Here is a 144,179-nt window from a genome sequence, read left to right as displayed (position 1 = left end):
CATTACTGCTGTGAAACACTTCACTGGTGTCTCACTCATTGTGTCTATGCTGTGAAATACTTCAATAGAGTCTTACTCATTGTATCACTGCTGTGAAACAAATCACAGGATTTTCACTCATTGTATCACTGCTTTAAAACACTTCACTGGAGTCTCACTCATTGTATCACTGCTCCGAATCACTGTACTGGTGTCTCACTCATTGTATCACTGCTGTGAAACACTTCACTGGAGTCTCACTTATTGTATCTCTGCCCTGAAGCACCGTACTGGTGTCTCACTCATTGTATCAGTGCTGTCAAACACTTCACTAGAGTCTCACTCATTGTATCACAGCTCTGAAACACTTCACTTGAGTCTCACTCATTGAATCACTGCTGTGAAACACTTCACTGGAGTCTCACTCATTGTATCACTGCTCTGAATCACTGTACTGGTGTCTCACTCATTGTATCACTGCTGTGAAACACTTCACTAGTCTCACTTATTGTACCACTGCTGTGAAACACGTCACTGGAGTCTCACTCATTCTATCACTACTGATAAATACTCCCCTGGTGTTTCACTCCATGGCATCACTGATGTGAAACACTTCACTAGAGTCTCACTAATTGTATCACTGCTGTGAAACACTTCACTGGAGTCTCACTCATTGTATCACTGCTCTGAAGCACCGTACTGGTGTGTCACTCATTGTATCAGTGCTGTGAAACACTTCACTGGAGTCTCACTCATTCTATCACTACTGATAAACACTCCCCTGGTGTTTCACTACATGACATCACTGCTGTGAAACACTTCACTAGAGTCTCACTCATTGTATCACTGCTCTGAAACACTTCACTTGAGTCTCACTCATTGAATCACTGCTGTGAAACACTTCACTGGAATCTCACTCATTGGATCACTGCTGTGAAACACTTCATGGGAATCTCACTCATTGCATCGCTGCTCTGAAACACTTCACTGTAGTCTCACTCACTGCATCACTGCTGTGGAACAGTTCACTGGAGTCTCACTCATTGCATCACTGCTGTGAAACATTTCACTGGAGTCTCACTCACTGTAGCACTGCTGTGAAACACTTCACTGGAGTCTCACTCTTTGAATCACTGCTCTGAAGCAGTGTACTGGTGTCTCACTCATTGGATCACTGCTGTGAAACACTTCACTGGGGTTTCACTCCATGGCATCACTGCTGTGAAACACTTCACTAGAGTCTCACTCACCGTAGCACTACTGTGAAACACTTTAGTAGAGTATAATTCAATGGCATCACTGCTGTGAAACACTTCACTAGAGTCTCACTCATTGTATCACTGCTATGAAACACTTCACTATAGTCTCACTCAATGGCATCACCACTATGAAACACTTCACTGGAGTCTCACTCATTGTAGCACTGCTGTGAAACACTTCACTTGAGTCTCACCCATTGTATCACCACTGTGAAACACTTCACTGGTGTTTCACTCCATGGCATCACTGCTGTGAAACACTTCACTGGAGTCTCGCTCATGGCATCACTGCTGTGAAACACTTCACTGGAGTCTCAATCATTGTATCACTGTTGTGAAACACTTCACTGGAGTCTCACTCATTGTATCACTGCTCTGAAGCACTGTACTCGTGTCTCAATCATTGGATCACAGCTGTGAAACACTTCACTAGTCTCACTTATTGTACCACTGCTGTGAAACACGTCACTGGAGTCTCACTCATTCTATCACAACTGATAAATACTCCCCTGGTGTTTCACTCCATGGCATCACTGCTGTGAAACACTTCACTAGAGTCTCACTAATTGTATCACTGCTGTGAAACACTTCACTGGAGTCTCACTCATTGTATCACTGCTCTGAAGCACCGTACTGGTGTGTCACTCATTGTATCAGTGCTGTGAAACACTTCACTAGAGTCTCACTCATTGCATCACTGCTGAGAAACACTTCACTGGAGTATCATTCATTGCATTACTGCTGTGAAACACTTCACTGGTGTCTCACTCATTGTGTCTCTGCTGTGAAATACTTCAATAGAGTCTTACTCATTGTATCACTGATGTGAAACAATTCACAGGATTTTCACTCATTGTATCACTGCTTTAAAACACTTCACTGGAGTCTCACTCATTGTATCACTGCTCCGAATCACTGTACTGGTGTCTCACTCATTGTATCACTGCTGTGAAACACTTCACTGGAGTCTCACTCATTGTATCTCTGCTCTGAAGCACCGTACTGGTGTCTCACTCATTGTATCAGTGCTGTCAAACACTTCACTAGAGTCTCACTCATTGTATCACAGCTCTGAAACACTTCACTTGAGTCTCACTCATTGAATCACTGCTGTGAAACACTTCACTGGAGTCTCATTCATTGTATCACTGCTCTGAATCACTGTACTGGTGTCTCACTCATTGTATCACTGCTGTGAAACACTTCACTAGTCTCACTTATTGTACCACTGCTGTGAAACACGTCACTGGAGTCTCACTCATTCTATCACTACTGATAAATACTCCCCTGGTGTTTCACTCCATGGCATCACTGATGTGAAACACTTCACTAGAGTCTCACTAATTGTATCACTGCTGTGAAACACTTCACTGGAGTCTCACTCATTGTATCACTGCTCTGAAGCACCGTACTGGTGTGTCACTCATTGTATCAGTGCTGTGAAACACTTCACTAGAGTCTCACTCATTGTATCACTGCTCTGAAACACTTCACTTGAGTCTCACTCATTGAATCACTGCTGTGAAACACTTCACTGGAATCTCACTCATTGAATCACTGCTGTGAAACACTTCACGGGAATCTCACTCATTGCATCGCTGCTCTGAAACACTTCACTGGAGTCTCACTCATTGTAGCACTGCTGTGAAACACTTCACTGGAGTCTCACTCTTTGAATCACTGCTCTGAAGCAGTGTACTGGTGTCTCACTCATTAGATCACTGCTTTGAAACACTTCACTGGTGTTTCACTCCATGGCATCCCTGCTGTGAAACACTTCACTAGAGTTTCACTCTTTGTAGCACTACTGTGATACACTTCACTAGAGTCTAATTCAATTGCATCACTGCTGTGAAACACTTCACTAGAGTCTCACTCATTGCATCACTGCTATGAAACACTTCACTAGAGTCTCACTCAATGGCATCGCTACTCTGAAACACTTCACTGGAGTCTCACTCATTGTAGCACTGCTGTGAAACACTTCACTTGAGTCTCACCCATTGTATCAATACTGTAAAACACTTCACTGGTGTTTCACTCCATGGCATCACTGCTGTGAAACTCTTCACTGGAGTCTCGCTCATGGCATCACTGCTGTTAAACACTTCACTGGTGTCTCACTCATAGTGTCACTGCTGTGAAAAACTTCAATAGAGTCTTTCTCATTGAATCACTGCTGTGAAACAATTCACAGGAGTCTCACTCATTGTATCACTGCTGTAAAACACTTCACTGGAATCTCACTCATTGTATCACTGCTCTGAAGCACTGTACTGGTGTCTCACTCATTGTATCACTGCTGTGAAACACTCCACTAGTCTCACTTATTGTATCACTGCTGTGAAACACTTCACTTGAGTCTCACTCATTGTATAACTGCTGTGAAACACCTCATTGGAGTCTCACTCATTGCATCACTGCTGAGAAACACTTCACTGGAGTATAATTCATTGCATCACTGCTGTGAAACACTTCACTGGTGTCTCACTCATTGTGTCACTGCTGTGAAGTACTTCAATAGAGTCGTACTCATTGTATCACTGCTGTGAAACACTTCACGGGAGTCTCACTCATTGCATCAATGCTGTGAAACTCTTCACTGAAGTCTTACACTTGGTGTCACTGCGGTGAAACATTTCACTGGTGTCTCACTCATTGTGTCACTGCTGTGAAACACTTCACTGGAGTATAATTCATTGCATCACTGCTGTGAAACACTTCACTGGTGTCTCACTCATTGTGTCACTGCTGTGAAGTACTTCAATAGAGTCGTATTCATTGTATCACTGCTGTGAAACACTTCACGGGAGTCTCACTCATTGCATCAATGCTGTGAAACTCTTCACTGAAGTCTTACACTTGGTGTCACTGCTGTGACACACTTCACTGGAGTCTCACTCACTGTATCACTGCTGTGAAACACTTCAACAGAGTTTTACTCATTTTATCACTGCTGCGAAACACTTCACTGTACTCTCACTCATTCTATCACTGCTGATAAACACTCCCCTGGTGTTTCACTCCATGGCATCACTGCTGTGAAACACTTCACAGGAGTCTCACTTGGTGCATAAGTGCTGTGAAACACTTCACTGGAGTCTCAATCACTGTATCACTGCTGTGAAACACTTCAACAGAGTTGTACTCATTTTATCACTGCTGTGACAAACTTCACTGGAGTCTCACTCATTCTATCACCGCTGTGAAACACTTCACTGGAGTCTCACTCATTGTATCTTTGCTCTGAAGCACCATACTGCTGTCTCACTCATTGTATCAGTGCTGTCAAACACTTCCCTAGAGTCTCAATCACTGTATCACTGCTGTGAAACACTTCAAAAGAGTTTTACTCATGTTATCACTGCTGTGAAACACTTCACTGAAGACTCACTCATTCTATCACTACTGATAAACACTACCCTGGTGTTTCACTTTATGACATCACCGCTGTGAAACACTTCACTGGAGTCTCACTCATTGTATCTGTGCTCTGAAGCACCGTATTGGTGTCTCACTCATTGTATCTGTGCTGTCAAACACTTCACTAGAGTCTCACTCATTGTATTACTGCTCTGAAACACTTCACTTGAGTCTCACTCATTGAATCACTGCTGTGAAACACTTCACTGGAGTCTCACTCATTGAATCACTGCTGTGAAACACTTCACGGGAGTCTCATTCATTGCATCACTGCTCTGAAACACTTCACTGTAGTCTCACTCATTGCAACACTGCTGTGAAACACTTAACTGGAGTCTCACTCTTTGCATCACTGCTCTGAAGCAGTGTACTAGTGTCTCACTCATTGGATCACTGCTGTGAAACACTTCACTGGTGTTTCACTCCATGGCATCACTGCTGTGAAACACTTCACTAGAGTCTCACTCACCGTAGCACTACTGTGAAACACTTCAGTAGAGTATAATTCAATGGCATCACTGCTGTGAAACACTTCACTAGAGTCTCACTCATTGTATCACTGCTATGAAACACTTCACTATAGTCTCACTCAATGGCATCACCACTATGAAACACTTCACTGGAGTCTCACTCATTGTAGCACTGCTGTGAAACAATTCACTGGAGTCTCACTCATTCTATCACTGCTGATAAACACTCCCCTGGTGTTTCACTCCATGGCATCACTGCTGTGAAACACTTCACTAGAGTCTCACTCATTGTATCACTGCTGTGAAACACTTCACTGGAGTCTCACTCATTGTATCTCTGCTCTGAAGCACTGTACTGGTGTCTCACTCATTGTATCAGTGCTGTCAAACCTTCACTAGAGTCTCACTCATTGTATCATTGCTCTGAAACACTTCACTTGAGTCTCACTCATTGAATCACTGCTGTGAAACACTTCACTGGAGTCTCACTCATTGAATCACTGCTGTGAAACACTTCACGGGAGTCTCACTCATTGCATCACTGCTCTGAAACACTTCACTGTAGTCTCACTCATTGCATCACTGCTGTGAAACACTTCACTGGAGTCTCACTCTTTGCATCACTGCTCTGAAGCAGTGTACTGGTGTCTCACTCATTGGATCACTGCTGTGAAACATTTCACTGGTGTTTCACTCCATGGCATCACTGCTGTGAAACACTTCACTGGAGTCTCGCTCATGGCATCACTGCTGTGAAACACTTCACTGGAGTCTCAATCATTGTATCACTGTTGTGAAACACTTCACTGGAGTCTCACTCATTGTATCACTGCTCTGAAGCACTGTACTCGTGTCTCACTCATTGGATCACTGCTGTGAAACTCTTCACTGGAGTCTCACTCATTGTATCTCTGCTCTGAAGCACCATACTGCTGTCTCACTCATTGTATCAGTGCTGTCAAACACTTCACCAGAGTCTCAATCACTGTATCACTGCTGTGAAACACTTCAAAAGAGTTTTACTCATGTTATCACTGCTGTGAAACACTTAACTGAAGTCTCACTCATTATATCACTACTGATAAACACTACCCCGGTTTCTCACTCATGACATCACTGCTGTGAAACACTTCACTAGAGTCTCACTCATTGTAACACTGTTGTGAAACACTTCACTGGAGTCTCACTCATTGTATCTGTGCTCTGAAGCACCGTACTGGTGTCTCACTCATTGTATCTGTGCTGTCAAACACTTCACTAGAGTCTCACTCATTGTATTACTGCTCTGAAACACTTCACTTGAGTCTCACTCATTGAATCACTGCTGTGAAACACTTCACTGGAGTCTCACTCATTGAATCACTGCTGTGAAACACTTCACGGGAGTCTCACTCATTGCATCATTGCTCTGAAACACTTCACTGTAGTCTCACTCATTGCAACACTGCTGTGAAACACTTCACTAGAGTCTCACTCTTTGCATCACTGCTCTGAAGCAGTGTACTGGTGTCTCACTCATTGGATCACTGCTGTGAAACACTTCACTGGTGTTTCACTCCATGGCATCACTGCTGTGAAACACTTCACTAGAGTCTCACTCACCGTAGCACTACTGTGAAACACTTCAGTAGAGTATAATTCAATGGCATCACTGCTGTGAAACACTTCACTAGAGTCTCACTCATTGTATCACTGCTATGAAACACTTCACTATAGTCTCACTCAATGGCATAACCACTATGAAACACTTCACTTGAGTCTCACCCATTGTATCACCACTGTGAAACACTTCACTTGAGTCTCACTCATTGTCTTACTGCTGTGAAACACCTCACTGGAGTCTCACTCATTGCATCACTGCTGAGAAACACTTCACTGGTGTCTCATTTATTGTGTCTCTGCTGTGAAATACTTTAATAGAATCTTACTCATTGTATCACTGCTGTGAAACAATTCACAGGAGTTTCACTCATTGTATCACTGCTTTAAAACACTTCACTGGAGTCTCACTCATTGTATCACTGCTCCAAATCACTGTACTGGTGTCTCACTCATTGTATCACTGCTGTGAAACACTTCACTGGAGTCTCACTCATTGTATCTCTGCTCTGAAGCACCGTACTGGTGTCTCACTCATTGTATCAGTGCTGTCAAACACTTCACTAGAGTCTCACTCATTGTACCACTGCTCTGAAACACTTCACTTGAGTCTCACTCATTGAATCACTGCTGTGAAACACTTCACTGGAGTCTCACTCATTGTATCACTGCTCTGAATCACTGTACTGGTGTCTCACTCTTTGTATCACTGCTGTGAAACACTTCACTAGTCTCACTTATTGTACCACTGCTGTGAAACACATCACTGGAGTCTCCCTCATTCTATCACTACTGATAAATACTCCCCTGGTGTTTCACTCCATGGCATCACTGCTGTGAAACACTTCACTAGAGTCTCACTCATTGTATCACTGCTGTGAAACACTTCATTGGAGTCTCACTCATTGTATCTCTGCTCTGAAGCACCGTACTGGTGTCTCACTCATTGTATCAGTGCTGTCAAACCTTCACTAGAGTCTCACTCATTGTATCACTGCTCTGAAACACTTCACTTGAGTCTCACTCATTGAATCACTGCTGTGAAACACTTCACGGGAGTCTCACTCATTGCATCACTGCTCTGAAGCACTTCACTGTAGTCTCACTCATTGCATCACTGCTGTGAGACACTTCACTGGAGTCTCACTCTTTGCATCACTGCTCTGAAGCAGTGTACTGGTGTCTCACTCATTGGATCACTGCTGTGAAACACTTCACTGTTGTTTCACTCCATGGCATCACTGCTGTGAAACACTTCACTGGAGTATCATTCATTGCATTACTGCTGTGAAACACTTCACTGGAGTCTCACTCATTGTATCTCTGCTCTGAAGCACCGTACTGGTGTCTCACTCATTGTATCAGTGCTGTCAAACACTTCACTAGAGTCTCACTCATTGTATCACTGCTCTGAAACACTTCACTTGAGTCTCACTCATTGAATCACTGCTGTGAAACACTTCACTGGAGTCTCACTCATTGTATCACTGCTCTGAATCACTGCACTGGTGTCTCACTCATTGTATCACTGCTGTGAAACACTTCACTAGTCTCACTTATTGTATCACTGCTGTGAAACACTTCACTGGAGTCTCACTCATTCTATCACTACTGATAAACACTCCCCTGGTGTTTCACTACATGACATCACTGCTGTGAAACACTTCACTAGAGTCTCACTCATTGTATCACTGCTCTGAAACACTTCACTTGAGTCTCACTCATTGAATCACTGCTGTGAAACACTTCACTGGAGTCTCACTCATTGTATCACTGCTCTGAATCACTGTACTGGTGTCTCACTCATTGTATCACTGCTGTGAAACACTTCACTAGTCTCACTTATTGTATCACTGCTGTGAAAAACTTCACTGGAGTCTCACTCATTCTATCACTACTGATAAACACTCCCCTGGTGTTTCACTCCATGGCATCACTGCTGTGAAACACTTCACTAGAGTCTCACTCATTTCATCACTGCTGTGAAACACTTCACTGGAGTCTCACTCATTCTATCACTAATGATAAACACTCCCCTGGTGTTTCACTCCATGGCATCACTGCTGTGAAACACTTCACTAGAGTCTCACTCATTTCATCACTGCTGTGAAACACTTCACTGGAGTCTCACTCATTCTATCACTACTGAAAAACACTCCCCTGGTGTTTCACTCCATGGCATCACTGCTGTGAAACACTTCACTAGAGTCTCACTCATTGTATCAGTGCTGTCAAACACTTCGCTAGAGTCTCACTCATTGTATCACTGCTCTGAAACACTTCACGTGAGTCTCACTCATTGAATCACTGCTGTGAAACACTTCACTGGAGTCTCACTCATTGAATCACTGCTGTGAAACACTTCACGGGAGTCTCATTCATTGCATCACTGCTCTGAAACACTTCACTGTAGTCTCACTCATTGCATCACTGCTGTGAAACACTTCACTGGAGTCTCACTCTTTGCATCACTGCTCTGAAGCAGTGTACTGGTGTCTCACTCATTGGATCACTGCTGTGAAACACTTCACTGGTGTTTCACTCCATGGCATTACTGCTGTGAAACACTTCACTAGAGTCTCACTCACAGTAGCACTACTGTGAAACACTTCAGTAGAGTATAAATTCAATGGCATCACTGCTGTGAAACACTTCACTAGAGTCTCACTCATTGTATCACTGCTATGAAACACTTCACTATAGTCTCACTCAATGGCATCACCACTATGAAACACTTCACTGGAGTCTCACTCATTGTAGTACTGCTGTGAAACACTTCACTGGAGTCTCAGTCACTGTATCACTCCTGTGAAACACTTCAACAGAGTTTTACTCATTTTATCACTGCTGTGAAACACTTCACTGGACTCTCACTCATTCTATCACTGCTGATAAACACTCCCCTGGTGTTTCACTCCATGGCATCACTGCTGTGAAACACTTCACTGGAGTCTCACTCATTGTGTCACTGCTGTGAAACACTTCATTGGAGTCTCACGTGGTGCATAACTGCTGTGAAACACTTCACTGGAGTCTCAATCACTTTATCACTGCTGTGAAACACTTCAACAGAGTTTTACTCATTTTATCACTGCTGTGAAACAATTCACTGGAGTCTCACTCATTCTATCACTGCTGATAAAAACTCCCCTGGTGTTTCACTCCATGGCATCACTGCTGCAAAACTCTTCACTAGAGTCTCACTCATTGTATCACTGTTGTGAAACACTTCACTGGAGTCTCACTCATTGTATCACTGCTCTGAAGCACCGTACTGGTGTCTCACTCATTGTATCAGTGCTGTGAAACACTTCACTAGAGTCTCATTCATTGTATCACTGCTGTGAAACACTTCAGTTGAGTCTCACTCATTGAATCCCTAAAGGGAAACACTTCACTGGAGTCTCACTCATTGAAGCACTGCTGTGAAACACTTCACAGGAGTCTCACTCATTGCATCACTGCTCTGAAACACTTCACTGTAGTCTCAGTCATTGCATTACTGCTGTGAAACACATCACTGGAGCTTCACTCTTTGCATCACTGCTCTGAAGCAGTGTACTGGTATCTCACTTATTGGATCACTGCTGTAAAACACGTCACTGGTGTTTTACTCCATGGCATCACTTCACTAGGGTCTCACTCATTGCAGCACTACTGTGAAACACTTCAGTAGAGTATAATTCAATGGCATCACTGCTGTGAAAGACTTCACTAGAGTCTCACTCATTGTATCACTACTGATAAACACTCCCCTGGTGTTTCACTCCGTGGCATCACTGCTGTGAAACACTTCACTAGAGTCTCACTCATTGTATTAGTGCTGTCAAACACTTCGCTAGAGTCTCACTCATTGTATCACTGCTCTGAAACACTTCACTTGAGTCTCACTCATTGAATCACTGCTGTGAAATACTTCACTGGAGTCTCACTCATTGAATCACTGCTGTGAAACACTTCACGAGAGTCTCACTCATTGCATCACTGCTCTGAAACACTTCACTGTAGTCTCACTCATTGCATCACTGCTGTGAAACACTTCACTGGAGTCTCACTCATTGTATCACTGCTCTGAATCACTGTACTGGTGTCTCACTCATTGTATCACTGCTGTGAAACACTTCACTGGAGTCTCACTCATTCTATCACTACTGATAAACACTCCCCTGGTGTTTCACTCCATGGCATCACTGCTGTGAAACACTTCACTAGAGTCTCACTCATTTCATCACTGCTGTGAAACACTTCACTGGAGTCTCACTCATTGTATCACTGTTGTGAAACACTTCACTGCAGTCTCACTCATTGTATCACTGCTCTGAAGCACTGTACTGGTGTCTCACTCATTGTATCACTGCTGTGAAACACTTCACGGGAGTCTCATTCATTGCATCACTGCTCTGAATCACTTCACTGTAGTCTCACTCATTGCATCACTGCTGTGAAACACTTCACTGGAGTCTCACTCTTTGCATCACTGCTCTGAAGCAGTGTACTGGTGTCTCACTCATTGGATCACTGCTGTGAAACACTTCACTGGTGTTTCACTCCATGGCATTACTGCTGTGAAACACTTCACTAGAGTCTCACTCACAGTAGCACTACTGTGAAACACTTCAGTAGAGTATAATTCAATGGCATCACTGCTGTGAAACACTTCACTAGAGTCTCACTCATTGTATCACTGCTATGAAACACTTCACTATAGTCTCACTCAATGGCATCACCACTATGAAACACTTCACTGGGGTCTCACTCATTGTAGCACTGCTGTGAAACACTTCACTGGAGTCTCACTCACTGTATCACTCCTGTGAAACACTTCAACAGAGTTGTACTCATTTTATCACTGCTGTGAAACACTTCACTGGACTCTCAATCATTCTATCACTGCTGATAAACACTCCCCTGGTGTTTCACTCCATGGCATCACTGCTGTGAAACACTTCACTGGAGTCTCACTCATTGTGTCACTGCTGTGAAACACTTCATTGGAGTCTCACTTGGTGCATAACTGCTGTGAAACACTTCACTGGAGTCTCAATCACTGTATCACTGCTGTGAAACACTTCAACAGAGTTTTACTCATTTTATCACTGCTGTGAAACAATTCACTGGAGTCTCACTCATTCTATCACTGCTGATAAAAACTCCCCTGGTGTTTCACTCCATGGCATCACTGCTGTGAAACACTTCACTGGTGTATCATTCATTGCATTACTGCTGTGAAACACTTCACTGGAGTCTCACTCATTGTATCTCTGCTCTGAAGCACCGTACTGGTGTCTCACTCATTGTATCAGTGCTGTCAAACACTTCACTAGAGTCTCACTCATTGTATCACTGCTCTGAAACACTTCACTTGAGTCTCACTCATTGAATCACTGCTGTGAAACACTTCACTGGAGTCTCACTCATTGTATCACTGCTCTGAATCACTGTACTGGTGTCTCACTCATTGTATCACTGCTGTGAAACACTTCACTAGTCTCACTTATTGTATCACTGCTGTGAAACACTTCACTGGAGTCTCACTCATTCTATCACTACTGATAAACACTCCCCTGGTGTTTCACTACATGACATCACTGCTGTGAAACACTTCACTAGAGTCTCACTCATTGTATCACTGCTCTGAAACACTTCACTTGAGTCTCACTCATTGAATCACTGCTGTGAAACACTTCACTGGAGTCTCACTCATTGTATCACTGCTCTGAATCACTGTACTGGTGTCTCACTCATTGTATCACTGCTGTGAAACACTTCACTAGTCTCACTTATTGTATCACTGCTGTGAAAAACTTCACTGGAGTCTCACTCATTCTATCACTACTGATAAACACTCCCCTGGTGTTTCATTCCATGGCATCACTGCTGTGAAACACTTCACTAGAGTCTCACTCATTTCATCACTGCTGTGAAACACTTCACTGGAGTCTCACTCATTCTATCACTACTGATAAACACTCCCCTGGTGTTTCACTCCATGGCATCACTGCTGTGAAACACTTCACTAGAGTCTCACTCATTTCATCACTGCTGTGAAACACTTCACTGGAGTCTCACTCATTCTATCACTACTGATAAACACTCCCCTGGTGTTTCACTCCATGGCATCACTGCTGTGAAACACTTCACTAGAGTCTCACTCATTGTATCAGTGCTGTCAAACACTTCGCTAGAGTCTCACTCATTGTATCACTGCTCTGAAACACTTCACGTGAGTCTCACTCATTGAATCACTGCTGTGAAACACTTCACTGGAGTCTCACTCATTGAATCACTGCTGTGAAACACTTCACGGGAGTCTCATTCATTGCATCACTGCTCTGAAACACTTCACTGTAGTCTCACTCATTGCATCACTGCTGTGAAACACTTCACTGGAGTCTCACTCTTTGCATCACTGCTCTGAAGCAGTGTACTGGTGTCTCACTCATTGGATCACTGCTGTGAAACACTTCACTGGTGTTTCACTCCATGGCATTACTGCTGTGAAACACTTCACTAGAGTCTCACTCACAGTAGCACTACTGTGAAACACTTCAGTAGAGTATAATTCAATGGCATCACTGCTGTGAAACACTTCACTAGAGTCTCACTCATTGTATCACTGCTATGAAACACTTCACTATAGTCTCACTCAATGGCATCACCACTATGAAACACTTCACTGGAGTCTCACTCATTGTAGTACTGCTGTGAAACACTTCACTGGAGTCTCAGTCACTGTATCACTCCTGTGAAACACTTCAACAGAGTTTTACTCATTTTATCACTGCTGTGAAACACTTCACTGGACTCTCACTCATTCTATCACTGCTGATAAACACTCCCCTGGTGTTTCACTCCATGGCATCACTGCTGTGAAACACTTCACTGGAGTCTCACTCATTGTGTCACTGCTGTGAAACACTTCATTGGAGTCTCACGTGGTGCATAACTGCTGTGAAACACTTCACTGGAGTCTCAATCACTTTATCACTGCTGTGAAACACTTCAACAGAGTTTTACTCATTTTATCACTGCTGTGAAACAATTCACTGGAGTCTCACTCATTCTATCACTGCTGATAAAAACTCCCCTGGTGTTTCACTCCATGGCATCACTGCTGCGAAACTCTTCACTAGAGTCTCACTCATTGTATCACTGTTGTGAAACACTTCACTGGAGTCTCACTCATTGTATCACTGCTCTGAAGCACCGTACTGGTGTCTCACTCATTGTATCAGTGCTGTGAAACACTTCACTAGAGTCTCATTCATTGTATCACTGCTGTGAAACACTTCAGTTGAGTCTCACTCATTGAATCCCTAAAGGGAAACACTTCACTGGAGTCTCACTCATTGAAGCACTGCTGTGAAACACTTCACAGGAGTCTCACTCATTGCATCACTGCTCTGAAACACTTCACTGTAGTCTCAGTCATTGCATTACTGCTGTGAAACACATCACTGGAGCCTCACTCTTTGCATCACTGCTCTGAAGCAGTGTACTGGTATCTCACTTATTGGATCACTGCTGTAAAACACGTCACTGGTGTTTTACTCCATGGCATCACTTCACTAGGGTCTCACTCATTGCAGCACTACTGTGAAATACTTCAGTAGAGTATAATTCAATGGCATCACTGCTGTGAAAGACTTCACTAGAGTCTCACTCATTGTATCACTACTGATAAACACTCCCCTGGTGTTTCACTCCGTGGCATCACTGCTGTGAAACACTTCACTAGAGTCTCACTCATTGTATTAGTGCTGTCAAACACTTCGCTAGAGTCTCACTCATTGTATCACTGCTCTGAAACACTTCACTTGAGTCTCACTCATTGAATCACTGCTGTGAAATACTTCACTGGAGTCTCACTCATTGAATCACTGCTGTGAAACACTTCACGAGAGTCTCACTCATTGCATCACTGCTCTGAAACACTTCACTGTAGTCTCACTCATTGCATCACTGCTGTGAAACACTTCACTGGAGTCTCACTCATTGTATCACTGCTCTGAATCACTGTACTGGTGTCTCACTCATTGTATCACTGCTGTGAAACACTTCACTGGAGTCTCACTCATTCTATCACTACTGATAAACACTCCCCTGGTGTTTCACTCCATGGCATCACTGCTGTGAAACACTTCACTAGAGTCTCACTCATTTCATCACTGCTGTGAAACACTTCACTGGAGTCTCACTCATTGTATCACTGTTGTGAAACACTTCACTGCAGTCTCACTCATTGCATCACTGCTCTGAAGCACTGTACTGGTGTCTCACTCATTGTATCACTGCTGTGAAACACTTCACGGGAGTCTCATTCATTGCATCACTGCTCTGAATCACTTCACTGTAGTCTCACTCATTGCATCACTGCTGTGAAACACTTCACTGGAGTCTCACTCTTTGCATCACTGCTCTGAAGCAGTGTACTGGTGTCTCACTCATTGGATCACTGCTGTGAAACACTTCACTGGTGTTTCACTCCATGGCATTACTGCTGTGAAACACTTCACTAGAGTCTCACTCACAGTAGCACTACTGTGAAACACTTCAGTAGAGTATAATTCAATGGCATCACTGCTGTGAAACACTTCACTAGAGTCTCACTCATTGTATCACTGCTATGAAACACTTCACTATAGTCTCACTCAATGGCATCACCACTATGAAACACTTCACTGGGGTCTCACTCATTGTAGCACTGCTGTGAAACACAACTCACTGGAGTCTCACTCACTGTATCACTCCTGTGAAACACTTCAACAGAGTTGTACTCATTTTATCACTGCTGTGAAACACTTCACTGGACTCTCAATCATTCTATCACTGCTGATAAACACTCCCCTGGTGTTTCACTCCATGGCATCACTGCTGTGAAACACTTCACTGGAGTCTCACTCATTGTGTCACTGCTGTGAAACACTTCATTGGAGTCTCACTTGGTGCATAACTGCTGTGAAACACTTCACTGGAGTCTCAATCACTGTATCACTGCTGTGAAACACTTCAACAGAGTTTTACTCATTTTATCACTGCTGTGAAACAATTCACTGGAGTCTCACTCATTCTATCACTGCTGATAAAAACTCCCCTGGTGTTTCACTCCATGGCATCACTGCTGCGAAACTCTTCACTAGAGTCTCACTCATTGTATCACTGTTGTGAAACACTTCACTGGAGTCTCACTCATTGTATCACTGCTCTGAAGCACCGTACTGGTGTCTCACTCATTGTATCAGTGCTGTGAAACACTTCACTAGAGTCTCACTCATTGTATCACTGCTGTGAAACACTTCACTTGAGTCTCACTCATTGAATCCCTGCTGGGAAACACTTCACTGGAGTCTCACTCATTGAATCACTGCTGTGAAACACTTCACAGGAGTCTCACTCATTGCATCACTGCTCTGAAACACTTCACTGTAGTCTCACTCATTGCATCACTGCTGTGAAACACATCACTGGAGCCTCACTCTTTGCATCACTGCTCTGAAGCAGTGTAATTGTGTCTCACTTATTGGATCACTGCTGTAAAACACGTCACTGGTGTTTCACTCCATGGCATCACTTCACTAGAGTCTTACTCATTGCAGCACTACTGTGAAACACTTCAGTAGAGTATAATTCAATGGCATCACTGCTGTGAAAGACTTCACTAGAGTCTCACTCATTGTATCACTACTGATAAACACTCCCCTGGTGTTTCACTCCATGGCATCACTGCTGTGAAACACTTCACTAGAGTCTCACTCATTGTATTAGTGCTGTCAAACACTTCGCTAGAGTCTCACTCATTGTATCACTGCTCTGAAACACTTCACTTGAGTCTCATTCATTGAATCACTGCTGTGAAACACTTCACTGGAGTCTCACTCATTGAATCACTGCTGTGAAACACTTCACGGGAGTCTCACTCATTGCATCACTGCTCTGAAACACTTCACTGTAGTCTCACTCATTGCATCACTGCTGTGAAACACTTCACTGGAGTCTCACTCTTTGCATTACTGCTCTGAAGCAGTGTCCTGGTGTCTCACTCATTGGATCACTGCTGTGAAACACTTCACTGGTGTTTCACTCCATGGCATTACTGGTGTGAAACACTTCACTAGAGTCTCACTCACAATAGCACTACTGTGAAACACTTCAGTAGAGTATAATTCAATGGCATCACTGCTGTGAAACACTTCAATAGAGTCTCACTCATTGTATCACTGCTCTGAAACACTTCACTTGAGTCTCACTCATTGAATCACTGCTGTGAAACACTTCACTGGAGTCTCACTCATTGTATCACTGCTCTGAATCACTGTACTGGTGTCTCACCCATTGTATCACTGCTGTGAAACACTTCACTAGTCTCACTTATTGTATCACTGCTGTGAAACACTTCACTGGGGTCTCACTCATTCTATCACTACTGATAAACACTCCCCTGGTGTTTCACTCCATGGCATCACTGCTGTGAAACACTTCACTAGAGTCTCACTCATTTCATCACTGCTGTGAAACACTTCACTGGAGTCTCACTCATTCTATCACTACTGATAAACACTCCCCTGGTGTTTCACTCCATGGCATCACTGCTGTGAAACACTTCGCTAGAGTCTCACTCATTGTATCACTGCTCTGAAACACTTCACGTGAGTCTCACTCATTGAATCACTGCTGTGAAACACTTCACTGGAGTCTCACTCATTGAATCACTGCTGTGAAACACTTCACGGGAGTCTCATTCATTGCATCACTGCTCTGAAATACTTCACTGTAGTCTCACTCGTTGCATCACTGCTGTGAAACACTTCACTGGAGTCTCACTCTTTCCTTCACTGCTCTGAAGCAGTGTACGGGTGTCTCACTCATTGGATCACTGCTGTGAAACACTTCACTGGTGTTTCACTCCATGGCATTACTGCTGTGAAACACTTCACTAGAGTCTCACTCACAGTAGCACTACTGTGAAACACTTCAGTAGAGTATAATTCAATGGCATCACTGCTGTGAAACACTTCACTAGAGTCTCACTCATTGTATCACTGCTATGAAACACTTCACTATAGTCTCACTCAATGGCATCACCACTATGAAACACTTCACTGGAGTCTCACTCATTGTAGCACTGCTGTGAAACACTTCACTGGAGTCTCACTCACTGTATCACTCCTGTGAAACACTTCAACAGAGTTTTACTCATTTTATCACTGCTGTGAAACACTTCACTGGACTCTCACTCATTCTATCACTGCTGATAAACACTCCCCTGGTGTTTCACTCCATGGCATCACTGCTGTGAAACACTTCACTGGAGTCTCACTCGTTGTGTCACTGCTGTGAAACACTTCATTGGAGTCTCACTTGGTGCATAACTGCAGTGAAACACTTCACTGGAGTCTCAATCACTGTATCACTGCTGTGAAACACTTCAACAGAGTTTTACTCATTTTATCACTGCTGTGAAACAATTCACTGGAGTCTCACTCATTCTATCACTGCTGATAAACACTCCCCTGGTGTTTCACTCCATGGCATCACTGCTGTGAAACACTTCACTAGAGTCTCACTCATTGTATTAGTGCTGTCAAACACTTCGCTAGAGTCTCACTCATTGTATCACTGCTCTGAAACACTTCACTTGAGTCTCACTCATTGAATCACTGCTGTGAAACACTTCACTGGAGTCTCACTCATTGAATCACTGCTGTGAAACACTTCATGGGAGTCTCACTCATTGCATCACTGCTCTGAAACACTTCACTGTAGTCTCACTCATTGCATCACTGCTGTGAAACACTTCACTGGAGTCTCACTCTTTGCATTACTGCTCTGAAGCAGTGTCCTGGTGTCTCACTCATTGGATCACTGCTGTGAAATACTTCACTGGTGTTTCACTCCATGGCATTACTGGTGTGAAACACTTCACTAGAGTCTCACTCAAAGTAGCACTACTGTGAAACACTTCAGTAGAGTATAATTCAATGGCATCACTGCTGTGAAACACTTCAATAGAGTCTCACTCATTGTATCACTGCTCTGAAACACTTCACTTGAGTCTCACTCATTGAATCACTGCTGTGAAACACTTCACTGGAGTCTCACTCATTGTATCACTGCTCTGAATCACTGTACTGGTGTCTCACTCATTGTATCACTGCTGTGAAACACTTCACTAGTCTCACTTATTGTATCACTGCTGTGAAACACTTCACTGGAGTCTCACTCATTCTATCACTACTGATAAACACTCCCCTGGTGTTTCACTCCATGGCATCACTGCTGTGAAACACTTCACTAGAGTCTCACTCATTTCATCACTGTTGTGAAACACTTCACTGGAGTCTCACTCATTCTATCACTACTGATAAACACTCCCCTGTTGTTTCACTCCATGGAATCACTGCTGTGAAACACTTCGCTAGAGTCTCACTCATTGTATCACTGCTCTGAAACACTTCACGTGAGTCTCACTCATTAAATCACTGCTGTGAAACACTTCACTGGAGTCTCACTCATTGAATCACTGCTGTGAAACACTTCACGGGAGTCTCATTCATTGCATCACTGCTCTGAAATACTTCACTGTAGTCTCACTCGTTGCATCACTGCTGTGAAACACTTCACTGGAGTCTCACTCTTTCCTTCACTGCTCTGAAGCAGTGTACGGGTGTCTCACTCATTCGATCACTGCTGTGAAACACTTCACTGGTGTTTCACTCCATGGCATTACTGCTGTGAAACACTTCACTAGAGTCTCACTCACAGTAGCACTACTGTGAAACACTTCAGTAGAGTATAATTCAATGGCATCACTGCTGTGAAACACTTCACTAGAGTCTCACTCATTGTATCACTGCTATGAAACACTTCACTATAGTCTCACTCAATGGCATCACCACTATGAAACACTTCACTGGAGTCTCACTCATTGTATCACTGCTGTGAAACACTTCACTGGAGTCTCACTCACTGTATCACTCCTGTGAAACACTTCAACAGAGTTTTACTCATTTTATCACTGCTGTGAAACACTTCACTGGACTCTCACTCATTCTATCACTGCTGATAAACACTCCCCTGGTGTTTCACTCCATGGCATCACTGCTGTGAAACACTTCACTGGAGTCTCACTCATTGTGTCACTGCTGTGAAACACTTCATTGGAGTCTCACTTGGTGCATAACTGCTGTGAAACACTTCACTGGAGTCTCAATCACTGTATCACTGCTGTGAAACACTTCAACAGAGTTTTACTCATTTTATCACTGCTGTGAAACAATTCACTGGAGTCTCACTCATTCTATCACTGCTGATAAAAACTCCCCTGGTGTTTCACTCCATGGCATCACTGCTGCGAAACTCTTCACTAGAGTCTCACTCATTGTATCACTGTTGTGAAACACTTCACTGGAGTCTCACTCATTGTATCACTGCTCTGAAGCACCGTACTGGTGTCTCACTCATTGTATCAGTGCTGTGAAACACTTCACTAGAGTCTCACTCATTGTATCACTGCTGTGAAACACTTCACTTGAGTCTCACTCATTGAATCCCTGCTGGGAAACACTTCACTGGAGTCTCACTCATTGAAGCACTGCTGTGAAACACTTCACAGGAGTCTCACTCATTGCATCACTGCTGTGAAACACTTCACTGGTGTTTCACTCAATGGCATTACTGGTGTGAAACACTTCACTAGAGTCTCACTCACAGTAGCACTACTGTGAAATACTTCAGTAGAGTATAATTCAATGGCATCACTGCTGTGAAACACTTCAATAGAGTCTCACTCATTGTATCACTGCTGTGAAACACTTCACTGGAGTCTCACTCATTGTATCACTGCTCTGAATCACTGTACTGGTGTCTCACTCATTGTATCACTGCTGTGAAACACTTCACTAGTCTCACTTATTGTATCACTGCTGTGAAACACTTCACTGGAGTCTCACTCATTCTATCACTACTGATAAACACTCCCCTGGTGTTTCACTCCATGGCATCACTGCTGTGAAACACTTCACTAGAGTCTCACTCATTCTATCACTGCTGTGAAACACTTCACTGGAGTCTCACTCATTCTATCACTACTGATAAACACTCCCCTGGTGTTTCACTCCATGGCATCACTGCTGTGAAACACTTCACTAGAGTCTCACTCATTGTATCAGTGCTGTCAAACACTTCGCTAGAGTCTCACTCATTGTATCACTGCTCTGAAACACTTCACGTGAGTCTCACTCATTGAATCACTGCTGTGAAACACTTCACTGGAGTCTCACTCTTTGAATCACTGCTGTGAAACACTTCACGGGAGTCTCATTCATTGCATCACTGCTCTGAAACACTTCACTGTAGTCTCACTCATTGCATCACTGCTGTGAAACACTTCACTGGAGTCTCACTCTTTCCTTCACTGCTCTGAAGCAGTGTACGGGTGTCTCACTCATTGGATCACTGCTGTGAAACACTTCACTGGTGTTTCACTCCATGGCATTACTGCTGTGAAACACTTCACTAGAGTCTCACTCACAGTAGCACTACTGTGAAACACTTCAGTAGAGTATAATTCAATGGCATCACTGCTGTGAAACACTTCACTAGAGTCTCACTCATTGTATCACTGCTATGAAACACTTCACTATAGTCTCACTCAATGGCATCACCACTATGAAACACTTCACTGGAGTCTCACTCATTGTAGCACTGCTGTGAAACACTTCACTGGAGTCTCAGTCACTGTATCACTCCTGTAAAACACTTCAACAGAGTTTTACTCATTTTATCACTGCTGTGAAACACTTCACTGGACTCTCACTCATTCTATCACTGCTGATAAACACTCCCCTGGTGTTTCACTCCATGGCATCACTGCTGTGAAACACTTCACTGGAGTCTCACTCATTGTGTCACTGCTGTGAAACACTTCATTGGAGTCTCACTTGGTGCATAACTGCAGTGAAACACTTCACTGGAGTCTCAATCACTGTATCACTGCTGTGAAACACTTCAACAGAGTTTTACTAATTTTATCACTGCTGTGAAACAATTTACTGGAGTCTCACTCATTCTATCACTGCTGATAAAAACTCCCCTGGTGTTTCACTCCATGGCATCACTGCTGCGAAACTCTTCACTAGAGTCTCACTCATTGTATCACTGTTGTGAAACACTTCACTGGAGTCTCACTCATTGTATCACTGCTCTGAAGCACCGTACTGGTGTCTCACTCATTGTATCAGTGCCGTGAAACACTTCACTAGAGTCTCACTCATTGTATCACTGCTGTGAAACACTTCACTTGAGTCTCACTCATTGAATCCCTGCTGGGAAACACTTCACTGGAGTCTCACTCATTGAAGCACTGCTGTGAAACACTTCACAGGAGTCTCACTCATTGCATCACTGCTCTGAAACACTTCACTGTAGTCTCACTCATTGCACCACTGCTGTGAAACACATCACTGGAGCCTCACTCTTTGCATCACTGCTCTGAAGCAGTGTACTGGTGTCTCACTTATTGGATCACTGCTGTAAAACACGTCACTGGTGTTTCACTCCATGGCATCACTTCACTAGAGTCTCGCTCATTGCAGCACTACTGTGAAACACTTCAGTAGAGTATAATTCAATGGCATCACTGCTGTGAAAGACTTCACTAGAGTCTCACTCATTGTATCACTACTGATAAACACTCCCCTGGTGTTTCACTCCATGGCATCACTGCTGTGAAACACTTCACTAGAGTCTCACTCATTGTATTAGTGCTGTCAAACACTTCGCTAGAGTCTCACTCATTGTATCACTGCTCTGAAACACTTCACTTGAGTCTCACTCATTGAATCACTGCTGTGAAACACTTCACTGGAGTCTCACTCATTGAATCACTGCTGTGAAACACTTCACGGGAGTCTCACTCATTGCATCACTGCTCTGAAACACTTTACTGTAGTCTCACTCATTGCATCACTGCTGTGAAACACTTCACTGGAGTCTCACTCTTTGCATTACTGCTCTGAAGCAGTGTACTGGTGTCTCACTCATTGGATCACTGCTGTGAAACACTTCACTGGTGTTTCACTCCATGGCATTACTGGTGTGAAACACTTCACTAGAGTCTCACTCACAGTAGCACTACTGTGAAACACTTCAGTAGAGTATAATTCAATGGCATCACTGCTGTGAAACACTTCAATATAGTCTCACTCATTGTATCACTGCTCTGAAACACTTCACTTGAGTCTCACTCATTGAATCACTGCTGTGAAACACTACACTGGAGTCTCACTCATTGAATCACGGCTGTGAAACACTTCACGGGAGTCTCACTCATTGCATCACTGCTCTGAAACACTTCACTGTCGTCTCACTCATTGCATCACTGCTGTGAAACACTTCACTGGAGTCTCACTCTTTGCATCACTGCTCTGAAGCAGTGTACTGGTGTCTCACTCACAGTAGCACTACTGTGAAACACTTCAGTAGAGTATAATTCAATGGCATCACTGCTGTGAAACACTTCACTAGAGTCTCACTCATTGTATCACTGCATTGAAACACTTCACTATAGTCTCACTCAATGGCATTACCACTATGAAACACTTCACTGGAGTCTCACTCATTGTAGCACTGCTGTGAAACACTTCACTTGAGTCTCACTCATTGAATCACTGCTGTGAAACACTTCACTGGAGTCTCACTCATTGTATCACTGCTCTGAATCACTGTACTGGTGTCTCACTCATTGTATCACTGCTGTGAAACACTTCACTAGTCTCACTTATTGTATCACTGCTGTGAAACACTTCACTGGAGTCTCACTCATTCTATCACTACTGATAAACACTCCCCTGGTGTTTAACTCCATGGCATCACTGCTGTGAAACACTTCACTAGAGTCTCACTCATTCTATCACTGCTGTGAAACACTTCACTGGAGTCTCACTCATTCTATCACTACTGATAAACACTCCCCTGGTGTTTCACTCCATGGCATCACTGCTGTGAAACACTTCACTAGAGTCTCACTCATTGTATCAGTGCTGTCAAACACTTCGCTAGAGTCTCACTCATTGTATCACTGCTCTGAAACACTTCACGTGAGTCTCACTCATTGAATCACTGCTGTGAAACACTTCACTGGAGTCTCACTCTTTGAATCACTGCTGTGAAACACTTCACGGGAGTCTCATTCATTGCATCACTGCTCTGAAACACTTCACTGTAGTCTCACTCATTGCATCACTGCTGTGAAACACTTCACTGGAGTCTCACTCTTTCCTTCACTGCTCTGAAGCAGTGTACGGGTGTCTCACTCATTGGATCACTGCTGTGAAACACTTCACTGGTGTTTCACTCCATGGCATTACTGCTGTGAAACACTTCACTAGAGTCTCACTCACAGTAGCACTACTGTGAAACACTTCAGTAGAGTATAATTCAATGGCATCACTGCTGTGAAACACTTCACTAGAGTCTCACTCATTGTATCACTGCTATGAAACACTTCACTATAGTCTCACTCAATGGCATCACCACTATGAAACACTTCACTGGAGTCTCACTCATTGTAGCACTGCTGTGAAACACTTCACTGGAGTCTCACTCACTGTATCACTCCTGTGAAACACTTCAACAGAGTTTTACTCATTTTATCACTGCTGTGAAACACTTCACTGGACTCTCACTCATTCTATCACTGCTGATAAACACTCCCCTGGTGTTTCACTCCATGGCATCACTGCTGTGAAACACTTCACTGGAGTCTCACTCATTGTGTCACTGCTGTGAAACACTTCATTGGAGTCTCACTTGGTGCATAACTGCAGTGAAACACTTCACTGGAGTCTCAATCACTGTATCACTGCTGTGAAACACTTCAACAGAGTTTTACTCATTTTATCACTGCTGTGAAACAATTTACTGGAGTCTCACTCATTCTATCACTGCTGATAAAAACTCCCCTGGTGTTTCACTCCATGGCATCACTGCTGTGAAACTCTTCACTAGAGTCTCACTCATTGTATCACTGTTGTGAAAAACTTCACTGGAGTCTCACTCATTGTATCACTGCTCTGAAGCACCATACTGGTGTCTCACTCGTTGTATCAGTGCTGTGAAACACTTCACTAGAGTCTCACTCATTGTATCACTGCTGTGAAACACTTCACTTGAGTCTCACTCATTGAATCCCTGCTGTGAAACACTTCAATGGAGTCTCACTCATTGAAGCACTGCTGTGAAACACTTCACAGGAGTCTCACTCATTGCATCACTGCTCTGAAACACTTCACTGTAGTCTCACTCATTGCATCACTGCTGTGAAACACTTCACTGGAGTCTCACTCTTTGCATCACTGCTCTGAAGCAGTGTACTGGTGTCTCACTTATTGGATCACTGCTGTGAAACACGTCACTGGTGTTTCACTCCATGGCATCACTGCTGTGAAACACTTCACTAGAGTCTTGCTCATGGCATCACTGCTGTGAAAGACTTCACTGGAGTCTCAATCATTGTATCACTGTTGTGAAACACTTCACTGGAGTCTCACTCGTTGTATCACTGCTGTGAAACACTTCACTTGAGTCTCACTCATTGTATCACTGCTATAAAAACACTTCACTATAGTCTCACTCAATGGCATCACCACTATGAAACACTTCACTGGAGTCTCACTCATTGTAGCACTGCTGTGAAAGACTTCACTTGAGTCTCACCCATTGTATCACCACTGTGAAACACTTCACTGGTGTTTCACTCCATGGCATCACTGCTGTGAAACACTTCACTGGGGTCTCAATCATTGTATCACTGTTGTGAAACACTTCACTGGAGTCTCACTCATTGTATCACTGCTCTGAAGCACTGTACTGGTGTCTCACTCATTGGATCACTGCTGTGAAACACTTCACTAGTCTCACTTATAGTATCACTGCTCTGAATCACTCTACTGGTGTCTCACTCATTGTATCACTGCTGTGAAACACTTCACTAGTCTCACTTATTGTATCACTGCTGTGAAACACTTCACTTGAGTCTCACTCATTGTATAACTGCAGTGAAACACCTCAATGGAGTCTCACTCATTGCATCACTGCTGTGAAACACTTCACTGGAGTATCATTCATTGCATTACTGCTGTGAAACACTTCACTGGTGTCTCACTCATTGTGTCACTGCTGTGAAACACTTCATGGGAGTCTCACTCATTGTATCATTGCTGTGAAACTGTTCACTGAAGTCTTACTCTTTGTGTCACTGCTGTGAAACACTTCACTGGAGTCTCACTCATTGTGTCACTGCTGTGGAACACTTCATTGGAGTCTCACTTGGTGCATAACTGCTGTGAAACACTTCACTGGAGTCTCACTCATTCTATCACTGCTGATATACACTCCCCTGGTGTTTCACTCCATGGCATCACTGCTGTGAAACTCTTCACTAGAGTCTCACTCATTGTATCACTGCTGTGAAACACTTCACTGGAGTCTCACTCATTGTATCACTGCTCTGAAGCACCGTACTGGTGTCTCACTTGTTGTATCAGTGCTGTGAAACACTTCATTAGAGTCTCACTCATTCTATCACTGCTGTGAAACACTTAACTTGAGTCTCACTGATTGAATCCCTGCTGTGAAACACTTCAATGGAGTCTCACTCATTGAATCACTGCTGTGAAACACTTCACAGGAGTCTCACTCATTGCATCACTGCTCTGAAACACTTCACTGTAGTCTCACTCATTGCATCACTGCTGTGAAACACTTCACTGGAGTCTCACTCTTTGCATCACTGCTCTGAAGCAGTGTACTGGTGTCTCACTTATTGGATCACTGCTGTGAAACACGTCACTGGTGTTTCACTCCATGGCATCACTGCTGTGAAACACTTCACAAGAGACTCACTAATTGCAGCACTACTGTGAAACACTTCAATAGAGTATAATTCAATGGCATCACTGCTGTGAAACACTTCACTGGTGTTTCACTCCATGGCATCACTGCTGTGAAACACTTCACTGGGGTCTCAATCATTGTATCACTGTTGTGAAACACTTCACTGGAGTCTCACTCATTGTATCACTGCTCTGAAGCACTGTACTGGTGTCTCACTCATTGGATCACTGCTGTGAAACACTTCACTAGTCTCACTTATAGTATCACTGCTCTGAATCACTCTACTGGTGTCTCACTCATTGTATCACTGCTGTGAAACACTTCACTAGTCTCACTTATTGTATCACTGCTGTGAAACACTTCACTTGAGTCTCACTCATTGTATAACTGCAGTGAAACACCTCAATGGAGTCTCACTCATTGCATCACTGCTGTGAAACACTTCACTGGAGTATCATTCATTGCATTACTGCTGTGAAACACTTCACTGGTGTCTCACTCATTGTGTCACTGCTGTGAAACACTTCATGGGAGTCTCACTCATTGTATCATTGCTGTGAAACTGTTCACTGAAGTCTTACTCTTTGTGTCACTGCTGTGAAACACTTCACTGGAGTCTCACTCATTGTGTCACTGCTGTGGAACACTTCATTGGAGTCTCACTTGGTGCATAACTGCTGTGAAACACTTCACTGGAGTCTCACTCATTCTATCACTGCTGATATACACTCCCCTGGTGTTTCACTCCATGGCATCACTGCTGTGAAACTCTTCACTAGAGTCTCACTCATTGTATCACTGCTGTGAAACACTTCACTGGAGTCTCACTCATTGTATCACTGCTCTGAAGCACCGTACTGGTGTCTCACTTGTTGTATCAGTGCTGTGAAACACTTCATTAGAGTCTCACTCATTCTATCACTGCTGTGAAACACTTGACTTGAGTCTCACTGATTGAATCCCTGCTGTGAAACACTTCAATGGAGTCTCACTCATTGAATCACTGCTGTGAAACACTTCACAGGAGTCTCACTCATTGCATCACTGCTCTGAAACACTTCACTGTAGTCTCACTCATTGCATCACTGCTGTGAAACACTTCACTGGAGTCTCACTCTTTGCATCACTGCTCTGAAGCAGTGTACTGGTGTCTCACTTATTGGATCACTGCTGTGAAACACGTCACTGGTGTTTCACTCCATGGCATCACTGCTGTGAAACACTTCACAAGAGACTCACTAATTGCAGCACTACTGTGAAACACTTCAATAGAGTATAATTCAATGGCATCACTGCTGTGAAACACTTCACTAGAGTCTCACTCATTGTATCACTGCTATGAAACACTTCACTATAGACTCACTCAATGGCATCGCCACTATGAAACACTTCACTGGAGTCTCACTCATTGTAGCACTGATGTGAAACACTTCGCTTGAGTCTCAATCATTGTATCACTCTTGTGAAACACTTCACTGGAGTCTCACTCATTGTAGCACTGCTGTGAAACACTTCACTTGAGTCTCACCCATTGTATCACTACTGTGAAACACTTCACTGGTGTTTCACTCCATGGCATCACTGCTGTGAAACACTTCACTAGAGTCTCGCTCATGGCATCACTGCTGTGAAAGACTTCACTGGAGTCTCAATCATTGTATCACTGTTGTGAAACACTTCACTGGAGTCTCACTCGTTGTATCACTGCTGTGAAACACTTCACTTGAGTCTCACTCATTGTATCACTGTTATAAAAACACTTCACTATAGTCTCACTCAATGGCATCACCACTATGAAACACTTCACTGGAGTCTCACTCATTGTAGCACTGCTGTGAAAGACTTCACTTGAGTCTCACCCATTGTATCACCACTGTGAAAAAACTTCACTGGTGTTTCACTCCATGGCATCACTGCTGTGAAACACTTCACTGGAGTCTCGCTCATACCATCACTGCTGTTAAACACTTCACTGGAGTCTCAATCATTGTATCACTGTTGTGAAACACTTCACTGGAGTCTCACTCATTGCATCACTGCTGTGAAACACTTCACTAAAGTCTCACTCGTATCATTTCACTGCTCTGAAGCTTTGTACTGGTGTCTCACTCATTGAATCACAGCTGTGAAACTCTTCACTGGCTTTTCACTCCATGGCATCACTGCTCTGAAGCACTTCACTGGAGTCTCACTCATTGTATCACTGCTCTGAAACACCGTACTGGTGTCTCACTCATTGTATTACTGCTGTGAAATACTTCACTAGAGTCTCACTCATTGTACCACTGCTGTGAAACACTTCACCTGAGTCTCACTCGTTGGATCACTGCTGTGAAACACTTTACTGGAGTCTCACTCTTTGCATCACTGCTCTACAACACTTCACTGGAGTCTCACTCATTGTATCAATGCTGTGAAACACTTCACTAGGCTCACTCATTGTATCACTGCAATGAAACACTTCACTGGAGTCTGTCATTGTATCACTGCTGTGAAACACTCCCCTGGTGTTTCACTCCATGGCATCACTGCTGTGAAACACTTCACTGGAGTCTCGCTCATGGCATCACTGCTGTGAAACACTTCACTGGAGTCTCAATCATTGTATCACTGTTGTGAAACACTTCACTGGTGTCTCACTCATTGTGTCTCTGCTGTGAAATACTTCAATAGAGTCTTACTCATTGTATCACTGCTGTGAAACACTTCACAGGAGTCTCACTCATTGTATCACTGCTGTGAAGCAATTCACAGGAGTCTCACTCATTGTATCACTGCTGTAAAACACTTCACTAGAGTCTCACTCATTGTATCACTGCTCTGAAGCACTGTACTGGTGTCTCACTCATTATATCACTGCTGTGAAACACTTCACTAGTTTCACTTATTGTATCACTGCTGTGAAACACTTCACTTGAGTCTCACTCATTGTATGACTTCTGTGAAACACCTCACTGGAGTCTCACTCATTGCATCACTGCTCTGAAGCACTGTACTGGTGTCTCACTCATTATATCACTGCTGTGAAACACTTCACTAGTTTCACTTATTGTATCACTGCTGTGAAACACTTCACTTGAGTCTCACTCATTGTATGACTTCTGTGAAACACCTCACTGGAGTCTCACTCATTGCATCACTGCTGTGAAACACTTCACTGGAGTATCATTCATTGCATTACTGCTGTGAAACACTTCACTGGTGTCTCACTCATTGTGTCACTGCTGTGAAGTACTTCAATAGAGTCTTACTCTTTGTGTCACTGCTGTGAAACACTTCACTGGAGTCTCACTCATTGTGTCACTGCTGTGAAACACTTCATTGGAGTCTCACTTGGTGCATAACTGCTGTGAAACACTTCACTGGAGTCTCAATCACTGTATCACTGCTGTGAAACACTTCAACAGAGTTTTACTCATTTTTTCACTGCTGTGAAACAATTCACTGGAGTCTCACTCATTCTATCACTGCTGATAAACACTCCCCTGGTGTTTCACTCCATGGCATCACTGCTGTGAAACTCTTCACTAGAGTCTCACTCATTGTATCACTGCTGTGAAACACTTCACTGGAGTCTCACTCATTGTATCACTGCTCTGAAGCACCGTACTGGTGTCTCAATCGTTGTATCAGTGCTGTGAAACACTTCATTAGAGTCTCACACATTCTATCACTGCTGTGAAACACTTGACTTGAGTCTCACTGATTGAATCCCTGCTGTGAAACACTTCACTGGAGTCTCACTCATTGAAGCACTGCTGTGAAACACTTCACAGGAGTCTCACTCATTGCATCACTGCTCTGAAACACTTCACTGTAGTCTCACTCATTGCATCACTGCTGTGAAACACTTCACTGGAGTCTCACTCTTTGCATCACTGTTCTGAAGCAGTGTACTGGTGTCTCACCCATTGTATCACCACTGTGAAACACTTCACTGGTGTTTCACTCCATGGCATCACTGCTGTGAAACACTTCACTGGAGTCTCACTCATACCATCACTGCTGTTAAACACTTCACTGGAGTTTCAATCATTGTATCACTGTTGTGAAACACTTCACTGGAGTCTCACTCATTGCATCACTGCTGTGAAACACTTCACTAAAGTCTCACTCGTATCATATCACTGCTCTGAAGCTTTGTACTGGTGTCTCACTCATTGAATCACAGCTGTGAAACTCTTCACTGGCTTTTCACTCCATGGCATCACTGCTCTGAAGCACTTCACTGGAGTCTCACTCATTTTATCACTGCTCTGAAACACCGTACTGGTGTCTCACTCATTGTATCACTGCTGTGAAATACTTCACTAGAGTCTCACTCATTGTACCACTGCTTTGAAACACTTCACCTGAGTCTCACTCGTTGGATCACTGCTGTGAAACACTTCACTGGAGTCTCACTCTTTGCATCACTGCTCTACAACACTTCACTGGAGTCTCACTCATTGTATCACTGCTGTGAAACACTTCACTAGGCTCACTCATTGTATCACTGCAGTGAAACACTTCACTGGAGTCTGTCATTGTATCACTGCTGTGAAACACTTCACTAGAGTCTCACTCATTGTATCACTGCTATGAAACACTTCACTATAGTCTCACTCAATGGCATCACCACTGTGAAACACTTCAATGGTGTTTCACTCCATGGCATCACTGCTGTGAAACACTTCACTGGAGTCTCGCTCATGGCATCACTGCTGTGAAACACTTCACTGGAGTCTCAATCATTGTATCACTGTTGTAAAACACTTCACTGGTGTCTCACTCATTGTGTCTCTGCTGTGAAATACTTCAATAGAGTCTTACTCATTGTATCACTGCTGTGAAACACTTCACAGGAGTCTCACTCATTGTATCACTGCTGTGAAGCAATTCACAGGAGTCTCACTCTTTGTATCACTGCTGTAAAACACTTCACTAGAGTCTCACTGATTGTATCACTGCTCTGAAGCACTGTACTGGTGTCTCACTCATTGTATCACTGCTGTGAAACACTTCACTAGTTTCACTTATTGTATCACTGCTGTGAAACACTTCACTTGAGTCTCACTCATTGTATGACTGCTGTGAAACAACTCACTGGAGTCTCACTCATTGCATCACTGCTGTGAAACACTTCACTGGAGTATCATTCATTGCATTACTGCTGTGAAACACTTCACTGGTGTCTCACTCATTGTGTCACTGCTGTGAAGTACTTCAATAGAGTCTTACTCATTGTATCACTGCTGTGAAACACTTCATAGGAGTCTCACTCATTGTATCATTGCTGTGAAACTGTTCACTGATGTCTTACTCTTTGTGTCACTGCTGTGAAACACTTCACTGGAGTCTCACTCATTGTGTCACTGCTGTGAAACACTTCATTGGAGTCTCACTTGGTGCATAACTGCTGTGAAACACTTCACTGGAGTCTCAATCACTGTATCACTGCTGTGAAACACTTCAACAGAGTTTTACTCATTTTATCACTGCTGTGAAACAATTCACTGGAGTCTCACTCATTCTATCACTGCTGATAAAAACTCCCCTGGTGTTTCACTCCATGGCATCACTGCTGTGAAACTCTTCACTAGAGTCTCACTCATTGTATCACTGCTGTGAAACACTTCACTTGAGTCTCACTCATTGTATCACTGCTCTGAAGCACCGTACTGGTGTCTCACTCATTGTATCAGTGCTGTGAAACACTTCATTAGAGTCTCACTCATTCTATCACTGCTGTGAAACACTTGACTTGAGTCTCACTGATTGAATCCCTGCTGTGAAACACTTCACTGGAGTCTCACTCATTGAAGCACTGCTCTGAAACACTTCACTGTAGTCTCACTCATTGCATCACTGCTGTGAAACACTTCACTGGAGTCTCACTCTTTGCATCACTGCTCTGAAGCAGTGTACTGGTGTCTCACTTATTGGATCACTGCTGTGAAACACGTCACTGGCGTTTCACTCTATGGCATCACTGCTGTGAAACACTTCACTAGAGTCTCACTAATTGCAGCACTACTGTGAAACACTTCAGTAGAGTATAATTCAATGGCATCACTGCTGTGAAACACTTCACTAGAGTCTCACTCATTGTATCACTGCTATGAAACACTTCACTATAGACTCACTCAATGGCATCACCACTATGAAACACTTCAGTGGAGTCTCACTCATTGTAGCACTGCTGTGAAACACTTCGCTTGAGTCTCAATCATTGTATCACTCTTGTGAAACACTTCACTGGAGTCTCACTCATTGTAGCACTGCTGTGAAACACTTCACTTGAGTCTCACCCATTGTATCACTACTGTGAAACACTTCACTGGTGTTTCACTCCATGGCATCACTGCTGTGAAACACTTCACTAGAGTCTCACTCATGGCATCACTGCTGTGAAACACTTCACTGGAGTCTCAATCATTGTATCACTGTTGTGAAACACTTCACTGGAGTCTCACTCGTTGTATCACTGCTGTGAAACACTTCACTTGAGTCTCACTCGTTGGATCACTGCTGTGAAACACTTCATTGGAGTCTCACTCTTTGTAATACTGCTCTACAACACTTCACTGGAGTCTCACTCATTGTATCACTGCTGTGAAACACTTCACTAGGCTCACTCATTGTATCACTGCGGTGAAACACTTCACTGGAGTCTGTCATTGTATCACTTCTCTGAAGCACTGTACTGGAGTCTCACTCATTGTATCACTGCTGATAAACACTCCACTGGTGTTTCACTCCATGGCATCACTGCTGTGAAACACTTCACTAGAGTTTCACTCATTGTATCACTGCTCTGAAACACTTCACTGTGAGTCTCACTCATTGTATCACTGCTGTGAAACACTTCACTGGAGTCTCACCCATTGTATCACTTCTGTGAAACAATTCACTGGAGTCTTACTCATTGCATCACTGCTGTGAAACACTTCACTGGAGTCTCACTCATTGCATCACTGCTGTGAAACACTTCACTGGTGTCTCACTCATCGTTACACTGCTGTGAAGTACTTCAATAGAGTCTTTCTTATTGTATCACTGCTGTGAAACACTTCACGGGAGTCTCACTCATTGTATCACTGCTGTGAAATTCTTCACTTTAGTCTCACTCTTTGCATCACTGCTCTGGAGCACTGTACTGGTGTCTCACTCATTGGATCACTGCTGTGAAACACTTCACTGGAGTCTCACTCATTGTATCACTGCTATGAAACACTTCACTAGAGTCTCACTCAATGGCATCACTACTATAAAACACTTCACTGGACTCTCACTCCGTGTGTCACTGCTTTGAAGTACTTCAATAGAGTCTTACTCATTTTATCACTGCTGTGAAACACTTCTCGGGAGTCTCACTCATTGTATCACTGCTGTGAAACTCTTCACTGGAGTCTCACTCTTTGTGTCACTGCTGTGAAACACTTCAGTGGAGTCTCACTCATTGTGTCACTGCTGGGAAACATTTCACTGGAGTCTTACGTGTTGTATCACTGCTGTGAAACACTTCACTAGAGTCTCACTCATTTTATCATATCACTGCTATGAAGCACTGTACTGGTATAGCACTCATTGTATCACTGCTGAGAAACAATTCACTGGAGTCTCACTCACTGTATCACTGCGGTGAAACACTTCAACAGAGTTGTACTCATTGTATCACTGCTCTGGTTTACTTCACTGTGAGTCTCACTCATTGTATCACTGCTGTGAAACACTTCACTGGAGTCTCACTCTTTGTATCACTGCACTGAATCACTTCACTCAAGTCTCACTTATTGTATCACTGCCCTGAAGCACCGTACTGGTGTCTCACTCATTGTATCACTGCTTTGAAACACTTCACTTGAGTCTCACTCATTGTATCACTTCTGTGAAACACTTCACTGAAGTCTCACTCATTGTATCACTGCTATGAAACACTTCACTAGAGTCTCACTCAATGGCATCACTACTATAAAACACTTCACTGGAGTCTCACTCATTGTGTCACTGCTGTGAACACTTCACTGGAGTCTCACTCATTGCATCACTGCTGTGAAACACTTCACTGGTGTCTAACTCATCGTGTCACTGCTGTGAAGTACTTCAATAGAGTCTTACTTATTGTATCACTGCTGTGAAACACTTCACTGGAGTCTCACTCATTGTATCACTTCTGTGAAACAATTCACTGGAGTCTTACTCATTGCATCACTGCTGTGAAACACTTCACTGGAGTCTCACTCATCGTGTCACTGCTGTGAAGTACTTCAATAGAGTCTTACTTATTGTATCACTGCTGTGAAACACTTCACTGGAGTCTCACTCATTGTATCACTTCTGTGAAACAATTCACTGGAGTCTTACTCATTGCATCACTGCTGTGAAACACTTCACTGGAGTCTCACTCATTGCATCACTGCTGTGAAACACTTCACTGGTGTCTCACTCATCGTGTCACTGCTGTGAAGTACTTTAATAGAGTCTTTCTTATTGTATCACTGCTGTGAAACACTTCACGGGAGTCTCACTCATTGTATCACTGCTGTGAAATTCTTCACTTTAGTCTCACTCTTTGCATCACTGCTCTGGAGCATTGTATTGGTGTCTCACTCATTGGATCACTGCTGTGAAACACTTCACTGGTATTTCACTCCATGGCATCACTGCTGTAAAACACTTCCACTAGAGTCTCACTCATTGTAGCACTGCTGTGAAACACTTCACTGGAGTCTCACTCATTGTATCACTGCTATGAAACACTTCACTAGAGTCTCACTCAATGGCATCACTACTATAAAACACTTCACTGGAGTCTCACTCATTGTGTCACTGCTTTGAAGTACTTCAATAGAGTCTTACTTATTGTATCACTGCTGTGAAACACTTCACGGGAGTCTCACTCATTGTATCACTGCTGTGAAACTCTTCACTGGAGTCTCACTCTTTGTATCACTGCTGTGAAACACTTCAGTGGAGTCTCACTCATTGTGTCACTGCTGGGAAACACTTCACTGGAGTCTTACTCACTGTATCACTGCTGTGAAACACTTCAACAGAGTTTTACTCATTGTATCACTGCTGTAAAGCACTTCACTGGAGTCTCACTCATTCTATAACTGCTGATGAACATACCCCTGGTGTTTCAATCCATGGCATCACTGCTGTGAAACACTTCAATAGAGTCTTACTCATTGTATCACTGCTGTGAAACAATTCACATGAGTCTCACTCATTGTATCACTGCTGTAAAACACTTCACTGGAGTCTCACTCATTGTGTCACTGCTCTGAAGCACTGTACTGGTGTCTCACTCATTGTATCACTGCTGTGAAACACTTCACTAGTCTCACTTATTGTATCACTGCTGTGAAACACTTCACTTAAGTCTCACTCATTGCATCACTGCTGTGAAACACTTCACTGGAGTATCATTCATTGCATCACTGCTGTGAAACACTTCACTGGTCTCACTCATTGTGTCACTGCTGTGAAATACTTCAATAGAGTCTTACTCATTGTATCACTGCTGTGAAACACTTCACGGGAGTCTCACTCATTGTATCACTGCTGTGAAACTCTTCACTGAAGTCTTACTCTTTGTGTCACTGCTGTGAAACACTTCACTGGAGTCTCACTCATTGTAGCACTGCTGTGAAACACTTCACTGATGTTTCACTCCATGGCATCACTGCTGTGAAACACTTCACTGGAGTCTCATTCATTGTGTCACTGTTGTGACACACTTCATTTTAGTCTCACTCTGTGCATCACTGCTGTGAAACACTTCATTGGAGTCTCAATCACTGTATCACTGCTGTGAAACACTTCAACAGAGTTTTACTCATTAAATAATTGCCGTGAAACACTTCACTGGAGTCTCACTCATTCTATCACTGCTGATAAACACTCCCCTGGTGTTTCACTCTATGGCATCACTGCTGTGAAACACTTCAGTAGAGTCTCACTCACAGTATCACTACTGTGAAACACTTCAGTAGAGTATAATTCAATGGCATCACTGCTGTGAAACACTTCACTAGAGCCTCACTCATTGTATCACTGCTATGAAACACTTCACTATAGTCTCACTCAATGGCATCACCACTATGAAACACTTCACTGTAGTCTCACTCATTGTAGCACTGCTGTGAAACACTTTACTTGAGTGTCACCCATTGTATCACCACTGTGAAACACTTCACTGGTGTTTCACTCCATGGCATCACTGCTGTGAAACACTTCACAAGAGTCTCGCTCATGGCATCACTGCTGTGAAACACTTCACTGGAGTCTCAATCATTGTATCACTGTTGTGAACTACTTCACTGGAGTCTCACTCATTGTATCACTGCTCTGAAGCATTGTACTCGTGTCTCACTCATTGGATCACCGCTGTGAAACACTTCACTAGTCTCACTTATTGTATCACTGCTGTGAAACACTTCACTTGAGTCTCACTCATTGTATAACTGCTGTGAAACACCTCAATGGAGTCTCACTCATTGCAGCACTGCTGTGAAACACTTCACTTGAGTCTCACTCATTGTATCACTTCTGTGAAACACTTCACTGGAGTCTCACTCATTGTATCACTGCTATGAAACACTTCACTAGAGTCTCACTCAATGGCATCACTACTATAAAACACTTCACTGGAGTCTCACTCATTGTGTCACTGCTGTGAAACACTTTACTGGAGTCTCACTCATTGCATCACTGCTGTGAAACACTTCACTGGTGTCTCACTCATCGTGTCACTGCTGTGAAGTACTTCAATAGAGTCTTACTTATTGTATCACTGCTGTGAAACACTTCACTGGAGTCTCACTCATTGTATCACTTCTGTGAAACAATTCACTGGAGTCTTATTCATTGCATCACTGCTGTGAAACACTTCACTGGAGTCTCACTCATTGCATCACTGCTGTGAAACACTACACTGGTGTCTCACTCATCGTGTCACTGCTGTGAAGTACTTCAATAGAGTCTTTCTTATTGTATCACTGCTGTGAAACACTTCACGGGAGTCTCACTCATTGTATCACTGCTGTGAAATTCTTCACTTTAGTCTCACTCTTTGCATCACTGCTCTGGAGCACTGTATTGGTGTCTCACTCATTGGATCACTGCTGTGAAACACTTCACTGGTATTTCACTCCATGGCATCACTGCTGTAAAACACTTCCACTAGAGTCTCACTCATTGTAGCACTGCTGTAAAACACTTCACTGGAGTCTCACTCATTGTATCACTGCTATGGAACACTTCACTAGAGTCTCACTCAATGGCATCACTACTATAAAACACTTCACTGGAGTCTCACTCATTGTGTCACTGCTTTGAAGTACTTCAATAGAGTCTTACTTATTGTATCACTGCTGTGAAACACTTCACAGGAGTCTCACTCATTGTATCACTGCTGTGAAACTCTTCACTGGAGTCTCACTCTTTGTATCACTGCTGTGAAACACTTCAGTGGAGTCTCACTCATTTTGTCACTGCTGTGAAACACTTCACTAGAGTCTCACTCATTTTATCATATCACTGCTCTGAAGCACTGTACTGGTGTATCACTCATTGTATCACTGTTGAGAAACACTTCACTGGAGTCTCACTCACTGTATCACTGCTGTGAAACACTTCAACAGAGTTTTACTCATTGTATCACTGCTGTGAAACACTTCACTGGAGTCTCACTCATTCTATAACTGCAGATAAACACACCCCTGGTGTTTCAATCCATGGCATCACTGCTGTGAAACACGTCAATAGAGTCTTACTCATTGTATCACTGCTGTGAAACAATTCACAGGAGTCTCACTCATTGTATCACTGCTGTAAAACACTTCACTGTAGTCTCACTCATTGTGTCACTGCTCTGAAACACTGTACTGGTGTCTCACTCATTGTATCTCTGCTGTGAAACACTTCACTTGAGTCTCACTCATTGTCTAACTGCTGTGAAACACCTCACTAGAGTCTCACTCAATGGCATCACTACTATGAAACACTTCACTGGAGTCTCACTCATTGTGTCACTGCTGTGAAGTACTTCAATAGAGTCTTACTCATTTTATCACTGCTGTGAAACACTTCACGGGAGTCTCACTCATTGTATCACTGCTGTGAAACTCTTCACTGAAGTCTTACTCTTTGTGTCACTGCTGTGAAACACTTCACTGGAGTCTCACTCATTGTAGCACTGCTGTGAAACACTTCACTGGTGTTTCAATTCATGGCATCACTGCTGTGAAACACTTCACTGGAGTCTCATTCATTGTGTCACTGTTGTGAAACACTTCATTTTAGTCTCAATCTGTGCATCACTGCTGTGAAACACTTCACTGGAGTCTCAATCACTGTATCACTGCTGTGAAACACTTCAACAGAGTTTTACTCATTTTATAATTGCTGTGAAACACTTCACTGGAGTCTCACTCATTCTATCACTGCTGATAAACACTCCCCTGGTGTTTCACTCTATGGCATCACTGCTGTGAAACACTTCAGTAGAGTCTCACTCACAGTATCACTACTGTGAAACACTTCACTGGAGTCTCACTCATTGTATCACTGCTCTGAAGCACCGTACTGGTGTCTCACTCGTTGTATCAGTGCTGTGAAACACTTCATTAGAGTCTCACACATTCTATCACTGCTGTGAAACACTTGACTTGAGTCTCACTGATTGTATCACTGCTATGAAACACTTCACTATAGTCTCACTCAATGGCATCACCACTATGAAACACTTCACTGTAGTCTCACTCATTGTAGCACTGCTGTGAAACACTTCACTTGAGTCTCACCCATTGTATCACCACTGTGAAACACTTCACTGGTGTTTCACTCCATGGCATCACTGCTGTCAAACACTTCACAAGAGTCTCGCTCATGGCATCACTGCTGTGAAACACTTCACTGGAGTCTCAATCATTGTATCACTTTTGTGAACCACTTCACTGGAGTCTCACTCATTGTATCACTGCTCTGAAGCACTGCACTCTTGTCTCACTCATTGGATCACTGCTGTGAAACACTTCACTAGTCTCACTTATTGTATCACTGCTGTGAAACACTTCACTGGAGTCTCACACATTGCATGACTGCTGTGAAACACTTCACTGGAGTATCATTCATTGCATTACTGCTGTGAAACACTTCACTGGTGTCTCACTCATTGTGTCTCTGCTGTGAAATACTACAATAGAGTCTTACTTATTGTATCACTGCTGTGAAACACTTCACGGGAGTCTCACTCATTGTATCACTGCTGTGAAACTCTTCACTGGAGTCTCACTCTTTGCATCACTGCTCTGAAGCACCATACTGGTGTCTCACTCATTGGATCACTGCTGTGAAAAACTTCACTGGTATTTCACTCCATGGCATCACTGCTGTAAAACACTTCCACTGGAGTCTCACTCATTGTATCACTGCTATGAAACACTTCACTAGAGTCTCACTCAATGGCATCACTACTATAAAACACTTCACTGGAGTCTCACTCATTGTGTCACTGCTGTGAAGTACTTCAATAGAGTTTTACTTATTGTATCACTGCTGTGAAACACTTCACGGGAGTCTCACTCATTGTATCACTGCTGTGAAACTCTTCACTGGAGTCTCACTCTTTGTATCACTACTGTGAAACACTTCACTGGTGTTTCACTTCATGGCATCACTGCTGTGAAACACTTCACTGGGGTCTCAATCATTGTATCACTGTTGTGAAACACTTCTCTGGAGTCTCACTCATTGTATCACTGCTCTGAATCACTGTACTGGTGTCTCACTCATTGGATCACTGCTGTGAAACACTTCACTAGTCTCACTCTTTGTATCACTGCTGTGAAACACTTCACTTGAGTCTCACTCATTGTATAACTGCTGGGAAACACCTCACTGGAGTCTCACTCATTGCATCACTGGTGTGAAACACTTCACTGGAGTATCATTCATTGCATTACTGCTGTGAAACACTTCACTGGTGTCTCACTCATTGTGTCTCTGCTGTGAAATACTTCAATAGAGTGTTACTCATTGTATCACTGCTGTGAAACACTTCACTGGAGTCTCACTCATTGTATCACTGCTCTGAATCACTGTACTGGTGTCTCACTCATTGTATCACTGCTGTAAAACACTTCACTGGAGTCTCACTCATTGTATCACTGCTCTGAATCACTCTACTGGTGTCTCACTCATTGTATCACTGCTGTGAAACACTTCACTAGTCTCACTTATTGTATCACTGCTGTGAAACACTTCACTTGAGTCTCACTCATTGTATAACTGCTGTGAAACACCTCAATGGAGTCTCACTCATTGCATCACTGCTGTGAAACACTTCACTGGAGTATCATTCATTGCATTACTGCTGTGAAACACTTCACTGGTGTCTCACTCATTGTGTCACTGCTATGAAGTACTTCAATAGAGTCTTACTCATTGTATCACTGCTGTGAAACACTACATGGGAGTCTCACACGGTGTATCACTGCTGTGAAACACTTCACTAGTCTCACTTATTGTATCACTGCTGTGAAACACTTCACTTGAGTCTCACTCATTGTATAACTGCTGTGAAACACCTCAAGGGAGTCTCAATCATTGTATCACTGTTGTGAAACACTTCACTGGAGTCTCACTCATTGTATCACTGCTCTGAAGCACTGTACTGGTGACTCACTCATTGGATCACTGCTGTGAAACACTTCACTAGTCTCACTTATTGTATCACTGCTGTGAAACACTTCAGTAGAGTATAATTCAATGGCATCACTGCTGTGAAACACTTCACTAGAGTCTCACTCATTGTATCACTGCTATGAAACACTTCACTATAGTCTCACTCAATGGCATCACCACTATGAAACACTTCACTGGAGTCTCACTCATTGTAGCACTGCTGTGAAACACTTCACTTGAGTCTCACCCATTGTATCACCACTGTGAAACACTTCACTGGTGTTTCACTCCATGGCATCACTGCTGTGAAACACTTCACTGGGGTCTCAATCATTGTATCACTGTTGTGAAACACTTCACTGGAGTCTCACTCATTGTAACACTGCTCTGAAGCACTGTACTGGTGACTCACTCATTGGATCACTGCTGTGAAACACTTCACTAGTCTCACTTATTGTATCACTGCTGTGAAACACTTCACTTGAGTCTCACTCATTGTATAACTGCTGGGAAACACCTCACTGGAGTCTCACTCATTGCATCACTGGTGTGAAACACTTCACTGTAGTATCATTCATTGCATTACTGCTGTGAAACACTTCACTGGTGTCTCACTCATTGTGTCTCTGCTGTGAAATACTTCAATAGATTCTTACTCATTGTATCACTGCTGTGAAACACTTCACTGGAGTCTCACTCATTGTATCACTGCTCTGAATCACTGTACTGGTGTCTCACTCATTGTATCACTGCTGTAAAACACTTCACTGGAGTCTCACTCATTGTATCACTGCTCTGAATCACTGTACTGGTGTCTCACTCATTGTATCACTGCTGTGAAACACTTCACTAGTCTCACTTATTGTATCACTGCTGTGAAACACTTCACTTGAGTCTCACTCATTGTATAACTGCTGTGAAACACCTCACTGGAGTCTCACTCATTGCATCACTGCTGTGAAACACTTTACTGGAGTATCATTCATTGCATTACTGCTGTGAAACACTTCACTGGTGTCTCACTCATTGTGTCACTGCTGTGAAGTACTTCAATAGAGTCTTACTCATTGTATCACTGCTGTGAAACACTTCATGGGAGTCTCACTCGTTGTGTCATTGCTGTGAAACACTTCACTGGAGTCTCACTTTGTGCATCACTGCTGTGAAACACTTCACTGGAATCTCACTCACTGTATCACTGCTGTGAAACACTTCAACAAAGTTTTACTCATTTTATCACTGCTGTGAAACACTTCACTGGACTCTCACTCATTCTATCACTGCTGATAAACACTCCCCTGGTGTTTCACTCCATAGCATCACTGCTGTGAAACACTTCACCGGAGTCTCACTCATTGTGTCACTGCTGTGAAACACTTCATTGGAGTCTCACTTGGTGCATAACTGCTGTGAAACACTTCACTGGAGTCTCAATCACTGTATCACTGCTGTGAAAAACTTCAACAGAGTTTTACTCATTTTATCACTGCTGTGAAACAATTCACTGGAGTCTCACTCATTCTATCACTGCTGATAAACACTCCCCTGGTGTTTCACTCCATGGCATCACTGCTGTGAAACACTTCACTGGAGTCTCACTCATTGTGTCACTGCTGTGAAACACTTCATTGGAGTCTCACATGGCGCATAACTGCTGTGAAACACTTCACTGGAATCTCAATCACTGTATCACTGCTGTGAAACACTTCAACAGAGTTTTACTCATTTTATCACTGCTGTGAAACAATTCACTGGAGTCTCACTCATTCTATCACTGCTGATAAACACTCCCCTGGTGTTTCACTCCATGGCATCACTGCTGTGAAACACTTCACTAGAGTCTCACTCATTGTATCACTGCTGTGAAACACTTCACTGGAGTCTCACTCATTGTAGCATTGCTGTGAAACACTTCACTGGTTTTTCACTCCATGGCATCACTGCTGTGAAACACTTCACTGGAGTCTCACTCATTGTGTCACTGCTGTGAAACACTTCACTGGAGTCTCACTCATTGTGTCACTGCTGTGAAACACTTCATTGGAGTCTCACTCGGTGCATAACTGCTGTGAAACACTTCACTGGAGTCTCACTTTGTGGATCACTGCTGTGAAACACTTCACTGGAATCTCACTCACTGTATCACTGCTGTGAAACACTTCAACAGAGTTTTACTCATTTTATCACTGCTGTGAAACACTTCACTGGACTCTCACTCATTCTATCACTGCTGATAAACACTCCCCTGGTGTTTCACTCCATGGTATCACTGCTGTGAAACACTTCACTGGAGTCTCACCCATTGTGTCACTGCTGTGAAACACTTCATTGGAGTCTCACTTGGTGCATAACTGCTGTGAAACACTTCACTGGAGTCTCAATCACTGTATCACTGCTGTGAAACACTTCAACAGAGTTTTACTCATTTTATCACTGCTGTGAAACACTTCACTGGAGTCTCACTCATTCTATCACTACTGATAAAGACTCCCCTGGTGTTTCACTCCATGGCATCACTGCTGTGAAACACTTCACTGGAGTCTCACTCATTTTATCTCTTCTCTGAAGCAACGTACTGGTGTCTCACTCATTGTATCAGTGCTGTGAAACACTTCACTAGAGTCTCACTCATTGTATCACTGCTCTGAAGCACTGTACCGGTGTCTCACTCATTGGATCACTGCTGTGAAACACTTCACTAGTCTCACTTATTGTATCACTGCTGTGAAACACTTCACTTGAGTCTCACTCATTGTATAACTGCTGTGAAACACCTCACTGGAGTCTCACTCATTGCATCACTGCTGTGTAACACTTCACTGCAGTATCATTCATTGCATTACTGCTGTGAAACACTTCACTGGTGTCTCACTCATTGTGTCTCTGCTGTGAAATACTTCAATAGAGTGTTACTCATTGTATCACTGCTGTGAAACACTTCACTGGAGTCTCACTCATTGTATCACTGCTCTGAATCACTGTACTGGTGTCTCACTCATTGTATCACTGCTGTAAAACACTTCACTGGAGTCTCACTCATTGTATCACTGCTCTGAATCACTCTACTGGTGTCTCACTCATTGTATCACTGCTGTGAAACACTTCACTAGTCTCACTTATTGTATCACTGCTGTGAAACACTTCACTTGAGTCTCACTCATTGTATAACTGCTGTGAAACACCTCAATGGAGTCTCACTCATTGCATCACTGCTGTGAAACACTTCACTGGAGTATCATTCATTGCATTACTGCTGTGAAACACTTCACTGGTGTCTCACTCATTGTGTCACTGCTATGAAGTACTTCAATAGAGTCTTACTCATTGTATCACTGCTGTGAAACACTACATGGGAGTCTCACACGGTGTATCACTGCTGTGAAACACTTCACTAGTCTCACTTATTGTATCACTGCTGTGAAACACTTCACTTGAGTCTCACTCATTGTATAACTGCTGTGAAACACCTCAATGGAGTCTCAATAATTGTATCACTGTTGTGAAACACTTCACTGGAGTCTCACTCATTGTATCACTGCTCTGAAGCACTGTACTGGTGACTCACTCATTGGATCACTGCTGTGAAACACTTCACTAGTCTCACTTATTGTATCACTGCTGTGAAACACTTCACTTGAGTCTCACTCATTGTATAACTGCTGGGAAACACCTCACTGGAGTCTCACTCATTGCATCACTGGTGTGAAACACTTCACTGTAGTATCATTCATTGCATTACTGCTGTGAAACACTTCACTGGTGTCTCACTCATTGTGTCTCTGCTGTGAAATACTTCAATAGATTCTTACTCATTGTATCACTGCTGTGAAACACTTCACTGGAGTCTCACTCATTGTATCACTGCTCTGAATCACTGTACTGGTGTCTCACTCATTGTATCACTGCTGTAAAACACTTCACTGGAGTCTCACTCATTGTATCACTGCTCTGAATCACTGTACTGGTGTCTCACTCATTGTATCACTGCTGTGAAACACTTCACTAGTCTCACTTATTGTATCACTGCTGTGAAACACTTCACTTGAGTCTCACTCATTGTATAACTGCTGTGAAACACCTCACTGGAGTCTCACTCATTGCATCACTGCTGTGAAACACTTTACTGGAGTATCATTCATTGCATTACTGCTGTGAAACACTTCACTGGTGTCTCACTCATTGTGTCACTGCTGTGAAGTACTTCAATAGAGTCTTACTCATTGTATCACTGCTGTGAAACACTTCATGGGAGTCTCACTCGTTGTATCATTGCTGTGAAACACTTCACTGGAGTCTCACTTTGTGCATCACTGCTGTGAAACACTTCACTGGAATCTCACTCACTGTATCACTGCTGTGAAACACTTCAACAAAGTTTTACTCATTTTATCACTGCTGTGAAACACTTCACTGGACTCTCACTCATTCTATCACTGCTGATAAACACTCCCCTGGTGTTTCACTCCATAGCATCACTGCTGTGAAACACTTCACCGGAGTCTCACTCATTGTGTCACTGCTGTGAAACACTTCATTGGAGTCTCACTTGGTGCATAACTGCTGTGAAACACTTCACTGGAGTCTCAATCACTGTATCACTGCTGTGAAAAACTTCAACAGAGTTTTACTCATTTTATCACTGCTGTGAAACAATTCACTGGAGTCTCACTCATTCTATCACTGCTGATAAACACTCCCCTGGTGTTTCACTCCATGGCATCACTGCTGTGAAACACTTCACTGGAGTCTCACTCATTGTGTCACTGCTGTGAAACACTTCATTGGAGTCTCACTTGGTGCATAACTGCTGTGAAACACTTCACTGGAGTCTCAATCACTGTATCACTGCTGTGAAAAACTTCAACAGAGTTTTACTCATTTTATCACTGCTGTGAAACAATTCACTGGAGTCTCACTCATTCTATCACTGCTGATAAACACTCCCCTGGTGTTTCACTCCATGGCATCACTGCTGTGAAACACTTCACTAGAGTCTCACTCATTGTATCACTGCTGTGAAACACTTCACTGGAGTCTCACTCATTGTAGCATTGCTGTGAAACACTTCACTGGTTTTTCACTCCATGGCATCACTGCTGTGAAACACTTCACTGGAGTCTCACTCATTGTGTCACTGCTGTGAAACACTTCACTGGAGTCTCACTCATTGTGTCACTGCTGTGAAACACTTCATTGGAGTCTCACTTGGTGCATAACTGCTGTGAAACACTTCACTGGAGTCTCACTTTGTGGATCACTGCTGTGAAACACTTCACTGGAATCTCACTCACTGTATCACTGCTGTGAAACACTTCAACAGAGTTTTACTCATTTTATCACTGCTGTGAAACACTTCACTGGACTCTCACTCATTCTATCACTGCTGATAAACACTCCCCTGGTGTTTCACTCCATGGTATCACTGCTGTGAAACACTTCACTGGAGTCTCACCCATTGTGTCACTGCTGTGAAACACTTCATTGGAGTCTCACTTGGTGCATAACTGCTGTGAAACACTTCACTGGAGTCTCAATCACTGTATCACTGCTGTGAAACACTTCAACAGAGTTTTACTCATTTTATCACTGCTGTGAAACACTTCACTGGAGTCTCACTCATTCTATCACTACTGATAAAGACTCCCCTGGTGTTTCACTCCATGGCATCACTGCTGTGAAACACTTCACTGGAGTCTCACTCATTGTATCTCTTCTCTGAAGCAACGTACTGGTGTCTCACTCATTGTATCAGTGCTGTGAAACACTTCACTAGAGTCTCACTCATTGTATCACTGCTCTGAAGCACTGTACCGGTGTCTCACTCATTGGATCACTGCTGTGAAACACTTCACTAGTCTCACTTATTGTATCACTGCTGTGAAACACTTCACTTGAGTCTCACTCATTGTATAACTGCTGTAAAACACCTCACTGGAGTCTCACTCATTGCATCACTGCTGTGAAACACTTCACTGCAGTATCATTCATTGCATTACTGCTGTGAAACACTTCACTGGTGTCTCACTCATTGTGTCTCTGCTGTGAAATACTTCAATAGAGTGTTACTCATTGTATCACTGCTGTGAAACACTTCACTGGAGTCTCACTCTTTGTATCACTGCTCTGAATCACTGTACTGGTGTCTCACTCATTGTATCACTGCTGTAAAACACTTCACTGGAGTCTCACTCATTGTATCACTGCTCTGAATCACTCTACTGGTGTCTCACTCATTGTATCACTGCTGTGAAACACTTCACTAGTCTCACTTATTGTATCACTGCTGTGAAACACTTCACTTGAGTCTCACTCATTGTATAACTGCTGTGAAACACCTCAATGGAGTCTCACTCATTGCATCACTGCTGTGAAACACTTCACTGGAGTATCATACATTGCATTACTGCTGTGAAACACTTCACTGGTGTCTCACTCATTGTGTCACTGCTATGAAGTACTTCAATAGAGTCTTACTCATTGTATCACTGCTGTGAAACACTACATGGGAGTCTCACACGTTGTATCACTGCTGTGAAACTCTTCACTGAAGTCTTACTCTTTGTGTCACTGCTGTGAAACACTTCACTGGAGTCTCACTCATTGTGTCACTGCTGTGAAACACTTCACTGGAGTCTCACTTGGTGCATCACTGCTGTGAAACACTTCACTGTAATCTCACTCACTGTATCACTGCTGTGAAACACTTCAACAGAGTTTTACTCATTTTATCACTGCTGTGAAACACTTCACTGGACTCTCACTCATTCTATCACTGCTGATAAACACTCCCCTGGTGTTTCACTCCATGGCATCACTGCTGTGAAACACTTCACTGGAGTCTCACTCATTGTGTCACTGCTGTGAAACACTTCATTGGAATCTCACATGGTGCATAACTGCTGTGAAAAACTTCACTGGAGTCTCAATCACTGTATCACTGCTGTGAAACACTTCAAAGTTGTACTCATTTTATCACTGCTGTGAAACAATTCACTGGAGTCTCACTCATTCTATCACTGCTGATAAACACTGCCCTGGTGTTTCCCTCCATGGCATCACTGCTGTGAAACTCTTCACTAGAGTCTGACTCATTGTATCACTGCTGTGAAACACTTCACTGGAGTCTCACTCATTGTATCACTGCTCTGAAGCACAGTACTGGTGTCTCACTCATTGTATCAGTGCTGTGAAACACTTCACTAGAGTCTCACTCATTGTATCACTGCTGTGAAACACTTCACTTGAGTCTCACTCATTGAATCCCTGCTGTGAAACACTTCACTGGAGTCTCACTCATTGAAGCACTGCTGTGAAACACTTCACAGGAGTTTCACTCATTGCATCACTGCTCTGAAACACTTCACTGTAGTCTCACTCATTGTATCACTGCTGTAAAACACTTCACTGGAGTCTCACTCATTGTATCACTGCTCTGAATCACTCTACTGGTGTCTCACTCATTGTATCACTGCTGTGAAACACTTCACTAGTCTCAATTATTGTATCACTGCTGTGAAACACTTCACTTGAGTCTCACTCATTGTATAACTGCTGTGAAACACCTCAATGGAGTCTCACTCATTGCATCACTGCTGTGAAACACTTCACTGGAGTATCATTCATTGCATTACTGCTGTGAAACACTTCACTGGTGTCTCACTCATTGTGTCACTGCTGTGAAGTACTTCAATAGAGTCTTACTCATTGTATCACTGCTGAGAAACACTTCATGGGAGTCTCACACGTTGTATCACTGCTGTGAAACTCTTCACTGAAGTCTTACTCTTTGTGTCACTGCTGTGAAACACTTCACTGGAGTCTCACTCATTGTGTCACTGCTGTGAAACACTTCACTGGAGTCTCACTTGGTGCATCACTGCTATGAAACACTTCACTGGAATCTCACTCACTGTATCACTGCTGTGAAACACTTCAACAGAGTTTTACTCATTTTATCACTGCTGTGAAACACTTCACTGGACTCTCACTCATTCTATCACTGCTGATAAACACTCCCCTGGTGTTTCACTCCATGGCATCACTGCTGTGAAACATTTCACTGGAGTCTCACTCATTGTGTCACTGCTGTGAAACACTTCATTGGAGTCTCACATGGTGCATAACTGCTGTGAAACACTTCACTGGAGTCTCAATCACTGTATCACTGCTGTGAAACACTTCAACAGAGTTGTACTCATTTTATCACTGCTGTGAAACAATTCACTGGAGTCTCACTCATTCTATCACTGCTGATAAACACTGCCCTGGTGTTTCACTCCATGGCATCACTGCTGTGAAACTTTTCACTAGAGTCTCACTCATTGTATCACTGCTGTGAAACACTTCACTGGAGTTTCACTCATTGTATCACTGCTGTGAAACACTTCACTTGAGTCTCACTCATTGAATACCTGCTGTGAAACACTTCACTGGAGTCTCACTCATTGAAGCACTGCTGTGAAACACTTCACAGGAGTTTCACTCATTGCATCACTGCTCTGAAACACTTCACTGTAGTCTCACTCATGGCATCACTGCTGTGAAACACTTCACTGGAGTCTCACTCTTTGCATCACTGCTCTGAAGCAGTGTACTGGTGTCTCACTTATTGGATCACTGCTGTGAAACATGTCACTGGTAATTCACTCCATGGCATCACTGCTCTAAAACACTTCCACTAGAGTCTCACTCATTGTAGCACTGCTGTGAAACACTTCACTGGAGTCTCACTCTTTGCATCACTGCTCTGAAGCAGTGTACTGGTGTCTCACTCATTGGATCACTGCTGTGAAACACTTCACTGTTGTTTCACTCCATGGCATCACTGCTGTGAAACACTTCACTAGAGTCTCACTCACAGTAGCACTACTGTGAAACACTTCAGTAGAGTATAATTCAACGGCATCACTGCTGTGAAACACTTCACTAGATTCTCACTCATTGTATCACTGCTGTGAAACACTTCACTTGAGTCTCACTCATTGTATAACTGCTGTGAAACACCTCAATGGAGTCTCACTCATTGCATCACTGCTGTGAAACACTTCACTGGAGTATCATACATTGCATTACTGCTGTGAAACACTTCACTGGTGTCTCACTCATTGTGTCACTGCTATGAAGTACTTCAATAGAGTCTTACTCATTGTATCACTGCTGTGAAACACTACATGGGAGTCTCACACGTTGTATCACTGCTGTGAAACTCTTCACTGAAGTCTTACTCTTTGTGTCACTGCTGTGAAACACTTCACTGGAGTCTCACTCATTGTGTCACTGCTGTGAAACACTTCACTGGAGTCTCACTTGGTGCATCACTGCTGTGAAACACTTCACTGTAATCTCACTCACTGTATCACTGCTGTGAAACACTTCAACAGAGTTTTACTCATTTTATCACTGCTGTGAAACACTTCACTGGACTCTCACTCATTCTATCACTGCTGATAAACACTCCCCTGGTGTTTCACTCCATGGCATCACTGCTGTGAAACACTTCACTGGAGTCTCACTCATTGAGTCACTGCTGTGAAACACTTCATTGGAATCTCACATGGTGCATAACTGCTGTGAAAAACTTCACTGGAGTCTCAATCACTGTATCACTGCTGTGAAACACTTCAAAGTTGTACTCATTTTATCACTGCTGTGAAACAATTCACTGGAGTCTCACTCATTCTATCACTGCTGATAAACACTGCCCTGGTGTTTCCCTCCATGGCATCACTGCTGTGAAACTCTTCACTAGAGTCTGACTCATTGTATCACTGCTGTGAAACACTTCACTGGAGTCTCACTCATTGTATCACTGCTCTGAAGCACAGTACTGGTGTCTCACTCATTGTATCAGTGCTGTGAAACACTTCACTAGAGTCTCACTCATTGTATCACTGCTGTGAAACACTTCACTTGAGTCTCACTCATTGAATCCCTGCTGTGAAACACTTCACTGGAGTCTCACTCATTGAAGCACTGCTGTGAAACACTTCACAGGAGTTTCACTCATTGCATCACTGCTCTGAAACACTTCACTGTAGTCTCACTCATTGTATCACTGCTGTAAAACACTTCACTGGAGTCTCACTCATTGTATCACTGCTCTGAATCACTCTACTGGTGTCTCACTCATTGTATCACTGCTGTGAAACACTTCACTAGTCTCAATTATTGTATCACTGCTGTGAAACACTTCACTTGAGTCTCACTCATTGTATAACTGCTGTGAAACACCTCAATGGAGTCTCACTCATTGCATCACTGCTGTGAAACACTTCACTGGAGTATCATTCATTGCATTACTGCTGTGAAACACTTCACTGGTGTCTCACTCATTGTGTCACTGCTGTGAAGTACTTCAATAGAGTCTTACTCATTGTATCACTGCTGAGAAACACTTCATGGGAGTCTCACACGTTGTATCACTGCTGTGAAACTCTTCACTGAAGTCTTACTCTTTGTGTCACTGCTGTGAAACACTTCACTGGAGTCTCACTCATTGTGTCACTGCTGTGAAACACTTCACTGGAGTCTCACTTGGTGCATCACTGCTATGAAACACTTCACTGGAATCTCACTCACTGTATCACTGCTGTGAAACACTTCAACAGAGTTTTACTCATTTTATCACTGCTGTGAAACACTTCACTGGACTCTCACTCATTCTATCACTGCTGATAAACACTCCCCTGGTGTTTCACTCCATGGCATCACTGCTGTGAAACATTTCACTGGAGTCTCACTCATTGTGTCACTGCTGTGAAACACTTCATTGGAGTCTCACATGGTGCATAACTGCTGTGAAACACTTCACTGGAGTCTCAATCACTGTATCACTGCTGTGAAACACTTCAACAGAGTTGTACTCATTTTATCACTGCTGTGAAACAATTCACTGGAGTCTCACTCATTCTATCACTGCTGATAAACACTGCCCTGGTGTTTCACTCCATGGCATCACTGCTGTGAAACTTTTCACTAGAGTCTCACTCATTGTATCACTGCTGTGAAACACTTCACTGGAGTTTCACTCATTGTATCACTGCTGTGAAACACTTCACTTGAGTCTCACTCATTGAATACCTGCTGTGAAACACTTCACTGGAGTCTCACTCATTGAAGCACTGCTGTGAAACACTTCACAGGAGTTTCACTCATTGCATCACTGCTCTGAAACACTTCACTGTAGTCTCACTCATGGCATCACTGCTGTGAAACACTTCACTGGAGTCTCACTCTTTGCATCACTGCTCTGAAGCAGTGTACTGGTGTCTCACTTATTGGATCACTGCTGTGAAACATGTCACTGGTAATTCACTCCATGGCATCACTGCTCTAAAACACTTCCACTAGAGTCTCACTCATTGTAGCACTGCTGTGAAACACTTCACTGGAGTCTCACTCTTTGCATCACTGCTCTGAAGCAGTGTACTGGTGTCTCACTCATTGGATCACTGCTGTGAAACACTTCACTGTTGTTTCACTCCATGGCATCACTGCTGTGAAACACTTCACTAGAGTCTCACTCACAGTAGCACTACTGTGAAACACTTCAGTAGAGTATAATTCAACGGCATCACTGCTGTGAAACACTTCACTAGATTCTCACTCATTGTATCACTGCTATGAAACACTTCACTATAGTCTCACTCAATGGTATCACCACTATGAAACACTTCACTGGAGTCTCAATCATAGTAGCACTGCTGTGAAACACTTCACTTGAGTCTCACCCATTGTATCACCACTGTGAAACACTTCAGTGATATTTCACTCCATGGCATCACTGCTGTGAAACACTTCACTGGGGTCTCAATCATTGTATCACTGTTGTGAAACACTTCACTGGAGTCTCACTCATTGTATCACTGCTCTGAAGCACTGTACTGGTGTCTCACTCATTGGATCACTGCTGTGAAACACTTCACTAGTCTCAATTATTGTATCACTGCTGTGAAACACTTCACTTGAGTCTCACTCATTGTATAACTGCTGTGAAACACCTCACTGGAGTCTCACTCATTGCATCACTGCTGTGTAACACTTCACTGGAGTATCATTCATTGCATTACTGCTGTGAAACACTTCACTGGTGTCTCACTCATTGTGTCTCTGCTGTGAAATACTTCAATAGAGTGTTACTCATTGTATCACTGCTGTGAAACACTTCACTGGAGTCTCACTCATTGTATCACTGCTCTGAATCACTGTACTGGTGTCTCACTCATTGTATCACTGCTGTAAAACACTTCACTGGAGTCTCACTCATTGTATCACTGCTCTGAATCACTCTACTGGTGTCTCACTCATTGTATCACTGCTGTGAAACACTTCACTAGTCTCACTTATTGTATCACTGCTGTGAAACACTTCACTTGAGTCTCACTCATTGTATAACTGCTGTGAAACACCTCAATGGAGTCTCACTCATTGCATCACTGCTGTGAAACACTTCACTGGAGTATCATTCATTGCATTACTGCTGTGAAACACTTCACTGGTGTCTCACTCATTGTGTCACTGCTGTGAAGTACTTCAATAGAGTCTTACTCATTGTATCACTGCTGTGAAACACTTCATGGGAGTCTCACACGTTGTATCACTGCTGTGAAACTCTTCACTGAAGTCTTACTCTTTGTGTCACTGCTGTGAAACACTTCACTGGAGTCTCACTCATTGTGTCACTGCTGTGAAATACTTCACTGGAGTCTCATTTGGTGCATCACTGCTGTGAAACACTTCACTGGAATCTCACTCACTGTATCACTGCTGTGAAACACTTCAACAGAGTTTTACTCATTTTATCACTGCTTTGAAACACTTCACTGGACTCTCACTCATTCTATCACTGCTGATAAACACTCCCCTGGTGTTTCACTCCATGGCATCACTGCTGTGAAACACTTCACTGGAGTCTCACTCATTGTGTCACTGCTGTGAAACACTTCATTGGAGTCTCACATGGTGCATAACTGCTGTGAAAAACTTCACTGGAGTCTCAATCACTGTATCACTGCTGTGAAACACTTCAAAGTTGTACTCATTTTATCACTGCTGTGAAACAATTCACTGGAGTCTCACTCATTCTATCACTGCTGATAAACACTGCCCTGGTGTTTCACTCCATGGCATCACTGCTGTGAAACTCTTCACTAGAGTCTCACTCATTGTATCACTGCTGTGAAACACTTCACTGGAGTCTCACTCATTGTATCACTGCTCTGAAGCACCGTACTGGTGTCTCACTCATTGTATCAGTGCTGTGAAACACTTCACTAGAGTCTCACTCATTGTATCACTGCTGTGAAACACTTCACTTGAGTCTCACTCATTGAATCCCTGCTGTGAAACACTTCACTGGAGTCTCACTCATTGAAGCACTGCTGTGAAACACTTCACTTGAGTCTCACCCATTGTATCATCACTGTGAAACACTTCACTGGTGTTTCACTCCATGGCATCACTGCTGTGAAACACTTCACTGGGGTCTCAATCATTGTATCACTGTTGTGAAACACTTCACTGGAGTCTCACTCATTGTATCACTGCTCTGAAGCACTGTACTGGTGACTCACTCATTGGATCACTGCTGTGAAACACTTCACTAGTCTCACTTATTGTATCACTGCTGTGAAACACTTCACTTGAGTCTCACTCATTGTATAACTGCTGGGAAACACCTCACTGGAGTCTCACTCATTGCATCACTGGTGTGAAACACTTCACTGTAGTATCATTCATTGCATTACTGCTGTGAAACACTTCACTGGTGTCTCACTCATTGTGTCTCTGCTGTGAAATACTTCAATAGATTCTTACTCATTGTATCACTGCTGTGAAACACTTCACTGGAGTCTCACTCATTGTATCACTGCTCTGAATCACTGTACTGGTGTCTCACTCATTGTATCACTGCTGTAAAACACTTCACTGGAGTCTCACTCATTGTATCACTGCTCTGAATCACTGTACTGGTGTCTCACTCATTGTATCACTGCTGTGAAACACTTCACTAGTCTCACTTATTGTATCACTGCTGTGAAACACTTCACTTGAGTCTCACTCATTGTATAACTGCTGTGAAACACCTCACTGGAGTCTCACTCATTGCATCACTGCTGTGAAACACTTTACTGGAGTATCATTCATTGCATTACTGCTGTGAAACACTTCACTGGTGTCTCACTCATTGTGTCACTGCTGTGAAGTACTTCAATAGAGTCTTACTCATTGTATCACTGCTGTGAAACACTTCATGGGAGTCTCACTCGTTGTATCATTGCTTTGAAACACTTCACTGGAGTCTCACTTTGTGCATCACTGCTGTGAAACACTTCACTGGAATCTCACTCACTGTATCACTGCTGTGAAACACTTCAACTTCAACAGAGTTTTACTCATTTTATCACTGCTGTGAAACACTTCACTGGACTCTCACTCATTCTATCACTGCTGATAAACACTCCCCTGGTGTTTCACTCCATAGCATCACTGCTGTGAAACACTTCACCGGAGTCTCACTCATTGTGTCACTGCTGTGAAACACTTCATTGGAGTCTCACTTGGTGCATAACTGCTGTGAAACACTTCACTGGAGTCTCAATCACTGTATCACTGCTGTGAAAAACTTCAACAGAGTTTTACTCATTTTATCACTGCTGTGAAACAATTCACTGGAGTCTCACTCATTCTATCACTGCTGATAAACACTCCCCTGGTGTTTCACTCCATGGCATCACTGCTGTGAAACACTTCACTGGAGTCTCACTCATTGTGTCACTGCTGTGAAACACTTCATTGGAGTCTCACATGGCGCATGGTGCATTTGTTTTGTCTGGCCCCAACAAACATTACACGGAGAACTCCTGAGGCGGAAAGCCGGGAGCAACGATCTTTTTAAAACTTGTCTTTTAACAGCGCATCTTGTGTTTTTAATACCTGTTGTGCACTGAATACCCTGGCATTTCAGCGATAGCGCTCAGCAGCAGACAGCTGTTGTTGTTGCCCTGGTCCCGCGTCTTGCCGCCACTTCCTGGTCGAGGGACCCGCCAGACACGCCCACCGCGGCTGGCCACGCACCCCCCTCCCAGGCTCATAAAAAAGCGCGCTAATCGAGCGTCGCCACCCATTACACGGAGAACTCCTGAGGCGGAAAGCCGGGAGCAACGATCTTTTTAAAACTTGTCTTTTAACAGCGTATCTTGTGTTTTTAATACCTGTTGTGCACTGAATACCCTGGCATTTCAGCGATAGCGCTCAGCAGCAGACAGCTGTTGTTGTTGCCCTAGTCCCGCGTCTTGCCGCCACTTCCTGGTCGAGGGACCCGCCAGACACGCCCACCGCGGCTGGCCACGCACCCCCCTCCCAGGCTCATAAAAAAGCGCGCTAATCGAGCGTCGCCACCCATTACACGGAGAACTCCTGAGGCGGAAAGCCGGGAGCAACGATCTTTTTAAAACTTGTCTTTTAACAGCGTATCTTGTGTTTTTAATACCTGTTGTGCACTGAATACCCTGGCATTTCAGCGATAGCGCTCAGCAGCAGACAGCTGTTGTTGTTGCCCTAGTCCCGCGTCTTGCCGCCACTTCCTGGTCGAGGGACCCGCCAGACACGCCCACCGCGGCTGGCCACGCACCCCCCTCTCACGCAGTCACTCTCTATTTATTATGTGCCTCGGCAGGAAGCGCAGCGGACGAGCGCAGCGGGCACGACGAATGCGCGCCGAAGGCGCGCATAAGGCAAGCTCGTCTGCGCTCGTCCGCGCCTCGGCAGCGCCCGGTGCGCCACCCGCGGCTCCGAGCTCCCCGTCCACCATTAGCTCTCCGCACTTGACGCGTGAGGCTCTACTCCTCCTTAGAGACTTCGCTCATGAAGGTCAACTGTCCTTCCAGGACACCGCCTATCCTCTGCACGATTTTGCGCGCAAAGGCTTATTTACAGGTGGCCTGCTGAATGTCAGGTCCCTGCCCAAACACGCTCACGAAATCGCCCAGCTCATAGATAATCACCATCTTGAGGCTTTATTCCTGACGGAAACATGGACCCACTCTGACTGCAATATAGAACTGGATTGGGCCTGCCCACAAGACTTCAAAATCCTGCATCTCCCACGACCTAAGGGGCGGGGCGGTGGAGTCGGTTTAATCTATAGAGCGTCCCGGTCAGTAAAAACTATTGTTATGGACCCAGTGGTCGGGACCGAAATACTTGGCCTCTCTATCGACTGTCATCTTGGAACTACGTTTACGGCTGTGATTTGCTACCGCCCGCCGGGAGCTTTCAATTCCACTCAGCAGCAGTCGCTCCTCACCACCCTTACTAATATGGCTACCTCTCACAACAACCTGATTGTCTTGGGCGATTTCAACCTTTGGCCCAACGGCAGCCTAGATTCTGCCCTTAACAATCTCCTACTTTCCTGTGAAGGAATGGGACTTTCCCAGCTAGTGAACAAACCCACACACTCAGCGGGGCACCAGCTCGATTTTATCTTCTCCTCCCCCCAGCTAGCACTTCTGAGCGATATTTTGCCGATGTGCTGGACCGACCATGCACTCATCAAATTTCATATAGCAGGCAGCAGGTCTTGCAGACCGGCACTCCGCCACGGCCCTGAACCCCCGTACAGAGACTGGAAGGCTCTGGACAAACTCAGACTGAATGGCCCAGTATTTGAAGTGGAAGACAGTTTTTCCATTACTCAACCAGTAGAGGCTAATTATCTATCCCTCTGCACAAGGATTTCCAACACCTCGGAACGCCTCGTCCCTCAGAAAAAGGGCAAACCACAGAGACGAGTACCGGCCCCATGGTTCGACGACTCTTTAAGAGCTCTCAAACTAGCATGCAGACAAGCAGAGAGAAAATGGAGGCAAGGTTATTCTGACACTCACAAAACTCTTTGGAAAGAAAACCTCCGGGAGTACAAAACTGCCATCGCCCAAAATAAGGCTAAATATTACTGCTCCATCATTACCAACGCCATCAACAGCTCAAAGAGTATTTTTCAGTTACTCAAAAACTTAACCAATCCAGACTGTGTCATCTCTACACAGCCTCCCACCCAAGCCCTCTGCGACAATCTTGCAGTGTTTTTCATTAATAAAATAAACACCATTATTCAAAACCTGAAAACACCTCCCTCTTCGGGAACTTCCAACACGCAGGGACCAGACACTAGCTCTCGAAACTTGTCGTCTCCAGGCTCTGTCCTTTTGGCTAGACTACGGGAATTTCCCCCAATCCCGGCCTCCGAGTTTGAAAGACTGGCGCTTGGTATCACCTCGGGTTCTCCACTCGACCCCCTACCTCCAAAAGTTTGGAAAAATTTTGGAAATGATCTCTTTGGCACCATGCGCCTAATATGTAACCAGTCTTTGCACAGTGGCTTTGTCCCAACCCCGTGGAAACAGGCGCTAATCACCCCTCTCTTGAAGAAACCCTCCCTGAGCCCAGATTGTCTTTCAAACTACCGACCCATCTCCCTGCTGCCTTTCCCAGCGAAGGTCGCCGAACGATGGGTCAGTTCGTGCCTGTCCGCCCACCTAGAACAAAACAACCTTCTTGACGATCACCAGTTCGGGTTCCGTCCTGCCCACGGCACCGAAACAGCAGTCTTAACAGCCATGGAGGATCTTCGCTTGCGTGCAGACAGGGGCCAACCAGTGGCGCTGATACTGCTGGACCTGTCTGCCGCATTCGATACGGTCAACCATGGTATGCTGCTGCAGAGACTTGGTGAAGTGGGAGTGGAAGGCACTGCACTGCTCTGGTTTCACTCCTACCTTCGGGACAGAAGACAGGCTGTCTCCCTTCCCCCATTCCAATCCACCTTTGCACCAGTACCCCAGGGAGTCCCTCAGGGCTCCTCCATCAGCCCCATCCTTTTTAACGTGTACCTCATCCCGCTAATCAAGCTAATCCAATCCTTTGGGATCAAAACAATAAATTACGCTGATGACACGCAGCTCATCCTCTCTTGGGAAGGTGAAGATGCCATTCCTTTTTCCACCTTCCACGACTGCCTAAGAGAGACGGCTGGATGGCTACACAGAAACTCCCTCCAGTTTAATTCCTCTAAAACGGAGGTCCTGTTTTGTTCAGGCACCAAGATACCCCGCCAGTTTCCGAATGAATTCTGGCCCCCAGAGATTAGAGACAAACCTCTGCCAGTTGCCTCGGTTCGCAACCTGGGAGCCATGCTTGACAACAATTTAAGTATGGAAACCCAGGTAACGAAAACTGTGGGGATCTGCACAGCCCTGCTTCGCTCACTGCGGAAAATCATGCCTCTTCTCCCGGCACAAGCCAGGGCGTCGATAGTCAGGTGTACGATACTCAGTCGCCTCGACTATTGTAACGCCCTGCTCCTGGAGTCTCCAGTCACGTTGATGGATCGACTACAGCGAATTCAATCTGCCGCCGCCAAGCTGGCTCTGGGCTGGACGAGGAGGGCTTCGGCCACAGCAGCTCTGGCTGAGCTACACTGGCTACCCTTAAAACAACGTGTGGCCTTCAAGTCCCTCTGCATTGTCTTTAAGGCTCTGCACGGACTTGGACCCAAACCTCTGCAAGCCCTGTTTCGGTGGTACACTCCTGCCAGAGATTTACGATCATCCTCGGCCTGTCTGGTAAAGGTACCCAGATTCAATAAAACCAGAACAGGGAGCAGATCCTTCAGGGTTGCAGCGGCCAAGCGGTGGAACAGCTTGCCCACTGACATACGTCAGATTTCACAGCTCCTTCCATTCAGGAGACGTATCAAGACCTGGCTTTTCCCCCAATAAATGTCCGTCTGACTGTTCCCCCGGTTATCCGTCAGCAGAGTACTCTCCAGCGCCAGGAAGCCTGCAAGGTATCAGTCGCGCTTTACAAATTCTCAAAATAAATCAAAATAAATAAATAACTGCTGTGAAACACTTCACTGGAATTTCAATCACTGTATCACTGCTGTGAAACACTTCAACAGAGTTTTACTCATTTTATCACTGCTGTGAAACAATTCACTGGAGTCTCACTCATTCTATCACTGCTGATAAACACTCCCCTGGTGTTTCACTCCATGGCATCACTGCTGTGAAACACTTCACTAGAGTCTCACTCATTGTATCACTGCTGTGAAACACTTCACTGGAGTCTCACTCATTGTAGCATTGCTGTGAAACACTTCACTGGTTTTTCACTCCATGGCATCACTGCTGTGAAACACTTCACTGGAGTCTCACTCATTGTGTCACTGCTGTGAAACACTTCACTGGAGTCTCACTCATTGTGTCACTGCTGTGAAACACTTCATTGGAGTCTCACTTGGTGCATAACTGCTGTGAAACACTTCACTGGAGTCTCACTTTGTGGATCACTGCTGTGAAACACTTCACTGGAATCTCACTCACTGTATCACTGCTGTGAAACACTTCAACAGAGTTTTACTCATTTTATCACTGCTGTGAAACACTTCACTGGACTCTCACTCATTCTATCACTGCTGATAAACACTCCCCTGGTGTTTCACTCCATGGTATCACTGCTGTGAAACACTTCACTGGAGTCTCACCCATTGTGTCACTGCTGTGAAACACTTCATTGGAGTCTCACTTGGTGCATAACTGCTGTGAAACACTTCACTGGAGTCTCAATCACTGTATCACTGCTGTGAAACACTTCAACAGAGTTGTACTCATTTTATCACTGCTGTGAAACGATTCACTGGAGTCTCACTCATTCTATCACTGCTGATAAACACTCCCCTGGTGTTTCACTCCATGGCATCACTGCTGTGAAACTCTTCACTAGAGTCTCACTCATTATATCACTGCTGTGAAACACTTCACTGGAGTCTCACTCATTGTATCACTGCTCTGAAGCACCGTACTGTTGTCTCACTCATTGTATCAGTGCTGTGAAACACTTCACTAGAGTCTCACTCATTGTATCACTGCTGTGAAACACTTCACTTGAGTCTCACTCATTGAATCCCTGCTGTGAAACACTTCACTGGAGTCTCACTCATTGAAGCACTGCTGTGAAACACTTCACTGGAGTCTCACTCTTTGCATCACTGCTCTGAAGCAGTGTACTGGTGTCTCACTTATTGGATCACTGCTGTGAAACATGTCACTGGTGTTTCACTCCATGACATCACTGCTGTGAAACTAGAGTCTCACTCATTGCAGCACTACTTTGAAACACTTCAGTAGAGTATAATTCAATGGTATCACTGCTGTGAAAGACTTCACTAGAGTCTCACTCATTGTATCACTGCTATGAAACACTTCACTATAGTCTCACTCAATGGCATCACCACTATGAAACACTTCACTGGAGTCTCACTCATTGTAGCACTGCTGTGAAACACTTCACTTGAGTCTCAATCATTGTATCACTGTTGTGAAACACTTCACTGGAGTCTCACTCATTGTAGCACTGCTGTGAAACACTTCACTTGAGTCTCACCCATTGTATCACTACTGTGAAACACTTCACTGGTGTTTCACTCCATGGCATCACTGCTGTGAAACACTTCACTAGAGTCTCGCTCATGGCATCACTGCTGTGAAACACTTCACTGGAGTCTCAATCATTGTATCACTGTTGTGAAAAACCTCACTGGAGTCTCACTCGTTGTATCACTGCTGTGAAACACTTCACTAAAGTCACACTCGTATCATATCACTGCTCTGAAGCTTTGTACTGGTGTCTCACTCATTGTATCACAGCTGTGAAACTCTTCACTGGTATTTCACTCCATGGCATCACTGCTGTAAAAAACTTCCACTGGAGTCTCACTCATTGTATCACTGCTATGAAACACTTAACTAGAGTCTCACTCAATGGCATCACTACTATAAAACACTTCAATGGAGTCTCACTCATTGTGTCACTGCTTTGAAGTACTTCAATAGAGTCTTACTCATTGTATCACTGCTGTGAAACACTTCACGGGAGTCTCACTCATTGTATCACTGCTGTGAAACTCTTCACTGGAGTCTCGCTCTTTGTATCACTGCTGTGAAAAACTTCAGTGGAGTCTCACTAATTGTGTCACTGCTGGAAAACACTTCACTGGAGTCTGACGTGTTGTATCACTGCTGTGAAACACTTCATTAGAGTCTCATTCGTTTTATCATATCACTGCTCTGAAGCACTGTACTGGTGTATCACTCATTGTATCACTGCTGAGAAACACTTCACCGGAGTCTCACTCACTGTATCACTGCTGTGAAACACTTCAACAGAGTTTTACTCATTGTATCACTGCTGTGAAACACTTCACTGGAGTCTCACTCATTCTATAACTGCTGATAAACACACCCCTGGTGTTTCAATCCATGGCATCACTGCTGTGAAACACTTCAATAAAGTCTTACTCATTGTATCACTGCTGTGAAACAATTCACAGGAGTCTCACTCATTGTATCACTGCTGTAAAACACTTCACTGGAGTCTCACTCATTGTGTCACTGCTCTGAAGCACTGTACTGGTGTCTCACTCATTGTATCACTGCTGTGAAACACTTCACTAGTCTCACTTATTGTATCACTGCTGTGAAACACTTCACTTGAGTCTCACTCATTGTCTAACTGCTGTGAAATACCCCACTGGAGTCTCACTCATTGCATCACTGCTGTGAAACACTTCACTGGAGTATCATTCATTGCATCACTGCTGTGAAACACTCCACTGGTGTCTCACTCATTGTGGCACTGCTGTGAAGTGCTACAATAGAGTCTTACTCATTGTATCACTGCTGTGAAACACTTCACAGGAGTCTCACTCATTGTATCACTGCTGTGAAACTCTTCACTGAAGTTTTACTCTTTGTGTCACTGCTGTGAAACACTTCACTGGAGTCTCACTCATTGTAGCACTGCTGTGAAACACTTCACTGGTGTTTCACTCCATGGCATCACTGCTGTGAAACACTTCACTGGAGTCTCACTCATTGTGTCACTGCTGTGAAACACTTCATTGGTGTCTCACTCTGTGCATCACTGCTGTGAAACACTTCACTGGAGTCTCAATCACTGTATCACTGGTGTGAAACACTTAAACAGAGTTTTGCTAATTTTATCACTGCTGTGAAACACTTCACTGGAGTCTCACTCATTCTACCACTGCTGATAAACACTCCCCTGGTGTTTCACTCCATGGCATCACTGCTGTGAAACACTTCACTAAAATCTCACTCATCGTATCACTGCTGTGAAACACTTCACTGGAGTCTCACTCATTGTATCTCTGCTCTGAAGCACCGTACTGGTGTCTCACTCATTGTATCAGTGCTGTCAAACACTTCACTAGAGTCTCACTCATTAAATCACTGCTGTGAAACACTTCACTGGAGTCTCACTCATTGAATCACTGCTGTGAAACACTTCACGGGAGTCTCACTCATTGCATCACTGCTCTGAAACACTTCACTGTAGTCTCACTCATTGCATCACTGCTGTGAAACATTTCACTGGAGTCTCACTCTTTGCATCACTGCTCTGAAGCAGTGTACTGGTGTCTCACTCATTGGATCACTGCTGTGAAACACTTCACTGGTGTTTCACTCCATGGCATCACTGCTGTGAAACACTTCACTAGAGTCTCACTTACAGTAGCACAACAGTGAAACACTTCAGAAGAGAATAATTCAATGGTATCACTGCTGTGAAACACTTCACTAGAGTCTCACTCATTGTATCACTGCTATGAAACTTTTCACTATAGTCTCACTCAATGGCATCACCACTATGAAACACTTCACTGGAGTGTCACTCATTGTAGCACTGCTGTGAAACACTTCACTTGAGTCTCACCCATTGTATCACCACTGTGAAACACTTCAATGGTGTTTCACTCCATGGCATCACTGCTGTGAAACACTTCACTGGGGTCTCAATCATTGTATCACTGTTGTGAAACACTTCACTGGAGCCTCACTCATTGTATCACTGCTCTGAAGCACTGTACTGGTGTCTCACTCATTGGATCACTGCTGTGAAACACTTCAACAGAGTTTTACTCATTTTATCACTGCTGTGAAACAATTCACTGGAGTCTCACTCATTCTCTAACTGCTGATAAACACTCCTCTGGTGTTTCACTCCATGGCATCACTGCTGTGAAACTCTTCACTAGAGTCTCACTCATTGTATCAGTGCTGTGAAACACTTCACTAGAGTCTCACTCATTGTATCACTGCTGTGAAACACTTCACTGTAGTCTCACTCATTGCATCACTGCTGTGAAACACTTCACTGGAGTCTCACTCTTTGCATCACTGCTCTGAAGCAGTGTACTGGTGTCTCACTTATTGGATCACTGCTGTGAAACACGTCACTGGTGTTTCACTCCATGGCATCACTGCTGTGAAACTAGAGTCTCACTCACTGCAGCACTACTGTGAATCACTTCAGTAGAGTATAATTCAATGGCATCACTGCTGTGAAAGACTTCACTAGAGTCTCACTCATTGTATCACTGCTATGAAACACTTCACTATAGTCTCACTCAATGGCATCACCACTATGAAACACTTCACTGGAGTCTCACTCATTCTAGCACTGCTGTGAAACACTTCGCTTGAGTCTCAATCATTGTATCACTGTTGTGAAACACTTCACTGGAGTCTCACTCATTGTAGCACTGCTGTGAAACACTTCACTTGAGTCTCACCCATTGTATCACTACTGTGAAACACTTCACTGGAGTCTCACTCATTCTAGCACTGCTGTGAAACACTTCACTGGAGTCTCAATCATTGTATCACTGCTGTGAAAAACCTCACTGGAGTCTCACTCGTTGTATCACTGCTGTGAAACACTTCACTAAAGTCACACTCGTATCATATCGCTGCTCTGAAGCTTTGTACTGGTGTCTCACTCATTGTATCACAGCTGTGAAACTCTTCACTGGTGTTTTACTCCATGGCATCACTGCTCTGAAGCACTTCACTGGAGTCTCACTCATTGCATCACTGCTCTGAAACAATTCACTGGAGTCTCACTCATTTCATCACTGTTCTGAAACACTTCACTGGACTCTCACTCACTGTATCACTGCTGTGAAACACTTCAACAGACTTTTACTAATTGTATCACTGCTGTGAAACCCTTCACTGGAGTCTCACTCATTCTATCACTGCTGATAAACTCCCCACTGGTGTTCCACTCCATGGCATCACTGCTGTGAAACACTTCACTAGAGTCTCACTCATCGTATCACTGCTGTGAAACACTTCACTGGAATCTCACTCATTGTATCTCTGCTCTGAAGCACCGTACCGGTGTCTCACTCATTGTATCAGTGCTGTCAAACACTTCACTAGAGTCTCACTCATTAAATCACTGCTGTGAAACACTCCACTGGAGTCTCACTTATTGAATCACTGCTGTGAAACACTTCACGGGAGTCTCACTCATTGCATCACTGCTCTGAAACACTTCACTGTAGTCTCACTCATTGCATCACTGCTGTGAAACATTTCACTGGAGTCTCACTCTTTGCATCACTGCTCTGAAGCAGTGTACTGGTGTCTCACTCATTGGATCACTGCTGTGAAACACTTCACTGGTGTTTCACTCCATGGCATCACTGCTGTGAAACACTTCACTAGAGTCTCACTCACAGTAGCACAACAGTGAAACACTTCAGAAGAGAATAATTCAATGGCATCACTGCTGTGAAACACTTCACTAGAGTCTCACTCATTGTATCACTGCTATGAAACTTTTCACTATAGTCTCACTCAATGGCATCACCACTATGAAACACTTCACTGGAGTGTCACTCATTGTAGCACTGCTGTGAAACCCTTAACTTGAGTCTCACCCATTGTATCACCACTGTGAAACACTTCAATGGTGTTTCACTCCATGGCATCACTGCTGTGAAACACTTCACTGGGGTCTCAATCATTGTATCACTGTTGTGAAACACTTCACTGGAGCCTCACTCATTGTATCACTGCTCTGAAGCACTGTACTGGTGTCTCACTCATTGGATCACTGCTGTGAAACACTTCAACAGAGTTTTACTCATTTTATCACTGCTGTGAAACAATTCACTGGAGTCTCACTCATTCTATAACTGCTGATAAACACTCCTCTGGTGTTTCACTCCATGGCATCACTGCTGTGAAACACTTCACTGGAGTCTCACTCATTGTATCACTGCTCTGAAGCACCGTATTGGTGTCTCACTCATTGTATCACTGCTGTGAAACACTTCACTTGAGTCTCACTCATTGCATCACTGCTCTGCAACACTTCACTGTAGTCGCACTCATTGCATCACTGCTGTGAAACACTTCACTGGAGTCTCACTCTTTGCATCACTGCTCTGAAGCAGTGTACTGGTGTCTCACTTATTGGATCACTGCTGTGAAACACGTCACTGGTGTTTCACTCCATGGCATCACTGCTGTGAAACTAGAGTCTCACTCACTGCAGCACTACTGTGAATCACTTCAGTAGAGTATAATTCAATGGCATCACTGCTGTGAAAGACTTCACTAGAGTCTCACTCATTGTATCACTGCTATGAAACACTTCACTATAGTCTCACTCAATGGCATCACCACTATGAAACACTTCACTGGAGTCTCACTCATTCTAGCACTGCTGTGAAACACTTCGCTTGAGTCTCAATCATTGTATCACTGTTGTGAAACACTTCACTGGAGTCTCACTCATTGTAGCACTGCTGTGAAACACTTCACTTGAGTCTCACCCATTGTATCACTACTGTGAAACACTTCACTGGTGTTTCACTCCATGGCATCACTGCTGTGATCACCACTATGAAACACTTCACTGGAGTCTCACTCATTCTAGCACTGCTGTGAAACACTTCACTGGAGTCTCAATCATTGTATCACTGCTGTGAAAAACCTCACTGGAGTCTCACTCGTTGTATCTCTGCTGTGAAACACTTCACTAAAGTCACACTCGTATCATATCACTGCTCTGAAGCTTTGTACTGGTGTCTCACTCATTGTATCACAGCTGTGAAACTCTTCACTGGTGTTTTACTCCATGGCATCACTGCTCTGAAGCACTTCACTGGAGTCTCACTCATTGCATCACTGCTCTGAAACAATTCACTGGAGTCTCGCTCATTTCATCACTGTTCTGAAACACTTCACTGGACTCTCACTCACTGTATCACTGCTGTGAAACACTTCAACAGACTTTTACTAATTTTATCACTGCTGTGAAACACTTCACTGGAGTCTCACTCATTCTATCACTGCTGATAAACTCCCCACTGGTGTTCCACTTCATGGCATCACTGCTGTGAAACACTTCACTAGAGTCTCACTCATTGTATCACTGCTCTGAAATACTTCACTTGAGTCTCACTCGTTGGATCACTGCTGTGAAATTCTTCGCTGGAGTCTCACTCTTTACATCACTGCTCTGAAGCACTGTACTGGTGTCTCACTCATTGGATCACTGCTGTGAAACACTTCACTGGTATTTCACTCCATGGCATCACTGCTGTAAAACACTTCCACTAGAGTATCACTCATTGTAGCACTGCTGTGAAACACTTCACTGGAGTCTCACTCATTGTATCACTGCTATGAAACACTTCACTAGAGTCTCACTCAATGGCATCACTAGTATAAAACACTTCACTGGACTCTCACTCATTGTGTCACTGCTTTGAAGTACTTCAATAGAGTCTTACTCATTGTATCACTGCTGTGAAACTCTTCACTGGAGTCTCACTCTTTGTATCACTGCTGTGAAACACTTCAGTGGAGTCTCACTCATTGTGTCACTGCTGGGAAACACTTCACTGGAGTCTTACGTGTTGTGTCACTGCTGTGAAACATTTCACTAGAGTCTCACTCATTTTATCATATCACTGCTCTGAAGCACTGTACTGGTGTATCACTCATTTTATCACTGCTGAGAAACAATTCACTGGAGTCTCACTCACTGTATCACTTCTGTGAAACACTTCACTGGAGTCTGACTCTTTGTATCACTGCACTGAAGCACTTCACTCAAGTCTCACTCATTGTATCACTGCCCTGAAGCACCGTACTGATGTCTCACTCATTGTATCACTGCTGTGAAACACTTCACTTTAGTCTCACTCATTGTATCACTGCTATGAAACACTTCACTAGAGTCTCACTCAATGGCATCACTACTATAAAACACTTCACTGGAGTCTCACTCATTGTGTCACTGCTGTGAAACACTTCACTGGAGTCTCACTCATTGCATCACTGCTGTGAAACACTTCACTGGTGTCTCACTCATTGTGTCACTGCTGTGAAGTACTTCAATAGAGTCTTACTTATTGTATCACTGCTGTGAAACACTTCACGGGAGTCTCACTCATTGTATCACTGCTGTGAAACTCTTCACTGGAGTCTCACTCTTTGCATCACTGCTCTGAAGCACTGTACTGGTGTCTCACTCATTGGATCACTGCTGTGAAACACTTCACTGGTATTTCACTCCATGGCATCACTGCTGTAAAACACTTCCACTAGAGTCTCACTCATTGTAGCACTGCTGTGAAACAATTCACTGGAGTCTCACTCATTGTATCACTGCTATGAAACACTTCACTAGAGTCTCACTCAATGGCATCACTACTATAAAACACTTCACTGGAGTCTCACTCATTGTTTCACTGCTTTGAAGTACTTCAATAGAGTCTTACTTATTGTATCACTGCTGTGAAACACTTCACGGGAGTCTCACTCATTGTATCACTGCTGTGAAATTCTTCACTGGAGTCTCACTCTTTGTATCACTGCTGTGAAACACTTCAGTAGAGTCTCCCTCATTGTGTCACTGCTGGGAAACACTTCACTGGAGTCTTACGTGTTGTATCACTGCTGTGAAACACTTCACTAGAGTCTCACTCATGTTATCATATCACTGCTCTGAAGCACTGTACTGGTGTATCACTCATTGTATCACTGTTGAGAAACACTTCACTGGAGTCTCACTCACTGTATCACTGCTGTGAAACACTTCAACAGAGTTTTACTCATTCTATCACTGCTGTGAAACACTTCACTGGAGTCTCACTCATTCTATAACTGCTGATAAACACACCCCTGGTGTTTCAATCCATGGCATCACTGCTGTGAAACACGTCACTAGAGTCTCACTCATTGTATCACTGCTGTGAAACAATTCACATGAGTCTCACTCATTGTATCACTGCTGTAAAACACTTCACTGGAGTCTCACTCATTGTGTCACTGCTCTGAAGCACTGTACTGGTGTCTCACTCATTGGATCACTGCTGTGAAACACTTCACTAGTCTCACTTATTGTATCACTGCTGTGAAACACTTCACTTGAGTCTCACTCATTGTCTAACTGCTGTGAAACACCTCACTGGAGTCTCACTCATTGCATCACTGCTGTGAAACACTTCACTGGAGTATCATTCATTGCATCACTGCTGTGAAACACTTCACTGGTCTCACTCATTGTGTCACTGCTGTGAAGTACTTCAATAGAGTCTTACTCATTGTATCACTGCTGTGAAACACTTCACGGGAGTCTCACTCATTGTATTACTGCTGTGACACTCTTCACTGAAGTCTTACTCTTTGTGTCACTGCTGTGAAACACTTCACTGGAGTCTCACTCATTGTAGCACTGCTATGAAACACTTCACTGTGTTTCACTCCATGGCATCACTGCTGTGAAACACTTCACTGGAGTCTCATTCATTGTGTCACTGTTGTGAAACACTTCATTGGAGTCTCACTCTGTGCATCACTGCTGTGAAACACTTCACTGGAGTCTCAATCACTGTATCACTGCTGTGAAACACTTCAACAGAGTTTTGCTCATTTTATCATTGCTGTGAAACACTTCACTGGAGTCTCACTCATTCTATCACTGCTGATAAACACTCCCCTGGTGTTTCACTCTATGGCATCACTGCTGTGAAACACTTCACTAGAGTCTCACTCACAGTATCACTACTGTGAAACACTTAAGTAGAGTATAATTCAATGGCATCACTGCTGTGAAACACTTCACTAGAGTCTCACTCATTGTATCACTGCTATGAAACACTTCACTATAGTCTCACTCAATGGCATCACCACTATGAAACACTTCACTGGAGTCTCACTCATTGTAGCACTGCTGTGAAACACTTCACTTGAGTCTCACCCATTGTATCACCACTGTGAAACACTTCACTGGTGTTTCACTCCATGGCATCACTGCTGTGAAACACTTCACAAGAGTCTTGCTCATGGCATCACTGCTGTGAAACACTTCACTGGAGTCTCAATCATTGTATCACTGTTGTGAAACACTTCACTGGAGTCTCACTCATTGTATCACTGCTCTGAATCACTGTACTGGTGTCTCACTCATTGGATCACTGCTGTGAAACACTTCACAAGTCTCACTTATTGTATCACTGCTGTGAAACACTTCACTGGAGTCTCACACATTGCATGACTGCTATGAAACACTTCACTGGAGTATCATTCATTGCATTACTGCTGTGAAACACTTCACTGGTGTCTCACTCATTGTGTCTCTGCTGTGAAATACTAGAATAGAGTCTTACTCATTGTATTACTGCTGTGAAACACTTTTTTTTTGCAAAAACATTTTTATTGCATATTTTCAATTACAAACACCTTGCAGTAATTACCCTTGTGCTGATGAACATATCCGATTGCCAGAAATCAATGCGGTACACAATCCTATTCGCTGTCATCCAGAGAATCTGTACCCATCAGCGCTCTTATGTGCATAAACGCCCTCCCCCCCATGTCAGTGTGCCATAATACAAGGTATAAGGATGATTCTCTCTTTTAAACTGCCATGTCATTGGTTGAGGGCTACTCCCCCCTACAATAGCCAGGCTCAGTTCCGTAAATAAATGTAGTGTATTCCCTCCATCGCTGGTGTTCTACCCGGTATATCTCTATTACTGCATTTCCGCTGGCTGCCCCGTTATAGCAGCGTCCTCCACTCCTTCCGGTACCCACCCTTGGAGCTCAACCACCAGTGCCTCCCATGCATGTGCCATGTCCAGCGCTTTTTCATTATTCCCCCGCAGCGCTAACTGTAGCCTGAATGTGCCCTCACTACCTGCCCATTTGGTGAAAGTCGCTCTCCATCTCGCAAAGCTGGGACCGTCTCTCGATTTCCAGTGCAGGGTGATTTCTCTTTTGGCCAAAACTAGCCCCAAATCGCAAAACTTGCTCGTAATGTTTGTGCGCGGGGTGTGGGGAAACCACAATAGCAAACAAACTCCCATTTCCACCTCCAGGTCCCGCCCTGTCACCTGGTTTAAGCAAACAATAACCTCGTCCCAGTAGCAACTTAGTGACCCACAGGACCAGAACATGTGTTTGAAGTCTGCCCCTTCCTTCCCGCACCGAGGGCATCGTGGTGTAGGGCCCCCGAAGTACTGAAATAATTTAGCTGGCGTCAAATATGCCCTATGCAAAGTGAAGTACTGCACTAATTTAAACCGGGCATTACGCGTGCTCTTCCAGGCCCGTCTCTGTAGCGTGGGCCACGTCAGTGCAGGGATAGGTTTCCCAATGTCTATTTCCCATTTGTCCTGTGGGGCGTTCAAAGGGGCTAGGTGTTCTGTCGTCAGTCTCCGGTAAAGGCACGTAATGGCCTTAATTGTGCCCGCTGCCATAACCACATATTATCACTGCTGTGAAACACTTCACAGGAGTCTCACTCAGTGTATCACTGCTGTGAAACAATTCACAGGAGTCTCACTCATTGTATCACTGCTTTAAAGCACTTCTCTGGAGTCTCACTCATTGTATCACTGCTCTGAATCACTGTACTGGTGTCTCACTCATTGTATCACTGCTGTGAAACACTTCACAAGTCTCACTTATTGTATCACTGCTGTGAAACACTTCACTGGAGTCTCACTTATTCTATCACTACTGATAAACACTCCCCTGGTGTTTCACTCCATGGCATCACTGCTGTGAAACACTTCACTAGAGTCTCACTCATTGTATCACTGCTGTGAAACACTTCACTGGAGTCTCACTCATTGTATCTCTGCTCTGAAGCACCGTACTGGTGTCTCACTCATTGTATCAGTGCTGTGAAACACTTCACTAGAGTCTCACTCATTGTATCACTGCTCTGAAACACTTCACTTGAGTCTCATTCATTGAATCACTGCTGTGAAACACTTCACTGGAGTCTCACTCATTGAATCACTGCTGTGAAACACTTCACGGGAGTCTCACTCATTGCATCACTGCTCTGAAACACTTCACTGTAGTCTCACTCATTGCATCACTGCTGTGAAACACTTCACTGGAGTCTCACCCTTTGCATCACTGCTCTGAAGCAGTGTACTGGTGTCTCACTCATTGGATCACTGCTGTGAAACACTTCACTGGTGTTTCACTCCATGGCATCACTGCTGTGAAACACTTCACTGGAGTCTCGCTCATGGCATCACTGCTGTGAAACACTTCACTGGAGCCTCACTCATTGTGTCACTGCTCTGAAGCACTGTACTGGTGTCTCACTCATTGTATCACTGCTGTGAAACACTTCACTAGTCTCACTCATTGCATCACTGCTGTGAAACACTTCACTGAAGTATCATTCATTGCATCACTGCTGTGAAACACTTCACTGGTCTCACTCATTGTGTCACTGCTGTGAAGTACTTCAATAGAGTCTTTCTCTTTGTGTCACTGCTGTGAAACACTTCACTGGAGTCTCACTCATTGTAGCACTGCTGTGAAACACTTCACTGGTGTTTCACTCCATGGCATCACTGCTGTGAAACACTTCACTGGAGTCTCATTCATTGTGTCACTGTTGTGAAACACTTCATTGGAGTCTCACTCTGTGCATCACTGCTGTGAAACACTTCACTGGAGTCTCCATCACTGTATCACTGCTGTGAAACACTTCAACAGAGTTTTACTCATTTTATCATTGCTGTGAAATACTTCACTGGAGTCTCACTCATTCTATCACTGCTGATAAACACTCCCCTGGTGTTTCACTCTATGGCATCACTGCTGTGAAACACTTCACTAGAGTCTCACTCACAGTATCACTACTGTGAAACACTTCAGTAGAGTATAATTCAATGGCATCACTGCTGTGAAACACTTCACTAGAGTCTCACTCATTGTATCACTGCTATGAAACACTTCACTATAGTCTCACTCAATGGCATCACCACTATGAAACACTTCACTGGAGTCTCACTCATTGTAGCACTTCTGTGAAACACTTCACTTGAGTCTCACCCATTGTATCACCACTGTGAAAGACTTCACTGGTGTTTCACTCCATGGCATCACTGCTGTGAAACACTTCACAAGAGTCTCGCTCATGGTATCACTGCTGTGAAACACTTCACTGGAGTCTCACTCATTGTATCAATGCTCTGAAGTACTGTATTCGTGTCTCACTCATTGGATCACTGCTGTGAAACACTTCACTAGTCTCACTTATTGTATCACTGCTGTGAAACACTTCACTGGAGTCTCACACATTGCATGACTGCTGTGAAACACTTCACTGGAGTATCATTCATTGCATTACTGCTGTGAAACACTTCACTGGTGTCTCACTCATTGTGTCTCTGCTGTGAAATACTACAATAGAGTCTTACTCATTGTATCACTGCTGTGAAACACTTCACTGGAGTCTCACTCAGTGTATCACTGCTGTGAAACAATTCACAGGAGTCTCACTCATTGTATCACTGCTTTAAAGCACTTCACTGGAGTCTCACTCATTGTATCACTGCTCTGAATCACTGTACTGGTGTCTCACTCATTGTATCACTGCTGTGAAACACTTCACTGGAGTCTCACTCATTGTATCTCTGCTCTGAAGCAACGTACTGGTGTCTCACTCATTGTATCAGTGCTGTGAAACACTTCACTAGAGTCTCACTCATTGTATCACTGCTCTGAAACACTTCACTTGAGTCTCACTCATTGAATCACTGCTGTGAAACACTTCACTGGAGTCTCACTCATTGTATCACTGCTCTGAATCACTGTACTGGTGTCTCACTCATTGTATCACTGCTGTGAAACACTTCACTAGTCTCACTTATTGTATCACTGCTGTGAAACACTTACCTGGAGTCTCACTCATTCTATCACTACTGATAAAAACTCCCCTGGTGTTTCACTCCATGGCATCACTGCTGTGAAACACTTCACTAGAGTCTCACTCATTGTATCACTGCTGTGAAACACTTCACTGGAGTCTCACTCATTGTATCTCTGCTCTGAAGCACCGTACTGGTGTCTCACTCATTGTATCAGTGCTGTCAAACACTTCACTAGATTCTCACTCATTGTATCACTGCTCTGAAACACTTCACTTGAGTCTCACTCATTGAATCAATGCTGTGAAACACTTCACTGGAGTCTCACTCATTGAATCACTGCTGTGAAACACTTCACGGGAGTCTCACTCATTGCATCACTGCTCTGAAACACTTCACTGTAGTCTCACTCATTGCATCACTGCTGTGAAACACTTCACTGGAGTCTCACTCTTTGCATCACTGCTCTGAAGCAGTGTACTGGTGTCTCACTCATTGGATCACTGCTGTGAAACACTTCACTGGTGTTTTACTCCAGGGCATCACTGCTGTGAAACACTTCACTGGAGTCTCGCTCATGGCATCACTGCTGTGAAACACTTCACTGGAGTCTCAATCATTGTATCACTGTTGTGAAACACTTCACTGGAGTCTCACTCATTGTATCACTGCTCTGAAGCACTGTACTCATGTCTCACTCATTGGATCACTGCTGTGAAACACTTCACTAGTCTCACTTATTGTATCACTGCTGTCAAACACTTCACTTGAGTCTCACTCATTTTATAACCGCTGTGAAACACCTCACTGGAGTCTCACTCATTGCATCACTGCTGTGAAACACTTCACTGGAGTATCATTCATTGCATTACTGCAGTGAAACACTTCACTGGTGTCTCACTCATTGTGTCTCTGCTGTGAAATACTTCAATAGAGTCTTACTCATTGTATCACTGCTGTGAAACACTTCACAGGAGTCTCACTCATTGTATCACTGCTGTTAAACAATTCACAGGAGTCTCACTCATTGTATCACTGCTGTAAAACACTTCACTGGAGTCTCACTCATTGTATCACTGCTCTGAATCACTGTACTGGTGTCTCACTCATTGTATCACTGCTGTGAAACACTTCACTAGTCTCATTTATTGTATCACTGCTGTGAAACACTTCACTTGAGTCTCACTCATTGTATCACTGCTCTGAAACACTTCACTTGAGTCTCAGTCATTGAAACACTGCTGTGAAACGCTTCACTGGAGTCTCACTCATTGTATCACTGCTCTGAATCACTGTACTGGTGTCTCACTCATTGTATCACTGCTGTGAAACACTTCACTAGAGTCTCACTCATTGTATCACTGCTATGAAACACTTCACTATAGTCTCACTCAATGGCATCACCACTATGAAACACTTCACTGGAGTCTCACTCATTGTAGCACTTCTGTGAAACACTTCACTTGAGTCTCACCCATTGTATCACCACTGTGAAAGACTTCACTGGTGTTTCACTCCATGGCATCACTGCTGTGAAACACTTCACAAGAGTCTCGCTCATGGCATCACTGCTGTGAAACACTTCACTGGAGTCTCATTCATTGTATCACTGCTCTGAAGTACTGTATTCGTGTCTCACTCATTGGATCACTGCTGTGAAACACTTCACTAGTCTCACTTATTGTATCACTGCTGTGAAACACTTCACTGGAGTCTCACACATTGCATGACTGCTGTGAAACACTTCACTGGAGTATCATTCATTGCATTACTGCTGTGAAACACTTCACTGGTGTCTCACTCATTGTGTCTCTGCTGTGAAACACTTCACTGGAGTCTCACTCTTTGCATCACTGCTCTGAAGCAGTGTACTGGTGTCTCACTCATTGGATCACTGCTGTGAAACACTTCACTGGTGTTTTACTCCAGGGCATCACTGCTGTGAAACACTTCACTGGAGTCTCGCTCATGGCATCACTGCTGTGAAACACTTCACTGGAGTCTCAATCATTGTATCACTGTTGTGAAACACTTCACTGGAGTCTCACTCATTGTATCACTGCTCTGAAGCACTGTACTCATGTCTCACTCATTGGATCACTGCTGTGAAACACTTCACTAGTCTCACTTATTGTATCACTGCTGTCAAACACTTCACTTGAGTCTCACTCATGTTATAACCGCTGTGAAACACCTCACTGGAGTCTCACTCATTGCATCACTGCTGTGAAACACTTCACTGGAGTATCATTCATTGCATTACTGTAGTGAAACACTTCACTGGTGTCTCACTCATTGTGTCTCTGCTGTGAAATACTTCAATAGAGTCTTACTCATTGTATCACTGCTGTGAAACACTTCACAGGAGTCTCACTCATTGTATCACTGCTGTGAAACAATTCACAGGAGTCTCACTCATTGTATCTCTGCTGTAAAACACTTCACTGGAGTCTCACTCATTGTATTACTGCTCTGAATCACTGTACTGGTGTCTCACTCATTGTATCACTGCTGTGAAACACTTCACTAGTATCACTTATTGTATCACTGCTGTGAAACACTTCACTTGAGTCTCACTCATTGTATCACTGCTCTGAAACACTTCACTTGAGTCTCAGTCATTGAAACACTGCTGTGAAACACTTCACTGGAGTCTCACTAATTGTATCACTGCTCTGAATCACTGTACTGGTGTCTCACTCATTGTATCACTGCTGTGAAACACTTCACTAGTCTAACTTATTGTATCACTGCTGTGAAACACTTCACTGGAGTCTCACACATTGCATGACTGCTGTGAAACACTTCACTGGAGTATCATTCATTGCATTACTGCTGTGAAACACTTCACTGGTGTCTCACTCATTGTGTCTCTGCTGTGAAATACTACAATAGAGTCTTACTCATTGTATCACTGCTGTGAAACACTTCACTGGAGTCTCACTCAGTGTATCACTGCTGTGAAACAATTCACAGGAGTCTCACTCATTGTATCACTGCTTTAAAGCACTTCACTGGAGTCTCACTCATTGTATCACTGCTCTGAATCACTGTACTGGTGTCTCACTCATTGTATCACTGCTGTGAAACACTTCACTGGAGTCTCACTCATTGTATCACTGCTGTGAAACAATTCACAGGAGTCTCACTCATTGTATCCCTGCTTTAAAGCACTTCACTGGAGTCTCACTCATTGTATCACTGCTCTGAATCACTGTACTGGTGTCTCACTCATTGTATCACTGCTGTGAAACAGTTCACTGGAGTCTCACTCATTGTATCTCTGCTCTGAAGCAACGTACTGGTGTCTCACTCATTGTATCAGTGCTGTGAAACACTTCACTAGAGTCTCACTCATTGTATCACTGCTCTGAAACACTTCACTTGAGTCTCACTCATTGAATCACTGCTGTGAAACACTTCACTGGAGTCTCATTCATTGTATCACTGCTCTGAATCACTGTACTGGTGTCTCACTCATTGTATCACTGCTGTGAAACACTTCACTAGTCTCACTTATTGTATCACTGCTGTGAAACACTTACCTGGAGTCTCACTCATTCTATCACTACTGATAAAAACTCCCCTGGTGTTTCACTCCATGGCATCACTGCTGTGAAACACTTCACTAGAGTCTCACTCATTGTATCACTGCTGTGAAACACTTCACTGGAGTCTCACTCATTGTATCTCTGCTCTGAAGCACCGTACTGGTGTCTCAATCATTGTATCAGTGCTGTCAAACACTTCACTAGATTCTCACTCATTGTATCACTGCTCTGAAACACTTCACTTGAGTCTCACTCATTGAATCACTGCTGTGAAACACTTCACTGGAGTCTCACTCATTGAATCACTGCTGTGAAACACTTCACGGGAGTCTCACTCATTGCATCACTGCTCTGAAACACTTCACTGTAGTCTCACTCATTGCATCACTGCTGTGAAACACTTCACTGGAGTCTCACTCTTTGCATCACTGCTCTGAAGCAGTGTACTGGTGTCTCACTCATTGGATCACTGCTGTAAAACACTTCACTGGTGTTTTACTCCAGGGCATCACTGCTGTGAAACACTTCACTGGAGTCTCGCTCATGGCATCACTGCTGTGAAACACTTCACTGGAGTCTCAATCATTGTATCACTGTTGTGAAACACTTCACTGGAGTCTCACTCATTGTATCACTGCTCTGAAGCACTGTACTCATGTCTCACTCATTGGATCACTGCTGTGAAACACTTCACTAGTCTCACTTATTGTATCACTGCTGTCAAACACTTCACTTGAGTCTCACACATTGCATGACTGCTGTGAAACACTTCACTGGAGTATCATTCATTGCATTACTGCTGTGAAACACTTCACTGGTGTCTCACTCATTGTGTCTCTGCTGTGAAATACTACAATAGAGTCTTACTCATTGTATCACTGCTGTGAAACACTTCACTGGAGTCTCACTCAGTGTATCACTGCTGTGAAACAATTCACAGGAGTCTCACTCATTGTATCACTGCTTTAAAGCACTTCACTGGAGTCTCACTCATTGTATCACTGCTCTGAATCACTGTACTGGTGTCTCACTCATTGTATCACTGCTGTGAAACACTTCACTGGAGTCTCACTCATTGTATCTCTGCTCTGAAGCAACGTACTGGTGTCTCACTCATTGTATCAGTGCTGTGAAACACTTCACTAGAGTCTCACTCATGGTATCACTGCTCTGAAACACTTCACTTGAGTCTCACCCATTGAATCACTGCTGTGAAACACTTCACTGGAGTCTCACTCATTGTATCACTGCTCTGAATCACTGTACTGGTGTCTCACTCATTGTATCACTGCTGTGAAACACTTCACTAGTCTCACTTATTGTATCACTGCTGTGAAACACTTACCTGGAGTCTCACTCATTCTATCACTACTGATAAACACTCCCCTGGTGTTTCACTCCATGGCATCACTGCTGTGAAACACTTCACTAGAGTCTCACTCATTGTATCACTGCTGTGAAACACTTCACTGGAGTCTCACACATTGCATGACTGCTGTGAAACACTTCACTGGAGTATCATTCATTGCATTACTGCTGTGAAACACTTCACTGGTGTCTCACTCATTGTGTCTCTGCTGTGAAATACTACAATAGAGTCGTACTCATTGTATCACTGCTGTGAAACACTTCACTGGAGTCTCACTCAGTGTATCACTGCTGTGAAACAATTCACAGGAGTCTCACTCATTGTATCACTGCTTTAAAACACTTCACTGGAGTCTCACTCATTGTATCACTGCTCTGAATCACTGTACTGGTGTCTCACTCATTGTATCACTGCTGTGAAACACTTCACTGGAGTCTCACTCATTGTATCTCTGCTCTGAAGCAACGTACTGGTGTCTCACTCATTGTATCAGTGCTGTGAAACACTTCACTAGAGTCTCACTCATTGTATCACTGCTCTGAAACACTTCACTTGAGTCTCACCCATTGAATCACTGCTGTGAAACACTTCACTGGAGTCTCACTCATTGTATCACTGCTCTGAATCACTGTACTGGTGTCTCACTCATTGTTTCACTGCTGCGAAACACTTCACTAGTCTCACTTATTGTATCACTGCTGTGAAACACTTACCTGGAGTCTCACTCATTCTATCACTACTGATAAACACTCCCCTGGTGTTTCACTCCATGGCATCACTGCTGTGAAACACTTCACTAGAGTCTCACTCATTGTATCACTGCTGTGAAACACTTCACTGGAGTCTCACTCATTGTATCTCTGCTCTGAAGCACCGTACTGGTGTCTCACTCATTGTATCAGTGCTGTCAAACACTTCACTAGATTCTCACTCATTGTATCACTGCTCTGAAAAACTTCACTTGAGTCTCACTCATTGAATTACTGCTGTGAAACACTTCACTGGAGTCTCACTCATTGAATCACTGCTGTGAAACACTTCACGGGAGTCTCACTCATTGCATCACTGCTATGAAACACTTCACTGTAGTCTCACTCATTGCATCACTGCTGTGAAACACTTCACTGGAGTCTCACTCTTTGCATCACTGCTCTGAAGCAGTGTACTGGTGTCTCACTCATTGGATCACTGCTGTGAAACACTTCACTGGTGTTTCACTCCATGGCATCACTGCTGTGAAACACTTCACTGGAGTATCGCTCATGGCATCACTGCTGTGAAACACTTCACTGGAGTCTCAATCATTGTATCACTGTTGTGAAACACTTCACTGGAGTCTCACTCATTGTATCACTGCTCTGAAGCACTGTACTCATGTCTCACTCATTGGATCACTGCTGTGAAACACTTCACTAGTCTCACTTATTGTATCACTGCTGTCAAACACTTCACTTGAGTCTCACTCATTTTATAACTGCTGTGAAACACCTCACTGGAGTCTCACTCATTGCATCACTGCTGTGAAACACTTCACTGGAGTATCATTCATTGCATTACTGCAGTGAAACACTTCACTGGTGTCTCACTCATTGTGTCTCTGCTGTGAAATACTTCAATAGAGTCTTACTCATTGTATCACTGCTGTGAAACACTTCACAGGAGTCTCACTCATTGTATCACTGCTGTGAAACAATTCACAGGAGTCTCACTCATTGTATCACTGCTGTAAAACACTTCACTGGAGTCTCACTCATTGTATCACTGTTCTGAATCACTGTACTGGTGTCTCACTCATTGTATCACTGCTGTGAAACACTTCACTAGTCTCACTTATTGTATCACTGCTGTGAAACACTTCACTTGAGTCTCACTCATTGTATCACTGCTCTGAAACACTTCACTTGAGTCTCAGTCATTGAAACACTGCTGTGAAACACTTCACTGGAGTCTCACTCATTGTATCACTGCTCTGAATCACTGTACTGGTGTCTCACTCATTGTATCACTGCTGTGAAACACTTCACTAGTCTAACTTATTGTATCACTGCTGTGAAACACTTCACTGGAGTCTCACTCATTCTATCACTACTGATGAACACTCCCCTGGTGTTTCACTCCATGGCATCACTGCTGTGAAACACTTCACTAGAGTCTCACTCATTGTATCACTACTGTGAAACACTTCACTGGAGTCTCACTCATTGTATCACTGCTCTGAAGCACTGTACTCATGTCTCACTCATTGGATCACTGCTGTGAAACACTTCACTAGTCTCACTTATTGTATCACTGCTGTCAAACACTTCACTTGAGTCTCACTCATTTTATAACTGCTGTGAAACACCTCACTGGAGTCTCACTCATTGCATCACTGCTGTGAAACACTTCACTGGAGTATCATTCATTGCATTACTGCAGTGAAACACTTCACTGGTGTCTCACTCATTGTGTCTCTGCTGTGAAATACTTCAATAGAGTCTTACTCATTGTATCACTGCTGTGAAACACTTCACAGGAGTCTCACTCATTGTATCACTGCTGTGAAACAATTCACAGGAGTCTCACTCATTGTATCACTGCTGTAAAACACTTCACTGGAGTCTCACTCATTGTATCACTGTTCTGAATCACTGTACTGGTGTCTCACTCATTGTATCACTGCTGTGAAACACTTCACTTGAGTCTCAGTCATTGAAACACTGCTGTGAAACACTTCACTGGAGTCTCACTCATTGTATCACTGCTCTGAATCACTGTACTGGTGTCTCACTCATTGTATCACTGCTGTGAAACACTTCACTAGTCTAACTTATTGTATCACTGCTGTGAAACACTTCACTGGAGTCTCACTCATTCTATCACTACTGATGAACACTCCCCTGGTGTTTCACTCCATGGCATCACTGCTGTGAAACACTTCACTAGAGTCTCACTCATTGTATCACTGCTGTGAAACACTTCACTGGAGTCTCACTCATTGTATCTCTGCTCTGAAGCACCGTACTGATGTCTCACTCATTGTATCAGTGCTGTCAAACACTTCACTAGAGTCTCACTGTTAGAAATGTGATTTCTGGTTGGCTAGGGCTTGCCCCAAAGCCAGGCAGAAACCACCACTCTAGTCATGGCTGGGGAGTTACACCCCAAAGATAACCCCTGCTCACCCCCTTGGTTGCTTGGCACGAGCAGTCAGGCTTATCCCGGAGGCAATGTGTAAAGCGTTTGCGCGCGCACCCAGCAACAACACCCAAGGCCCACCACAAAGGAAACTCCACACAAGGTTATATATAAAAATAGCCTTTGTACTATACCAAAACACATTAGATAATATTCACACAATTTACACTGTGCCAACTGGCACTGGGCAGAATTTTACAAGGGACTATTTACACGGGACAGGGCCACAGGGGCCACTGTCAGAATTAGCACAAATCACCAAGTGTACATGTAGAACATAACACAAATTAGCACTGTAGAACACAACCAGTAACTACTGGCGCAATAATGACCTCAGCGTCATCACACTAGCATCAGGTATAAAACCTATCCTGCATCCATCACAGGGGCATAAACACATTATGCAATTTCTCATTGGTCTAACGCATTAGACCTAACCACCTACGTATACCTGCACTAGGGGCGTATATCGCACAGGGAAGTTCAGTCTCCCTAACACCGACCTAAACAGGTAACACAACCTCCTAGGCAGAAATGACCACATTTAGAGGTATAAATCACAGGGAGCGCAAAACATGCTATACACAGTACATTTCCTAGCACCATAAGCATGAACACAGGGTGCGCAAAACATACTACACTGTACATTTCCTAGCACCAAAATCACATTAGTCCAGGTTGCGCCAGAACCTAAACGTAGCAGCTGCCCACTACTTGCTGGGCAGCTGGGGAAAAGGCAGGGCCTAAACGCTGCAGCTGGCACTAAGTGCTGCGCAGCTGTGGTAGGCAAATAAGGCATGGGCTCTCAATGGCCCTTGAAATGATGTCACAGACGTTGGAGCCACCTGGGCTCAGAAACGACATGTCCCCCACAATACTGTGGAGCGCACTGGCGCTGTGAACCTCGGTGGCGGAGCAAACACGGGCCCCTCTGGCCCTTCGAAACAATTATGGCCACGGTGGAGCAGTCTGGCTCCTAAAACAACTCGTGTCCAACAAAAGTGGACTGGCACCCACGTCGGAGCACACTGGATCACGTTGGAGCGGCCCGCTGCAGGACGGGGCTGCTCAGAACAAACATACATGCCCCCTTCGTTGGAGCCTTTCCTGGCTCTGGAAACAAGGAATATGGGCTGGGACGGGGAACTGACTTGCCCCATCGTTGGGGCGGCCCGCTTCCAGACGGGGCCGCCCAGGAAACCACAACACGGTGCCTTTACCGGCACCTTTGCAAGATATGCTCCCTCTTAGAGCGGGAGCGGGAGGCGGCCCGGACCCCCTTAGAGCCCTCACTTACCGGCTCTCTCTCACGGGGATGGCTCTGCTCTGCTGCAGGACCGGCCTCCATTCTCCTGGTCGTGGCAGGGCAGCAACGCGCGGGGCTCCGTCTTCCGCACCGGAGCCCCACCGGGATTCTCCACCGCAGCTCCTTCATGCGGCTGTGGCGGTGGCCACGGGACTTCCTCTACTCGTGTCCTACTTATTGTATCACTGCTGTGAAACACTTCACGGGAGTCTCACTCATTGTATCACTGCTGTGAAACTCTTCACTGGAGTCTCACTCTTTGCATTACTGCTCTGAAGCACTGTACTGGTGTCTCACTCTTTGCATCACTGCTGTGAAACACTTCACTGGTATTTCACTCCATGGCATCACTGCTGTAAAACACTTCCACAAGGGTCTCACTCTGTAGCACTGCTGTGAAACACTTCACTGGAGTCTCACTCATTGTATCACTGCTATGAAACACTTCACTAGAGTCTCACTCAATGGCATCACTACTATAAAACACTTCACTGGAGTCTCACTCATTGTGTCACTGCTTTGAAGTACTTCAATAGAGTCTTACTCATTGTATCACTGCTGTGAAACACTTCACCGGAGTCTCACTCATTGTATCACTGCTGTGAAACTCTTCACTGGAGTCTCACTCTTTGTATCACTGCTGTGAAACACTTCAGTGGATTCTCACTCATTGTGTCACTGCTGGGAAACACTTCACTGGAGTCTCACATGTGTTATCATATCACTGCTCTGAAGCACTGTACTGGTGTATCACTCATTGTATCACTGCTGTGAAACACTTCAATAGAATTTTACTCATTGTATCACTGCTCTGATACACTTCACTCTGAGTCTCACTCATTGTATCACTGCTGATAAACACTCCCCTGGTGTTTCACTCCATGGCATCACTGCTGTGAAACTCTTCAATAGAGTCTCACTCATTGTATCACTGCTGTGAAACACTTCACTGGAGTCTCACTCATTGTATCACTGCTCTGAAGCACCATATGGTGTCTCACTCATTGTATCAGTGCTGTGAAACACTTCACTAGAGTCTCACTTCATGGCATCACTGCTGTGAAACACTTCACTGGAGTCTCACTCACTGTATCACTGCTGTGAAACACTTCAACAGAGTCTTACTCATTGTATCACTGCTGTGGAACACTTCACGGGAGTCCTATTTTTTCCATCACTGCTGTGAAACTCTTCACTGGAGTCTCACTCTTTGTATCACTGCTGTGAAACACTTCAGTGGAGTCTCACTCATTGTGTCACTGCTGGGAAACACTTCACTGGAGTCTTATGTGTTGTATCACTGCTGTGAAACACTTCACTAGAGTCTCACTTCTTTTATCATATCACTGCTCTGAAGCACTGTACTGGTGTATCACTCATTGTATCACTGCTGAGATACACTTCACTGGAGTCTCACTCACTGTATCACTGCTGTGAAAAACTTCAAAAGAGTTTTACTCATTGTATCACTGCTCTGATACACTTCACTGTGAGTCTCACTCATTGTATCACTGCTGTGAAACACGTCACTGGAGTCTCACTCTTTATATCACTGCACTGAAGCACTTCACTCAAGTCTCCCTCATTGTATCACTGCCCTGAAGCACCGTACTGGTGTCTCACTCATTGTATCACTGCTGATAAACAATTCACTTGAGTCTCACTCATTGTATCACTTCTGTGAAACAATTCACTGGAGTCTCACTCATTGCATCACTGCTGTGAAACACTTCACTGGAGTCTCACTCATTGCATCACTGCTGTGAAACACTTCACTGGTCTCACTCATCGTGTCACTGCTGTGAAGTACTTCAATAGAGTCTTACTTATTGTATCACTGCTGTGAAACACTTCACGGGAGTCTCACTCATTGTATCACTGCTGTGAAACTCTTCATTAGAGTCTCACTCTTTGCATCACTGCTCTGAAGCACTGTACTGGTGTCTCACTCATTGGATCACTGCTGTGAAACACTTCACTGGTAATTCACTCCATGGCATCACTGCTCTAAAACACTTCCACTAGAGTCTCACTCATTGTAGCACTGCTGTGAAACACTTCACTGGAGTCTCACTCATTGCATCACTGCTATGAAACACTTCACTAGAGTCTCACTCAATGGCATCACTACTATAAAACACTTCACTGGAGTCTCACTCATTGTGTCACTGCTGTGAAACACTTCACTGGAGTCTCACTCATTGCATCACTGCTGTGAAACACTTCACTGGTGTCTCACTCATCGTGTCACTGCTGTGAAGTACTTCAATAGAGTCTTACTTATTGTATCACTGCTGTGAAACACTTCACGGGAGTCTCACTCATTGTTTCACTGCTGTGAAACTCTTCACTTGAGTCTCACTCTTTGCATCACTGCTCTGAAGCACCATACTGGTGTCTCACTCATTGGATCACTGCTGTGAAACACTTCACTGGTATTTCACTCCATGGCATCACTGCTGTAAAACACTTCCACTGGAGTCTCACTCATTGTATCACTGCTATGAAACACTTCACTAGAGTCTCACTCAATGGCATCACTACTATAAAACACTTCATTGGAGTCTCACTCAGTGTGTCACTGCTGGGAAACACTTCACTGGAGTCTCACACGTGTTATCATATCACTGCTCTGAAGCACTGTACTGGTGTATCACTCATTGTATCACTGCTGAGAAATACTTCACTGGAGTCTCACTCACTGTATCACTGCTGTGAAACACTTCAACAGAGTTTTACTCATTGTATCACTGCTCTGATACACTTCACTGTGAGTCTCACTCATTGTATCACTGCTGATAAACACTCCCCTGGTGTTTCACTCCATGGCATCACTGCTGTGAAACTCTTCAATAGAGTCTCACTCATTGTATCACTGCTGTGAAACACTTCACTGGAGTCTCACTCATTGTATCACTGCTCTGAAGCACCGTACTGGTGTCTCACTCATTGTATCAGTGCTGTGAAACACTTCACTAGAGTCTCACTTCATGGCATCACTGCTGTGAAACACTTCACTGGAGTCTCACTCACTGTATCACTGCTGTGAAACACTTCAACAGAGTCTTACTCATTGTATCACTGCTGTGGAACACTTCACGGGAGTCCTATTTTTTCCATCACTGCTGTGAAACTCTTCACTGGAGTCTCACTCTGTGTATCACTGCTGTGAAACACTTCAGTGGAGTCTCACTCATTGTGTCACTGCTGGCAAACACTTCACTGGAGTCTTATGTGTTGTATCACTGCTGTGAAACACTTCACTAGAGTCTCACTTCTTTTATCATATCACTGCTCTGAAGCACTGTACTGGTGTATCACTCATTGTATCACTGCTGAGATACACTTCACTGGAGTCTCACTCAGTGTATCACTGCTGTGAAAAACTTCAAAAGAGTTTTACTCATTGTATCACTGCTCTGATACACTTCACTGTGAGTCTCACTCATTGTATCACTGCTGTGAAACACGTCACTGGAGTCTCACTCTTTGTATCACTGCACTGAAGCACTTCACTCAAGTCTCCCTCATTGTATCACTGCCCTAAAGCACCATACTGGTGTCTCACTCATTGTATCACTGCTGATAAACAATTCACTTGAGTCTCACTCATTGTATCACTTCTGTGAAACAATTCACTGGAGTCTCACTCATTGCATCACTGCTGTGAAACACTTCACTGGAGTCTCACTCATTGCATCACTGCTGTGAAACACTTCACTGGTCTCACTCATCGTGTCACTGCTGTGAAGTACTTCAATAGAGTCTTACTTATTGTATCACTGCTGTGAAACACTTCACGGGAGTCTCACTCATTGTATCACTGCTGTGAAACTCTTCATTGGAGTCTCACTCTTTGCATCACTGCTCTGAAGCACTGTACTGGTGTCTCACTCATTGGATCACTGCTGTGAAACACTTCACTGGTAATTCACTCCATGGCATCACTGCTCTAAAACACTTCCACTAGAGTCTCACTCATTGAAGCACTGCTGTGAAACACTTCACTGGAGTCTCACTCATTGTATCACTGCTATGAAACACTTCACTAGAGTCTCACTCAATGGCATCACTACTATAAAACACTTCACTGGAGTCTCACTCATTGTGTCACTGCTGTGAAACACTTCACTGGAGTCTCACTCATTGCATCACTGCTGTGAAACACTTCACTGGTGTCTCACTCATCGTGTCACTGCTGTGAAGTACTTCAATAAAGTCTTACTTATTGTATCACTGCTGTGAAACACTTCACAGGAGTCTCACTCATTGTTTCACTGCTGTGAAACTCTTCACTGGAGTCTCACTCTTTGCATCACTGCTCTGAAGCACCATACTGGTGTCTCACTCATTGGATCACTGCTGTGAAACACTTCACTGGTATTTCACTCCATGGCATCACTGCTGTAAAACACTTCACTAGAGTCTCACTCAATGGCATCACTACTATAAAACACTTCATTGGATTCTCACTCATTGTGTCACTGCTGTGAAGTACTTCAATAGAGTCTTACCTATTGTATCACTGCTGTGAAACACTTCACGGGAGTCTCACTCATTGTATCACTGCTGTGAAACTCTTCACTGGAGTCTCACTCTTTGTATCACTGCTGTGAAACACTTCAGTGGAGTCTCACTCATTGTGTCACTGCTGGGAAACACTTCACGGGAGTCTGACGTGTTGTATCACTGCTGTGAAACACTTCACTAGAGTCTCATTCGTTTTATCATATCATTGCTCTGAAGCACTGTACTGGTGTATCACTCATTGTATCACTGCTGAGAAACACGTCACTGGAGTCTCACTCACTGTATCACTGCTGTGAAACACTTCAACAGAGTTTTACTCATTGTATCACTGCTGTGAAACACTTCACTGGAGTCTCACTCATTCTATAACTGCTGATAAACTCACCCCAGGTGTTTCAATCCATGGCATCAGTGCTGTGAAACACTTCAATAAAGTCTTACTCATTGTATCACTGCTGTGAAACAATTCACAGGAGTCTCACTCATTGTATCACTGCTGTAAAACACTTCACTGGAGTCTCACTCATTGTGTCACTGCTCTGAAGCACTGTACTGGTGTCTCACTCATTGTATCACTGCTGTGAAACACTTCACTAGTCTCACTTATTGTATCACTGCTGTGAAACACTTCACTTGAGTGTCACTCATTGTCTAACTGCTGTGAAACACCCGACTGGAGTCTCACTCATTGCATCACTGCTGTGAAACACTTCACTGGAGTATCATTCATTGCATCACTGCTGTGAAACACTTCACTGATGTCTCACTCATTGTGGCACTGCTGTGAAGTACTACAATAGAGTCTTACTCATTGTATCACTACTGTGAAACACTTAACGGGAGTCTCACTCATTGTATCATTGCTGTGAAACTCTTCACTGACATTTCACTCTTTGTGTCACTGCTGTGAAACACTTCACTGGAATCTCACTCATTGTAGCACTGCTGTGAAACACTTCACTGGTTTTTCACTCCATGGCATCACTGCTGTGAAACACTTCACTGGAGTCTCACTCATTGTGTCACTGCTGTGAAACACTTCATTGGAGTCTCACTCTGTGCATTACTGCTGTGAAACACTTCACTGGAGTCTCAATCACTGTATCACTGCTGTGAAACACTTCAACAGAGTTTTGCTCATTTTATCACTGCTGTGAAACACTTCACTGGAGTCTCACTCATTCTACCACTGCTGATAAACACTCCCCTGGTGTTTCACTGCATGGCATCACTGCTGTGAAACACTTCACTAGAGTCTCACTCATTGTATCACTGCTGTGAAACACTTCACTGGAGTATCACTCATTGTATCTCTGCTCTGAAGCACCGTACTGGTGTCTCACTCATTGTATCAGTGCTGTCAAACACTTCACTAGAGTCTCACTCATTGAATCACTGCTGTGAAACACTTCACTGGAGTCTCACTCATTGAATCACTGCTGTGAAACACTTCACTGGAGTATCATTCATTGCATCACTGCTGTGAAACACTTCACTGATGTCTCACTCATTGTGGCACTGCTGTGAAGTACTACAATAGAGTCTTACTCATTGTATCACTACTGTGAAACACTTCACGGGAGTCTCACTCATTGTATCATTGCTGTGAAACTCTTCACTGACATTTCACTCTTTGTGTCACTGCTGTGAAACACTTCACTGGAATCTCACTCATTGTAGCACTGCTGTGAAACACTTCACTGGTTTTTCACTCCATGGCATCACTGCTGTGAAACACTTCACTGGAGTCTCACTCATTGTGTCACTGCTGTGAAACACTTCATTGGAGTCTCACTCTGTGCATTACTGCTGTGAAACACTTCACTGGAGTCTCAATCACTGTATCACTGCTGTGAAACACTTCAACAGAGTTTTGCTCATTTTATCACTGCTGTGAAACACTTCACTGGAGTCTCACTCATTCTACCACTGCTGATAAACACTCCCCTGGTGTTTCACTGCATGGCATCACTGCTGTGAAACACTTCACTAGAGTCTCACTCATTGTATCACTGCTGTGAAACACTTCACTGGAGTATCACTCATTGTATCTCTGCTCTGAAGCACCGTACTGGTGTCTCACTCATTGTATCAGTGCTGTCAAACACTTCACTAGAGTCTCACTCATTGAATCACTGCTGTGAAACACTTCACTGGAGTCTCACTCATTGAATCACTGCTGTGAAACACTTCACGGGAGTCTCACTCATTGCATCACTGCTCTGAAACACTTCACTGTAGTCTCACCCATTGCATCACTGCTGTGAAACACTTCACTGGAGTCTCACTCTTTGCATCACTGCTCTGAAGCAGTGTACTGGTGTCTCACTCATTGGATCACTGATGTGAAACACTTCACTGGTGTTTCACTCCATGGCATCACTGCTGTGAAACACTTCACTAGAGTCTCACTCACAGTAGCACTACTGTGAAACACTTCAGTAGAGTATAATTCAATGGCATCACTGCTGTGAAACACTTCACTAGAGTCTCACTCATTGTATCATTGCCATGAAACACTTCACTATAGTCTCACTCAATGGCATCACCACTATGAAACACTTCACTGGAGTCTCACTCATTGTAGCACTGCTGTGAAACACTTCACTTGAGTCTCACCCATTGTATCACCACTGTGAAACACTTCACTGGTGTTTCACTCCATGCCATCATTGCTGTGAAACACTTCACTGGGGTCTCAATCAATGTATCACTGTTGTGAAACACTTCACTGGAGTCTCACTCATTGTATCACTGCTCTCAACCACTGTACTGGTGTCTCACTCATTGGATCACTGCTGTGAAACACTTCACTAGTCTCACTTATTGTATCACTGCTGTGAAACACTTCACTTGAGTCTCACTCATTGTATAACTGCTGGGAAACACCTCACTGGAGTCTCACTCATTGCATCACTGGTGTGAAACACTTCACTGGAGTATCATTCATTGCATTACTGCTGTGAAACACTTCACTGGTGTCTCACTCATTGTGTCTCTGCTGTGAAATACTTCAATAGAGTCTTACTCATTGTATCACTGCTGTGAAACACTTCACTGGAGTCTCACTCATTGTATCACTGCTCTGAATCACTGTACTGGTGTCTCACTCATTGTATCACTGCTGTAAAACACTTCACTGGAGTCTCACTCATTGTATCACTGCTCTGAATCACTGTACTGGTGTCTCACTCATTGGATCACTGCTGTGAAACACTTCACTGGTATTTCACTCCATGGCATCACTGCTGTAAAACACTTCCACTGGAGTCTCACTCATTGTATCACTGCTATGAAACACTTCACTAGAGTCTCACTCAATGGCATTACTACTATAAAACACTTCATTGGAGTCTCACTCATTGTGTCACTGCTGTGAAGTACTTCAATAGAGTCTTACCTATTGTATCACTGCTGTGAAACACTTCACGGGAGTCTCACTCATTGTATAACTGCTGTGAAACTCTTCACTGGAGTCTCACTCTTTGTATCACTGCTGTGAAACACTTCAGTGGAGTCTCACTCATTGTGTCACTGCTGGGAAACACTTCACTAGCGTCTGACGTGTTGTATCACTGCTGTGAAACACTTCACTAGAGTCTCATTCGTTTTATCATATCATTGCTCTGAAGCACTGTACTGGTGTATCACTCATTGTATCACTGCTGAGAAACACTTCACTGGAGTCTCACTCACTGTAACACTGTTGTGAAACACTTCAACAGAGTTTTACTCATTGTATCACTGCTGTGAAACACTTCACTGGAGTCTCACTCATTCTATAACTGCTGATAAACACACCCCAGGTGTGTCAATCCATGGCATCACTGCTGTGAAATACTTCAATAAAGTCTTACTCATTGTATCGCTGCTATGAAACACTTCACTATAGTCTCACTCAATGGCATCACCACTATGAAACACTTCACTGGAGTCTCACTCATAGTAGCACTGCTGTGAAACACTTCACTTGAGTCTCACCCATTGTATCACCACTGTGAAACACGTCAGTGGTGTTTCACTCCATGGCATCACTGCTGTGAAACACTTCACTGGGGTCTCAATCATTGTATCACTGTTGTGAAACACTTCACTGGAGTCTCACTCATTGTATCACTGCTCTGAAGCACTGTACTGGTGTCTCACTTATTGGATCACTGCTGTGAAACACTTCACTAGTCTCACTCATAGTATCACTGCTCTGAATCACTCTACTGGTGTCTCACTCATTGTATCATTGCTGTGAAACACTTCACTAGTCTCACTTATTGTATCACTGCTGTGAAACACTTCACTTGAGTCTCACTCATTGTCTAACTGCTGTGAAACACCTCAATGGAGTCTCACTCATTGTATAACTGCTGTGAAACACCTCAATGGAGTCTCACTCATTGTATCACTGCTGTGAAACACTTCACTGGAGTCTCACTCATTCTATAGCTGCTGATAAACACACCCCAGGTGTTTCAATCCATGGCATCACTGCTGTGAAATACTTCAATAAAGTCTTACTCATTGTATCACTGCTGTGAAACAATTCACAGGAGTCTCACTCATTGTATCACTGCTGTAAAACACGTCACTGGAGTCTCACTCATTGTGTCCCTGCTCTGAAGCACCGTACTGGTGTCTCACTCATTGTATCACTGCTGTGAAACACTTCACTAGTCTCACTTATTGTATCACTGCTGTGAAACACTTCACTTGAGTCTCACTCATTGTCTAACTGCTGTGAAACACCCCACTGGAGTCTCACTCATTGCATCTCAGCTGTGAAACACTTCACTGGAGTATCATTCATTGCATCAGTGCTGTGAAACACTTCACTGATGTCTCACTCATTGTGGCACTGCTGTGAAGTACTACAATAGAGTCTTACTCATTGTATCACTACTGTGAAACACTTCACGGGAGTCTCACTCATTGTATCACTGCTGTGAAACTCTTCACTGAAGTTTTACTCTTTGTGTCACTGCTGTGAAACACTTCACTGGAATCTCACTCATTGTTGCACTGCTGTGAAACACTTCACTGGTTTTTCACTCTATGGCATCACTGCTGTGAAACACTTCACTGGAGTCTCACTCATTGTGTCACTGCTGTGAAACACTTCATTGGAGTCTCACTCTGTGCATCACTGCTGTGAAACACTTCACTGGAGTCTCAATCACTGTATCACTGCTGTGAAACCCTTCAACAGAGTTGTGCTAATTTTATCACTGCTGTGAAACACTTCACTGGAGTCTCACTCATTCTACCACTGCTGATAAACACTCCCCTGGTGTTTCACTCCATGGCTTCACTGCTGTGAAACACTTCACTAGAGTCTCACTCATTGTATCACTGCTGTGAAACACTTCACTGGAGTATCACTCATTGTATCTCTGCTCTGAAGCACCGTACTGGTGTCTCACTCATTGTATCAGTGCTGTCAAACACTTCACTAGAGTCTCACTCATTGAATCACTGCTGTGAAACACTTCACTGGAGTCTTACTTATTGTATCACTGCTGTGAAACACTTCACGTGAGTCTCACTCATTGCATCACTGCTGTGAAACACTTCACTGGAGTCTCACTCTTTGCATCACTGCTCTGAAGCAGTGTACTGGTGTCTCACTCATTGGATCTCTGCTGTGAAACACTTCACTGGTGTTTCACTCCATGGCATCACTGCTGTGAAACACTTCACTAGAGTCTCACTCACAGTAGCACTACTGTGAAACACTTCAGTAGAGTTTTAATTCAACGGCATCACTGCTGTGAAACACTTCACTAGAGTCTCACTCATTGTATCGCTGCTATGAAACACTTCACTATAGTCTCACTCAATGGCATCACCACTATGAAACACTTCACTGGAGTCTCACTCATAGTAGCACTGCTGTGAAACACTTCACTTGAGTCTCACCCATTGTATCACCACTGTGAAACACTTCAGTGGTGTTTCACTCCATGGCATCACTGCTGTGAAACACTTCACTGGGGTCTCAATCATTGTATCACTGTTGTGAAACACTTCACTGGAGTCTCACTCATTGTATCACTGCTCTGAAGCACTGTACTGGTGTCTCACTCATTGGATCACTGCTGTGAAACACTTCACTAGTCTCACTTATAGTATCACTGCTCTGAATCACTCTACTGGTGTCTCACTCATTGTATCACTGCTGTGAAACACTTCACTAGTCTCACTTATTGTATCACTGCTGTGAAACACTTCACTTGAGTCTCACTCATTGTATAACTGCTGTGAAACACCTCAATGGAGTCTCACTCATTGCATCACTGCTGTGAAACACTTCACTGGAGTATCATTCATTGCATTACTGCTGTGAAACACTTCACTGGTGTCTCACTCATTGTGTCACTGCTGTGAAGTACTTCAATAGAGTCTTACTCATTGTATCACTGCTGATAAACACTCCCCTGGTGTTTCACTCCATGGCATCACTGCTGTGAAACACTTCACTGGAGTCTCACTCATTGTGTCACTGGTGTGAAACACTTCATGGGAGTCTCACTCGTTGTATCACTGCTATGAAACTCTTCACTGAAGTCTTACTCTTTGAGTCACTGCTGTGAAACACTTCACTGGAGTCTCACTCATTGTGTCACTGCTGTGAAACACTTCACTGGAGTCTCACTTGGTGCATCACTGCTGTGAAACACTTCACTAGAGTCTCACTCATTGTATCACTGCTGTGAAACACTTCACTGGAGTATCACTCATTGTATCTCTGCTCTGAAGCACCGTACTGGTGTCTCACTCATTGTATCAGTGCTGTCAAACACTTCACTAGAGTCTCACTCATTGAATCACTGCTGTGAAACACTTCACTGAAGTCTTACTTATTGTATCACTGCTGTGAAACACTTCACGTGAGTCTCAGTCATTGCATCACTGCTCTGAAACACTTCACTGTAGTCTCACTCATTGCATCAATGCTGTGAAACACTTTACTGGAGTCTCACTCTTTGCATCACTGCTCTAAAGCTGTGTACTGGTGTCTCACTCATTGGATCACTACTGTGAAACACTTCACTGGTGTTTCACTCCATGGCATCACTGCTGTGAAACACTTCACTAGAGTCTCACTCACAGTAGCACTACTGTGAAACACTTCAGTAGAGTATAATTCAACGGCATCACTGCTGTGAAACACTTCACTAGAGTCTCACTCATTGTATCGCTGCTCTGAAACACTTCACTATAGTCTCACTCAATGGCATCACCACTATGAAACACTTCACTGGAGTCTCACTCATAGTAGCACTGCTGTGAAACACTTCACTTGAGTCTCACACATTGTATCACCACTGTGAAACACGTCAGTGGTGTTTCACTCCATGGCATCACTGCTGTGAAACACTTCACTGGGGTCTCAATCATTGTATCACTGTTGTGAAACACTTCACTGGAGTCTCACTCATTGTATCACTGCTCTGAAGCACTGTACTGGTGTCTCACTCATTGGATCACTGCTGTGAAACACTTCACTAGTCTCACTTATAGTATCACTGCAATGAATCACTCTACCGGTGTCTCACTCATTGTATCACTGCTGTGAAACACTTCACTAGTCTCACTTATTGTATCACTGCTGTGAAACACTTCACTTGAGTCTCACTCATTGTCTAACTGCTGTGAAACACCTCAATGGAGTCTCACTCATTGTATAACTGCTGTGAAACACCTCAATGGAGTCTCACTCACTGTATCACTGATGTGAAACACTTCAACAGAGTTTTACTCATTGTATCACTGCTGTGAAACACTTCACTGGAGTCTCACTCATTCTATCACTGCTGATAAACACACCCCAGGTGTTTCAATCCATGGCATCACTGCTGTGAAATACTTCAATAAAGTCTTACTCATTGTATCACTGCTGTGAAACAATTCACAGGAGTCTCACTCATTGTATCACTGCTGTAAAACACTTCACTGGAGTCTCACTCATTGTGTCCCTGCTCTGAAGCACTGTACTGGTGTCTCACTCATTGTATCACTGCTGTGAAACACTTCACTAGTCTCACTTATTGTATCACTGCTGTGAAACACTTCACTTGAGTCTCACTCATTGTCTAACTGCTGTGAAACACCCCACTGGAGTCTCACTCATTGCATCTCTGCTGTGAAACACTTCACTGGAGTAGCATTCATTGCATCACTGCTGTGAAACACTTCACTGATGTCTCACTCATTGTGGCACTGCTGTGAAGTACTACAATAGAGTCTTACTCATTGTATCACTACTGTGAAACACTTCACGGGAGTCTCACTCATGGTATCACTGCTGTGAAACTCTTCACTGAAGTCTTACTCTTTGTGTCACTGCTGTGAAACACTTCACTGGAGTCTCACTCATTGTAGCACTGCTGTGAAACACTTCACTGGTTTTTGACTCCATGGCATCACTGCTGTGAAACACTTCACTGGAGTCTCACTCATTGTGTCACTGCTGTGAAACACTTCATTGGAGTCTCACTCATTCTACCACTGCTGATAAACACTCCCCTGGTGTTTCACTCCATGGCATCACTGCTGTGAAACACTTCACTAGAGTCTCACTCATTGTATCACTGCTGTGAAACACTCCACTGGAGTATCACTCATTGTATCTCTGCTCTGAAGCACCGTACTGGTGTCTCACTCATTGTATCAGTGCTGTCAAAGACTTCACTTGAGTCTCACTCATTGAATCACTGCTGTGAAACACTTCACTGGAGTCTTACTTATTGTATCACTGCTGTGAAACACTTCACGTGAGTCTCACTCATTGCATCACTGCTCTGAAACACTTCACTGTAGTCTCACTCATTGCATCACTGCTGTGAAACACTTCACTGGAGTCTACTCTTTGCATCACTGCTCTGAAGCAGTGTACTGGTGTCTCACTCATTGGATCACTGCTGTGAAACACTTCACTGGTGTCTCACTCATTGTGTCACTGCTGTGAAACACTTCATTGGAGTCTCACTCTGTGCATCACTGCTGTGAAAGACTTCACTGGAGTCTCAATCACTGTATCACTGCTGTGAAACACTTCAACAGAGTTTTGCTCATTTTATCACTGCTGTGAAACACTTCATTGGAGTCTCACTCATTCTACCACTGCTGATAAACACTCCCCTGGTGTTTCACTCCATGGCATCACTGCTGTGAAACACTTCACTAGAGTCTCACTCATTGTATCACTGCTGTGAAACACTTCACTGGAGTATCACTCATTGTATCTCTGCTCTGAAGCACCGTACTGGTGTCTCACTCATTGTATCAGTGCTGTCAAACACTTCACTAGAGTCTCACTCATTGAATCACTGCTGTGAAACACTTCACTGGAGTCTTACTTATTGTATCACTGCTGTGAAACACTTCACGTGAGTCTCACTCATTGCATCACTGCTCTGAAACACTTCACTGTAGTCTCACTCATTGCATCACTGCTGTGAAACACTTCACTGGAGTCTCACTCTTTGCATCACTGCTCTGAAGCAGTTTACTGGTGTCTCACTCATTGGATCACTGCTGTGAAACACTTCCCTGGTGTTTCACTCCATGGCATCACTGCTGTGAAACACTTCACTAGAGTCTCACTCACAGTAGCACTACTGTGAAACACTTCAGTAGAGTATAATTCAACGGCATAACTGCTGTGAAACACTTCACTAGAGTCTCACTCATTGTATCGCTGCTATGAAACACTTCACTATAGTCTCACTCAATGGCATCACCACTATGAAACACTTCACTGGAGTCTCACTCATAGTAGCACTGCTGTGAAACACTTCACTTGAGTCTCACCCATTGTATCACCACTGTGAAACACTTCAGTGGTGTGTCACTCCATGGCATCACTGCTGTGAAACACTTCACTGGGGTCTCAATCATTGTATCACTGTTGTGAAACACTTCACTGGAGTCTCACTCATTGTATCACTGCTCTGAAGCACTGTTCTGGTGTCTCACTCATTGGATCACTGCTGTGAAACACTTCACTAGTCTCACTTATAGTATCACTGCTCTGAATCACTCTACTGGTGTCTCACTCATTGTATCACTGCTGTGAAACACTTCACTAGTCTCACTTATTGTATCACTGCTGTGAAACACTTCACTTGAGTCTCACTCATTGCATCACTGCTGTGAAACACTTCACTGGAGTATCATTCATTGCATTACTGCTGTGAAACACTTCACTGGTGTCTCACTCATTGTGTCACTGCTGTAAAGTACTTCAATAGAGTCTTACTCATTGTCTCACTGCTGATAAACACTCCCCTGGTGTTTCACTCCATGGCATCACTGCTGTGAAACACTTCACTGGAGTCTCACTCATTGTAGCACTGCTGTGAAACACTTCACTTGAGTCTCACCCATTGTATCACCACTGTGAAACACTTCACTGGTGTTTCACTCCATGGCATCACTGCTGTGAATCACTTCACTGGGGTCTCAATCAATGTATCACTGTTGTGAAACACTTCACTGGAGTCTCACTCATTGTATCACTGCTCTCAACCACTGTACTGGTGTCTCACTCATTGGATCACTGCTGTGAAACACTTCACTAGTCTCACTTATTGTATCACTGCTGTGAAACACTTCACTTGAGTCTCACTCATTGTATAACTGCTGGGAAACACCTCACTGGAGTCTCACTCATTGTATCACTGCTGTGAAACACTTCACTGGAGTCTCACTCATTGTATCACTGCTCTGAATCACTGTACTGGTGTCTCACTCATTGTATCACTGCTGTAAAACACTTCACTGGAGTCTCACTCATTGTATCACTGCTCTGAATCACTGTACTGGTGTCTCACTCATTGGATCACTGCTGTGAAACACTTCACTGGTATTTCACTCCATGGCATCACTGCTGTAAAACACTTCCACTGGAGTCTCACTCATTGTATCACTGCTATGAAACACTTCACTAGAGTCTCACTCAATGGCATCACTACTATAAAACACTTCATTGGAGTCTCACTCATTGTGTCACTGCTGTGAAGTACTTCAATAGAGTCTTACCTATTGTATCACTGCTGTGAAACACTTCACAGGAGTCTCACTCATTGTATCACTGCTGTGAAACTCTTCACTGGAGTCTCACTCTTTGTATCACTGCTGTGAAACACTTCAGTGGAGTCTCACTCATTGTGTCTCTGCTGGGAAACACTTCACTAGAGTCTGACGTGTTGTATCACTGCTGTGAAACACTTCACTAGAGTCTCATTCGTTTTATCATATCATTGCTCTGAAGCACTGTACTGGTGTATCACTCATTGTATCACTGCTGAGAAACACTTCACTGCAGTCTCACTCACTGTATCACTGCTGTGAAACACTTCAACAGAGTTTTACTCATTGTATCACTGCTGTGAAACACTTCACTGGAGTCTCACTCATTCTATAACTGCTGATAAACACACCCCAGGTGTTTCAATCCATGGCATCACTGCTGTGAAACACTTCAATAAAGTCTTACTCATTGTATCACTGCTGTGAAACAATTCACAGGAGTCTCACTCATTGTATCACTGCTGTAAAACACTTCACTGGAGTCTCACTCATTGTGTCCCTGCTCTGAAGCACTGTACTGGTGTCTCACTCATTGTATCACTGCTGTGAAACACTTCACTAGTCTCACTTATTGTATCACTGCTGTGAAACACTTCACTTGAGTCTCACTCATTGTCTAACTGCTGTGAAACACCCCACTGGAGTCTCACTCATTGCATCTCTGCTGTGAAACACTTCACTGGAGTATCATTCATTGCATCACTGCTGTGAAACACTTCACTGATGTCTCACTCATTGTGGCACTGCTGTGAAGTACTACAATAGAGTCTTACTCATTGTATCACTACTGTGAAACACTTCACGGGAGTCTCACTCATTGTATCACTGCTGTGAAACTCTTCACTGAAGTCTTACTCTTTGTGTCACTGCTGTGAAACACTTCACTGGAGTCTCACTCATTGTGTCACTGCTGTGAAACACTTCACTGGAGTCTCACTTGGTGCATCACTGCTATGAAACACTTCACTAGAGTCTCACTCATTGTATCACTGCTGTGAAACACTTCACTGGAGTCTCACTCATTGTATCACTGCTCTGAAGCAGTGTACTGGTTTCTCACTTATTGGATCACTGCTGTGAAACACGTCACTGGTGTTTCACTCCATGGCATCACTGCTGTGAAACTAGAGTCTCACTCATTGCAGCACTACTGTGAAACACTTCAGTAGAGTATAATTCAACGGCATCACTGCTGTGAAAGACTTCACTAGAGTCTCACTCATTGTATCACTTCTATGAAACACTTCACTATAGTCTCACTCAATGGCATCACCACTATGAAACACTTCACTGGAGTCTCACTCATTGTAGCACTGCTGTGAAACACTTTGCTTGAGTCTCAATCATTGTATCACTGTTGTGAAACACTTCACTGGAGTCTCACTCATTGTAGCACTGCTGTGAAACACTTCACTTGAGTCTCACCCATTGTATCACAACTGTGAAACACTTCACTGGTGTTTCACTCCATGGCATCACTGCTGTGAAACACTTCACTAGAGTCTCGCTCATGGCATCACTGCTGTGAAACACTTCACTGGAGTCTCAATCATTGTATCACTGTTGTGAAAAACCTCACTGGAGTCTCACTCATTGTATCACTGCTGTGAAACACTTCACTAAAGTCACACTCATATTATATCACTGATCTGAAGCTTTGTACTGGTGTCTCACTCATTGTATCACTGCTGTGAAACACTTCACGTGAGTCTCACTCATTGCATCACTGCTGTGAAACACTTCACTGGAGTCTCACTCTTTGCATCACTGCTCTGAAGCAGTGTACTGGTGTCTCACTCATTGGATCTCTGCTGTGAAACACTTCACTGGTGTTTCACTCCATGGCATCACTGCTGTGAAACACTTCACTAGAGTCTCACTCACAGTAGCACTACTGTGAAACACTTCAGTAGAGTTTTAATTCAACGGCATCACTGCTGTGAAACACTTCACTAGAGTCTCACTCATTGTATCGCTGCTATGAAACACTTCACTATAGTCTCACTCAATGGCATCACCACTATGAAACACTTCACTGGAGTCTCACTCATAGTAGCACTGCTGTGAAACACTTCACTTGAGTCTCACCCATTGTATCACCACTGTGAAACACTTCAGTGGTGTTTCACTCCATGGCATCACTGCTGTGAAACACTTCACTGGGGTCTCAATCATTGTATCACTGTTGTGAAACACTTCACTGGAGTCTCACTCATTGTATCACTGCTCTGAAGCACTGTACTGGTGTCTCACTCATTGGATCACTGCTGTGAAACACTTCACTAGTCTCACTTATAGTATCACTGCTCTGAATCACTCTACTGGTGTCTCACTCATTGTATCACTGCTGTGAAACACTTCACTAGTCTCACTTATTGTATCACTGCTGTGAAACACTTCACTTGAGTCTCACTCATTGTATAACTGCTGTGAAACACCTCAATGGAGTCTCACTCATTGCATCACTGCTGTGAAACACTTCACTGGAGTATCATTCATTGCATTACTGCTGTGAAACACTTCACTGGTGTCTCACTCATTGTGTCACTGCTGTGAAGTACTTCAATAGAGTCTTACTCATTGTATCACTGCTGATAAACACTCCCCTGGTGTTTCACTCCATGGCATCACTGCTGTGAAACACTTCACTGGAGTCTCACTCATTGTGTCACTGGTGTGAAACACTTCATGGGAGTCTCACTCGTTGTATCACTGCTATGAAACTCTTCACTGAAGTCTTACTCTTTGAGTCACTGCTGTGAAACACTTCACTGGAGTCTCACTCATTGTGTCACTGCTGTGAAACACTTCACTGGAGTCTCACTTGGTGCATCACTGCTGTGAAACACTTCACTAGAGTCTCACTCATTGTATCACTGCTGTGAAACACTTCACTGGAGTATCACTCATTGTATCTCTGCTCTGAAGCACCGTACTGGTGTCTCACTCATTGTATCAGTGCTGTCAAACACTTCACTAGAGTCTCACTCATTGAATCACTGCTGTGAAACACTTCACTGAAGTTTTACTTATTGTATCACTGCTGTGAAACACTTCACGTGAGTCTCAGTCATTGCATCACTGCTCTGAAACACTTCACTGTAGTCTCACTCATTGCATCAATGCTGTGAAACACTTTACTGGAGTCTCACTCTTTGCATCACTGCTCTAAAGCTGTGTACTGGTGTCTCACTCATTGGATCACTGCTGTGAAACACTTCACTGGTGTTTCACTCCATGGCATCACTGCTGTGAAACACTTCACTAGAGTCTCACTCACAGTAGCACTACTGTGAAACACTTCAGTAGAGTATAATTCAACGGCATCACTGCTGTGAAACACTTCACTAGAGTCTCACTCATTGTATCGCTGCTATGAAACACTTCACTATAGTCTCACTCAATGGCATCACCACTATGAAACACTTCACTGGAGTCTCACTCATAGTAGCACTGCTGTGAAACACTTCACTTGAGTCTCACACATTATATCACCACTGTGAAACACGTCAGTGGTGTTTCACTCCATGGCATCACTGCTGTGAAACACTTCACTGGGGTCTCAATCATTGTATCACTGTTGTGAAACACTTCACTGGAGTCTCACTCATTGTATCACTGCTCTGAAGCACTGTACTGGTGTCTCACTCATTGGATCACTGCTGTGAAACACTTCACTAGTCTCACTTATAGTATCACTGCAATGAATCACTCTACCGGTGTCTCACTCATTGTATCACTGCTGTGAAACACTTCACTAGTCTCACTTATTGTATCACTGCTGTGAAACACTTCACTTGAGTCTCACTCATTGTCTAACTGCTGTGAAACACCTCAATGGAGTCTCACTCATTGTATAACTGCTGTGAAACACCTCAATGGAGTCTCACTCACTGTATCACTGATGTGAAACACTTCAACAGAGTTTTACTCATTGTATCACTGCTGTGAAACACTTCACTGGAGTCTCACTCATTCTATCACTGCTGATAAACACACCCCAGGTGTTTCAATCCATGGCATCACTGCTGTGAAATACTTCAATAAAGTCTTACTCATTGTATCACTGCTGTGAAACAATTCACAGGAGTCTCACTCATTGTATCACTGCTGTAAAACACTTCACTGGAGTCTCACTCATTGTGTCCCTGCTCTGAAGCACTGTACTGGTGTCTCACTCATTGTATCACTGCTGTGAAACACTTCACTAGTCTCACTTATTGTATCACTGCTGTGAAACACTTCACTTGAGTCTCACTCATTGTCTAACTGCTGTGAAACACCCCACTGGAGTCTCACTCATTGCATCTCTGCTGTGAAACACTTCACTGGAGTAGCATTCATTGCATCACTGCTGTGAAACACTTCACTGATGTCTCACTCATTGTGGCACTGCTGTGAAGTACTACAATAGAGTCTTACTCATTGTATCACTACTGTGAAACACTTCACGGGAGTCTCACTAATGGTATCACTGCTGTGAAACTCTTCACTGAAGTCTTACTCTTTGTGTCACTGCTGTGAAACACTTCACTGGAGTCTCACTCATTGTAGCACTGCTGTGAAACACTTCACTGGTTTTTGACTCCATGGCATCACTGCTGTGAAACACTTCACTGGAGTCTCACTCATTGTGTCACTGCTGTGAAACACTTCATTGGAGTCTCACTCATTCTACCACTGCTGATAAACACTCCCCTGGTGTTTCACTCCATGGCATCACTGCTGTGAAACACTTCACTAGAGTCTCACTCATTGTATCACTGCTGTGAAACACTCCACTGGAGTATCACTCATTGTATCTCTGCTCTGAAGCACCGTACTGGTGTCTCACTCATTGTATCAGTGCTGTCAAAGACTTCACTTGAGTCTCACTCATTGAATCACTGCTGTGAAACACTTCACTGGAGTCTTACTTATTGTATCACTGCTGTGAAACACTTCACGTGAGTCTCACTCATTGCATCACTGCTCTGAAACACTTCACTGTAGTCTCACTCATTGCATCACTGCTGTGAAACACTTCACTGGAGTCTACTCTTTGCATCACTGCTCTGAAGCAGTGTACTGGTGTCTAACTCATTGGATCACTGCTGTGAAACACTTCACTGGTGTCTCACTCATTGTGTCACTGCTGTGAAACACTTCATTGGAGTCTCACTCTGTGCATCACTGCTGTGAAGGACTTCACTGGAGTCTCAATCACTGTATCACTGCTGTGAAACACTTCAACAGAGTTTTGCTCATTTTATCACTGCTGTGAAACACTTCATTGGAGTCTCACTCATTCTACCACTGCTGATAAACACTCCCCTGGTGTTTCACTCCATGGCATCACTGCTGTGAAACACTTCACTAGAGTCTCACTCATTGTATCACTGCTGTGAAACACTTCACTGGAGTATCACTCATTGTATCTCTGCTCTGAAGCACCGTACTGGTGTCTCACTCATTGTATCAGTGCTGTCAAACACTTCACTAGAGTCTCACTCATTGAATCACTGCTGTGAAACACTTCACTGGAGTCTTACTTATTGTATCACTGCTGTGAAACACTTCACGTGAGTCTCACTCATTGCATCACTGCTCTGAAACACTTCACTGTAGTCTCACTCATTGCATCACTGCTGTGAAACACTTCACTGGAGTCTCACTCTTTGCATCACTGCTCTGAAGCAGTTTACTGGTGTCTCACTCATTGGATCACTGCTGTGAAACACTTCCCTGGTGTTTCACTCCATGGCATCACTGCTGTGAAACACTTCACTAGAGTCTCACTCACAGTAGCACTACTGTGAAACACTTCAGTAGAGTATAATTCAACGGCATAACTGCTGTGAAACACTTCACTAGAGTCTCACTCATTGTATCGCTGCTATGAAACACTTCACTATAGTCTCACTCAATGGCATCACCACTATGAAACACTTCACTGGAGTCTCACTCATAGTAGCACTGCTGTGAAACACTTCACTTGAGTCTCACCCATTGTATCACCACTGTGAAACACTTCAGTGGTGTGTCACTCCATGGCATCACTGCTGTGAAACACTTCACTGGGGTCTTAATCATTGTATCACTGTTGTGAAACACTTCACTGGAGTCTCACTCATTGTATCACTGCTCTGAAGCACTGTTCTGGTGTCTCACTCATTGGATCACTGCTGTGAAACACTTCACTAGTCTCACTTATAGTATCACTGCAATGAATCACTCTACCGGTGTCTCACTCATTGTATCACTGCTGTGAAACACTTCACTAGTCTCACTTATTGTATCACTGCTGTGAAACACTTCACTTGAGTCTCACTCATTGTCTAACTGCTGTGAAACACCTCAATGGAGTCTCACTCATTGTATAACTGCTGTGAAACACCTCAATGGAGTCTCACTCACTGTATCACTGATGTGAAACACTTCAACAGAGTTTTACTCATTGTATCACTGCTGTGAAACACTTCACTGGAGTCTCACTCATTCTATCACTGCTGATAAACACACCCCAGGTGTTTCAATCCATGGCATCACTGCTGTGAAATACTTCAATAAAGTCTTACTCATTGTATCACTGCTGTGAAACAATTCACAGGAGTCTCACTCATTGTATCACTGCTGTAAAACACTTCACTGGAGTCTCACTCATTGTGTCCCTGCTCTGAAGCACTGTACTGGTGTCTCACTCATTGTATCACTGCTGTGAAACACTTCACTAGTCTCACTTATTGTATCACTGCTGTGAAACACTTCACTTGAGTCTCACTCATTGTCTAACTGCTGTGAAACACCCCACTGGAGTCTCACTCATTGCATCTCTGCTGTGAAACACTTCACTGGAGTAGCATTCATTGCATCACTGCTGTGAAACACTTCACTGATGTCTCACTCATTGTGGCACTGCTGTGAAGTACTACAATAGAGTCTTACTCATTGTATCACTACTGTGAAACACTTCACGGGAGTCTCACTAATGGTATCACTGCTGTGAAACTCTTCACTGAAGTCTTACTCTTTGTGTCACTGCTGTGAAACACTTCACTGGAGTCTCACTCATTGTAGCACTGCTGTGAAACACTTCACTGGTTTTTGACTCCATGGCATCACTGCTGTGAAACACTTCACTGGAGTCTCACTCATTGTGTCACTGCTGTGAAACACTTCATTGGAGTCTCACTCATTCTACCACTGCTGATAAACACTCCCCTGGTGTTTCACTCCATGGCATCACTGCTGTGAAACACTTCACTAGAGTCTCACTCATTGTATCACTGCTGTGAAACACTCCACTGGAGTATCACTCATTGTATCTCTGCTCTGAAGCACCGTACTGGTGTCTCACTCATTGTATCAGTGCTGTCAAAGACTTCACTTGAGTCTCACTCATTGAATCACTGCTGTGAAACACTTCACTGGAGTCTTACTTATTGTATCACTGCTGTGAAACACTTCACGTGAGTCTCACTCATTGCATCACTGCTCTGAAACACTTCACTGTAGTCTCACTCATTGCATCACTGCTGTGAAACACTTCACTGGAGTCTACTCTTTGCATCACTGCTCTGAAGCAGTGTACTGGTGTCTAACTCATTGGATCACTGCTGTGAAACACTTCACTGGTGTCTCACTCATTGTGTCACTGCTGTGAAACACTTCATTGGAGTCTCACTCTGTGCATCACTGCTGTGAAAGACTTCACTGGAGTCTCAATCACTGTATCACTGCTGTGAAACACTTCAACAGAGTTTTGCTCATTTTATCACTGCTGTGAAACACTTCATTGGAGTCTCACTCATTCTACCACTGCTGATAAACACTCCCCTGGTGTTTCACTCCATGGCATCACTGCTGTGAAACACTTCACTAGAGTCTCACTCATTGTATCACTGCTGTGAAACACTTCACTGGAGTATCACTCATTGTATCTCTGCTCTGAAGCACCGTACTGGTGTCTCACTCATTGTATCAGTGCTGTCAAACACTTCACTAGAGTCTCACTCATTGAATCACTGCTGTGAAACACTTCACTGGAGTCTTACTTATTGTATCACTGCTGTGAAACACTTCACGTGAGTCTCACTCATTGCATCACTGCTCTGAAACACTTCACTGTAGTCTCACTCATTGCATCACTGCTGTGAAACACTTCACTGGAGTCTCACTCTTTGCATCACTGCTCTGAAGCAGTTTACTGGTGTCTCACTCATTGGATCACTGCTGTGAAACACTTCCCTGGTGTTTCACTCCATGGCATCACTGCTGTGAAACACTTCACTAGAGTCTCACTCACAGTAGCACTACTGTGAAACACTTCAGTAGAGTATAATTCAACGGCATAACTGCTGTGAAACACTTCACTAGAGTCTCACTCATTGTATCGCTGCTATGAAACACTTCACTATAGTCTCACTCAATGGCATCACCACTATGAAACACTTCACTGGAGTCTCACTCATAGTAGCACTGCTGTGAAACACTTCACTTGAGTCTCACCCATTGTATCACCACTGTGAAACACTTCAGTGGTGTGTCACTCCATGGCATCACTGCTGTGAAACACTTCACTGGGGTCTTAATCATTGTATCACTGTTGTGAAACACTTCACTGGAGTCTCACTCATTGTATCACTGCTCTGAAGCACTGTTCTGGTGTCTCACTCATTGGATCACTGCTGTGAAACACTTCACTAGTCTCACTTATAGTATCACTGCTCTGAATCACTCTACTGGTGTCTCACTCATTGTATCACTGCTGTGAAACACTTCACTAGTCTCACTTATTGTATCACTGCTGTGAAACACTTCACTTGAGTCTCACTCATTGCATCACTGCTGTGAAACACTTCACTGGAGTATCATTCATTGCATTACTGCTGTGAAACACTTCACTGGTGTCTCACTCATTGTGTCACTGCTGTAAAGTACTTCAATAGAGTCTTACTCATTGTCTCACTGCTGATAAACACTCCCCTGGTGTTTCACTCCATGGCATCACTGCTGTGAAACACTTCACTGGAGTCTCACTCATTGTAGCACTGCTGTGAAACACTTCACTTGAGTCTCACCCATTGTATCACCACTGTGAAACACTTCACTGGTGTTTCACTCCATGGCATCACTGCTGTGAATCACTTCACTGGGGTCTCAATCAATGTATCACTGTTGTGAAACACTTCACTGGAGTCTCACTCATTGTATCACTGCTCTCAACCACTGTACTGGTGTCTCACTCATTGGATCACTGCTGTGAAACACTTCACTAGTCTCACTTATTGTATCACTGCTGTGAAACACTTCACTTGAGTCTCACTCATTGTATAACTGCTGGGAAACACCTCACTGGAGTCTCACTCATTGTATCACTGCTGTGAAACACTTCACTGGAGTCTCACTCATTGTATCACTGCTCTGAATCACTGTACTGGTGTCTCACTCATTGTATCACTGCTGTAAAACACTTCACTGGAGTCTCACTCATTGTATCACTGCTCTGAATCACTGTACTGGTGTCTCACTCATTGGATCACTGCTGTGAAACACTTCACTGGTATTTCACTCCATGGCATCACTGCTGTAAAACACTTCCACTGGAGTCTCACTCATTGTATCACTGCTATGAAACACTTCACTAGAGTCTCACTCAATGGCATCACTACTATAAAACACTTCATTGGAGTCTCACTCATTGTGTCACTGCTGTGAAGTACTTCAATAGAGTCTTACCTATTGTATCACTGCTGTGAAACACTTCACAGGAGTCTCACTCATTGTATCACTGCTGTGAAACTCTTCACTGGAGTCTCACTCTTTGTATCACTGCTGTGAAACACTTCAGTGGAGTCTCACTCATTGTGTCTCTGCTGGGAAACACTTCACTAGAGTCTGACGTGTTGTATCACTGCTGTGAAACACTTCACTAGAGTCTCATTCATTGTATCATATCATTGCTCTGAAGCACTGTACTGGTGTATCACTCATTGTATCACTGCTGAGAAACACTTCACTGGAGTCTCACTCACTGTATCACTGCTGTGAAACACTTCAACAGAGTTTTACTCATTGTATCACTGCTGTGAAACACTTCACTGGAGTCTCACTCATTCTATAACTGCTGATAAACACACCCCAGGTGTTTCAATCCATGGCATCACTGCTGTGAAACACTTCAATAAAGTCTTACTCATTGTATCACTGCTGTGAAACAATTCACAGGAGTCTCACTCATTGTATCACTGCTGTAAAACACTTCACTGGAGTCTCACTCATTGTGTCCCTGCTCTGAAGCACTGTACTGGTGTCTCACTCATTGTATCACTGCTGTGAAACACTTCACTAGTCTCACTTATTGTATCACTGCTGTGAAACACTTCACTTGAGTCTCACTCATTGTCTAACTGCTGTGAAACACCCCACTGGAGTCTCACTCATTGCATCTCTGCTGTGAAACACTTCACTGGAGTATCATTCATTGCATCACTGCTGTGAAACACTTCACTGATGTCTCACTCATTGTGGCACTGCTGTGAAGTACTACAATAGAGTCTTACTCATTGTATCACTACTGTGAAACACTTCACGGGAGTCTCACTCATTGTATCACTGCTGTGAAACTCTTCACTGAAGTCTTACTCTTTGTGTCACTGCTGTGAAACACTTCACTGGAGTCTCACTCATTGTGTCACTGCTGTGAAACACTTCACTGGAGTCTCACTTGGTGCATCACTGCTATGAAACACTTCACTAGAGTCTCACTCATTGTATCACTGCTGTGAAACACTTCACTGGAGTCTCACTCATTGTATCACTGCTCTGAAGCAGTGTACTGGTTTCTCACTTACTGGATCACTGCTGTGAAACACGTCACTGGTGTTTCACTCCATGGCATCACTGCTGTGAAACTAGAGTCTCACTCATTGCAGCACTACTGTGAAACACTTCAGTAGAGTATAATTCAACGGCATCACTGCTGTGAAAGACTTCACTAGAGTCTCACTCATTGTATCAATTCTATGAAACACTTCACTATAGTCTCACTCAATGGCATCACCACTATGAAACACTTCACTGGAGTCTCACTCATTGTAGCACTGCTGTGAAACACTTTGCTTGAGTCTCAATCATTGTATCACTGTTGTGAAACACTTCACTGGAGTCTCACTCATTGTAGCACTGCTGTGAAACACTTCACTTGAGTCTCACCCATTGTATCACAACTGTGAAACACTTCACTGGTGTTTCACTCCATGGCATCACTGCTGTGAAACACTTCACTAGAGTCTCGCTCATGGCATCACTGCTGTGAAACACTTCACTGGAGTCTCAATCATTGTATCACTGTTGTGAAAAACCTCACTGGAGTCTCACTCATTGTATCACTGCTGTGAAACACTTCACTAAAGTCACACTCATATTATATCACTGATCTGAAGCTTTGTACTGGTGTCTCACTCATTGTATCACAGCTGTGAAACTCTTCACTGGTGTTTCACTCCATGGCATCACTGCTCTGAAGCACTTCACTGGAGTCTCACTCATTGCATCACTGCTCTGAAACAATTCACTGGAGTCTCACTCATTTCATCACTGTTCTGAAACACTTCACTGGACTCTCACTCACTGTATCACTGCTGTGAAACACTTCAACAGACTTTACTCATTTTATCACTGCTGTGAAACACTTCACTGGAGTCTCACTCATTCTATCACTGCTGATAAACTGCCCACTGGTGTTCCAATCCATGGCATCACTGCTGTGAAACACTTCACTAGAGTCTCACTCATTGTATCACTGCTCTGAAGCACCATACTGGTGTCTCACTCATTGTATCACTGCTGTGAAATACTTCACTTGAGTCTCACTTGTTGGCTCACTGCTGTGAAACACTTCACTGGAGTCTCACTCTTTGTATTACTGCTCTACAACACTTCACTGGAGTCTCACTCATTGTATCACTGCTGTGAAACACTTTACTAGGCTCACTCATTGTATCACTGCAGTGAAACACTTCACTGGAGTCTCACTCATCGTGTCACTGCTGTGAAGTACTTCAATAGAGTCTTACTTATTGTATCACTGCTGTGAAACACTTCACGGGAGTCTCACTCATTGTATCACTGCCGTGAAACTCTTCACTGGAGTCTCACTCTTTGCATCACTGCTCTGAAGCACTGTACTGGTGTCTCACTCTTTGCATCACTGCTGTGAAACACTTCACTGGTATTTCACTCCATGGCATCACTGCTGTAAAACACTTCCACAAGGGTCTCACTCATTGTAGCACTGCTGTGAAACACTTCACTGGAGTCTCACTCATTGTATCACTGCTATGAAACACTTCACTAGAGTCTCACTCACTGCTCTGAAGCACTGTATTGGTGTCTCACTCTTTGCATCACTGCTGTGAAACACTTCACTGGTATTTCACTCCATGGCATCACTGCTGTAAAACACTTCCACAAGGGTCTCACTCATTGTAGCACTGCTGTGAAACACTTCACGGGAGTCTCACTCATTGTAGCACTGCTCTGAAACACTTCACTGGAGTCTCACTCATTGTATCACTGCTATGAAACACTTCACCAGAGTCTCACTCGATGGCATCACTACTATAAAACACTTCACTGGAGTCTCACTCATTGTTTTACTGCTTTGAGGTACTTCAATAGAGTTTTACTCATTGTATCACTGCTGTGAAACACTTCACGGGAGTCTCACTCATTGTATCACTGCTATGAAACACTTCAACAGAATTTTACTCATTGTTTCACTGCTCTGATACACTTCACTGTGAGTCTCACTCATTGTATCACTGCAGATAAACACTCCCCTGGTGTTTCACTCCATGGCATCACTGCTGTGAAACTCTTCACTAGAGTCTCACTCATTGTATCACTGCTGTGAAACACTTCACTGGTGTCTCACTCATTGTATCACTGCTCTGAAGCACCGTACTTGTGTCTCACTCATTGTATCAGTGCTGTGAAACACTTCACTAGAGTCTCACTTCATGGCATCACTGCTGTGAAACACTTCACTGGAGTCTCACTCACTGTATCACTGCTGTGAAACACTTTAACAGAGTCTTACTCATTGTATCACTTCTGTGAAACACTTCACGGGAGTCCTATTTTTTCCATCACTGCTGTGAAACTCTTCACTGGAGTCTCACTCTTTGTATCACTGCTGTGAAACACTTCAGTGGAGTCTCACTCATTGTGTCACTGCTGGGAAACACTTCACTGGAGTCTTACGTGTTGTATCACTGCTGTGAAACACTTCACTAGAGTCTCACTTGTTTTATCATATCACTGCTCTGAAGCACTGTACTGGTGTCTCACTCATTGGATCACTGCTGTGAAACACTTCACTAGTCTCACTTATAGTATCACTGCAATGAATCACTCTACCGGTGTCTCACTCATTGTATCACTGCTGTGAAACACTTCACTAGTCTCACTTATTGTATCACTGCTGTGAAACACTTCACTTGAGTCTCACTCATTGTCTAACTGCTGTGAAACACCTCAATGGAGTCTCACTCATTGTATAACTGCTGTGAAACACCTCAATGGAGTCTCACTGACTGTATCACTGATGTGAAACACTTCAACAGAGTTTTACTCATTGTATCACTGCTGTGAAACACTTCACTGGAGTCTCACTCATTCTATCACTGCTGATAAACACACCCCAGGTGTTTCAATCCATGGCATCACTGCTGTGAAATACTTCAATAAAGTCTTACTCATTGTATCACTGCTGTGAAACAATTCACAGGAGTCTCACTCATTGTATCACTGCTGTAAAACACTTCACTGGAGTCTCACTCATTGTGTCCCTGCTCTGAAGCACTGTACTGGTGTCTCACTCATTGTATCACTGCTGTGAAACACTTCACTAGTCTCACTTATTGTATCACTGCTGTGAAACACTTCACTTGAGTCTCACTCATTGTCTAACTGCTGTGAAACACTTCACTGGAGTAGCATTCATTGCATCACTGCTGTGAAACACTTCACTGATGTCTCACTCATTGTGGCACTGCTGTGAAGTACTACAATAGAGTCTTACTCATTGTATCACTACTGTGAAACACTTCACGGGAGTCTCACTCATTGTATCACTGCTGTGAAACTCTTCACTGAAGTTTTACTCTTTGTGTCACTGCTGTGAAACACTTCACTGGAATCTCACTCATTGTAGCACTGCTGTGAAACACTTCACTGGTTTTTGACTCCATGGCATCACTGCTGTGAAACACTTCACTGGAGTCTCACTCATTGTGTCACTGCTGTGAAACACTTCATTGGAGTCTCACTCATTCTACCACTGCTGATAAACACTCCCCTGGTGTTTCACTCCATGGCATCACTGCTGTGAAACACTTCACTAGAGTCTCACTCATTGTATCACTGCTGTGAAACACTCCACTGGAGTATCACTCATTGTATCTCTGCTCTGAAGCACCATACTGGTGTCTCACTCATTGTATCAGTGCTGTCAAAGACTTCACTTGAGTCTCACTCATTGAATCACTGCTGTGAAACACTTCACTGGAGTCTTACTTATTGTATCACTGCTGTGAAACACTTCACGTGAGTCTCACTCATTGCATCACTGCTCTGAAACACTTCACTGTAGTCTCACTCATTGCATCACTGCTGTGAAACACTTCACTGGAGTCTACTCTTTGCATCACTGCTCTGAAGCAGTGTACTGGTGTCTCACTCATTGGATCACTGCTGTGAAACACTTCACTGGTGTCTCACTCATTGTGTCACTGCTGTGAAACACTTCATTGGAGTCTCACTCTGTGCATCACTGCTGTGAAAGACTTCACTGGAGTCTCAATCACTGTATCACTGCTGTGAAACACTTCAACAGAGTTTTGCTCATTTTATCACTGCTGTGAAACACTTCATTGGAGTCTCACTCATTCTACCACTGCTGATAAACACTCCCCTGGTGTTTCACTCCATGGCATCACTGCTGTGAAACACTTCACTAGAGTCTCACTCATTGTATCACTGCTGTGAAACACTTCACTGGAGTATCACTCATTGTATCTCTGCTCTGAAACACCGTACTGGTGTCTCACTCATTGTATCAGTGCTGTCAAACACTTCACTAGAGTCTCACTCATTGAATCACTGCTGTGAAACACTTCACTGGAGTCTTACTTATTGTATCACTGCTGTGAAACACTTCACGTGAGTCTCACTCATTGCATCACTGCTCTGAAACACTTCACTGTAGTCTCACTCATTGCATCACTGCTGTGAAACACTTCACTGGAGTCTCACTCTTTGCATCACTGCTCTGAAGCAGTTTACTGGTGTCTCACTCATTGGATCTCTGCTGTGAAACACTTCCCTGGTGTTTCACTCCATGGCATCACTGCTGTGAAACACTTCACTAGAGTCTCACTCACAGTAGCACTACTGTGAAACACTTCAGTAGAGTATAATTCAACGGCATAACTGCTGTGAAACACTTCACTAGAGTCTCACTCATTGTATCGCTGCTATGAAACACTTCACTATAGTCTCACTCAATGGCATCACCACTATGAAATACTTCACTGGAGTCTCACTCATAGTAGCACTGCTGTGAAACACTTCACTTGAGTCTCACCCATTGTATCACCACTGTGAAACACTTCAGTGGTGTGTCACTCCATGGCATCACTGCTGTGAAACACTTCACTGGGGTCTCAATCATTGTATCACTGTTGTGAAACACTTCACTGGAGTCTCACTCATTGTATCACTGCTCTGAAGCACTGTTCTGGTGTCTCACTCATTGGATCACTGCTGTGAAACACTTCACTAGTCTCACTTATAGTATCACTGCTCTGAATCACTCTACTGGTGTCTCACTCATTGTATCACTGCTGTGAAACACTTCACTAGTCTCACTTATTGTATCACTGCTGTGAAACACTTCACTTGAGTCTCACTCATTGCATCACTGCTGTGAAACACTTCACTGGAGTATCATTCATTGCATTACTGCTGTGAAACACTTCACTGGTGTCTCACTCATTGTGTCACTGCTGTAAAGTACTTCAATAGAGTCTTACTCATTGTCTCACTGCTGATAAACACTCCCCTGGTGTTTCACTCCATGGCATCACTGCTGTGAAACACTTCACTGGAGTCTCACTCATTGTAGCACTGCTGTGAAACACTTCACTTGAGTCTCACTCATTGTCTAACTGCTGTGAAACACCCCACTGGAGTCTCACTCATTGCATCTCTGCTGTGAAACACTTCACTGGAGTATCATTCATTGCATCACTGCTGTGAAACACTTCACTGATGTCTCACTCATTGTGGCACTGCTGTGAAGTACTACAATAGAGTCTTACTCATTGTATCACTACTGTGAAACACTTCACGGGAGTCTCACTCATTGTATCACTGCTGTGAAACTCTTCACTGAAGTCTTACTCTTTGTGTCACTGCTGTGAAACACTTCACTGGAGTCTCACTCATTGTGTCACTGCTGTGAAACACTTCACTGGAGTCTCACTTGGTGCATCACTGCTATGAAACACTTCACTAGAGTCTCACTCATTGTATCACTGCTGTGAAACACTTCACTGGAGTCTCACTCATTGTATCACTGCTCTGAAGCAGTGTACTGGTTTCTCACTTATTGGATCACTGCTGTGAAACACGTCACTGGTGTTTCACTCCATGGCATCACTGCTGTGAAACTAGAGTCTCACTCATTGCAGCACTACTGTGAAACACTTCAGTAGAGTATAATTCAACGGCATCACTGCTGTGAAAGACTTCACTAGAGTCTCACTCATTGTATCACTTCTATGAAACACTTCACTATAGTCTCACTCAATGGCATCACCACTATGAAACACTTCACTGGAGTCTCTGTCATTGTAGCACTGCTGTGAAACACTTTGCTTGAGTCTCAATCATTGTATCACTGTTGTGAAACACTTCACTGGAGTCTCACTCATTGTAGCACTGCTGTGAAACACTTCACTTGAGTCTCACCCATTGTATCACAACTGTGAAACACTTCACTGGTGTTTCACTCCATGGCATCACTGCTGTGAAACACTTCACTAGAGTCTCGCTCATGGCATCACTGCTGTGAAACACTTCACTGGAGTCTCAATCATTGTATCACTGTTGTGAAAAACCTCACTGGAGTCTCACTCATTGTATCACTGCTGTGAAACACTTCACTAAAGTCACACTCATATTATATCACTGATCTGAAGCTTTGTACTGGTGTCTCACTCATTGTATCACAGCTGTGAAACTCTTCACTGGTGTTTCACTCCATGGCATCACTGCTCTGAAGCACTTCACTGGAGTCTCACTCATTGCATCACTGCTCTGAAACAATTCACTGGAGTCTCACTCATTTCATCACTGTTCTGAAACACTTCACTGGACTCTCTCTCACTGTATCACTGCTGTGAAACACTTCAACAGACTTTACTCATTTTATCACTGCTGTGAAACACTTCACTGGAGTCTCACTCATTCTATCACTGCTGATAAACTGCCCACTGGTGTTCCAATCAATGGCATCACTGCTGTGAAACACTTCACTAGAGTCTCACTCATTGTATCACTGCTCTGAAGCACCATACTGGTGTCTCACTCATTGTATCACTGCTGTGAAATACTTCACTTGAGTCTCACTTGTTGGCTCACTGCTGTGAAACACTTCACTGGAGTCTCACTCTTTGTATTACTGCTCTACAACACTTCACTGGAGTCTCACTCATTGTATCACTGCTGTGAAACACTTTACTAGGCTCACTCATTGTATCACTGCAGTGAAACACTTCACTGGAGTCTCACTCATCGTGTCACTGCTGTGAAGTACTTCAATAGAGTCTAACTCATTGTATCACTGTTGATAAACACTCCACTGTTGTTTTACTCCATGGCATCACTGCTGTGAAATACTTCACTAGAGTTTCACTCATTGTATCACTTCCCTGAAGCACCATACTGGTGTCTCACTCATTGTATCACTGGTGTGAAACACTTCACCTGAGTCTCACTCATTGTATCACTTCTGTGAAACAATTCACTGGAGTCTCACTCATTGCATCACTGCTGTGAAACACTTAACTGGAGTCTCACTCATTGCATCACTGCTGTGAAACACTTCACTGGTGTCTCACTCATCGTGTCACTGCTGTGAAGTACTTCAATAGAGTCTTACTTATTGTATCACTGCTGTGAAACACTTCACGGGAGTCTCACTCATTGTATCACTGCCGTGAAACTCTTCACTGGAGTCTCACTCTTTGCATCACTGCTCTGAAGCACTGTACTGGTGTCTCACTCTTTGCATCACTGCTCTGAAACACTTCACTGTAGTCTCACTCATTGCATCACTGCTGTGAAACACTTCACTGGAGTCTCACTCTTTGCATCACTGCTCTGAAGCAGTTTACTGGTGTCTCACTCATTGGATCACTGCTGTGAAACACTTCCCTGGTGTTTCACTCCATGGCATCACTGCTGTGAAACACTTCACTAGAGTCTCACTCACAGTAGCACTACTGTGAAACACTTCAGTAGAGTATAATTCAACGGCATAACTGCTGTGAAACACTTCACTAGAGTCTCACTCATTGTATCGCTGCTATGAAACACTTCACTATAGTCTCACTCAATGGCATCACCACTATGAAATACTTCACTGGAGTCTCACTCATAGTAGCACTGCTGTGAAACACTTCACTTGAGTCTCACCCATTGTATCACCACTGTGAAACACTTCAGTGGTGTGTCACTCCATGGCATCACTGCTGTGAAACACTTCACTGGGGTCTCAATCATTGTATCACTGTTGTGAAACACTTCACTGGAGTCTCACTCATTGTATCACTGCTCTGAAGCACTGTTCTGGTGTCTCACTCATTGGATCACTGCTGTGAAACACTTCACTAGTCTCACTTATAGTATCACTGCTCTGAATCACTCTACTGGTGTCTCACTCATTGTATCACTGCTGTGAAACACTTCACTAGTCTCACTTATTGTATCACTGCTGTGAAACACTTCACTTGAGTCTCACTCATTGCATCACTGCTGTGAAACACTTCACTGGAGTATCATTCATTGCATTACTGCTGTGAAACACTTCACTGGTGTCTCACTCATTGTGTCACTGCTGTAAAGTACTTCAATAGAGTCTTACTCATTGTCTCACTGCTGATAAACACTCCCCTGGTGTTTCACTCCATGGCATCACTGCTGTGAAACACTTCACTGGAGTCTCACTCATTGTAGCACTGCTGTGAAACACTTCACTTGAGTCTCACCCATTGTATCACCACTGTGAAACACTTCACTGGTGTTTCACTCCATGGCATCACTGCTGTGAATCACTTCACTGGGGTCTCAATCAATGTATCACTGTTGTGAAACACTTCACTGGAGTCTCACTCATTGTATCACTGCTCTCAACCACTGTACTGGTGTCTCACTCATTGGATCACTGCTGTGAAACACTTCACTAGTCTCACTTATTGTATCACTGCTGTGAAACACTTCACTTGAGTCTCACTCATTGTATAACTGCTGGGAAACACCTCACTGGAGTCTCACTCATTGTATCACTGCTGTGAAACACTTCACTGGAGTCTCACTCATTGTATCACTGCTCTGAATCACTGTACTGGTGTCTCACTCATTGTATCACTGCTGTAAAACACTTCACTGGAGTCTCACTCATTGTATCACTGCTCTGAATCACTGTACTGGTGTCTCACTCATTGGATCACTGCTGTGAAACACTTCACTGGTATTTCACTCCATGGCATCACTGCTGTAAAACACTTCCACTGGAGTCTCACTCATTGTATCACTGCTATGAAACACTTCACTAGAGTCTCACTCAATGGCATCACTACTATAAAACACTTCATTGGAGTCTCACTCATTGTGTCACTGCTGTGAAGTACTTCAATAGAGTCTTACCTATTGTATCACTGCTGTGAAACACTTCACAGGAGTCTCACTCATTGTATCACTGCTGTGAAACTCTTCACTGGAGTCTCACTCTTTGTATCACTGCTGTGAAACACTTCAGTGGAGTCTCACTCATTGTGTCTCTGCTGGGAAACACTTCACTAGAGTCTGACGTGTTGTATCACTGCTGTGAAACACTTCACTAGAGTCTCATTCGTTTTATCATATCATTGCTCTGAAGCACTGTACTGGTGTATCACTCATTGTATCACTGCTGAGAAACACTTCACTGGAGTCTCACTCACTGTATCACTGCTGTGAAACACTTCAACAGAGTTTTACTCATTGTATCACTGCTGTGAAACACTTCACTGGAGTCTCACTCATTCTATAACTGCTGATAAACACACCCCAGGTGTTTCAATCCATGGCATCACTGCTGTGAAACACTTCAATAAAGTCTTACTCATTGTATCACTGCTGTGAAACAATTCACAGGAGTCTCACTCATTGTATCACTGCTGTAAAACACTTCACTGGAGTCTCACTCATTGTGTCCCTGCTCTGAAGCACTGTACTGGTGTCTCACTCATTGTATCACTGCTGTGAAACACTTCACTAGTCTCACTTATTGTATCACTGCTGTGAAACACTTCACTTGAGTCTCACTCATTGTCTAACTGCTGTGAAACACCCCACTGGAGTCTCACTCATTGCATCTCTGCTGTGAAACACTTCACTGGAGTATCATTCATTGCATCACTGCTGTGAAACACTTCACTGATGTCTCACTCATTGTGGCACTGCTGTGAAGTACTACAATAGAGTCTTACTCATTGTATCACTACTGTGAAACACTTCACGGGAGTCTCACTCATTGTATCACTGCTGTGAAACTCTTCACTGAAGTCTTACTCTTTGTGTCACTGCTGTGAAACACTTCACTGGAGTCTCACTCATTGTGTCACTGCTGTGAAACACTTCACTGGAGTCTCACTTGGTGCATCACTGCTATGAAACACTTCACTAGAGTCTCACTCATTGTATCACTGCTGTGAAACACTTCACTGGAGTCTCACTCATTGTATCACTGCTCTGAAGCAGTGTACTGGTTTCTCACTTATTGGATCACTGCTGTGAAACACGTCACTGGTGTTTCACTCCATGGCATCACTGCTGTGAAACTAGAGTCTCACTCATTGCAGCACTACTGTGAAACACTTCAGTAGAGTATAATTCAACGGCATCACTGCTGTGAAAGACTTCACTAGAGTCTCACTCATTGTATCACTTCTATGAAACACTTCACTATAGTCTCACTCAATGGCATCACCACTATGAAACACTTCACTGGAGTCTCACTCATTGTAGCACTGCTGTGAAACACTTTGCTTGAGTCTCAATCATTGTATCACTGTTGTGAAACACTTCACTGGAGTCTCACTCATTGTAGCACTGCTGTGAAACACTTCACTTGAGTCTCACCCATTGTATCACAACTGTGAAACACTTCACTGGTGTTTCACTCCATGGCATCACTGCTGTGAAACACTTCACTAGAGTCTCGCTCATGGCATCACTGCTGTGAAACACTTCACTGGAGTCTCAATCATTGTATCACTGTTGTGAAAAACCTCACTGGAGTCTCACTCATTGTATCACTGCTGTGAAACACTTCACTAAAGTCACACTCATATTATATCACTGATCTGAAGCTTTGTACTGGTGTCTCACTCATTGTATCACAGCTGTGAAACTCTTCACTGGTGTTTCACTCCATGGCATCACTGCTCTGAAGCACTTCACTGGAGTCTCACTCATTGCATCACTGCTCTGAAACAATTCACTGGAGTCTCACTCATTTCATCACTGTTCTGAAACACTTCACTGGACTCTCACTCACTGTATCACTGCTGTGAAACACTTCAACAGACTTTACTCATTTTATCACTGCTGTGAAACACTTCACTGGAGTCTCACTCATTCTATCACTGCTGATAAACTGCCCACTGGTGTTCCAATCAATGGCATCACTGCTGTGAAACACTTCACTAGAGTCTCACTCATTGTATCACTGCTCTGAAGCACCATACTGGTGTCTCACTCATTGTATCACTGCTGTGAAATACTTCACTTGAGTCTCACTTGTTGGCTCACTGCTGTGAAACACTTCACTGGAGTCTCACTCTTTGTATTACTGCTCTACAACACTTCACTGGAGTCTCACTCATTGTATCACTGCTGTGAAACACTTTACTAGGCTCACTCATTGTATCACTGCAGTGAAACACTTCACTGGAGTCTCACTCATCGTGTCACTGCTGTGAAGTACTTCAATAGAGTCTAACTCATTGTATCACTGTTGATAAACACTCCACTGTTGTTTTACTCCATGGCATCACTGCTGTGAAATACTTCACTAGAGTTTCACTCATTGTATCACTTCCCTGAAGCACCATACTGGTGTCTCACTCATTGTATCACTGGTGTGAAACACTTCACCTGAGTCTCACTCATTGTATCACTTCTGTGAAACAATTCACTGGAGTCTCACTCATTGCATCACTGCTGTGAAACACTTAACTGGAGTCTCACTCATTGCATCACTGCTGTGAAACACTTCACTGGTGTCTCACTCATCGTGTCACTGCTGTGAAGTACTTCAATAGAGTCTTACTTATTGTATCACTGCTGTGAAACACTTCACGGGAGTCTCACTCATTGTATCACTGCCGTGAAACTCTTCACTGGAGTCTCACTCTTTGCATCACTGCTCTGAAGCACTGTACTGGTGTCTCACTCTTTGCATCACTGCTGTGAAACACTTCACTGGTATTTCACTCCATGGCATCACTGCTGTAAAACACTTCCACAAGGGTCTCACTCATTGTAGCACTGCTGTGAAACACTTCACTGGAGTCTCACTCATTGTATCACTGCTATGAAACACTTCACTAGAGTCTCACTCACTGCTCTGAAGCACTGTACTGGTGTCTCACTCTTTGCATCACTGCTGTGAAACACTTCACTGGTATTTCACTCCATGGCATCACTGCTGTAAAACACTTCCACAAGGGTCTCACTCATTGTAGCACTGCTGTGAAACACTTCACGGGAGTCTCACTCATTGTAGCACTGCTCTGAAACACTTCACTGGAGTCTCACTCATTGTATCACTGCTATGAAACACTTCACCAGAGTCTCACTCGATGGCATCACTACTATAAAACACTTCACTGGAGTCTCACTCATTGTGTCACTGCTTTGAGGTACTTCAATAGAGTTTTACTCATTGTATCACTGCTGTGAAACACTTCACGGGAGTCTCACTCATTGTATCACTGCTATGAAACACTTCAACAGAATTTTACTCATTGTTTCACTGCTCTGATACACTTCACTGTGAGTCTCACTCATTGTATCACTGCAGATAAACACTCCCCTGGTGTTTCACTCCATGGCATCACTGCTGTGAAACTCTTCACTAGAGTCTCACTCATTGTATCACTGCTGTGAAACACTTCACTGGTGTCTCACTCATTGTATCACTGCTCTGAAGCACCGTACTTGTGTCTCACTCATTGTATCAGTGCTGTGAAACACTTCACTAGAGTCTCACTTCATGGCATCACTGCTGTGAAACACTTCACTGGAGTCTCACTCACTGTATCACTGCTGTGAAACACTTTAACAGAGTCTTACTCATTGTATCACTTCTGTGAAACACTTCACGGGAGTCCTATTTTTTCCATCACTGCTGTGAAACTCTTCACTGGAGTCTCACTCTTTGTATCACTGCTGTGAAACACTTCAGTGGAGTCTCACTCATTGTGTCACTGCTGGGAAACACTTCACTGGAGTCTTACGTGTTGTATCACTGCTGTGAAACACTTCACTAGAGTCTCACTTGTTTTATCATATCACTGCTCTGAAGCATTGTACTGGTGTATCACTCATTGTATCACTGCTGAGATACACTTCACTGGAGTCTCACTCACTGTATCACTGCTGTGAAACACTTCAAAAGAGTTTTACTCATTGTATCACTGCTCTGATACACTTCACTGTGAGTCTCACTCATTGTATCACTGCTGTGAAACACGTCACTGGAGTCTCACTCTTTGTATCACTGCACTGAAGCACTTCACTCAAGTCTCCCTCATTGTATCACTGCCCTGAAGCACCGTACTGGTGTCTCACTCATTGTATCACTGCTGATAAACAATTCACTTGAGTCTCACTCATTGAATCACTTCTGTGAAACAATTCACTGGAGTCTCACTCATTGCATCACTGCTGTGAAACACTTCACTGGAGTCTCACTCATTGCATCACTGCTCTGATACACTTCACTGTGAGTCTCACTCATTGTATCACTGCTGTGAAACACTTCACGGGAGTCTCACTCATTGTATCACTGCTGTGAAACTCTTCACTGGAGTCTCACTCTTTGCATCACTGCTCTGAAGCACTGTACTGGTGTCTCACTCATTGGATCACTGCTGTGAAACACTTCACTGGTAATTCACTCCATGGCATCACTGCTCTAAAACACTTCCACTAAAGTCTCACTCATTGTAGCACTGCTGTGAAACAATTCACTGGAGTCTCATTCATTGTATCACTGCTATGAAACACTTCACTAGAGTCTCACTCAATGGCATCACTACTATAAAACACTTCACTGGAGTCTCACTCATTGTGTCACTGCTGTGAAACACTTCACTGGAGTCTCACTCATTGCATCACTGCTGTGAAACACTTCACTGGTGTCTCACTCATCGTGTCACTGCTGTGAAGTACTTCAATAGAGTCTTACCTATTGTATCACTGCTGTGAAACACTTCACGGGAGTCTCACTCATTGTATCACTGCTGTGAAACTCTTCACTGGAGTCTCACTCTTTGTATAACTGCTGTGAAACACTTCAGTGGAGTCTCACTCATTGTGAAACTGCTGGGAAACACTTCACTGGAGTCTGACGTGTTGTATCACTGCTGTGAAACACTTCACTAGAGTCTCATTCATTTTATCATATCATTGCTCTGAAGCACTGTACTGGTGTATCACTCATTGTATCACTGCTGAGAAACACTTCACTGGAGTCTCACTCACTGTATCACTGCTGTGAAACACTTCAACAGAGTTTTACTTATTGTATCACTGCTGTGAAACAATTCACAGGAGTCTCACTCATTGTATCACTGCTGTAAAACACTTCACTGGAGTCTCACTCATTGTGTCACTGCTCTGAAGCACTGTACTGGTGTCTCACTCATTGTATCACTGCTGTGAAACACTTCACTAGTCTCACTTATTGTATCACTGCTGTGAAACACTTCACTTGAGTCTCACTCATTGTCTAACTTCTGTGAAACACCCCACTGGAGTCTCACTCATTGCATCACTGCTGTGAAACACTTCACTGGAGTATCATTCATTGCATCACTGCTGTGAAACACTTCACTGATGTCTCACTCATTGTGGCACTGCTGTGAAGTACTACAATAGAGTCTTACTCATTGTATCACTACTGTGAAACACTTCACGGGAGTCTCACTCATTGTATCACTGCTGTGAAACTCTTCACTGAAGTTTTACTCTTTGTGTCACTGCTGTGAAACACTTCACTGGAATCTCACTCATTGTAGCACTGCTGTGAAACACTTCACTGGTTTTTCACTCCATGGCATCACTGCTGTGAAACACTTCACTGGAGTCTCACTCATTGTGTCACTGCTGTGAAACACTTCATTGGAGTCTCACTCTGTGCATCACTGCTGTGAAACACTTCACTGGAGTCTCAATCACTGTATCACTGCTGTGAAACACTTCAACAGAGTTTTGCTCATTTTATCACTGCTGTGAAACACTTCACTGGAGTCTCACTCATTCTACCACTGCTGATAAACACTCCCCTGGTGTTTCACTCCATGGCATCACTGCTGTGAAACACTTCACTAGAGTCTCACTCATTGTATCACTGCTGTGAAACACTTCACTGGAGTATCAGTCATTGTATCTCTGCTCTGAAGCACCGTACTGGTGTCTCACTCATTGTATCAGTGCTGTCAAACACTTCACTAGAGTCTCACTCATTGAATCACTGCTGTGAAACACTTCACTGGAGTCTTACCTATTGTATCACTGCTGTGAAACACTTCACGTGAGTCTCACTCATTGCATCACTGCTCTGAAACACTTCACTGTAGTCTCACTCATTGCATCACTGCTGTGAAACACTTCACTGGAGTCTCACTCTTTGCATCACTGCTCTGAAGCAGTGTACTGGTGTCTCACTCATTGGATCACTGCTGTGAAACACTTCACTGGTGTTTCACTCCATGGCATCACTGCTGTGAAACACTTCACTAGAGTCTCACTCATTGTATCGCTGCTATGAAACACTTCACTATAGTCTCACTCAATGGCATCACCACTATGAAACACTTCACTGGAGTCTCACTCATAGTAGCACTGCTGTGAAACACTTCACTTGAGTCTCACCCATTGTATCGCCACTGTGAAACACTTCAGTGGTGTTTCACTCCATGGCATCACTGCTGTGAAACACTTCACTGGGGTCTCAATCATTGTATCACTGTTGTGAAACACTTCACTGGAGTCTCACTCATTGTATCACTGCTCTGAAGCACTGTCCTGGTGTCTCACTCATTGGATCACTGCTGTGAAACACTTCACTAGTCTCACTTATAGTATCACTGCTCTGAATCACTTTACTGGTGTCTCACTCATTGTATCACTGCTGTGAAACACTTCACTAGTCTCACTTATTGTATCACTGCTGTGAAACACTTCACTTGAGTCTCACTCATTGTATAACTGCTGTGAAACACCTCAATGGAGTCTCACTCATTGCATCACTGCTGTGAAACACTTCACTGGAGTATCATTCATTGCATTACTGCTGTGAAACACTTCACTGGTGTCTCACTCATTGTGTCACTGCTGTGAAGTACTTCAATAGAGTCTTACTCATTGTATCACTGCTGATAAACACTCCCCTGGTGTTTTACTCCATGGCATCACTGCTTTGAAACACTTCACTGGAGTCTCACTCATTGTGTCACTGCTGTGAAACACTTCATGGGAGTCTCACTCGTTGTATCACTGCTGTGAAACTCTTCACTGAAGTCTTACTCTTTGTGTCACTGCTGTGAAACACTTCACTGGAGTCTCACTCATTGTGTCACTGCTGTGAAACACTTCATTGGAGTCTCACATGGTGCATAACTGTTGTGAAACACTTCACTGGAGTCTCAATCACTGTATCACTGCTGTGAAACACTTCAACAGAGTTGTACTCATTTTATCACTACTGTGAAACAATTCACTGGAGTCTCACTCATTCTATCACTGCTGATAAACACTGCCCTGGTGTTTCACTCCATGGCATCACTGCTGTGAAACTCTTCACTAGAGTCTCACTCATTGTATCACTGCTGTGAAACACTTCACTGGAGTCTCACTCATTGTATCACTGCTCTGAAGCACCGTACTGGTGTCTCACTCATTGTATCAGTGCTGTGAAACACTTCACTAGAGTCTCACTCATTGTATCACTGCTGTGAAACACTTCACTTGAGTCTCACTCGTTGAATCCCTGCTGTGAAACACTTCACTGAAGTCTCACTCATTGAAGCACTGCTGTGAAACACTTCACAGGAGTTTCACTCATTGAATCACTGCTCTGAAACACTTCACTGTAGTCTCACTCATGGCATCACTGCTGTGAAACACTTCACTGGAGTCTCACTCTTTGCATCACTGCTCTGAAGCAGTGTACTGGTTTCTCACTTATTGGATCACTGCTGTGAAACACGTCACTGGTGTTTCACTCCATGGCATCACTGCTGTGAAACTAGAGTCTCACTCATTGCAGCACTACTGTGAAACAATTCAGTAGAGTATAATTCAATGGCATCACTGCTGTGAAAGACTTCACTAGAGTCTCACTCATTGTGTCACTGCTATGAAACACTTCACTATAGTCTCACTCAATGGCATCACCACTATGAAACACTTCACTGGAGTCTCACTCATTGTAGCACTGCTGTGAAACACTTCGCTTGAGTCTCAATCATTGTATCACTGTTGTGAAACACTTCACTGGAGTCTCACTCATTGTAGCACTGCTGTGAAACACTTCACTTGAGTCTCAAACATTGTATCACTACTGTGAAACACTTCACTGGTGTTTCACTCCATGGCATCACTGCTGTGAAACACTTCACTAGAGTCTCGCTCATGGCATCACTGCTGTGAAACACTTCACTGGAGTCTCAATCATTGTATCACTGTTGTGAAAAACCTCACTGGAGTCTCACTCGTTGTATCACTGCTGTGAAACACTTCACTAAAGTCACACTCATATGATATCACTGATCTGAAGCTTTGTACTGGTGTCTCACTCATTGTATCACAGCTGTGAAACTCTTCACTGGTGTTTCACTCCATGGCATCACTGCTCTGAAGCACTTCACTGGAGTCTCACTCATTGCATCACTGCTCTGAAACAATTCATTGGAGTCTCACTCATTTCATCACTGTTCTGAAACACTTCACTGGACTCTCACTCACTGTATCACTGCTGTGAAACACTTCAACAGACTTTACTCATTTTATCACTGCTGTGAAACACTTCACTGGAGTCTCACTTATTCTATCACTGCTGATAAACTGCCCACTGGTGTTTCATTCCAGGGCATCACTGCTGTGAAACACTTCACTAGAGTCTCACTCATTGTATCACTGCTCTGAAGCACCATACTGGTGTCTCACTCATTGTATCACTGCTGTGAAATACTTCACTTGAGTCTCACTTGTTGGCTCACTGCTGTGAAACACTTCACTGGAGTCTCACTCTTTGTATTACTGCTCTACAACACTTCACTGGAGTCTCACTCATTGTATCACTGCTGTGAAACACTTTACTAGGCTCACTCATTGTATCACTGCAGTGAAACACTTCACTGGAGTCTGTCATTGTATCACTGCTCTGAAGCACTGTACTGGAGTCTAACTCATTGTATCACTGTTGATAAACACTCCACTGTTGTTTCACTCCATGGCATCACTGCTGTGAAATACTTCACTAGAGTTTCACTCATTGTATCACTTCCCTGAAGCACCGTACTGGTGTCTCACTCATTGTATCACTGGTGTGAAACACTTCACCTGAGTCTCACTCATTGTATCACTTCTGTGAAACAATTCACTGGAGTCTCACTCATTGCATCACTGCTGTGAAACACTTCACTGGAGTCTCACTCATTGCATCACTGCTGTGAAACACTTCACTGGTGTCTCACTCATCGTGTCACTGCTGTGAAGTACTTCAATAGAGTCTTACTTATTGTATCACTGCTGTGAAACACTTCACGGGAGTCTCACTCATTGTATCACTGCCGTGAAACTCTTCACTGGAGTCTCACTCTTTGCATCACTGCTCTGAAGCACTGTACTGGTGTCTCACTCTTTGCATCACTGCTGTGAAACACTTCACTGGTATTTCACTCCATGGCATCACTGCTGTAAAACACTTCCACAAGGGTCTCACTCATTGTAGCACTGCTGTGAAACACTTCACTGGAGTCTCACTCATTGTATCACTGCTATGAAACACTTCACTAGAGTCTCACTCAATGGCATCACTACTATAAAACACTTCACTGGAGTCTCACTCATTGTGTCACTGCTTTGAGGTACTTCAATAGAGTCTTACTCATTGTATCACTGCTGTGAAACACTTCATGGGAGTCTCACTCATTGTATCACTGCTGTGAAACTCTTCACTGGAGTCTCACTCTTTGTATCACTGCTGTAAAACACTTCAGTGGATTCTCACTCATTGTGTCACTGCTGGGAAACACTTCACTGGAGTCTCACACGTGTTATCATATCACTGCTCTGAAGCACTGTACTGGTGTATCACTCATTGTATCACTGCTGAGAAATACTTCACTGGAGTCTCACTCACTGTATCACTGCTGTGAAACACTTCAACAGAATTTTACTAATTGTATCACTGCTCTGATACACTTCACTGTGAGTCTCACTCATTGTATCACTGCAGATAAACACTCCCCTGGTGTTTCACTCCATGGCATCACTGCTGTGAAACTCTTCACTAGAGTCTCACTCATTGTATCACTGCTGTGAAACACTTCACTGGTGTCTCACTCATTGTATCACTGCTCTGAAGCACCGTACTTGTGTCTCACTCACTGTATCACTGCTGTGAAACACTTTAACAGAGTCTTACTCATTGTATCACTTCTGTGAAACACTTCACGGGAGTCCTATTTTTTCCATCACTGCTGTGAAACTCTTCACTGGAGTCTCACTCTTTGTATCACTGCTGTGAAACACTTCAGTGGAGTCTCACTCATTGTGTCACTGCTGGGAAACACTTCACTGGAGTCTTACGTGTTGTATCACTGATGTGAAACACTTCACTAGAGTCTCACTTGTTTTATCATATCACTGCTCTGAAGCACTGTACTGGTGTATCACTCAATGTATCACTGCTGAGATACACTTCACTGGAGTCTCACTCACTGTATCACTGCTGTGAAACACTTCAAAAGAGTTTTACTCATTGTATCACTGCTCTGATACACTTCACTGTGAGTCTCACTCATTGTATCACTGCTGTGAAACACGTCACTGGAGTCTCACTCTTTGTATCACGGCACTGAAGCACTTCACTCAAGTCTCCCTCATTGTATCATTGCCCTGAAGCACCGTACTGGTGTCTCACTCATTGTATCACTGCTGATAAACAATTCACTTGAGTCTCACTCATTGTATCACTTCTGTGAAACAATTCACTGGAGTCCCACTCATTGCATCACTGCTGTGAAACACTTCACTGGAGTCTCACTCATTGCATCACTGCTGTGAAACACTTCACTGGTCTCACTCATCGTGTCACTGCTGTGAAGTACTTCAATAGAGTCTTACTTATTGTATCACTGCTGTGAAACACTTCACGGGAGTCTCACTCATTGTATCACTGCTGTGAAACTCTTCACTGGAGTCTCACTCTTTGCATCACTGCTCTGAAGCACTGTACTGGTGTCTCACTCATTGGATCACTGCTGTGAAACACTTCACTGGTAATTCACTCCATGGCATCACTGCTCTAAAACACTTCCACTAGAGTCTCACTCATTGTAGCACTGCTGTGAAACACTTCACTGGAGTCTCACTCATTGTATCACTGCTATGAAACACTTCACTAGAGTCTCACTCAATGGCATCACTACTATAAAACACTTCACTGGAGTCTCACTCATTGTTTCATTGCTGTGAAACACTTCACTGGTGTCTCACTCATTGCATCACTGCTGTGAAACACTTCACTGGTGTCTCACTCATCGTGTCACTGCTGTGAAGTACTTCAATCGAGTCTTACTTATTGTATCACTGCTGTGAAACACTTCACGGGAGTCTCACTCATTGTATCACTGCTGTGAAACTCTTCACTGGAGTCTCACTCTTTGCATCACTGCTCTGAAGCACCATACTGGTGTCTCACTCATTGGATCACTGCTGTGAAACACTTCACTGGAGTCTCACTCTTTGCATCACTGCTCTGAAGCACCATACTGGTGTCTCACTCATTGGATCACTGCTGTGAAACACTTCACTGGTATTTCACTCCATGGCATCACTGCTGTGAAACACTTCAATAAAGTCTTACTATTGTATCACTGCTGTGAAACAGTTCACAGGAGTCTCACTCATTGTATCACTGCTGTAAAACACTTCACTGGAGTCTCACTCATTGTGTCACTGCTCTGAAGAACTGTACTGGTGTCTCACTCATTGTATCACTGCTGTGAAACACTTCACTAGTCTCACTTATTGTATCACTGCTGTGAAACACTTCACTTGAGTGTCACTCATTGTCTAACTGCTGTAAAATACCCCACTGGAGTCTCACTCATTGCATCACTGCTGTGAAACACTTCACTGGAGTATCATTCATTGCATCACTGCTGTGAAACACTTCACTGGTGTCTCACTCAGTGTGGCACTGCTGTGAAACACTTCAGTAGAGTATAATTCAATGGCATCACTGCTGTGAAAGACTTCACTAGAGTCTCACTCATTGTGTCACTGCTATGAAACACTTCACTATAGTCTCACTCAATGGCATCACCACTATGAAACACTTCACTGGAGTCTCACTCATTGTAGCACCGCTGTGAAACACTTCGCTTGAGTCTCAATCATTGTATCACTGTTGTGAAACACTTCACTGGAGTCTCACTCATTGTAGCACTGCTGTGAAACACTTCACTTGAGTCTCAAACATTGTATCACTACTGTGAAACACTTCACTGGTGTTTCACTCCGTGGCATCACTGCTGTGAAACACTTCACTAGAGTCTCGCTCATGGCATCACTGCTGTGAAACACTTCACTGGAGTCTCAATCATTGTATCACTGTTGTGAAAAACCTCACTGGAGTCTCACTCGTTGTATCACTGCTGTGAAACACTTCACTAAAGTCACACTCATATGATATCACTGATCTGAAGCTTTGTACTGGTGTCTCACTCATTGTATCACAGCTGTGAAACTCTTCACTGGTGTTTCACTCCATGGCATCACTGCTCTGAAGCACTTCACTGGAGTCTCACTCATTGCATCACTGCTCTGAAACAATTCATTGGAGTCTCACTCATTTCATCACTGTTCTGAAACACTTCACTGGACTCTCACTCACTGTATCACTGCTGTGAAACACTTCAACAGACTTTACTCATTTTATCACTGCTGTGAAACACTTCACTGGAGTCTCACTTATTCTATCACTGCTGATAAACTGCCCACTGGTGTTTCATTCCATGGCATCACTGCTGTGAAACACTTCACTAGAGTCTCACTCATTGTATCACTGCTCTGAAGCACCATACTGGTGTCTCACTCATTGTATCACTGCTGTGAAATACTTCACTTGAGTCTCACTTGTTGGCTCACTGCTGTGAAACACTTCACTGGAGTCTCACTCTTTGTATTACTGCTCTACAACACTTCACTGGAGTCTCACTCATTGTATCACTGCTGTGAAACACTTTACTAGGCTCACTCATTGTATCACTGCAGTGAAACACTTCACTGGAGTCTGTCATTGTATCACTGCTCTGAAGCACTGTACTGGAGTCTAACTCATTGTATCACTGTTGATAAACACTCCACTGTTGTTTCACTCCATGGCATCACTGCTGTGAAATACTTCAGTAGAGTTTCACTCATTGTATCACTTCCCTGAAGCACCGTACTGGTGTCTCACTCATTGTATCACTGGTGTGAAACACTTCACCTGAGTCTCACTCATTGTATCACTTCTGTGAAACAATTCACTGGAGTCTCACTCATTGCATCACTGCTGTGAAACACTTCACTGGAGTCTCTCTCATTGCATCACTGCTGTGAAACACTTCACTGGTGTCTCACTCATCGTGTCACTGCTGTGAAGTACTTCAATAGAGTCTTACTTATTGTATCACTGCTGTGAAACACTTCACGGGAGTCTCACTCATTGTATCACTGCCGTGAAACTCTTCACTGGAGTCTCACTCTTTGCATCACTGCTCTGAAGCACTGTACTGGTGTCTCACTCTTTGCATCACTGCTGTGAAACACTTCACTGGTATTTCACTCCATGGCATCACTGCTGTAAAACACTTCCACAAGGGTCTCACTCATTGTAGCACTGCTGTGAAACACTTCACTGGAGTCTCACTCATTGTATCACTGCTATGAAACACTTCACTAGAGTCTCACTCAATGGCATCACTACTATAAAACACTTCACTGGAGTCTCACTCATTGTGTCACTGCTTTGAGGTACTTCAATAGAGTCTTACTCATTGTATCACTGCTGTGAAACACTTCATGGGAGTCTCACTCATTGTATCACTGCTGTGAAACTCTTCACTGGAGTCTCACTCTTTGTATCACTGCTGTAAAACACTTCAGTGGATTCTCACTCATTGTGTCACTGCTGGGAAACACTTCACTGGAGTCTCACACGTGTTATCATATCACTGCTCTGAAGCACTGTACTGGTGTATCACTCATTGTATCACTGCTGAGAAATACTTCACTGGAGTCTCACTCACTGTATCACTGCTGTGAAACACTTCAACAGAATTTTACTCATTGTATCACTGCTCTGATACACTTCACTGTGAGTCTCACTCATTGTATCACTGCAGATAAACACTCCCCTGGTGTTTCACTCCATGGCATCACTGCTGTGAAACTCTTCACTAGAGTCTCACTCATTGTATCACTGCTGTGAAACACTTCACTGGTGTCTCACTCATTGTATCACTGCTCTGAAGCACCGTACTTGTGTCTCACTCACTGTATCACTGCTGTGAAACACTTTAACAGAGTCTTACTCATTGTATCACTTCTGTGAAACACTTCACGGGAGTCCTATTTTTTCCATCACTGCTGTGAAACTCTTCACTGGAGTCTCACTCTTTGTATCACTGCTGTGAAACACTTCAGTGGAGTCTCACTCATTGTGTCACTGCTGGGAAACACTTCACTGGAGTCTTACGTGTTGTATCACTGATGTGAAACACTTCACTAGAGTCTCACTTGTTTTATCATATCACTGCTCTGAAGCACTGTACTGGTGTATCACTCAATGTATCACTGCTGAGATACACTTCACTGGAGTCTCACTCACTGTATCACTGCTGTGAAACACTTCAAAAGAGTTTTACTCATTGTATCACTGCTCTGATACACTTCACTGTGAGTCTCACTCATTGTATCACTGCTGTGAAACACGTCACTGGAGTCTCACTCTTTGTATCACGGCACTGAAGCACTTCACTCAAGTCTCCCTCATTGTATCATTGCCCTGAAGCACCGTACTGGTGTCTCACTCATTGTATCACTGCTGATAAACAATTCACTTGAGTCTCACTCATTGTATCACTTCTGTGAAACAATTCACTGGAGTCTCACTCATTGCATCACTGCTGTGAAACACTTCACTGGAGTCTCACTCATTGCATCACTGCTGTGAAACACTTCACTGGTCTCACTCATCGTGTCACTGCTGTGAAGTACTTCAATAGAGTCTTACTTATTGTATCACTGCTGTGAAACACTTCACGGGAGTCTCACTCATTGTATCACTGCTGTGAAACTCTTCACTGGAGTCTCACTCTTTGCATCACTGCTCTGAAGCACTGTACTGGTGTCTCACTCATTGGACCACTGCTGTGAAACACTTCACTGGTAATTCACTCCATGGCATCACTGCTCTAAAACACTTCCACTAGAGTCTCACTCATTGTAGCACTGCTGTGAAACACTTCACTGGAGTCTCACTCATTGTATCACTGCTATGAAACACTTCACTAGAGTCTCACTCAATGGCATCACTACTATAAAACACTTCACTGGAGTCTCACTCATTGTGTCATTGCTGTGAAACACTTCACTGGTGTCTCACTCATTGCATCACTGCTGTGAAACACTTCACTGGTGTCTCACTCATCGTGTCACTGCTGTGAAGTACTTCAATCGAGTCTTACTTATTGTATCACTGCTGTGAAACACTTCACGGGAGTCTCACTCATTGTATCACTGCTGTGAAACTCTTCACTGGAGTCTCACTCTTTGCATCACTGCTCTGAAGCACCATACTGGTGTCTCACTCATTGGATCACTGCTGTGAAACACTTCACTGGAGTCTCACTCTTTGCATCACTGCTCTGAAGCACCATACTGGTGTCTCACTCATTGGATCACTGCTGTGAAACACTTCACTGGTATTTCACTCCATGGCATCACTGCTGTGAAACACTTCAATAAAGTCTTACTATTGTATCACTGCTGTGAAACAGTTCACAGGAGTCTCACTCATTGTATCACTGCTGTAAAACACTTCACTGGAGTCTCACTCATTGTGTCACTGCTCTGAAGAACTGTACTGGTGTCTCACTCATTGTATCACTGCTGTGAAACACTTCACTAGTCTCACTTATTGTATCACTGCTGTGAAACACTTCACTTGAGTGTCACTCATTGTCTAACTGCTGTAAAATACCCCACTGGAGTCTCACTCATTGCATCACTGCTGTGAAACACTTCACTGGAGTATCATTCATTGCATCACTGCTGTGAAACACTTCACTGGTGTCTCACTCAGTGTGGCACTGCTGTGAAGTACTACAATAGAGTCTTACTCATTGTATCACTGCTGTGAAACACTTCACGGGAGTCTCACTCATTGTATCACTGCTGTGAAACTCTTCACTGAAGTTGTACTCTTTGTGTCACTGCTGTGAAACACTTCACTGGAGTCTCACTCATTGTAGCACTGCTGTGAAACACTTCACTGGTGTTTCACTCCATGGCATCACTGCTGTGAAACACTTCACTGGAGTCTCACTCTTTGCATCACTGCTCTGAAGCAGTGTACTGGTGTCTCACTTATTGGATCACTGCTGTGAAACACGTCACTGGTGTTTCACTCCATGGCATCACTGCTGTGAAACTATAGTCTCACTCATTGCAGCACTACTGTGAAACACTTCACTATAGTCTCACTCAATGGCATCACCACTATGAAACACTTCACTGGAGTCTCACTCATTGTAGCACTGCTGTGAAACACTTTGCTTGAGTCTCAATCATTGTATGACTGTTGTGAAACACTTCACTTGAGTCTCACCCATTGTATCACTACTGTGAAACACTTCACTGGTGTTTCACTCCATGGCATCACTGCTGTGAAACACTTCACTGGAGTTTCAATCATTGTATCACTGTTGTGAAAAACCTCACTGGAGTCTCACTCGTTGTTTCACTGCTGTGAAACACTTCACTAAAGTCACACTCATATCATATCACTGATCTGAAGCTTTGTACTGGTGTCTCACTCATTGTATCACAGCTGTGAAAATCTTCACTGGTGTTTCACTCCATGGCATCACTGCTCTGAAGCACTTCACTGGAGTCTCACTCATTGCATCACTGCTCTGAAACACTTCACTGGACTCTCACTCACTGTATCACTGCTGTGAAACACTTCAACAGACTTTTACTAATTTTATCACTGCTGTGAAACACTTCACTGGAGTCTCACTCATTCTATCACTGCTGATAAACTCCCCACTGGTGTTTCATTCCAATGCATCACTGCTGTGAAACACTTCACTAGAGTCTCACTCATTGTATCACTGCTCTGAAGCACCATACTGGTGTCTCACTCATTGTATCACTGCTGTGAAATACTTCACTTGAGTCTCACTCATTGGATCACTGCTGTGAAACACTTCACTGGAGTCTCACTCTTTGTATTACTGCTCTACAACACTTCACTGGAGTCTCACTCATTGCATCACTGCTGTGAAACACTTCACTAGGCTCACTCATTGTATCACTGCAGTGAAACACTTCACTGGAGTCTGTCATTGTATCACTGCTCTGAAGCACTGTACTGGAGTCTAACTCATTGTATCACTGCTGATAAACACTCCACTGGTGTTTCACTCCATGGCATCACTGCTGTGAAACTCGAGTCTCACTCATTGCAGCACTACTGTGAAACACTTCAGTAGAGTATAATTCAATGGCATCACTGCTGTGAAAGACTTCACTAGAGTCTCACTCATTGTATCACTGCTATGAAACACTTCACTATAGTCTCACTCAATGGCATCACCACTATGAAACACTTCACTGGAGTCTCACTCATTGTAGCACTGCTGTGAAACACTTTGCTTGAGTCTCAATCATTGTATGACTGTTGTGAAACACTTCACTTGAGTCTCACCCATTGTATCACTACTGTGAAACACTTCACTGGTGTTTCACTCCATGGCATCACTGCTGTGATACACTTCACTAGAGTCTCGCTCATGGCATCACTGCTGTGAAACACTTCACTGGAGTCTCAATCATTGTATCACTGTTGTGAAAAACCTCACTGGAGTCTCACTCGTTGTTTCACTGCTGTGAAACACTTCACTAAAGTCACACTCATATCATATCACTGATCTGAAGCTTTGTACTGGTGTCTCACTCATTGTATCACAGCTGTGAAACTCTTCACTGGTGTTTCACTCCATGGCATCACTGCTCTGAAGCACTTCACTGGAGTCTCACTCATTGCATCACTGCTCTGAAACAATTCACTGGAGTCTCACTCATTTCATCACTGTTCTGAAACACTTCACTGGACTCTCACTCACTGTATCACTGCTGTGAAACACTTCAACAGACTTTTACTAATTTTATCACTGCTGTGAAACACTTCACTGGAGTCTCACTCATTCTATCACTGCTGATAAACTCCCCACTGGTGTTTCATTCCATGGCATCACTGCTGTGAAACTCTTTACTAGAGTCTCACTCTTTGTATTACTGCTCTGAAGCACCATACTGGTGTCTCCCTCATTGTATCACTGCTGTGAAATACTTCACTTGAGTCTCACTCATTGGATCACTGCTGTGAAACACTTCACTGGAGTCTCACTCTTTGTATTACTGCTCTACAACACTTCACTGGAGTCTCACTCATTGCATCACTGCTGTGAAACACTTCACTAGGCTCACTCATTGTATCACTGCAGTGAAACACTTCACTGGAGTCTGTCATTGTATCACTGCTCTGAAGCACTGTACTGGAGTCTAACTCATTGTAACACTGCTGATAAACACTCCACTGGTGTTTCACTCCATGGCATCACTGCTGTGAAATACTTCACTAGAGTTTCACTCATTGTATCACTGCTCTGAAACACTTCACTGTGAGTCTCACTCATTGTATCACTGCTGTGAAGAACTTCACTGGAGTCTCACTCATTGTATCACTGCCCTGAAGCACCGTACTGGTGTCTCACTCATAGTATCACTGGTGTGAAACACTTCACCTGAGTCTCACTCATTGTATCACTTTTGTGAAACAATTCACTGGAGTCTCACTCATTGCATCACTGCTGTGAAACACTTCACTGGAGTCTCACTCATTGCATCACTGCTGTGAAACACTTCACTGGTGTCTCACTCATCGTGTCACTGCTGTGAAGTACTTCAATAGAGTCTTACTTATTGTATCACTTTTGTGAAACAATTCACGGGAGTCTCACTCATTGTATCACTGCCGTGAAACTCTTCACTGGAGTCTCACTCTTTGCATCAATGCTCTGAAGCACGGTACTGGTGTCTCACTCTTTGGATCACTGCTGTGAAACACTTCACTGGTATTTCACTCCATGGCATCACTGCTGTAAAACACTTCCACAAGGGTCTCACTCATTGTAGCACTGCTGTGAAACACTTCACTGGAGTCTCACTCATTGTATCACTGCTATGAAACACTTCACTAGAGTCTCACTCAATGGCATCACTACTATAAAACACTTCACTGGAGTCTCACTCATTGTGTCACTGCTTTGAAGTACTTCAATAGAGTCTTACTCATTGTATCACTGCTGTGAAACACTTCACGGGAGTCTCACTCATTGTATCACTGCTGTGAAACTCTTCACTGGAGTCTCACTCTTTGTATCACTGCTGTGAAACACTTCAGTGGATTCTCACTCATTGTGTAACTGCTGGGAAACACTTCACTGGAGTCTCACACGTGTTATCATATCACTGCTCTGAAGCACTGTACTGGTTTATCACTCATTGTATCACTGCTGAGAAATACTTCACTGGAGTCTCACTCAATGTATCACTGCTGTGAAACACTTCAACAGAATTTTACTCATTGTATCACTGCTCTGATACACTTCACTGTGAGTCTCACTCATTGTATCACTGCTGATAAACACTCCCCTGGTGTTTCACTCCATGGCATCACTGCTGTGAAACTCTTCACTAGAGTCTCACTCATTGTATCACTGCTGTGAAAAACTTCACTGGAGTCTCACTCATTGTATCACTGCTCTGAAGCACCGTACTGGTGTCTCACTCATTGTATCAGTGCTGTGAAACACTTCACTAGAGTCTCACTTCATGGCATCACTGCTGTGAAACACTTCACTGGAGTCTCACTCACTGTATCACTGCTGTGAAACACTTCAACAGAGTCTTACTCATTGTATCACTGCTGTGAAACACTTCACGGGAGTCCTATTTTTTCCATCACTGCTGTGAAACTCTTCACTGGAGTCTCACTCTTTGTATCACTGCTGTGAAACACTTCAGTGGAGTCTCACTCATTGTGTCACTGCTGGGAAACACTTCACTGGAGTCTTACGTGTTGTATCACTGCTGTGAAACACTTCACTAGAGTCTCACTTGTTTTATCATATCACTGCTCTGAAGCACTGTACTGGTGTATCACTCATTGTATCACTGCTGAGATACACTTCACTGGAGTCTCACTCACTGTATCACTGCTGTGAAACACTTCAACAGAGTTTTACTCATTGTATCACTGCTCTGATACACTTCAATAGAGTCTTACTTATTGTATCACTGCTGTGAAACACTTCACGGGAGTCTCACTCATTGTATCACTGCTGTGAAACTCTTCACTGGAGTCTCACTCTTTGCATCACTGCTCTGAAGCGCCATTCTGGTGTCTCACTCATTGGATCACTGCTGTGAAACACTTCACTGGTATTTCACTCCATGGCATCACTGCTGTAAAACACTTCCACTGGAGTCTCACTCATTGAATCACTGCTATGAAACACTTCACTAGAGTCTCACTCAATGGCATCCCTACTATAAAACACTTCATTGGAGTCTCACTCATTGTGTCACTGCTGTGAAGTACTTCAATAGAGTCTTACCTATTGTATCACGGCTGTGACACACTTCACGGGAGTCTCACTCATTGTATCACTGCTGTGAAACTCTTCACTGGATTCTCACTCTTTGTATCACTGCTGTGAAACACTTCAGTGGAGTCTCACTCATTGTGCCACTGCTGGGAAACACTTCACTGGAGTCTGACGTGTTGTATCACTGCTGTGAAACACTTCACTAGAGTCTCATTTGTTTTATCATATCACTGCTCTGAAGCACTGTACTGGTGTATCACTCATTGTATCACTGCTGAGAAACACTTCACTGGAGACTCACTCACTGTATCACTGCTGTGGAACACTTCAACAGAGTTGTAATCATTGTATCACTGCTGTGAAACACTTCACTGGAGTCTCACTCATTCTATAACTGCTGATAAACACACCCCAGGTGTTTTAATCCATGGCATCACTGCTGTGAAACACTTCAATAAAGTCTTACTCATTGTATCACTGCTGTGAAACAATTCACAGGAGTCTCACTCATTGTATCACTGCTGTAAAACACTTCACTGGAGTCTCACTCATTGTGTCACTGCTCTGAAGCACTGTACTGGTTTCTCACTCATTGTATCACTGCTGTGATACACTTCACTAGTCTCACTTATTGTATCACTGCTGTGAAACACTTCACTTGAGTCTCACTCATTGTCTAACTGCTGTGAAACACCCCACTGGAGTCTCACTCATTACATCACTGCTGTGAAACACTTCACTGGAGTATCATTCATTGCATCACTGCTGTGAAACACTTCACTGGAGTATCATTCATTGCATCACTGCTGTGAAACACTTCACTGATGTCTCACTCATTGTGGCACTGCTGTGAAGTACTACAATAGAGTCTTACTCATTGTATCACTACTGTGAAACACTTCACGGGAGTCTCACTCATTGTATCACTGCTGTGAAACTCTTCACTGAAGTTTCACTCCATGGCATCACTGCTGTGAAACACTTCACTGGAGTCTCACTCATTGTGTCACTGCTGTGAAACACTTCATTGGAGTCTCACTATGTGCATCACTGCTGTGAAACACTTCACTGGAGTCTCAATCACTGTATCACTGCTGTGAAACACTTCAACAGAGTTTTGCTCATTTTATCACTGCTGTGAAACACTTCACTGGAGTCTCACTCATTCTACCACTGCTGATAAACACTCCCCTGGTGTTTCACTCCATGGCATCACTGCTGTGAAACACTTCACTAGAGTCTCACTCATTGTATCACTGCTGTGAAACACTTCACTGGAGTATCACTCATTGTATCTCTGCTCTGAAGCACCGTACTGGTGTCTCACTCATTGTATCAGTGCTGTCAAACACTTCACTAGAGTCTCACTCATTGAATCACTGCTGTGAAACACTTCACTGGAGTCTCACTCATTGAACCACTGCTGTGAAACACTTCACGGGAGTCTCACTCATTGCATCACTGCTCTGAAACACTTCACTGTAGTCTCACTCATTGCATCACTGCTGTGAAACACTTCACTGGAGTCTCACTCTTTGCATCTCTGCTCTGAAGCAGTGTACTGGTGTCTCACTCATTGGATCACTGCTGTGAAACACTTCACTGGTGTTTCAATCCATGGAATCACTGCTGTGAAACACTTCACTAGAGTCTCACTCACAGTAGCACTACTGTGAAACACTACAGTAGAGTATAATTCAATGGCATCACTGCTGTGAAACACTTCACTAGAGTCTCACTCATTGTATCACTGCTATGAAACACTTCACTATAGTCTCACTCAATGGCATCACCACTATGAAACACTTCACTGGAGTCTCACTCATTGTGTCATTGCTGTGAAACACTTCACTGGAGTCTCACTCATTGCATCACTGCTGTGAAACACTTCACTGGTGTCTCACTCATCGTGTCACTGCTGTGAAGTACTTCAATAGAGCCTTACTTATTGTATCACTGCTGTGAAACACTTCACGGGAGTCTCACTCATTGTATCACTGCTGTGAAACTCTTCACTGGAGTCTCACTCTTTGCATCACTGCTCTGAAGCACCATACTGGTGTCTCACTCATTGGATCACTGCTGTGAAACACTTCACTGGTATTTCACTCCATGGCATCACTGCTGTGAAACACTTCACTGGAGTCTCACTCATTCTATAACTGCTGATAAACACACCCCAGGTGTTTTAATCCATGGCATCACTGCTGTGAAACACTTCAATAAAGTCTTACTCATTGTATCACTGCTGTGAAACAATTCACAGGAGTCTCACTCATTGTATCACTGCTGTAAAACACTTCACTGGAGTCTCACTCATTGTGTCACTGCTCTGAAGCACTGTACTGGTTTCTCACTCATTGTATCACTGCTGTGATACACTTCACTAGTCTCACTTATTGTATCACTGCTGTGAAACACTTCACTTGAGTCTCACTCATTGTCTAACTGCTGTGAAACACCCCACTGGAGTCTCACTCATTACATCACTGCTGTGAAACACTTCACTGGAGTATCATTCATTGCATCACTGCTGTGAAACACTTCACTGGAGTATCATTCATTGCATCACTGCTGTGAAACACTTCACTGATGTCTCACTCATTGTGGCACTGCTGTGAAGTACTACAATAGAGTCTTACTCATTGTATCACTACTGTGAAACACTTCACGGGAGTCTCACTCATTGTATCACTGCTGTGAAACTCTTCACTGAAGTTTCACTCCATGGCATCACTGCTGTGAAACACTTCACTGGAGTCTCACTCATTGTGTCACTGCTGTGAAACACTTCATTGGAGTCTCACTATGTGCATCACTGCTGTGAAACACTTCACTGGAGTCTCAATCACTGTATCACTGCTGTGAAACACTTCAACAGAGTTTTGCTCATTTTATCACTGCTGTGAAACACTTCACTGGAGTCTCACTCATTCTACCACTGCTGATAAACACTCCCCTGGTGTTTCACTCCATGGCATCACTGCTGTGAAACACTTCACTAGAGTCTCACTCATTGTATCACTGCTGTGAAACACTTCACTGGAGTATCACTCATTGTATCTCTGCTCTGAAGCACCGTACTGGTGTCTCACTCATTGTATCAGTGCTGTCAAACACTTCACTAGAGTCTCACTCATTGAATCACTGCTGTGAAACACTTCACTGGAGTCTCACTCATTGAACCACTGCTGTGAAACACTTCACGGGAGTCTCACTCATTGCATCACTGCTCTGAAACACTTCACTGTAGTCTCACTCATTGCATCACTGCTGTGAAACACTTCACTGGAGTCTCACTCTTTGCATCTCCGCTCTGAAGCAGTGTACTGGTGTCTCACTCATTGGATCACTGCTGTGAAACACTTCACTGGTGTTTCAATCCATGGAATCACTGCTGTGAAACACTTCACTAGAGTCTCACTCACAGTAGCACTACTGTGAAACACTTCAGTAGAGTATAATTCAATGGCATCACTGCTGTGAAACACTTCACTAGAGTCTCACTCATTGTATCACTGCTATGAAACACTTCACTATAGTCTCACTCAATGGCATCACCACTATGAAACACTTCACTGGAGTCTCACTCATTGTAGCACTGCTGTGAAACACTTCACTTGAGTCTCACCCATTGTATCACCACTGTGAAACACTTCACTGGTGTTTCACTCCAAGGCATCACTGCTGTGAAACACTTCACTGGGGTCTCAATCATTGTATCACTGTTGTGAAACACTTCACTGGAGTCTCACTCATTGTATCACTGCTCTGAAGCACTGTACTGGTGTCTCACTCATTGGATCACTGCTGTGAAACACTTCACTAGTCTCACTTATTGTATAACTGCTGGGAAACACCTCACTGGAGTCTCACTCATTGTATTACTAGTATGAAACACTTCACTGGAGTATCATTCATTGCATTACTGCTGTGAAACACTTCATTGGTGTCTCGCTCATTGTGTCTCTGCTGTGAAATACTTCAATAGAGTCTTACTCATTGTATCACTGC

The sequence above is a fragment of the Triturus cristatus genome, chromosome 1_1 (assembly GCF_964204655.1).
Source record: "Triturus cristatus chromosome 1_1, aTriCri1.1, whole genome shotgun sequence".
In the NCBI taxonomy this organism is placed as follows: Eukaryota; Metazoa; Chordata; class Amphibia; order Caudata; family Salamandridae; genus Triturus; species Triturus cristatus.
Note: the sequence above shows the minus strand (reverse complement) of the source record.